We start from the raw sequence: 144179 nt of genomic DNA on the forward strand, positions 1-144179 counted from the left end.
ACAAAAGAAAGTCTTTTAGGTGTTACGATTGTAGAATGTAGTTCATTCCCAGGGACCGTTTCTGCACCATCTTTGTTGTTTCATATGGGGGTGGAAGTTATCATTCACTTCTTCTTCTTGTGTAGCTCAGCAGGGTTCCCTCAGGTTCACCTCTCATGGGAGTTCGCAACTGCAGAACAAGGGAAGTAGGTAAAAAAAAAAAGAAAGGAGCAATGAGCCTGTGTATCTAACACGATTGACTACCACCACACCACTGTGACAAGCGTCGCTGGCTGGACCGTATAAAGGGGCTTTTGTTTTACATAATGCAAAACAAAAGGCACAGGTAACAAATGTTCAGGCTTTTCCGCTGCCCCGTGATCTCAGGAGGCGTAACCACAAACCAACACCTGACGTGCTCGCCTTTCCCTCTCCGATTCACATACCTGTTGCTGCCGCAACCCTCCTGAGTTGCGGCAGCTCTTGCGCGTCTTCGGGGACCCCCTGTCCTCACACCACTCCTCTCGAGGTTCTGGATCCCCCACATCCTTACCCATGGCGTCTTCTCATCGGGCGTCTTCTCCTCCGGTGCTTGGCTCCTTCTCGGGTCGCTCTTTCCCCACTTCCTCCTTTACGCTTCTGAACACACACCCTTCCGGCCTTTCCTCCTCCCCCCTTATTGGCCAGTTCCACCTTTCCCTTTCGGCCTTGGACTGGGACGCTCTAGACGTGACTCTGCCCCTCCAGAGCTCGACTGCTTCGCCCTCTCTAGTTTCTTCCTGTGCAGGAGGACAGACCATTTTTACTGTTTGTGTCCTTTGCCGGCTCCTGTCATCACTATTCAGACCTTGGATGAGGGAAACCCCTGTTCGAGGTAGACCAGATCGGTGCAACTGGGGGGATCCCGGGGTGCTTCCTCATATCCCCCTTCCCTAACTTTCTTGTTTACAAGAAAAGGGTCTATCGGGTATCTGGATAAATAATCAAGGTTAGCTTGTTCCTTGCCTTTCCTATGGATGACATTAAAGCGAAAGGGCTGTAGGGTTAAGAACCATCTCAGTACTCTCTGATTATGTCCCTTGTTTCTGGACAGCCATTCAAGGGGTGCGTGGTCCGTGTACAGGAGGAATTCCCGTCTGTCTAGGTAGTATCGTAGGGCCTCAATTGCCCATTTAACTGCTAGGACTTCCTTCTCTATAACATCATACCGTGTTTCCCTTGGAAACAGTTAGCGACTGATGTATAATATTGGACTTTCCTGGCCATTCTCATCTGTCTGTGAAAGTACGGCCCCAAGACCGCTGTCGGAGGCGTCTGTTTGCAAAAGAAAAGGTTTATCATAGTTGGGACTTAACAAGAAGTGTTTGGAAGTGATGTGGTGTTTAAGGCACTGAAAGGCACAGATTTCCGAGTGAGTGGGGTTTTGAAGGCGCTTCTCTGTGTGTATGTTTTTCTTAATCAGGTCAGTAAAGGGAGTGACTATTTGTGAAAAGCAAGGGATGAACCTCCTATAGTATCCCAGCAGGACTTGGAAGGCCCTGAAGTTCTTTTGAGATTTGGGAAAAGGTACCTGGGCTATCGCTGCCACCTTCTCTTCTTGTGGCCTTATATAGCCTTCCCCCAGAAGGTACCCCAAATATTTTACAGATTTTGCGGCCAAGTGACTTTTGGCCGGGTTGATCGCCAATCCGCTTGTTCGTAAGGTTTGAACAACCTGAGTTAGATGTCTTAGATGTTCTTCTCAGGTCGTGCTGTAGATGATAATGTCATCTATATAAGCGGCTGTGTAGTCGTTATGGGGTTGGAGTACAATGTTCATAAGCCTCTGGAAGGTTGTAGGAGTCCTGTGTAACCCAAAGGGTAACACCTTGAACTGAAATAGGCCCTTTGGAGTACTAAAGGCTGTTTTCACCCTATCCTGTTCTTTCAGGGGCACTTGCCAATACCCTTTACAAAGATCCAATGTGCTGATGTACTGAGCCAGCTTCTCCATCATTTCATCTACCGTGGGGAGGGGATAGGCATCAAACTGAGATATTTTGTTCACTTCCCTAAAGTAAATGCAAAAGCGTAAATATCCGTTCGGCTTGGGGACGATCACTATGGGGGAGTTCCATTTGCTTTTGGAGTGCTCTATAACGTCGAGTTTTATCATCTGTCAGACCTCGTTGTCTATCGCTTTCCTTCTTGCTTCAGGAATGTGGTATGGTCATAGTCTACTATCTTCCCAGGTATAGTGTGCTTCTCATGCTCCAGGATTGTGGTTTTACCCGGGACCAAAGAAAACACGGACTGAACGGGATGCAGCGTGGCTCGCAGTTCTTGTCTTCTGTCTTCTGCTAAGTCCCCATCTATGCACTGGTTTACAAAAGATGAGGGTCCAACGCCAACCAGTACGGGAAGGGGACACTCCCACTTCTTTAGGAGATTGATGTGGTAAATTTGAGTATGACCCCCTTTTGGGTCCATCTCTAATTTATATGTGACAGGAGTCACTTTCTCTTGGAATTTTTAAGGCCCTTGCCACTGGCTCAACAATTTATGCTCTGAGGTGGGTCTTAAAACCAAAACCATCTCTCCTATGGTTAATTGTCTCTCCTTCACTTTTTTGTCATACTGGGTCTTTTGACTCGCTTGGGCCTGTTCCAAATTTGTTCTGACACTGGCTCTTATTTGGTTTAGTTGGGTTTTTAAACTGATTACATACTCTAAAGAGGCGTTGCAGTGTCTTTTTCTTCCTCCCATTCCTCTCGGGCCATGTCAATAAGGGTACGGGGTTGCCTCCCATAAAGTAACTCAAAGGGCGAGTACCCTAGACTTTTTTGTTGTCCAGATCTGATGGCGAATAAAGCCAAAGGGAGCATATCTTCCCATTTTTGGGCTTCTAGATTCAGCAGCTTCTTCAAGGTGGTTTTAGGATGGCGTTATCCTGTTCCGCCAAACCATCCGGCAGGGGTCTGGATTTGTTTAATATTTAGCTGTTGACAGACTTGGCGCATTAACTTGGAGGTAAAGGGTGTTCCCTGATCTTTGATGATTTCTTTGGGGAACCCTACTTGGGAAAAAATGGAAATCATGGCTTTGGCTATCTGTGTCGTATTGGGCTGTCGAAGGGCTACTGCCTCGGGGAAACGGGTAGTATAGTCTACCAGGACCAGCACGTAGCGATAACCGTTGAGTGACGGAAAAAGGGGGCCGAGGATGTCCATTCCTACGCTAGTGAATGATTCATCAATGATAGGCAGGGGTCTTAGTGGTGCTTGTGGAGGTATATACTGACTGTCTTTCTGACATACAGATCACTGTTTGCAGTAGTTCCTTACTTCTTGGTATATCCCGGGCCAATAAAACCTATCTAATATGGCTTTTTCTGTTTTTTCTGCCCCAAAATGTCCCCCTAATAGATGACTATGGGCCAAGTATAGGACTTTTTATCTAAAGGGACGTGGTACCAACAACTGGATGGGCATGTTCTTCCCACTCTTCCTGTATAATAACCCCTTTCTTTTGAAGAATTGGGCACCTACTTGGAGAGGGTCTTCCTGTTCACTGGCTTGTCTCTAGGCCTCCTGAAGGGTGTCGTCTTTTTGCTGAGCCGGCCTGAAATTTCTATCATGGTTCCATAGTTTGTTTCCTGTGTTGGTTAGGAGGATTAGAGCCCAGCTTTTGTTTTTCTCTTTCGCTGCTTCCGACTTTTCCGGTCCTTTCCTACTGTCCACTCCGGATCAAGGATTTGAGAAAAACGTGCCTTTTTTCTCCATTCGGTTTCTTCTTTCCATGTGTCTTCAAGCAGATCGTGGATACGGGGGTAGTCGGATCCCAGTACCATTGGTTCAGGTTATTTAGGGATCAAACCCACCTTCATGGACACAGGTGGATGGGGAGGTTGATGTTGAATATCAACGTTCGTCATGGGGTACGTCTTACTATCTCTATTGACACACTGGATGGTGACTACTCCAGTAGTGGATGAGACCCCTCCGAGAATGGCCTGGGGTCTCATAACGCTCTGTAAACACCCTGTATCAATTGGGGCCTTTCTTGGTCCACCGTTAACTGTAACCTTTTTATGGAAAGGAAGGGAGCCTTCTCCCATGGAACAATACAGGGCCCTGGCATATCCTACCTCCATAGGTTCCTCCTTCTGGGGGCATGAGCGGGCAATATGGCCAAAACCTCCACAAAGGAAACATTGGGGTCCTGACGGAAGAGGAGGACGGGGAAGGGACGCAGGTAAGGTACTGGGGGACTAGGGTCACTGTTTCTGGTTTTCTAGGAGTAGGATGAGGTCTTGTTGCTCTCATGGATGCACTTCCAGGTGGTTTCCATGTAGCCTCTTCACGGCCCTTTTGTAGCTCCTGTGATCTAAAGTATGCTCCAGTTACTTCTACTGCTTTTTCTAGGGTGAGGTCTACGTGTTGTCGCACTCAACGTTGTATTGGAGGGTGCAGCGACGTCAGGAACTGTTCTAGATATATTTTTTCCATTATCATTTCTTTTGACGAGGTCAATGGCTTTAACCATCTATCTGCTACATCCCTTATCCTGTAATTAAGAGCTCTGTGGTTTTCCTGAGGGCCTTCCCGGATATGACGTAGTCTGATCCGGTAAGTTTCGTCATCTATTCCAATTCGTTCTAGGATACATTTCTTAATGTCAGGGTATGGGGTTACTCCAAGGGGGTTGGCTGCCTGATATGCAGTTTGTAGGTCCCCGATAACAGAGGTCCCAGGTATTGCCCCCACCTTACCTCGGGCCATATGGCAGCTCTCGCCATTCTTTCAAAGATAGACAGAAAGAAGTCTGGATCCTCTCCTGAGACATATTTCTGTATTACCACCGAAGGAGGGGCAGTTAGCCCCCGTGGTTGTCCTAGGGCTTCTGCTAATTTCCCAATTGCGGTTTCTTGTCTTTGACCCTGTTGTGTTAGGGTCCTATGTAGGGATTCCCCGTCAACCTCAGCTACTTCCAGGAACTTCCCCATAATTTTCTCCAGCCTGTCCTGACTTTCCGTCATCTTGTTGACAACGGCCTCCATTTCCCCCGATCCCACCTCTGACACTATCTGTCGGGGGGATGGGCAGAAAAAGAAGCGAGGAGGCCGTATGGAAGCAAAAACGAGGTAATGTTTATTAACAAAAGAAAGTCTTTTAGGTGTTACGATTGTGGAATGTAGTTCAATTCAGTTAATTCCTAGGGACCGTTACTGCACCATCTTTGTTGTTTCTTATGGGGTTGATACTCAAGATGGAAGTTATCCTTCAATTCTTCTTCTTAGGTAGCTCAGCAGGGTTCCCCCAGGTTCACCTCTCTTGGGAGTTTGCAACCGCAGAACAAGAGAAGTAGGGAAAAAACAAACAAAAGAAAGGAGCAATGAGCCTGTGAGCTCTATCTGACACGAATGACTACCACCACACCACTGACATGCGTCGCTGGCTGGACCGTGAAAAGGGGCTTTGTTTGACGTAATGCAAAAAAAAGGCACAGGTAACAAATGTTCGGGCTTCCTGCGATCTCATGAGACGTGACCACAAACCAACACCTGACGTGCCCACCTTCCCCTCTCAGATTCACATACCTCTTGCTGCCACAACCCTCCTGAGTTGCGGCGACTGTTGCGCATCTTCGAGGACCCACCAGTCCTCACACCACTCCTCTGGAGGGTCCGGATCTCCCGCGTCCTTCCTCACGGCGTCTTCTCGTCCGGCGTCTTCTCCTCCGGTGTTTGGCTCCTCCTCGGGTTGCTCTTTCCCCACTTCCTCCTTTCCGCTCCTGAACACACACCCCCCTCTGGCCTTTCCTTCTCCACTCTTATTGGCCAGCTCCACCTTTCCCTTCCTACCTCGAACTGGGACGCTCTAGACGTGACTCGACTCATCCAGAGTTCGGCTGCTTTACCCTCTCTAGATCCTTCCTGTGCAGGAGAATGACAGTCCATTTTTACTGTTTGTGTCCTTTGCCGGCTCCTGTCGTCACCATTCAGACCTCGGATGAGGGGAACCCCTGACAGAGGTATGGAGATGGGATCGGGGCAACTGGGTGGCTCCTGGCTTGCTTCCTCATAAAAAGCCAAGTGGAAAATATAGAATAGTACAAGAGTTACGTAAAATAATAAGATTGTAGTACCCTGTTGTCCAAGAGTGCCAAATCCAGCAGTGATTATTTGTCAAATTCCCTGTGATGCAGAATGGTACACAGTAATTGATCTGTGTCAAGCATTTTTTTTGATTCCTTTACATCCGGATAGTCAGTATTTATTTGCTTTCCGGTCTAGAGACCGTGTTTTGGCATGGTACCGAGTTCCTCAAGGGTACACAGAGTCTTTCGATTTTTAATCAAATTTTGAAAAAGTATTTGGAGACTTTGAACATGCCAGAAAAATCTGTTTTGGTTCAGTACATTGATGACCTACTAGTGGCATCAAAAATACGAGAGGCATGTGTGACAGATACAATTGCCTTGTTTAACCATCTGGCAGAAGGTGGACACAAAGTATCACCCATAAAATACAGTTTTGTAAACAGGAGGTCCAATATTTGGGACACAAGATTGAGAAGGGAGTCAGGAAGGTGACACCAGAACGGATCAGTGTGATTCAGCAAATGAGCCCTCCTAAGCCTCAAAAGGAAGTTCAAATGTTTTTGGGAATGGTTGGCTACTGCAGACAGTGGATCAGTGGTTTTTCACTGATTGCAAAACCTCTACAGAGGTTGCCACACAAAGATGTTACTGATCCGATTGAGTTGGATGATGAAAGCATAAAGGCTTTTATTGAGTTACGAGACAGTCTTTGTTGAGCACCTGCATTAGGAATGCCAGATTATGCAAAGGACTTTGCATTGTATTTTTGCGAGAGAGATGGGTGTGCACTTTCAGTTTTAACTCAAAGACATGGAATGGCACGACATACAGTGGCATATTTTTCTGCTACTTTGGATTCAGTGGCTGCAGCGTTACCAGGTTGTTTGAAAGCAGTTGCTGCTACTTGTGTGAGTCTGGAACAGAGTGAAGCAATTATAATGGGACATCCAGTCAAAGTATATGTGTCACGCTCTGTTGAAAGTCTATTGACAAGAACCCGAACACAGCACATGACCTATAGTCGGCTGACTAGGTATGAAAGAGTAATTGTGGGTGCTGAGAATGTGACTGTCGTGAGATGCACAACAATAAATCCAGCAACGCTGTTACCTAGTCCATTTTGTGAAGAGGTGAAAGACGAAGCAGATCATAATTGTTTGGATGTGACAGAATTGTGCACGAAACCGAGGCCAGATATTAAGGACACCCCACTAGAGGAATCCGATCGTGTGATGTTTGTAGATGGATCATGTCTGAGAAATGAAAGAGGGCTATTGAGTTCTGCCTATGCAGTATGTACAGTGGTTGGGGTTCTAGAAATATCCTGTCTAAAAGAGGTAAACTCTGCACACATTTCTGAACTAATAGCTCTGATTAGAGCATGTAAAATTGGCAAACATTTGAGAGTAACCATATTTGGAGTACAATGTTCATAAGCCTCTGGAAGGTTGTAGGAGTCCTGTGTAACCCAAAGGGTAACACCTTGAACTGAAATAGGCCCTTTGGAGTACTAAAGGCTGTTTTCACCCTATCCTGTTCTTTCAGGGGCACTTGCCAATACCCTTTACAAAGATCCAATATGGTTTTGGGGTGGTTCCCGATTTTGGTCAGTTATGGATGCAAAGGGGATTTCTGACTTCTTCAGGTTCTCTGATCAGGAATAGTAAAAATGTGAAAGATTTATTGGATGCTTTGCAATTGCCCAAAAAGATTGCGGTTGTCAAATGTTCTGCACATAAGTCAGGAAATGATTATGTGACGAACAGTAACAGATACGCTGATCAAGTAGTGCATTTCTGTGCACAAAATGCAATTGCCATCAACAGAGGGGTGGAGAAGGAAAATACTAATTGTCACCTAATATTTTCCTCTTCGGAAAGTTGGGTTGAAATTAGGCAGTTGCAGGAAGAGGCAGGTGAAGAAGAAAAAGAACTTTGGATAAAATCAGGCTGTAAAAAGAGAGCAGAGGATGAAGTATGGGTGTACGTAGATGAAAGACCAGTCATGCCAGATTCTTAACTGTCTCAAATGGCAAGGGTATACCATGAAATTGCACATGTTGGAAGAGATGCAATGATCAGGCTCTTCAAGCAGTCATGGTATAACCCTAAATTCAGAGTCATTGCAGAGAGTCTATTCCAAAGGTGTGCTATATGTCAGCAGCAAAATCCAGGCAGAAAGACAGTTGTTAGTTGGGGATGAATTGGAAAAGCAGGAGGACCATTTATGAGGCTCCAGCTCAATTTTATTGAGCTTCCCCCATGTAATGGACTAAAATATGTGTTCGTTGTTGTTTGTTTGTTTTTTCGTTGGGTAGAGGCCTATCCACCAAGAAGCAATGATAGTCTGACAGTTGCAAAATTGCTTCTGAGAGAATTAATACCAAGGTATGGATTTCCAGTCACTTTAGAAACAGATAGGGGATCACATTTCAATAATGAGATAATTCGGATGATTTGTGCAGCATTTCAAATTGAGCAAAGGCTGAATTGTTCCTATCGACCTTAAGCATCTGGAGTGGTCGAGCAAATCAATGGCACTATAAAATCTAGACTGGGAAAGGTGTGTGCATCCACAACACCGAAATGGCCTGACGCTTTACCCCTGGTATGGATGAATCTTAGAAGCATTCCTGATAAAAAAGACTGGATTGGGTGCTCATGAAGTTCTAATGGGAAGAGCAATGAGACAAGCAATTGTACCAGCAAACAAACTGATGCGTATTTCCGATGATACAGTGCTACTTGGATTCTGCCTCAGTAGAGGTATGGAATTAGTCTTGGCCTTAGAATGATTCTAGATTAGGGTGACTGCTGCAATTATTTTTCCAAAATCTCTCTGCAGCTTTTGATAGTGTGGACCACAAAACACTGATAAGTCATCTATCAGAGACTGGTATTGGCAACGTGATTCCTAAATAATTTTCATCATTTTTAAGTGACCTCTCTCAAATTGCTTCACTAACTCCCTTTCACTCACCAGTTTTCTGATCAGCTGTGGGGTTAAGCAGGGTTCATTACTGTCCCTCAAGCTGTTTAATTTATATGTTCACCCTTGGGCAAACCTGATCGAATAATTTGGCTGCAAAGTGATTAGTTATGCAGACGATGCCCAGTTAATAATTCGGTGTGATCGGTCATTCTGCCTCTTTTCCCTAAACTTGACTAACTGCCTTTCAAATATTCAATGTTTGATGGCAAACAACTTACTCAATTCAGAAATTGTTATACCAGGGAATAATAAAGACAACTTGATTCATACTGCAAAGGCAAACCCGATGGGTAAACCTCCCAATCCTGCTAAGAGTAATTTTAGATGACAACTCACTTTCTGTATACAAATTAACCAGGTTGTTTCTAACTGCTTCTAATATTTGAAGTTATTGAAAAAGGTTTTGTTTAACCATAGGACACCCATGCCTAACTGGCCACATCCTGCATCATGTCTATAAAATTCCACTCCATGAGCAAAGCCAAAAGGATCCTACCCTGGGGCCACTGAAAAAGTTCATTCAATTCAAGACTCTATGCCTTTTGCACTGGGTCCCTCATAACGCAGAGAGTCTACTCTCTCACACCTTTTTATACCTTACCTTACTGGAAGACAGCTATGATCAAATACTTACATGCTGCTTACCATTACAAAGTCTAAATGGCCAAGACTTGGAGGCTGGGCCTTATCTTATCTGAATCCATGTCTGGAATAATCTACATCATCAGAATATTTCATCTTACTTGATACGTAGGAAAGCTTTAAAAATGTGTCATTTTCAATAACTTCAGAAAATCTTCTCTTTCATTCTTTCCTAGCACCAAGATGCCATTTTGTGAACACATGCTTAGTAAATAAATAGAAATCCTTATCTGCCGATGCCATCAATCTTAGAGGATCACACTCCTCAGATCTTCTTGACCATCCTGCACTATGATCACAATTTCTTCAACACTTGATTCTATATTCTCCTCATCTGCTGGTAACTGTGACAAACAACTAACCTATTTTGTTTTTCACCCAGGAATATACTTTACTGTAAAATTATAATTCTGCAGTTTAGAATCCAGCCTGGCCAAACACATAGAAACCTTTGACTTTAGTCCAGACTGCAACACCCTCAGCAATGGTTTGTGATCTATCCTTAGAACTAACTTCAAACCCCACACATAGGAGAGACAATACTCTAATGCCCATGCAGTAACAATGCCTTCATTTCAATCACGGAGTAGATACTCATGGCTGCAGTTAAGGTTCTAGGAAGAAAAAACTACAGCCTTATCCCTTTGCTCATGACATTGTAAAAGGATTACACCAATGCCGGGTGCACTAGCATCCACAGTAATGAATGTATTTCTTCTCAAATCATAGGGTGTCAAAATATTTGCTTCACAAGTCTCCGTTTTTACTAGGGGTGGGCATAACTTGAGTAATTCCGTGTAGCGTAATTATGCGTAACTACCTAAGATTTCCACAAGATCATGCGGAATAACGCAGGAAGAGTAATTCTCCCTTTAGCACTAATTCTTAGTGCAAAAAATTTCCCCTTGTGTCCAAAATACCGCTAAATGCAGCAGAACACTAATAGCAAGCATGAGCAGCCGCATATACTCACAAAATGTGCTCTCGCTTTAGTATTTTCCCCCCAAATTATGTGAGCAGGAGTAGTTGGGTAATTATCGTTAATCCTGCCTCAAAGAATAACGTGGAATTACCGACATTACTCGAAGCACTCTGGTGTAATTGAAATTCTGCCCAGGCAGAGTTTTTACCCTCTCAGAGGGTTCTCCCTGTTTCTCTGCCCACTAAAAATGTTTCCCTTTCCTCATCAGCCCCATTAAAGCTTCTTATTTCTCTGCAAAATTCAGCACAAACTTTGAATAGTATTACACCAATCCCATGAAAGACCCGACTTGGTCCCTATCTTTAGGGGTTGGCTATAGCCTAATTGCTTTCAACAAATCTTTTTTGCCTGAGTCCTTTTGAAGTAATAACATACCCAAAGCATTTAAATTCTGTTGCTAGAAATTAGCATGTTTCATTTTTTGGGTTAAAGTCACATTACCCACGCGATCCAAGACAACTTTTTGCACCATGTTATGGTCCTTTGACACTTTGTAAAATACTAACATATTATTCTGAAAATACAGTACGTTGCTTTGAGTGAAACAATTCATTCATCATTCTTTGAAACATGCTCGCTGTGGAAGCAAGTGCAAATGCAAGTTGTGTGAATTGAAAGACCTTTTCAGGTGTATTGAAAGCTGTTCGCGATTTTAAATTTGCCTCAAATTTGATCTGGTGGTAAGAACACCTCAGGGCTAACCTTGGGAATTATTTACCACCACTTGACATTTGCACCATTTCATTAATGGGGTAATGGAAACCTGTCCATGATTGTTGTGGTTGAGACTGCTGAGGTCTACACAAAACCTCAAAACTGTCATCTGATTTGTTGATGATTACCATTGGAGAAAACCATTCAGCAGCATCCACTAGTTCAATAACTCCTCCTGTCATAATTTCTCCTAGTATTTTCCCCTCACCTTCTCCCTTGCTGTTACTAATAACAGAGAAGATTTATTTTTTAATAGTGAATCAGTCCAGAATCTGCTTCTAACTGAGCCGGTCTATATCACATTGGCTGCCAAAAGCATAAAAAGATATGTGTGGATAAGAATATTAGCAGGTAAACATGTTTGACACTATCAGAGTTAGTATCTTCAAGTTTGAGATGCCTTGGCATTCTTTAATACTGCATTACTAAGCTCCCATGCCTTCAGAATATTGCAGTAAGGTTTATGTGCGGACTAATCTTCCTATCCAAATGGGTCTTGCTTGTTTGTCACAGAAGATAACTCAGTATGTTTTGCAGCAGATCTCTACCTTCTGGTATTCTTTTGTTCTTATAGGTTACTCTCATCAAGCAGTCTTGCAGCAGAAGCAGAACATTCCACGCACTAGGTCCCAAGGTCTGCAACAATCTTTAGAGATATTCTCTCACTTTAATTTCGGTTACTTCGTGTTGATATTTAGAAGCACCTTTCTGCTAGCTTTCTTTTGTTGCCTTTTGTTGTTCTGTAGTTCCGACTCAGGAGGCTACTTGGTGAACATGCACAATAAATAGGTCAAATTAACCTGTTCTTGCACACATGCAATGAGGTGCATACCTTCCTGCATGATTTACATGTGAGTGTGTTTTTTTAGCACCGACATTGTTGTGAAAGATGCCAAAGATGGCTGTGTCTAGCACTCCTTTGGTGCCACCTTTAGAGGCAGCACTAGTAAACATTTTATTCATAAGCTTATTTGTAACTTATACATCTGACACCATCTGCGTTCTCTTATTCTACATTATAATAACTTGCAAGGGCCTCACTATGAGGTGCTGGAATGCAGGTGTTAATTCGTTACCAATCAATTTAAAGATACTAGGGATCCTATTAATTCTTTTGTGTGCAGAATTTGAGGATTCTGTGGTGAACCCTGAGGAATTGAGGAATGATGAACCATAAGAAATGAGATATTAGAAAGGGAATCAGTTTTTCTGAGGCCAATTTATTTGTTAATTCCTTATTTTGTCCTTTTGTTACACCCAGAGATTTGGCTGCTGTGAGCTGCTGAAATCTCTGGGTGATAGTACACAGCTCTGCAGGGTTCCTGTGGATCTTGCAATTCGGTGGCACATGCTGGAAACCAAGATCATTCGGAACTCAACACTAGATGGCTGGAGACTGCACAGTACTGGATCTACAACAACACATGCTGTAAATCCATACTGGCCCCATCAAAATGAACTGGTACTCCTACTGGGGCCGAAGAGCAAGTGTACACAAAAATTTGAAAACTTTGCAACAGAGATGCCGTGCATAGATTGCTTACAAATTACATAGATTTGCTCAGCAAGCTTCAAACTCTAAGCAAGTTGTTGATTTTCTGGCCTAAATTTACCACTTTAGATTTTTTGCAGTGTGAATAATCCATAGAATTAAGTATGGTGTGCATGTGCATATGTACCATATACTTTTGTACTCATTATTTCTCCACATGGAAAACATTCTTGTCATGTGGTGAAAAGCCTTCCTCTGAACAACCATAACTGATGGAGTGTTTTGGCCACTTTGCATGCGTAATCAATGATTCAACAGGTCTAAAGCTACTTGTGCAGACCCAGCGTGGAAATCAAATAAGAATGTTTGTCATTCTCCACAAATGTACAGCATTCTCCATGCAGATACATTTTAAGGCATGGATAAAGTGAGCAAATGCCCAGGGTCCCCACTTTCCAAGGGTCCCCTGGAAAAGTGAACTTTCTCTTTATCTAGCTCATCACTGTCTATTTCCATATCTCAGCTTCTCTCCTTTCTACCTCTACCTTTCGAGTTTCTGCCTTTGCCCAGTGGCAGCTTAAGGATTTTGGGGCTGCTGCAAAGACCTATTTCAACTGTTTTTGTGTGAACCTCATTTCTGAAAGTTTGTTTGGGACCAGGTGGAGTTCAATTAGTGATAAATTGGCATTACAATGATGAGCAGCGGGAACCAAAATATGTCTTCACTGGGGCCCCTAAAATGCTTAAGACAACACTGTATCCAGGGCCCCTAGCACAGGAACATCTTTTTTCCAAGGCTTCACTTTCTACTGCAAAAAAAGAATTGCAATCTTGATGGATGTTTTCCAATTGTTGTTTTGAAATCCAGAGTCTCTGAGTCAGGATTTGGAATTAATTTCAGTTTTAGGTCTCACCTAGGCAGCGCATGCGCGGTCTCTTTGAAACATGTTATATCTACTCTGTGGGCTTACAGCCCGCCCATCGCTTATGATTTGTTGCTTTTCGTGTCTTTCGCAAAGGCTTGCTTCTCTGTGGTCAGAATTTGTTATTGTCCCTCCTTTTTGTGTGTCGACCCCTCCCATGGAGAATTGCCATATGACTTGTAGTCTTGCCCTTTTGTGCATGTAGGTTTATTTAAGCATACTATTTTTTTATTTAGTTTCTGCCCGTGTTTTCGGAATGTCCGCTTTTCTTCCTGTGTGGTCTTGTTGTTTTCTTTTTGATTAAACGCATTCAGCCGACAGGAATTCAGCAAAAATAGCTGTAGTGCTAATAAACGCAAATGTAAAAAGTGTCATGAAATTGCATTGAATGCGCTTCCTCTTCACCCGATGAGAGTTCAGCAAGTATATTTCCCTTCGATAATTGAGTTGCCATGTAAAGCCTTGGATGTTTTGATTTGTTTTAGTGTGCTGTCATAAAACATAACCAACTACCCCTGCCATCATTCTCTTTAACCCACCCCACCTAATCCAAAAATGTTTATCGGCTTCGGAAGTCAGGCAAAAGTCGATGTTCTCCAAAAAGCAGTGCACAGTGGCAGATGCAGCCAAGCCATTGGCTCATAAGGAAAGCATGTACCCTTTAACCGAGAATAAACATTATGAATTGGCAATATAATAGTCTAAAGGCAAACATTATAGAAGCCCGGTGCAAGAATTGTAACATTGGAACAATTTTCTTTCAAAATATTTTATTTTATTCTTGTTATACATCCCATGCTGTCTGTCCAATTAATTATTTTAGGGGTAGCCACAAAGGGAGCAATGCTCCAATAAAATCTAAGGTTTTTAATGGTAACATTAATTCCTTTCAAAGATAATTACTGACGTATTTGCTTTGAAAAATTATTTTGTCGTTTATTGTTAAAAAGTGATGAGGCAGTAATCAAGCAGGTATCTCTCATCGCAAAATGAAGTGTGAGCGGCTGAGGGTGAACTTTACAAATGTGCACGCGCAACAGCCATCTTTTTATCAGCTCTGAGAGGTGAAATCGGCAGGCTGGGGAACATCCTCTTTAGTATGTCCAGAAAAAAAGCAACCAGTGGTAGCGTCCGTCTGTCCAGCCCACCCAACGTCATTCTGCAACTCACCAGGGGTTCACTGCTCATTACTTAAGGCTGCTCATTTTGAGCTGGTAAGTCATTTAAATATATTTCTGGTTTGAAGCAGGAGAAAAGCCTTGTCAACAGTTGTGTTTTTTGGTCAGCTGCATCTTTGAGTTGCTTGTGCAGTGTGGCATGGGATGTAGGGCCCTGAGGGCTCTGAAAAAAGACCTCGGAATTAATTACATGGCTGTGCGGAGGGCAAGCACTTTTTTTTACAGAAGCATATACCTTCTACACAATCAGAACCTGTACTCCTGGCACCCAACATGTGGGTGGAACCAAAGCCCCTCTCCCGGTAGTTCTTGCACAGAGCTATTTGGATTTGTTAATATTTTTGAAACCCCTTGCACACCAGCGCGGGCTGCAGTGCAACATGGGTTAAAGTAAGAAGGAAGAAAGACTCTAACACTGTCAACACTGGCCACACCATGGCACTTTGTGTTTATTCACTTTGAAACATGTTGCACAATAGCCCGCACTGCTTCACAACATAAAAAAAAGAATTGACAACACCAATAAATCTTACATAGGCGAAACCTTTTGGATAATAAACACTACTCTAGAAACTATCACGTACACCCACAATAGCAGATGTTTATTGCTACCAAAGCCATCAGTTAATGTACTAAACTATGTGCTATTTTTGTGTACTCGTAAGTTACAATGATAGCCCCAGACATTTCTCTGAGTTGGGCTAATTTCATTTTTTTAGTATTTCATAATTTTTGCCTTTGCCTGAAGCCATATTCATATTTTGCTTTTATGAGTGTCCCTTATACTAACTGCATTATCAGTTTCTTTATTTCAAGATGACTTGTCGTCCCATTCTTCTTTACAACTCTCTCCTTTCTTCCAATGCTTTTTTGGTTTCCAATGCATCCGCATGATCGACATGTTCATCTTAGGCCTCCATTGTGAGTGGACCAGAACAGTTTCTCTTGAAGGGGGGGGGGGGGGGGGTGGAAACCACTTCGGGCAATGATGAGTGATCCAACATTTCTAAACCCAAGATATTGAGGTCGGGGAACACCAGCCGGTTTTACTAGTGCAGATTCACACCCAGAAAAGAAGGCTGAGGGCCTGGAGGGCGCAGGCCCAGCTGGCCTTCTACCTGCTGCCTCGTGGAACCCGAGCAAATTACAATGTTTTCCAAAGAGATCTTACAGCCTCCTCATTGCCAGATGTCCTCCCCATCACCACTTCCCTGGTCCTACCACCCCAGGATATTTACCGCCTGCTTAGAGCAGTTGGTAAATGTATTTGTTAAACTCCCCAGAATCTAGGAACGCCTGTGCAAGAAGGCTCTGAAATTTTGGGTGCAGCAGGTAAACCTCGTTCCAGGGACTTTAAATTGTCTCAAGGGGGGTTCCGTCTGGATTGGTTAATTTTAGCCCCATCGCCTCCCTGCAGAGATAACGGGGAACTGGTAATGGAGACTTTAATGTGTACAATGTCACTGCTTCAATGGCTCTTTCCTTCCCAGCTAAATGTTAGAGGCCTCCAAAGCTCCTTGGAAGAAGGCTCAGTGGTAGTTAGTGTTTTGCTGAGCAATAGAATCCTATCATCCACCTTCAGGAATTGAGAACTTTCCAACTTCCATCTTTGTGGCTCAAAAGCATCTAAAGATGATCACCGCTAATTTAAATGTGATATGAAAGAGGTGGCCTGAACCAGGGTCTGGGAGGCACCCACAGCTTTGGGCCCTCTCATATTTGACTTTGGGGCGACATTCTTTGGTTTCATGGGGCCGGCTTTAGTGCTTGTGGCGACTAGTGCAACAATCTTTTTTGGCTCTGCCCCCCACCCCATAACCTCCTCCTCTGATTCTCTCACTACCACTCGGCAAATCCATAGCCCCTCTCTGAAATACATTTCATTTGTTTTAAAGCGCTGGTAAAGGCTGACTTTACTAATCCACTCAACTTTTGACATAAAACACAGATCTGTTCTTTGAAGCAGGCGTATTGACCCTCTGCTCTACTTTATGGCGAGTCAAAACTGCCACCAGACATAACTCCGATCTCTCTCTAGCAGGAACATTTATCACAAGAGTTATCTTTAAGCCCGGGTGGAGAACTCGGAGAAGGCAAATCTCCGCACACTCCGCAGCGGGGTGGAGTTGTCCAGCCCCCGCCTCTTCCTCCCCTATTAACAAGTAATTCTACATTAATTAAAAGTACATTAAAAACCACTTACCTGTACAGCGGCTGCCCTCCTCCTCTTCCTCACCGTCTGGGTAATCCTTGAGAAAACAAGGCATGCACTCGCGCAGTTTTCTCAAGGATTACCCAGATGGCGAGGAAGAGGAGGAGAGCAGCCCAGGGATGCCGCAATACAGGTAAGTGGTTTTTAGTTCACTTTTAATTAATGTAGAATTACTTATCAATATGGGGGGTGGAGGCGGGTGGTGTAGCAGAGTTCCACGGAGTTTGTTTGCAACTCGGTGGACCTCCGCATAGCCCTGCTATGCCCAGGGTTAGTTATCTTGACATTTTACCGCTGTCTAAAAGTTGGACGCATAAGGAACTCTGCAGTGGGTGCTTTTGATTCATAATTACTGCTAAACACAGCACCCCCCCCCCCCCCCCCAGAGGTTAGCACCCAGTGAGGCTGCACAAGTTGCACCGCCCTAAAGCCAACCCTGGTTTTTAAACGCATGCGGAGCTGCAGAAATAAAACCCTAGACAGGTCATTGAGGCAGGTACAACCCATGTTGTGTAAAATAAGTTAGTAGACGGTTTTCCTTAGCATGGTGGCGTACATTTTAAGGAAGCCATATTCAGCTCTGTCCCTGGGGTTAATAAGAGTGCACTAACTTGCTAAAATGATTGAAAAGACTCTTTTAAGATTAGCGGGTGCATCTACTTTTCTAGTAAGATGAAAAACATTTTAGCATGCGGCAGGAGGAAAGCAACTACTTCTGTAATGTGCGTTACAAAAATAGGATTCAGAAATAGTGATAACCCACAGCTTATTTACCCAGTGGCGGCTCCTCCCCTAAGGCGGAGAAGCGTCGCCCCACAGGAAAAATAAAACGATAATAGCAATGATAATATCATTTAGTTTTTCACTATTGTTTGGTGCTGTAAAGGTGCGGGCTACGCTGTACTGGCCACAGAGCAGTGGGAGGAGTGGAGAGCACACTCTAAAGTGTGCATGACTGTTTGGCCGGATGTCTTGGGCTGGCCAAACGGTCATGCACACTTTGCATGTTCTCCACCCAGGCTGCATTACACAGCCTGGTGGAAAACATGCCTAGGCTCCCAGTCCCCGGAGCGCCAATCCACGGCACTCAGACCAATCACAACGCTGCTTTAAGGCAATGTTGTGATTTGCTCATGGGCGCCTGGGTGCTTCCTATTCCTGCAGCGTGGACTTAGAGGACGGAGGAGAGCCTGCTGCTGGGAAGGTAAGTTTTTCTTTATCGCCCCCCCCTTTTGTTTTTTAACACCCCCCTCCCCACCCCACCGCTCCTCCCCGGTAGCAGCTGCTACTATATTTACCACTTTGAGAGCAACTCACAACACACAACAAAAAACAGGAACCTCTTCTGTATTTCATTTTCTGTAGATAAATTTAATTTCGAATATATTACAGTCTCCAGCTTTAATGAAAGTTAACAATTTATTGCAGTGTTGTTTTTCATTCATTGAGTGACTTTAATGGGGAAGATTTTCATTCTAGAAAGCAGTCATTAAAAAATAAGTAGATATGTAATGCCACGCAGCTCAGGGTACAGAGGCCAGGGAGGACAACATAGAATCATCACCTGCAAAATTTACGACAGCACAATATGACGTACGAAGCCGGTTATATGCACAGTGTTAATATTTGAAAGATGTGACTCTACCTATGACATTGGCATTTCTATATGAAATGTTGCAGTTTTACTCTTTCTTTTAGAATTATAATGCAGTGTAAAAAAGGTGCAATAGTAAATTTTTGATTTTTTTCTTCATATTTTTGTAACTTTTATTTTCCACCACAGAAAGCGATTCAAGCTTCAGACCCTTCTTAGTTCATGTAGTTTGTGCGCTACTTGCTCCAACTCCTTTTCTATTGCTGACAAGCTTGTGAGTTCTTGGTCCTAAAATACAATTAGTAGAGATTACTGTTAGCCAGTGGCGATTACCTGCATATTTCTTTATATGCTAAGTTTTTTCACCTCATTGAAACAACACAACTCGGAAATTTGCCCTTGAGCCCATAAGATGGTATATTGAACCATCATTTTAAAAGAAACATTTTATTAGCAAATTTTGTATCGAGAATTACGCGTGCTTAGAAGAAATGAATCAGCTCGGTCACCTGCATTGATAAAATTCCCACCAATCCAAACGTTATTCTTGAATGACTTCCTTTACTGGCTGCGCTTTTTTAACATTAAACAGAAACAATGCCCTTCACAGGGTCTTCTTGGTCTTTAGTGCAACACTGTAGCTAACACTTGGCTACTTCCGGTGGCGGCTGGTGAAAGTAGTTGGACGTAATATTTGCAACAGGTTCAACTTATTATTTTCACAATTCACCTTGTGTGCAGTGGCGTAACATTAACCCCTGCAGCCTCCGCAGTGCGGGGGCCCCCGAGTTCCAGGGGACCCCTCCGGCACAGTGCACGGGCAGCAGGAACCTTTCCTGGGAGCTCCTGACGGGGTCCGGAGCATGGGGAGCCCACTCCATGTACTTTGCAGGGTGTCCCCCTCAAGTTCCGTTATGTAACTGCTTGGTTGCCCTCATATACAAATTTACCCATACATTCACACTCGCGGTTTCTCGCCCACAAACACACTTGCACACACTCCCACTTTCATAATCATTGACCCTCACTCACAACTACTGGTGTACAGGGACTCTGGTTTGAACTCCTGGGATACAGGCGTTCTGCTATAACAGTGCAGCAGCTACACCAGGGCCTATGTGCATTGGTGCAACTGCACCTATCGCACGATTGATAGACACCCCTGACTAACTCGCACTCCCTCTCACAATCTCCACTTCACTCAGTGATTCTAACCCACTCACACTGCTTTACTCACTCCCTCACATTCCCTAATTCAAACTCACTCTCAGTCACTCAATGATTCTCACTCTTGGAGCAACTCTGATTTTTCTTTTATTTACCTTCCTTCCTTTCATAGCAAACCAGAGGCTCAGTGGCAGCAGCACAGAAGACATCAGGTCTTGGACATAGAAACCATCAAGCCATGATTCCTAGCGAGGAGCCAGACAGCAGCATGGACAGGTTTCAGAGGGAGATCTTCTTCAGGTCCGCTCCCAGCCGCTTGATAGGACTGGAGCCACAGTCCTATCACCACAGTCTTATCAGGAGCTGGAAGAATGCTGGGGGTGCTACGCCTACTGCTCTGGGGGGCTCCTCGTTGGCCTCGGGGACGAACTGCGTGCGCCTTGAGAGCCACATTTTGCAGATATACTGTGCTGCTTGAGGCATGTGCAGTATGACTGTTAAATAAAATGGATTGTGCTTGTGGGAGGGAATGACGCCCCGCAGACATGCGCAAACCAGACATTCACCTGCAGTGTTGTGTTTCTAAACATCACTGTAGCTGGATCAAAGCTCAGTGCCTCAGCCCTCTTCCTCCTCCTGCAATCAGGAACCTGGTGAAGAGGCCGAGAGGGCAGACCTGGGCACTGCAGACTTCATGTAAACACAAAAGCTGTGTTTGCATGAACGCTGCTAAACGAAACTAGTGCAAGTGTAATAATTTAATTTAGCAGTGACTCCTTGGGCTCACAGGTGGCATGGTTACACACTACAGCCCCTGATGAGAAACAGCCCCATGTCACTTCCCACCTCAAATCTGATGACACAGATGTTTGATAGAAATCTCTTATCATGCCCCTGTCCGGTGAGACTCTGCCTGCATAAAGCGTTGCATGTCCTACTTTATCAATACACACTGTTTTTGCAACTTTACTCAATGCTGCGCCTCCCTTGAGTGCACAATTCCCTTCAGCATGCATGCTTTCCATCCCATGTCAAGATCTGGTAACAGAGGAGCATGGGGGAGGCGCCTCCCCCAGAGAACTACCACCATCAGCAAGCCTTGCTGCGTCCCTTTGGGGTTTAATCGGCCCAGGGGACGAACAGTCGTGCAAACTCTTGCAGATCGGAGGTTTACCACTACGTAGGGTTACGAACACCATCTTTGTTTTCAGTAACAGGCTTTTAAGTTACACGTTGTGTTATCATATGAGTTAGGGGTATTTTTTTAATGGCAGAAAACCAAGGCTGCAACCCCCACAATGTGTTAGGTTGACCATGAACTTAAATGTGCTGTACTGGTGCATGGGGCGAGGTGGTAAGCCGACAAATGAACATCTCCCACCCAGGCAAGGACACCATCTTTCGCCACTCCTAAAAGGTCCTCTTACAAGATGCCAGTACACTTTGACCAATGCTGCCAGGTCAAAAGTGGACCATTACAGTAGCGACAATATGTATACTCTATCAGCCTTGCTGAAGATGCGGCTAAGCATGGCTTCCGCTTGTGTCTGGATTCTGGGATGAAAACTGCGATGAAGTGCAGCTTTGCGTTGGTAGCCTGAGTACATAATATTCCTGCAAATTATCCTTTCTCCTGCACATTACCTTGCATATTTGCACCCATCGTTTTTCATTCTCAGGTCATTGTGATTGTTCAATATTAGTCTCAAAGCATGTTAACTATAACATGTCTGATTTTTGATATGTTTTAGACATTCTTGTCTTTGGATGGCAAAGTCATGTTTAAAGTGACACTGTCAATATATTAATCATAGTATTTGCTGGAAATTCTTGACACTAAAAAGGCGGGGCCTCATTTACAAAGAATTAAGGCAGCACGGTGCCACAAGCCATTCCAAAGCACAAGGTTGCGTCATATCAAAACCAATATGACGGATCCTTATGCTCTCCCCTGTGCTGGTGAACAATTTGCTGCCATGCGCCGACGCAGGCACCCTTGCACCATGGTGCAAGGATGCCTGTATCACGGAGATGATTGTTTATGGGCAGGAAGGTGTCCCTTCCTTCACATAAACAATCTGAATTTGTGTTTTTAAACTTCAATGTGTGCTGCTTAATGCAGCACACAGAAGTTGAAAAACTGCATTTTTTTCAATGATTGTTTATGTCCAGGAAGGGACACCTTCCTGCACAAAAACAATCACAAGGGGTGATTTCCTCTTCCTATGTGTGCTGCAGAATGCAGCACGCATAGAAAGAGGAAAAAAACGAGCATTGCGCCTCCCTATGCCTCCCCTGGAGAGGCGTAGCATTCAGATGCATTCCCATGTTTACGATTTCTCGTAAATCTGGGAATGTGTCAGTTTCCATGGGTGTTGCACCCATGGACCGCCCCTTTCACACAAGTGCTGCGTGTAAAGGGGCTGTATTTACAAGGACAGGAAAAGCCACGCATGGTGGGCTTTAGTGTCCTTGTAAATATGGGGCAGCAGGTTGTGCCGCCGGTGTGTCACAAAGTGACACACCGGCGGTGCAAGGGGCTTGTAAATAAGCCCCCACGGTGTTTAACTATGAAACTACAAACCTCACAAATTTTGGAAGATGCAAACACAGCTTCTTAGAAACAAATCTATCTGGTAGATAGTAAAGAGTGAAGCGATACCCTCTGCCCAGCGTAGAGTGCATACGAAGATGACGCCTTCTGTCAGGGGGGGACAGTTAACACAATATATGTGCACATACATGTTTGTATGTATAGGTATTGGTAGAACGTGCCTAACTAGAATGCAACTGAGTGCTGAACAAGGGAAGTAGTAGCCCTGAGATATGACTCAGGATTGTTAATAGTAAGATGTAGTGTCTTAAATGAATTGGCAGGCATCTGCAACGTTCTGGTTTGTAGTGGAATGTTGAGCTGGGTGGTTACCATGGTGAGCTTGGGAACTTCAGAGGGAGTTGTCTTTTCTCAGGCTTGGATGGGGTCTCTGATATCCTGTACTCACTAAAGAAGCTGTTTCTTCATCATTTGCTCTGCAACTTATTGAGTATAATCTTACATAAGACAGACGGGAACTTGTGAATGGGGCAGCCCAGCGTGCAATGATGTGGTGTTCTCTAAAGAGATGGGCTTCCAAATCTTTTCTGACTTGGAGGAGAGTTGGGACAGTTCCGATGTTAACAGGTCATTGGAGAAACTCGTTCATTATGGAGGCAACTGGGGCTGATCTACAAAGATTCGCAATTCCCTGTAGGCATAGGTTTAAATCCATGATTTGTAGAGCTTTCCAACTTCAGAAACTATTCAGAGACCAGAAGCCGCAGACATGTGCCATGGCCATGGAGATCCGCTGCCCTGGTGCATGCCTGTATTTCCTATCCCCACACATGGGGGAAAATTCACAGGCGTCGGCTTAGGGTAAACGTGAAATTTCTTTTTTATTTTTGCTTTCAGTCACATAGAAAAATTTCTTCCATATAATGGTTGTTCTCCACCCGCCACACCTTGTTAGAAAGCGAGTGATCCGAGTCCTTCCCCACACTTAAGCATGATTTCTCCAGGAGTAAGTCTACAACTGCTTGGAAGTTTGGGGAGAAAGGCCCTTAAGATGTATGTGAAAGTTACAATTCTGTAGGGTTTATACTTTCTTGCTAAAGGGCAGGCAGCTGATACAACCAGGACTATTACTTTAGTACAGCTTTCAAACTGAATCAATGAATAGCAACATCTGTTTAATACTGTCTGTGACTCATGTGAAGCTCCTCAACGTTAGGAAATTACATATTCCAGAAATTTCAGGGAATTATGGTAAATTGTCTGCTATTATGAACTATTTAGTAATTTAATGCCACGGGCACAGGCTATTGCTTCATTCAAGGTTTGTCTCTGAGTTACAGGTAAATCAAGACCGCACTATAATATTTTTTTTCGCAAGATGGTGTGCATTTATATTACATACACATTTCCAAATTCTTCATGTAGGAAACATTTTAATCTATGTCTTGTATCAGAATGAAAGTATCAGGGTGGCACCACTCGACTTAATTTCCCGCAGTGCCCATGCGCCAGCCTGGGGTGCGACCAAAACAATTTCTCAGGGGCAATTGTGTATACTGTGGGTGCCCAGGGTGCTTCTGGTGTAAGAAGAGACACAGCTAGCCTCTGAAAGTTGGTAACTGATATAACTTTTATAAGCATGTAGACTGATGGTGCAGGCGAGTTGCTTCCGTTTTGATTCAGAAAGACATCTTTTGCAAAGTCTCAAGTGTGATGGGTATGCACAGACGTGGGTCCTGTCCTCGCTGGGCCATAGGTTGCAAGTATCAGCACCTCACTTATGTGAGCCCCTTAAACATCATTGTTTTCATCCCTTGTTACTCCATCGCCTCTATGAATGTGGTAAATTCACTACGCTAAGTGTCACAGCTGCATAATGACGCTTCACACAAACCTCTCACATTGGACCTGTGCTGCGAATCCTGCATCTTTAAAGTCCTGGTCTTTGAAGCAAGTGAAACATTAGACAAAACAAATGTAACACAGGCATTCTTCTGAACTGAGTCACTCCCACTGCATGTTTGCGTTTACACAATAAGGATATAGTAAAAAAAGATGCAAGTGGTACCTCAACTAACCTCTGCTCGTCTGTTTGCACTTCCTTCCTCGTCCTTTTTCTCCTCTGGGGTGGGTCTGAATGCAGTTTCAAGGATTTTTTCTGCACTGTCCTCATTTGAATGACGCGGCCAAGGCCTTCTGGCATCGCGTTCACGACTGTTAAAGTCAAATTTACGTACCCTGAAGGGAGCTTTCATGGACCGATCTGGATCATCCTCTTCCTCCTCCTCTTCGTTTTCATTTTCAATGTTTCGTTTCTTTGACGTCAGCTCCTTGGCCAACTCATCCATCTTGTTCCATCTCTTGGAGTTCTCCAGTTCTTTTGAAGAGGACACTTCAGTCTCCTCACTTCTTGACTCCTTCACTTGGGAAGAGTCTTCCTTGTGCTTCATATCATTCTGCAAGTGATGGATTCCGCCTTCATCTTCCTGGGATTTTTCATCACTTTCAGAGATCTTCTCTTTCTCAATGTCCAGTGCATCTTCTGATTTCTCTAAATCTTCTATAAAAAAAATAAAACAATACATGTTGATAAATTACTGTGGTGGGATGTTTAATGAGTCTTCCAGGTGCAAATTAATATATTCAGTATATATGGTCTAAAATTTACCAGTCACTGACTAGCAACTAACTCAAGCATAGAGTGCACCATGGAGAGTAGGGAAAGTGTAAACAAATGGTGTGGGAAAGTCTCATCTTGTGAACTCCATTTGCGAGACACTGGTGACACAGACCTTAGTATGTGAACGCAGGTATAGTTACAACACACATCACATTGCAATAACCACCATCCTCGAGATGCCGGTGACTATGCCAATCGAATGCACCCACCAGATGGAGTCGACATGGCTTACCAAGGGATCAGAAATAACTTCTATTGTAAACTTGTTGCTCAGGAAAACTAAATGAGTGTTAATATATGCCAGGAAAGTTAATGCACATCTACTGTTTCCACGCCAGTTAATAGCTGGTTAGAGCTCCTGTGCCAGCAAATAAAATATCATCAACATTGTAGGGTTCTACCACAATATGGCAGATTGCTGCCATTATTTTCCAGGGTGCTTCCAATTTTTTATATGCATGTCAAGCAAATATTCCAGATTGCTGTAAGTAATATCAGCATGCTGATCAAATATGTAATGATGTTGCCAACAGTATAATGTTCATAATGAAAGCCTGGCAGCAATGTTGATCAAATAGGCTCATGCTGCTCAATGTACTATTGCCATTGGATGTGGTCTAATGGTCTAAGAAAGCTGATTGTATCATTGGGTTGATGTAGGTAACAGATCATCCTCAGGCTACATATCTTACATTTTTACACCTCAGACAGCAGAACTAATCCTCAAGTGAGATATTGCCATGAATCACATTTCTTAATTGCCCAAGATAAGATAAGACTCGTATTTCTATGCCAGTCCCTACATTATCAACAGCGAAGTATATGTTGCCATGCTAGTTTCAACCATGCTTCAGTAAATCACATAGTACCACATGAGTTTCCACACTGCCTCAATAAATCACAAAATATCTAGGCCTGGGTGTGAAATTCTGCTCCGCTCGCAGAGTTTGTGGAGTTTTTCCCACTCCGCACTCCACGTAGCACGTAGAGTTCCAAAAAACTCCACTCTGTGTAACGGAGCAGAGTTTTTTCCTTGCTCACCAACATTAAGTTGGCGAGTGGAAGTGGGGAAAATCTTACTCAAGACTTACTTCGGGCGAGATTTCTCAACGCAGGCGGTCGAGGATGGCCCGCTAGTGCTCGCATTGAGAAACGCTCCGTTCATGTTGAGGTAGCTACTGCTCGACTAGAACATCGACTGAAGCAGCAGAAAGAAGCAGCGCCATCTTGCGTTGCGGATGGTGCTGTTAGTGCTGATTTTCCAGTGCGGGACAAACACCCAGCGCTTAAAATCAGCGCGAATGGTGCTACCTGATGCACTTCACTGCTTGCGGAACTCCGCGTAGTGCAGAGGAGTTTTTAATCACTTCGGAGTTCTGCTAACTCCACCCAGGCCTAATAACCTCATTCCAGTTCCTCCATTTCCCCAATAAACCACATATTCTCCTGTTTGTATCCTCAAAGGCCCGAGTAAACCACAAAGTATGACAACGGTTTACACACACCTACCGACCCTTGTGGCAGACAGACAGAATGACAGGAATAAATGCAATCAGACACCGGAAAAGATGCTCATGCATGCCAGAGCATAGAGTTTTCATCCCTGCTTCCACCTTCACCCTCACCGCATGGCTAGTTCAGGCTCCTCTGTGAAGTACGTTCACTAGCAAGTCCAACCCATTGGCAGAAACCGCTTGCTCAAGAATTCCCTTTTTAGAGACAGGAAAGATACGATCTGCGTCTTGATAGAGGCATAGAATGAGCCCTGGTTGGTAGGGGGGGGTGTTTTGAAGATCATTGGGACTTCTGGGGCTGGGTGGCAGGCATAGGGCATGGCCTATTGCCCAATTAGGTTGGCCGCCTGCTGTGGTACTCAGCAGTCCAATGACAAAATTGATTACATTATTGATGTCTCAAATATCATCATTGATGACATCACTTATGAGATCTCAAGCAACATCAGAAATTGTGATTTCCAAAAATCGAAAAAAAAAAGTTATGAATTTTTTTTAGAACGCAAAGTTGTATGGTGTGTGGAATGATATTAATGCTGGATAAAGGGCCTGATTGAAAGATAACGCCTTCACCCAAACCCTACTGTGTAGGACCAAAGGCCAGACATGCATGTTCTAGTCACCAACCTGTGGATGTTGCATAAACTGGTTGAACCCCTCAACTACATCATTCAAAAAAGAAGTCAAAGTGCTTTTGGTAAACAAATTTCTATCCTAGAACCACCGACTCTTCTACTGATATGGCACATTGTCTACATCCATGGTTAATACTTTCCTGCCATGTCCTTTTTTTGTTAACTAATTGGCCTTTTGCTGGTTTACCTTGTGTACTGTTAGCGCGTATCTTTGTTAGTTGTTCTACTTGTTTCTTCCTGCCTAACTGTTTGTAAAGTACTCTGATACCCACTAGGGTTAAATATGCGCTTCTAAAACGTTATAAATAAATAAATAAACTGTGCACAGATTGTGTGAGTGTTAAATGTGGTGAAACGCATAACACTTCTAGACGGTAATAGAGGCTACCTGGGACATGCAGGGGTCCCTAGTAGGTGGAGGATATTATAAGATGCTTGCCATCTATAGCCTCTTGGACAGCGGCACCGAGGGGCAGGGTGCCGGTCAGGACAGTGATGTAGCCTACATAAGAAGTGCATGGCGGTTGACTGATGTGTCGGGGGCTGTCACCATGGAGGATCCTGGAGTCTACATAAGTGGTGCCTCATGGGTTGAGGCCGCTGTGGGTCTTTTCTTAACTGTGTAAGACAGAGATGGTGGAATCTAAGGCTTATGCAAGATATGGGGGCACGGTCTACGCCATCATAACATAAGCTTAACTCTGCTCCCTCTAACACGGCCCATGGGCATCCCACTGCCAGTAGTCACTGGCTCAGAGCACTTTCACTGTTGGGTACTGTTGTCGTAAACGCTCAGCATTTGCTCTGAGCTTAAATGGCACCTGAAAGAGTTCCTCTTTTACTCAGTTTTGACAATCTGCCTGCTGTGGCTCTTACGTCCTGACAGAACCACGTTACACAAAAATATTCAATTCTTGACAATGAGTTATAGATTTCGCATGAAAACTCAGGTTTGAATGGATTGTGCAGGATATGGCTGTCGTTAAGTTTATACACTGACAACTGTGGGTTTTCTATATTCCTATCACTGACTTTTTCCAGGAAAAAAACACATCTTGCACAGGGTAAGACTGTGCTCTGAGATACGCACCAGTTTTGCTCTGGGTTTCGTCTTCCAGGTCTTCCTGGCTGGCTCTGGTTTTTGATTCTGCGAGACTCTCTCCTTCCGAGGCACTTTGTTCCTCGTGGTCATCGCTGGCATATTCTTCCTGGTCTTCGTGATGCTTTTTGGTCACGTGCTCTTTCTCTTCCTCGAGCTCCTGGCTTTCATGCGTGTCCTCCTCCCGATGCTTCTCCTCGGAGACGTCATCCGCGTTGATGTCGTCAGTGATGTGGTTGTCTATGCCCTCATCTCGCGGCGCTTCCTCCTGGACACCAATCTCGTTGCTTTCCATTGGCTCGTCTGCCTCTCTGTTCTCGTCTTCTTCCTCTTCGGGGGTGACGTCATGCTCAGGGGACTCTCTCTCCTCCGCGCTGTTTTTTTCTTCCTCTGACGTATTCTTTTCTCTGTCCCGTTCGTTGTTTTCTTCTGGCACCTCAGTGGATGAAGCGGTAGAGTCCTCCGTCGTAATTTCCCTGAGTTTCTCTGAAGAATAAAAATGAAAAAATCTTAAATATTTCTGAAATGGGTTGGTTTTCTGCTTTTTGTGATGGATTTTTAGGGTGATTAATGAACATATACATGAAAGTATATAGTTAGACATATGAACTACAAAGTGTTTAAATTACGCTAGCCCGTTTGTATCTATTCACACCTATTCCCTTGTGACTCGTATGCAATGTACACATAATGTACACCTAATAACACATTCAAGCACATGCATGGTATTCACATTTGAAGGCTACTTGCACCCAATTTCCTGCCCCTTCGTGCTCACACTGTAGCCGCTGCATACACTGCAGTGCTGGAGAGTTTGTACAATTGTGGAACTATATGTTTATATATCCTTTAGTTTTATTTTCTCTAGTAAAAAAAGCTTCATGTACATGACTTCCCTCACTAAGCATCATCATGTAAAAGCTAACTGATTTATAGAGCACCTCCTTCACTACTTACACCGATCAATTTGGGTGTAACTTAATTGCTCAGACAAATATGGGAAGCCACCACTATGTTTGTGGGATAATGCACTGAAGGGCAATACTAGGTGGGTGGGAGCCAAATTTACATTACATTTCTGTGATCACTTCCTATTCCCTCCTTTGGGTAAAACCATTCTCATTTTCCCAGCCCTAGTGCTTCTATGTGCTTCATTCACTCATAGCTCATGGATAAAGTGTAGGCTTCTCAAGAAGAGCTGCGCGCTCAGGAAACAGCCAAGCACCTGTTGTTTGCGTCTGTGGTGTGGCATGTAGAGAGCGCAAGCCGGAAACAGTGAGCAGGGACTGTCTCCTACCCATGGATGTCGATTCACCAAAATGCCAAGAATAGTGAATGTGAAATCACACGCCCTTTGACCTTCACTTTCACTCACACTTACACACACACTTTTTTTTACTTAAACACACCCCCGCCTGTGAGCACACACACACAATAGACATTTAAAAGCATTTTGATTGTCAGCTCAGCTCCCAGAGAAGGTCATGTCCCACCTAATTGTGCCCCATGTTTTATTGCACTTACAGTGACTAATGTAATATTATTCAGTATTAGTGTAATAAAAAGTGACTGAAAACAAAGAGACTGGAGCCCCAATCAACACCTGGAAGGACGAGCTGCCACTGTCTTCGACAGACGACGAGGGAAAATTAATTATTTATTTAATTTTCCCCTCAAGGTCGCCTGTCGAATCCCCCCATCACCGCCCCACTGCTCTTACCTGCACGGGCCGCTCCTGAGTGCTATATATGAACCGTAGACACCTCAAACGCAAAAAGCAGGGGCCATTCCGTGATGAGCGGCTTTGGCTCAGCACGGGTCCGGGTGTGTGATTTTTGCGTCTGAGGTGTCTAATGATCATACATTCATGGAGAGTTGTGCGTGAACTTTCTACAGAACATGTTGGAAACGTGAGCAGAGATTGCCTCTCTCTGTCTCCAGTCTGGATCTTTTTCAAATGGTGAGTGGGATCTTGGTCTGCTGGGAGAAGCAACGTGCACTTTGTCAGGGATCCCTCTTCCTGACATGTCAAAAGTGGGAGGGGCTTGGAAAAAGGAAATATGCTGGCTCCTTATAGCAATCTCAAATAACAGATGGGCCATTGCCAATTAGATGGAACCCTTATTACTTTCGGAGGCGAACCTGTGCCTAAGAACACCCACAAGAAGAAGAACCACCTTCAACAACTAATGTTGCCTTACTTTTCACATTGTGTGGAAAATTGGGCTTTTTCCCAAAAATCTTTGGCTTTTTCTCCACGAAATGAATTATATTTCCTTTCCTAAGTGGACCAAAGGGATCAGGAACATACTTCTGACAGAGGTCAGAGACAAAACAGCACCGCTGCAGCAGTACCGTCTTAATGCATGGGCATGGTGGGCCGTTGCCCGGTGGCCCCATGAGCATAGGGCCACCATGCACCCCAGAATTTAACTCTAATTTTCAGTTGAACCTTTTTATTCCTGTGAGGGGCTGTGTAGGCTGGGCCCAGGGCACTGCTTTGCCCGGGGGCCTATAATGTTGTTAAGATGGCCCTGCACCGCCCTCCTCTGCACAGTGCGCTCCATTTGTGCATAATCGGCTTTTCACTGCTCAGTCCCATAGTGCCATAGTGCCAGTACTCATGAATTGGCCTCACTTGGTTGCCAGATGCTTGCACTCCTCAGAGGAGTTAATCATTTTTTCAAGAGTCCTGCTGTTTCTATGGACTTGCATCGACGCACATTATTGCATTGTTTCTGATAGAAGGGTTAGAATATAATTTTAAAACGTGTTAAATCTTTTGTTCGTTTTTTTCAATTTTTCATGTATTTCACTTCTTTTTCATTTTTTTAACTGAAGGTAGTTTGGAACTTGACGTTCTGTAGTTCCACAACTTAAATCTAGTTGTTTGGTTTATTTACTTATAATGCCTCAAACACAATCTGGGGCTTTTTCTCGATGTTGAGTCAAAGCTGGCACAGCTCACCCCAGGGTAATAAATAACTGGTTCCCCCTTGGGGGTCCTTCTTGTGGGTTCTTCAGGTTGGGCACTGGGGAAGAAGAGTCACAGTTCATTTCAAGACTGTGACCTTTATCCTGCATAGCCTGACATCCGAACTCCCTACGAAAAAGAGGGGGAGAAACATCCTCTTACAAAAAGGCAACACTACTACCACTAGAGACCAAGGCTCATGAGTTGAGACATCCGGAAGAGAATGAGAGAAAATGGAGGGAGCATGCAAGAGTGCTGCGTTCCTGGAATTGTTCCTTGCAAGCCCCGGTAGATGGACACCTGGACCAGAACCAGAAGTAATGCACCCCTCCAGAAACGTGATTGGCCTATTCTGAAAATCCAGGTAAGGTTTGTGCACTTCTAGATTATTCTCATGGAAAGACACGTATACATGGCTAAGCCCTTCCAACACAGTATCTCACCTGGCTGATGTGGATCATAGTCATGGAGACCAGGTGTTCCTATACCTAAAGTCCACCTGAAAAGCATTTTTGGTCCTGGTCTTAGCACAAGCTGCCCCACCCTCCTTTCTGATCATTCAATGCACCTGTACTGTCAATCCTCATGACCAATACCTTGAACTGAACTGACATTATTCTGGTCATGAGTGCAGCCATCCAGTAGGCAGCATAAGCGTGTCCTCTCCTAGTCATCCCAAAGGTCCTGGTTTGGCAGCCCCATCACAGGTACATTCCTCCTAGGGCCTGATGTGTTGTGAGCACAGAGTGGGTGGAAAATAAGAATTCCCCAGGAAAACCTGATAGGCATGTATAAGCCATCGCTGCTATAGATTCTTAACACTGAGATTGCTTGGCTGTAAAGTTCAGAGCAGAGCCACCATCATCAAAGAGTATCCTTTGGACCAATGCCCCAGGTGTAGAACTGCAAACCTTACTTGGCAAAAGGTGTGAAATGCACAACAGAAGGACTGACAGAAGATATCTCGGTCTACCAGAAGGACCCACGGCAAAGACACTGCCGTAGAATGGTCTTCAGGCTGTCCCTACAACACAGTGCAACTTGACAATAGGAGGGACATGACTTTGGGTGATAGGCATGCCTGAATTCACCTATTTCATGGTGAACCTGCATGAGAACACATGTTCTTGCATGCTTTTGGTATGGCAGGACCCCCCAGCTTAGCTAGAAAAGTAAATGTCAACAATAATAATAATAAATGTAACAAGCCTGAATAAACTCTGCTTTCACTAGCTTTTAATAGTTAGATGACAACAAGCACACCCACGCTGTCAACAAGCAACACCACAGGCACCCTAGTGAGACCCTTAAATGAATTTCCTGCCTACACACCCTGGTGTGAACAACCAAGTAGGCCAAAGGCAAGAATCCAGAATTACTTGGCATGTCTGGCACAGCACGGCGGCGGACCCTTCTGCTTAACGCCTGTAGCTGCAGGTGCGTGAAACCCGGGTCCCACGTCACCTCTGGTGACACACCAAGGATAACTCCAGGCCAGGCTCAGCCCTGCAGAACCCATGGAACGGTCGCCAGGTACTATATCTGGCAACCTTGAGCTGCTGACTTTGAAGCTCGGTAACCGGTCGAGTATCGTGGAGGCTCAAACATCCTGTGGTTCTGGGCACTTAAGGCCTTATTTATGTGAAGGGACATATCGATGCATGAAAACAGCAATGCGTCCCTTCTCAGTGTGCCTTCCTTTCAACATGGGGGATGCGTCATATTTACTATATGACGCATCGTGTCACAAGGAATGACAGATACGTCAGTATTACTGACATATCTGTCAGCGCAAAAGTGACTCATTACTGGGGTGTGTCTGAAAAAGACACAACTCCAGCAATGTGTCCTTTCACATGTGGCAAGCCCCATGTGAAAAGGCCGTCAGTCTTATGCCTGCTGTGAGGCATAAAGCCAGATGAAACACAAGGGTTCCTGGCTAAAGCTTCCTTCTATGGTGCCACCTGTGTGGGAGTCAGGAGAGTAAAAATAAGCTAGAATTGGAAGGGAGGCATCTGTGTTCGGTAGTATAGGATGAACACAATTATGACTGTTCCCCAAGCCAACCAGCGTATTAGAAACATTTGTCTGTTGGGAAATTTCACATGTAACTGATTCAGTCTCAGATCCAGCGTATATTGAAGCCTATTGGGAAATGTCCATATGACACTTACCTCTGATCCGACCCTAATAGTTTTTTAAAGGCTGCCAGTCCAGAGAGCTTCTATTGACTGGCTTTGTTTCAGTCCTACCGACTGTCCAGATGCACCTGCTTGGGGGTGGTACCAGAATAACCCAACCAAAATGTCTGACAAATTTCTATTGCCCGATTGGAGTTAACAAAAAGGAAATACACACCCAGTGGGACGATATTTTTATATTATTTAGAACACAATAATTCTGTCACACATTTTTGCTAAATATATTCTCACAAATTACAGCCCCAGCTTGTGGGATGAGGGCTGGATCCCCTTATTTCCCTGCAGGTCTATTCGCTTCTGTCCTAACCCTGACCCTGCTGTGTGCACTGAATTAAACAAGCATTGCCCATGGTGAGGACAAACTGAGAGGGCGGTAAATGTAATTAAAGCAAGAATTAACGAGTGTGGCACAGGTGAAAGCCAAGGGCGCTAGAAACAATATCCGGCACGACAGCTGGCGATGGATTTACAAGGTTGTCGTGACACGCACCTCTCTCAGCGTCCCTGTCCGTGTCCTCTGCGTGCTCAAGGGCCTTCGACAGCCCCTCTTCATAGCCGCTACTTTTCTTCTGCTGCCGCGCTTTCTCGCTGGCACCTGTGGTGAAACCCAACACAGAAAGGAGACAACGTTCAACAAACAGGAAGTACTGAGGGGCAGGCGTACAAAGGATGTGTCGTACTTCACTCGCACCAGCTGGGCTGGCTATTGACGTCCAATTGTTGCCCAACTGCACACTGTGGCAATCATCTTATCCACCTCGAAGGGTGGTAGCCTGAATAGACAGACACGCACGCGCGCGCACACTTTGTGACAGACGCTATGGGGCATATTTATGAGATTTGTAACGCCACGCAATGCTGCGCTGCATTACAAGGAAAGGGCAGGAATGCGCCGTATTTAATGCATTCCTGTCCTTTTCTCAGGGCTGGCGCGCAATGGGCTGCCTAGTGCCAATGCGGGCACCCTTGCACCTGCGTTGCATGCAGGATTGTTCTTGTGCAGGAACGGGCAACATCCTGTACAAAATCAATCTTGAGAGCCACATTCCTCTTTCTATGTGTGCTGCAGAATAGAGCACACATAGAAAGACGAAGTAACGAGGAGAAATAAAGATATTTCTCCTCGTTATGCTTCCCCTGAGAAAGAGTATCTTTTTGGCACATTCCCAGGTCTACCACTTTTGGTAAATCTGGAAATGCATAAAAAACCATGAGTGTTGCATGGGAACACCCACAAAGCCCATTGAATGGCTTCCCAGGGCAGATTAGCACAGTGCAACGATTTGCGCTCTGTTGCGTTACTTCAGGTTTATGAAGCCACTCAGGGACACACAAAGCGGCCTTGCGAAGCTTCATAAATCTCATTGAGAATTTGCATCGCGTGACGCAACTCCGCACATAAATATGGCCCTATGTACATTGGTCAATATTATATTGTGTCCTGGAAAGCAGGTCTAACAAAAAACAGTACGCTGCAATTAATTGGAGCTAGGGCTGTTCTGAAAAAAATATCAAAGAACAGAAGGGAACAACACAAACACCAACATATGTTAAATTTACTCCATCACAGCAAACGAAGCAATAAAAAATTAATAATCGACACATAATGGGAATAAAACAAAGAGGAAGAAGAAGAAAGAGGGTAAACATGTATTTTATTTTATTGGGTGTGTTTATAAAGCAGGAACCTAGCCCCAGAGATCAACTGAGCGCTTACGTAGCAACATGTTGCTAACAGATGAGGCTTTAGAGACAAGCAGGCTATTTTCTGCTACAAACTTAAGTCAATAAATGTGTATGAATAAAAATAGATAAATGTACACCGCAGTGTCATCTTAAAGGTTTTGGGGGACCCTGTTAGAACAATTTTTAATGTTATTACTCATTGCCCACTAATTGATGCCAAACAGTACTGAATTATTTGTTAAGCTTTCAGAAACACAATCACATAAAAGCTATTGAAATATGTCCTGGGGACCCATGAATCTTTAAGATGATACATGGTAGAGAGATTCAGAGTCATGGGGGTATCTAGTTTGCACCTTTGTCGAAGTAGGAACCCTTCTTCCTAGTCAGGGTAAGGGGGATACACTTCTAAAATAACCCCTGCTCACCCCCTTGGTAGTTTGTCACAAACAGACAGGCTTATCTCAGAGGCAGTGCGTGAATCATTTGTGAAAACATGCAGTAATTCAGTGAAAACACTACAAATGGACACTACACCAGTTTAGAAAAATAAGTAATCTTTATCTAAATCAAAAAAAGACCAAAACAACAAAAACCCACAATACAGTGATAAAAATATGACTTTCAAATGGTAGAAACGGTTCTGTTCAAAGTATATTGCAGATGCAACACTTTTCACACAAAGTACCTTGGATGCGTTGCACACACAACAAAAAGGGTCGCAGGGAAGGTGATGCGTCGGTTCCTTACATGCAGGGAAGGTGATGTGTCTGTTCCTTGCTTCGGGGGAGGTGATGCATCGGTTCCTTACTGCTGTGCAGGGGAGTTGATGCGTCGGTTTCTCACTGGAGAGGAGGTGATGCGTCTGTTTCTTACTGCGTCCCCCAGTGATGCGACAGACCTGGCATCTTGATGCGATGCATAACGATCCGGGACGATGCATGGGTTCTTGGAGCCATACAGCAGGGCTTGCGTCAGAATCGGTGCAGTGATCTCGGACTTCGGAGATCGGTGCACCCAATGTGGCGTGCAGCGATTTCTCGAGCCGTGGGCAGGCGCTGTGTCGGTTTCTTTGGTATTGCATCAGAAACAGGTATGGATGTGTCACGCTTCTCGTAGTTGATTTGGTTTTCCAGCTCCCGCAGCCAGAACAAACTCCAGAGGCCCAGAACAGCTACTTTCACCTCTTGGCAGGTCAGACCTCCGAGCAAGGAAGTTTAGAGGGGCTGGGAGTGAAGTCTTTGTGTTCCTGAGACTTCAGAACAGGAGGCAAGCTCTTCTTCAAGCCTGTGTAGATCTTCCTCTAGCAGGGGACACAGCACACAGCAAAGTCCTTTTCCCTTCCCTTGGCAGAAAGTAGCCACTGCAGGCCAACCCCAGACAGCAAACAGCACAGGGGCAGTATTCCTCCTCAGTTTCTCCAGCTCTTCTCCTTGGCAAAGGTTCCTCTTGATTCCCAGAAGTGATCTAAAAGTCTGGGGTCTGGCCCCTCTTTTTATAATACAAAAATCCTTTGTTCTCTGTGGCAGGGTAGCTCTTTGCCCAGCCAAAACCAGTTCTGTCCTCGCAGGTGCAGCTTCCTAGCAGGAGGTGGAGACAGCATTGTCTAAGGCAGACAAAGCCCAATCAGGTGTGATAGAAATCTCCTCCCCCTACTCTGAATACAACCCAGGTCCTTTCAGCCCAGCCCTGACTCACCCTGGAAAGGCAGGACACACCTACCCCACCCCCCAAGTGGCTGTCTGAACAGAATACACATTCCCAGCCCCTGTCACTCCAAAGTCAGACAGTTAATACACAACTTAGCAGAGGCACACTAGATGGTTAGGCAAGAAAATACCTGCTTTCTAAAAGTGGTATTTTCAAACCCAGAATGTAAAAGTCACCCTCACTAAAAGATGCTTCTTAACATTCTGAGTTCAGACATGTCAAACTTTATTTCCAATCTTGTTTCCATGGGCAGTTATGCTTATAAGATGTTATAGGCAAACTCCCCATTCTATCCTATGGGCCTTTCAATAGTGAAAAACGAAATTGGCAGTATTTCACAATCAGGACATGCCACACACTTCACGGCATGTCCTACCTTTCACAAACACTTCACCCTGCCCACAGGGGTACCTTGGGCCTACCTTAGGGGGGACTAACATGTAATAAAAGGGAAGGTTAGGGCCTGGGAAGTGGGTGCACTTGCCAGGTCGAAATGGCAGTACTCGACTGCACACAGGCACTGCAATAAGAGGCCTGAGTTACAATTACAGGCTGCTTATGTGGGTGGCACAATCAGTGCTGCAGACCCACTAGCAGCATTTGATTGTCAGGCCCTGGGCACCCATAGTGCACTGTAATAGGGACTGACTAGTAAATCAAATATGCCAATCACGGAATCACCAATCCATAAAAACAATTTACAGGGAACACTTGCACTTTGGCACTGAACAGCAGTGGCAAAGTGCCCAAAGCATTTGGACCAGCAAAAATGAAGTCCAACACACAGCGAAATATCAGGAGGCAAAGGCAAAAATACAGGGGAAAACCCATGCCAAAAGAATAAAAGTTCACCTTCTCTAGGACCCCTGGAAAATAGGTGCCTGCGCAAATGTAAATTTTGCCTATGCCTGAAAAAGTCTTTGGTACATCAAAGAATGCTAGAATAGTTGCAATGTGTACTTCTTTGTGCTTTGGTAATACCCGTAACCAGGCCTGCCAACTCACACTTGATAACAGCTCCACACAAGCAGACAGGCAGATCTGGGATGAAGGAACACCAATGGATTAGGTTGAAAGCTAAGTCCGGTCCTTGGAACCCTGGGTAGGAGCAACTGAGAATCTTGTAGTGCAGCAGTGGAAAGCAACTGACAGCAATCCAATGTGTTATGACCTCTATAATGTCCGTTGAGCCCACCATGAAAGATTGGAGAAGGACACGGGAGCCACATTGATAGTGATTTGTTGGTTGGTATCCAACTCACAAGGATTTCATTAGAACTTTATGAATGCATTATTGCCTCATCTAATAGACTAGAAAAGTGCTGCAAGATTATTAAGTAGGGGGAAACGTGCGGTCAACGGAGGTAAAGGTACGATTTTTACCCCATTGCAAGATATGGCGCATAGTAGAAAGGCGCTGAGATGGGCAATTGCATCAAAGGAGATTCAGAATTTGGGCCAGAAAAGTCTTCTTTTTCTTGATGATAGGTAAGTTAGGGGCTTAATAATAAGGACCCATCTGGGTATAAGGATGGATTTTGTGTAGTTTGGAGCATAAGCCAATGTCTAGCACAGCTAAAAGTGATAGGCTTTGGCAGATGGTAACTTTTCGGATTCTATGTAAAGCAGATACAGAACACCCAGCACACAGCTCTTGCAGATCACATAGAAGCCAGAACTAACTAACATCCGGAAGCAAAACTTCACCATCATCACAGATATCACCATGCCTCCTGCTGCCTTCAGTAACATCACTCCCCCAAAATACCTTTACAACAATCTTTTGGTATTCTTCTGTTACAAAATCACCTCCATATACAGCAACTTCGATATTCAACCGGACCCAGTCTCTGTCGCAACTCAGCTTCCCATCACATCCGAAGAATTAACCTTTAGCTCGTGGCCTGCTGTCACTACCATCAAAATTGCAGCTGCTTTGAAGAGCATGCCCTCGGGGGCTCTATCTGACCCTTGATCCACCATGCCTTCACCAAAAGACCCCTATTGATCAGTGAAGCACTAACATCAATCCTCAACTCCTCCATCGACTCCCATTCCCAGACACCTGGAAACATGCCATCATCATGCCCCTACTCCAGAAACCATGCGCTGACCCAGCCATGCTTGCCAACTACATGCCTTTCTTCCTCCTACCATACCTAGCAAAGATCTTAGATGAGCTAATCAGTGCCACCTCTCTGACCACCTCAGCAACTACCAGCTTCTAGATGCCACGCAGTCCAGATTCAGTACAAAACATCATACAGAAATAGCACTCATCACCACCACAGACGACAGCTGAATGATCCTCATTTCTGGACCTCTCTTCATTATTTGACGCGGTCTCACACACCATCCTCATCAGGCGCCTGCATGAGATTGGCATCCAAGGACCCACTGCTCACTGGAGCTGCTACTTCTTAACTGGTAGAACACCAGCTGTCAGCCTGACACATTACTTCTTGGAAGCCCGCAAACTCATCTGCAGAGGGCCCCAAGGTTCATCGCTCAGTCCAACCCTGTTCAATGTATACATAATCACTTTTGCCAATGTCATCCAAGCACACAACGTCAACATACTCTCCCACACAGATTACACACAACTCATACTGTCTTTCTCAGACAAAGCCCTCAACACAAGATAGATGTTCACCGCCTGTATGACAAGAGTCTGTCTCAAGTTCAACACTGACAAGAAAGAAGTAGTGATCTTTGGTAAGAACACCTCACCCTGGGACTCCAGCTTGTGGCTGGCCGAACTCAGACCCACACCCAAAACCCACTCCAGGAACCTTGGAATAATCATCAACAGCACTGGACATGACCGCACAAATAAATGCCATAAATGCATCTTGCTTCAACAATCTGAAGATGCTGAGAAGGATCTTCAAATGGCTTCCAAGCATCAATACTTAGTTTTAGAAAAGCCTTAAAAACCTGGCTCTTCACACAGGATTAGAAGGCACCTTGCGCACTCGCTTGACCCGTTGCAGACACTGTCGCTGCCTTAGTCGGACTTCTATAGTGCCAAGACACCCTCTGGCATGAGCTGCGCTTTATAAATTACCTTTACATTACATTACTACAAAAACTGCCACTCATGCCCAAGTCACCGGTAAGTTGGACTATGGGAGCACCCTCTTAGATGGGATCACCAAGCAACTCAATAGAAGCCTACAAACCACCCAGAACTCGGCAGATTCATCCTCAGCCTCCCACACAGAGCTCACATCACACCACACCTCATGGAACTACACTGACTCCCGAAGCGTACACGCTTAATTCAAACTCCTCACACACACAACTTCAAGGCACTACACAACCCATAGCCCACCTACCTGAAGAGTCACATCTCCTTCCACCAACCACCCAGAGAGCTCAGCTCTGCAGGACTCTTAATTGCATACATCCCACACACATACAGAACCAAATCAGGAGGATGGGTGTTCTCTTACATCGCTCCTAAAGCATGGTATAACCTCCCACTCCACAACAGAGCCTTCTCCTCTCTTCTTGAATTTTGCAAGTAGCTGAACACGTCCTTTCAATTAAACAACCTACTATAGGCAGGGCTAGGCACACACAACTCCTCAGTGCCTCTATACCCTCTGGGTGATAGTGCACTTTACAAATACAAATTACAACATAACAGCATGCAACCATGGTGGTAGCCTAAGAATTAGATCACAAAATGCAATCACAGCCAAACTCCCAGTTGATCTGTTGCCCTTTTGAGCTTTTTCTACGTTTCACTTTTTAGACCTTGCTCTTGGCATTTATTTCCTGCTCCTTCTGGTATGGTACAATACATAGTTTAAATCCTGGGTGTTGGTCCTACATTCCTTTATGGGGTCTTGAAGTAATCTGTTGTTATCCATGTTGGTTCTCCCCATTGAGTTCCTCTCTGTTTCCTTCCAGTGGTGTATATTACTCTTGATGTCTCCTTATGATTCGATATTGGAGTTTGTGCATGTGCCTGCTGCTTTGTGATGATGTCATGGGCATGGTGATTATTTATGAATTTACACCAAGTTGTAGTATAAAAATATTTGCTACTTTCTGTATTGTTCAAAATCTTAATAAATGTGATTATAATTTAAAGACATGCAGATACATATTCTGAAACCCTTCTCTGTTGTGTAAACTTACTAGATGCTCTGATACCTCACCGTCTGGGCCCTGCTATGTAGGAATCCAGAAATAAATAACTATTAAAATATTTAGACCCCCAGTTATAGTGCTCCAGTACTGGGCTATTGTGAGTAGAACCCCATTGAATAGGGAATTTCTGTGTGGGACCGATTTTCCTGGTCATAAATCCACACAGATTTAGCTGTTTCATGGGGTTTTACTATATACATTTCTCACCTTTTCTCAACAAGTGCAAATGTATGTGTGGACCTTAGGGGTGATGGAGTTGATGGGGAAACAGGGGAGGTAAGACACAGCTTTTTTCTAACAGGAGGCAGAATCATCTTTAGGATTTATGGGGCTCCCTGCAAGATATATTTTGGAGCCCCCCTTAAGAATAACTTTGAATTTCATTACCAATTTCCTGCTCATTGAATCCTGCAAGATGGAAATTAGATCTAACTATGCGTTAAATTGTCTGAAATGGAGTAGAACAAAAAAAACTGCTAAAATATGTCTTGTCTGGTGTCCTAAAATCCTTAAGAAGACACTGGGTGGAGAGAGAAAAGTGAGCTGATTGAAAAGAAGAGTTTGGGCTAGAAATGTAGATTAGATATAGAGATGTAGAGAAAGAAATCACTGCCCCTGGGGTTCCTTGTAAGGTGGACGCCCTGGTCAATTTCCCACTTTGCCCATGCCTTAAAACTTCCCTGACAGGAGGGAGCACTGTATCAGCCCACCTTAAATAAGACCTCAGAATAGGGAAACAACTGCCAGAAAAATCTGATCTGGTTCTCCTACACCCGGCATAACGGGGTTAGAAAAATGTAACCAGTCAATAGTTCGTAATTCAAATCACTTGCAACATATCATATAAATTAAACACATGAACATATTTTCATATTTTCACCCCTTACCTAAAAGTAAAGGATAACAAGAATCACAAAGTTCTTCAGCCTTCTCCTAACACTGTCTGTCCAAGTTCTGGAGAAATGGTCAATACTGCCCCAGTGAACTAAATTTTGGGTAATAGTTCAACATTTGAAACAGTGGGAAAACCGGCCATACGGCCCTGGGCACCCTCGTTGGGTGGTAGCAGACAAAGCAATCTTTGAGATGCTGTGGACCGTGATTGTGGACAAAGTTTAATCCTGTGATGGGTGCTTTAAATTCACTTTTGAGTTTCCAGAGATAATATTCCGCTAATTCATATTTTTGGTTGTTGGTCTTCAAGATCGCATGACACCCATATAGCCATTAATGTTAGCAATCAACACTTTTAGTTGGCTGAATATAGCTCACACCTTTGCAAGATCACATGTTGTTTGTTATGGAAACACTACATCTTGTATGGTTGATCTGTTATTTCCCCAAACATCTATGTTGTGATCATAGCTTGTTACTCCCAGTTTAACATGCCAAAGCTTACGCAAGTGTATGAAACATGATTTTCACACCAGGTATTAGTATCAATAGTTGAACTTTACATGTTCACTTGTGACACTTTTGATCTTCAGAGCTGTGTTTCCAGAAAGTTGACTAGCCTGACTAAGAATGAATAGAATCTCAATGGAGAGAATCTAATGTTTCCTTCATGTATTATATCTTAATTCTGCATGCATTATTTTTCTAACAATATACCTCCAACATAGTTGGAGTATTTCAATTGACAGTCTACAGCAACTCGTCAGCAAACTCCCACCCATTATTAATGACTCTAAACCTACAAGTTCATGATCAATGTCAACATACCTAGCCCCATTATTATCTATTTAAATGGTTTGTACTGGACAGACTGTCCTTTCCAATGTTCATGACAGGTTCTCTATCACAATACAACGTTTCAATAATAAAAGCAAGATATAAACCGAATTCCAATGCAATTTACAAATTTTCAGCCTGGGTCAGTTTCATCAGCTTTCTGGTGTTCAGCCTCTCCCACCAGACCCACCCCTTGACTGTAGACGGAATTGGATTGGCTGGCTTCAACATTCTGATTGCCAAGCCATTCGTGTACAGTCTCTGCTATCGTCTTTCCTACAAACGGATGCCAAAGTGCTGAGCTGTCGGAGAGGTAGATACAGTGTCGCTAGCTGGAAGCATAATGGAGGAAGCAGAAATGACGATACTAAGCAGTTTTGGAGGAATAGATCAATATGGGAAGGACAGCAAGTAAGCTGAGCCAGTCAAGAAAGTATGAATGCGCATAGGGAGTGCAGGTGGAAAATGATCTGCCAATAATTATGCAATGATTCCCATTCCGCTCGTCTTGCGTTACTCCCCTCGACAGAAAATGGAAAACCTGATTGTGGTTGTCTCTACGCAAAGGTGGAACGCTAGGACCTTAAAAAGTCAGATTACTTGTATGGTGATACTGATATGGGCATCAACAGTGTACACTATCAAAGGGCATTTTAAGCGACAGGAACTCGCAGTAATAAAAAACAATAGGAACCATTTACTCAAGATTTGGATTTTGTTTCTACCCCAGCCGACTTAAAACATGGCACTTAGCAAATTATCCTCTCAGGCTAGATTAGATAAAACTACTAACATATGGTAACCCCTTCTATACATTATAAGGATATTGCAAGGCACCGGGGAGTTGAATGACCATATAGTCCTGTGCAAGGATATGGAACTCTGAAGTGAGTATTATGTGTGGCAGGGGATATTTTATTCATTATAATACATGGTCACATCATCACCTTTTTCACAAACCACTTAAATCCTTGATTTGTAGCTCTTTCTTATGAAAAAGAGAGAATGTTTGCAAACATGAAGAAACACGTAAAAAGCTGTTAGATATTTGTTGCAAATAGATATTGAAATCAGTTTAATACAAATCAGTTTTTTAAATAAAGGCATAGAAAAAACCTGCAGAAAGATTCTAACTTTTCTATAATACCCTAAGGAGTGCAAAAACAATATAGCTAATGACATAAATATCTACTTTCTGCTTGTCACAAATGACTACTTTCCACTAGAAAAAGCAGAAGAAAGAAAAGCAACGTAACGTTACCTTCTATTCCCCTCTGCTACCGGCTCTGGTAATAGGCATTGTGAGGTCAGAACTCAACTGTAATAAGTTACTACTGTTGAGTTCTGCTGTCATTTCTTTATAATCGGCGACTGGGTTTGTCGTCAGTCGAACAGAATAAAGAAATTAGAGAAAGGCGTTTATACAAGGATTGCAGAATCCCATATATTATAAAGACATTAGAGGCAGGTTTTTATATAGCGATTGCAGAATCCCTTGTATTATACTATTACCACTAACATGAATACTAATACTAATATTGCTAATAATAGTAATAGTAACGTTCTTAATGATAACAGAAACAACAGGAGATTATAGTACAACAATATTATATGTGGCGGAAGAATTTTGTGCCATCTCAAGCCAAGGCTGCAAGTTGAGTACTATATATGGGCAGAGAAGGACCAGCGGTAAAAGGAATGAGTGTAACCTTGAATTTTCTGATGTCAAGTTTTACATAAGACTCTTGGTGGATACTGTACCACATTTCACCGTCAACATCCTCTTTGGAGTTGAAGAAACTCTCCTCTGTTTGCATCTGTTGGTCTGCAGAGTGGAGCTCATGAGCCACTCCTAGCTGCTCTCACTAAATGGTCATGACCAACACTTAGATGCAAAGTAGTTGGGGCGGGTCATGACCCATGACTCATCTTGGACATCTGCAGGGGCCACCCAGGGTGGACAGCTGCAGACCATAACAGCCACACTCGTATGTACCAGCTACACCACTGGCAGCTGTCACAGTACCAGCAATGGCCAGAACAGCTAGCCATGAACTGGTCCCCTGAACATGAGCCAGACAGAACAAGCCCAAGATCAGGGCCAAGACCATGGGCATCAATTAGGGGTAGCAGCTGCAGTTTCCGACTTGCAATGTGGTACCCTGGCACTGCCCTTGCCCCCTAGTGTCAGAGATCCTGAAGGCTGAGACAGGAACAGATGGTGCACGGATCTTTGAGCCATGGTTGTTTATTGTATTTTCCACACCTCTCCATTTCTCAACCTCCTCAGCAGGAAACAGGTGGCTGACGAGAGATTAATGGGGAGAAAGGTAGTTAACCCTGTGATGACAGCGAAGGTCAAAGGGTGCATGATGTCATTTCTACTGCTCGTGGCATTCCGGAAATCGTCATCCAGGCCGAGGATCTCTGCTGGAATGGGTGTCAGGTAAATAATTATTTTATTTGGACTTGATAGGAAGGATAGGAATATTTTTTTGCAAAGTAACTTGATGGAAAATTTGTTAAACTGGGCAATAAGTAATAGATGGCAGGACAGTATTGTAAACATGGCAAGTGTGCTAATTTGGACAAGGGACGTTTAAGACATGCAGATGTGCAGACTGTGTATAATGAGACATTATGGAAAATTGCAAAGGGTGCATACTGAGATTTTGCAAATTCTTGGAAAGTGTGCTAACTAGAGCCACGTGAAAGCTATGTAGAATCCTGCAAACTGCATCATATCTGAGGTATTTGTTCACCTACTTACCTATCCCGCAGCTTTCAAGGAGAACCATTAGAAACATGTTTTGGAGCGGATTCAAACTATTTACACACCATACCCCATTTGCAATAAATTAGCATGCCTTGGCAAAGCCAATAGGTCCCCCCAATGCATGTGCTATTGGCCTTGTCAATGTGAATGTCTTTTAAATATGCTGTCTAGCAGCACATCTGCTGTTTAGCATGGCTGAAAGCCCAGAGGTACATGATGTTGAGCCAAAGGCGAGTCTCTTCAACCCCATGTTAAGTTTATTGTGCCGCCCCTCGTAACACAAAAAAGCGTTATGATGTGGCCTGTGCTGGCCACATCATACCGCTCTTTTCAGTGACTTTCAGCCAGGCTGATCAGCAGATGTGCTGCGAGACAACATGGATAAAAGGCATTCACATTGACAATGCCAATAGCTCGGGCATTACCGAGATCTATTTGCTTTGACAATGCTTGTTCGGTGTTGACGGGATCATGCTAAACAAATGTGGAAGTGATAGTGAGAAACAGTTGAGGAGCTTTGAAGTGAAGCAAGTATGTGGCGTAATGGCCAGAGCTGCTGACAGGGGAACTGGGGAACCAGGTTCGAATCTCGGGGTCAGCTGAAGAATTTGTGATTTTGGGCAAATCACTTATGCTTGCCCCTGCCTGTGACAATGAATATGTCATTGTGTAATGCAACTGGTGAGCACTGAAAGCGCTCCAATACCATCAGCTGATGTTAGCACAATGGCAAGATGGAGGATGGAACAAGCGCTCCATCAGAATGTGCAAAAAAAAACAAAAGCAGCAGAGACGAGGGAGGCAGTGGTGGGGGGGGGGTCAAGCAAGGAAACAGGACGGGATAGGAAGATGGACAAGCAGCGACTGGAAAAGAAATCCTAATTGAAGCCGGATCAGCGACAAAAATAAATGCATCATTGAGTAATGTAACTGGTGAGCACTTAAAGCATTCCAATACCTTTGGCTAGTGTTCGCGCTATGGCAAGGTGGACGATGGAGCGAGTACTCCAATGCCTGCGTATCGTACAAAAAAATAAAATAAACATGTGCTGTTCATGTTTTAATACCTTTTGAAGAAATGCATTTGTTTGTGCACATGCACATGCCTTTTAGTGGTGTGTGTATATGTGTACAAGGGAGACAGCCTGAAAACACAAATACTTGTATGGATTGCTAAAAAACAAAAACAAAAATTGCTTTGTAAACCGGGAGCAGTGTAAGGAGATGTTTACTTGGTCCATGCACTATGGGAGGGCCAAATACAAGAAGAGGGCATGACGTCTGCATGCCATGACGAATGGCATCGAAGAAAATGAGAGCGACACTGAAGTTTACCAGTGGTAGGTGATGGGTGTCCTGTAAGCCCACAGATACAACACACCACATCTCTTGAAGACAGTGCATGCACTGTCTAGCCGAGATCTAAAAACATTCCATGAGAGGAAACGCTTAGGTATGTGTGAAATGTCTTTAAGATCTAAGGGGCAGATTTACAAGAAACTAACGTATCTGTAGAGATGCATCAGTTTACTTGTGCCAGCCTGCGATACCCTTGTGCCACCATGGATTTACAATATGGCGCAAAGTTTGACAGAAGAGTCAGAAATTCTCATGCATCTGTTGGCCCAAAAGTCACGCATTGCTGGAGTAGTGTTGCAAGCACGACACAACTCCAGCAATGCATTGACTCATTGTACTGCATCCCTCCTTACGCCTGCTTCAAGCAGGCGTAAGGTTTTGACGCAGTAGCATCCTAGAAGTGGCGCAGTGAAATCTTGTAGATTTCACTGCGTCACTTCTACGAATCTTTCCTGTGTGGGAACGCCCCCCCCTGCATATATTATTCCTGATGCAGGTATAATGTGACGCATGGTTTTACAACGTGACGCATCTTCCTAGATGCATCACTTGTAAATTGGCCGAAGAAGTGCTGCTTTTGGACCTCCCAAGGGCTTATTGTTTACCTTGCACCTGTCCTTGCTCCTGTGTTACCTTGCAGGTTTACGCCACAATTTTTAACCAAACACACCCTGACGGATTCCGTGGTTGGGCTGTTTTTTCTTTAGCATCTGTATATTTCCTAAGGATTCCTAGTTGATCTTAGTTGTTCCGAGTGTGAATGTGTGTGTTTGTGTGTGTGTGTGCTAAGGTTGCCTTCCACCTGCAGTGTTGGATCATGTGCTTACACTGGGAGTTTCTTACTCATACTCAGGTATTCCACATTAGGAATCATTTCCAGCTTTGTCTGATCCTTGTTTGCCATCATTTCACCATAAATTATACTTTTTCTGTGCCAGTTCTTGAGCTCAAACGTCTCTCGCTCTTCTGCTTCCTGTTCCCCTGTTTCCTATTGCATCCATTGCAGTCTGCCTCCCTGTATTCCTGAAACTTTCATTTGCAATGACCTCTCCTCAGTGTCCCTGATGTCAGCGTTCTTCATGTGTTTGCTGATTTGGCACTGACTCCTTGTTTCCTGAATCTGCACTTTGTGTCTTTGAACAATTGTCCGCCGAAGCGGCAGCACTGACGTCTTTCCTGAAAGTGAAGAGTATGCCTGTGAGTCCTTATTTCTTGCTATTACCAGGGCCATGGCTTTGGTGAGCCTCAGCCTGTCACTTCCTGCTTTAGCTCCAGGCTGTCCATGAGGCAGGAGTCACTAGAGGTTCTTTATTTGGGCTTCTTTCTTTCAGTTCTGCACTCTTGCCGTTGGTTGATATCCTGTTTTACCTGGTTATTCTTTCAACTCTGCTTTTATGTCCTAGATCTTCTTGGTTTGACTGTTGTGTGAAACGTCCATAAACATTGTGACGCCGGAGTCAACATCAGTCCAGATTCGATTAGGGCTTCACGCTATGTGTATTACCCATGCCAGCCTTGTCTTCGTATCAATCCTCAGCCACCCCTGTATAACTGGTCATCCAATCTTTCCTTATTTTGGCCAGTGTTGCTAGCAAATTGGTGCTTACAAGTGTACAATTTAGCACCAAATAACTATAAAACTCCTCATGGAGATCATCTAAACCACACTCTAAATAGCAGCATAATTTAACAAGCATCTGCAATGCAATAGGTCTCGCCTTTAGACGAGTTGGATCTATTGGCATTGTAAATTACAATGCCTTTTATTTATGTTTTGGTGTTTAAAACATAAATAAAAGGCATTGTCATTTACAGTGCCAATAGCTTAAACTCTCGCAAATGCAAGACCTATTGCATTCCAAATGCTTGACCCTCCTGCAGTAAGAGAAGCTCATTAAAGAAAATAGTGCTTACAGACTAAAGAAGAAGTACCGTGCAACAACCTAAGTAAAAGGACCCGTCCTCATGGGAGGTTTCAAATGAAGACAAGGCGGTACTGAGGATTAACTAACAAGCCTAATAACGAATCAGAAGCCAGCATTAACAAAGGACAATGACACAAGCCAATGACAAATTTAGGAAGGGAGTGGGCGGGGCTTCAACTGCATGCTCCAATACAGCATGCCTTGCAGAGCACCGCATGCGCTGCCCAGGCTCGACCTAAAAATGACTTAAGGGTCTTTGCAGCTTGATCTCGACCGTGTACTTGTCTTACACATCCAAAGGCAATTCTTGTGATTGGAACCATTTTTAGTTTTACACATCATTAAAATCCATTACTTCAAATTACTCCTAATGTCTTCTTTGTAAAAGTTAGATACGGTTAGTTTTCATGTTGCAATCATTTAGCAGCACCTTTTCGCTGATATGCTCTAAGTTTGAATGGAGGTCACCATTTTGTTTGGTATTAATGTGGCTCGCTACCCACTAAGGCGGGTGGTGTACCTCTATTCTATAGAGGTGCCTGTGCAGACATCCTAGAAGCAGAACATTATTGATGTCCGGTCAACACCTATCGAAAGCGCTCTGTGACATGGTATTCATGTGGGAGATGAGGAACCTTTCGAAGTCAAATCTGACAGTAACAATATCTTCCAACCTTGGGGAGAAATTGAAAGAGTCGCATTATTACCCATTAAATGATTTTCAAATTTGCTAAAAGGTTATTTTCGGGATATGAATGTGCAAATAATGAGATGTGGAGCTTGGACCCAACAAAGGCAAGCCTTTTCTTTGAGACACATTGAACGGAATGGTGGCGCTGTGCAGTACCTTTTGCTGCCAATTGCTGGAGCTCTTTAAGGAGGTTCTGGTGCCGGAGGATGGAGATGATCCTTTCATCTGTAAGAAAAGAGGTGTTAATTGAAACATGTGTTGGTCCCTTCATATATAGAGAAACTGGAGCGATATGCCACTCTGTCTGAAATCAAATGGGTGAACCTATTCCCACCCTCTTACACCTGCACACCCTGCTACCTCATGGAGCCTGTGCTTTCCTAAAGCCTTTTTAAAGACTGGAGGGGCTATGTTTGACCTGGGATCCGACTTTCTCTGTCCTGGCACTAGCAACCTATTATTAGCTCTAGTCCATCAGAAACGGTTTACATTTTCTCATACACTTGGCCATTGGAATTACACATTTGTGGGGCCACAACATGTCCACAGTAATTGCAGACTTGCAGACTGAATTTGCCATATATTCCATCATCTTTTGCATGAGTTTTAAAGTTGAATAGAAATGGAATGTTTTCCTAGCTCAAAGTGATCGTGGCAAGTATGCTGCAGTGCAGTGGCTAACACTTTGCAAAAGTAACAATGGGCAGTGGTAATAAAGCACAGTCAGCACCTCCGCACTGTCTTCTAAACGTATTAAAGTGTCTCAGTACAGGCGTGCTCAATGTAAAACACTGTGCCACTCACCCAGTGTTGTCCTGTATAGAGAGAAACGAAATTTTCTCCATACAATCAAATCCAAAACATTGATTACAGAGCACAACCGCAAATTAGTTTATCAACCGACCTTGTTGTCAGTTTGTTTTAATAAACACAACACCATGCGGAATATACAATAAAGTACACAACCAACTAAGTACAGAAGGCAAAAGACACAAATAATCTTGGTTATGTTGATGCGTAGTATGTAGCTTAGATGCAGACAGCCGGCACATGTTTTGTCGTGTAGATGACTTTTCAAGGCTTAACGACGAATTGATAAAGATGATAAGTATGCTCATTAGGTCCCTTAGTTGTTGGGGAGAGACAACAACGATACCGGTAGTCCAAACTTCTAATTATTTATCAAGAAACAAGGCTCCAGAGCACTATAAAGGTGCACAGTGCCGTTTAGACGGCACGTCGAGAAAAATTATATAATTCGGTATATCCAGTATCCAAGGAGCACAAATGTAAGTAATCTTATGAAACGTCGAAAATCAAACCGCTCGTTGTGATAAATCTAGCCACAGGGCAACGTTTAATGCAATTAGTACTACAACATCACAAAGTTGTAGCTGTACTAGACCGGGCGTGTGTCAACGTGTCCTGCTACATGTGGAGAAGTCCTCAGTTGATAAACTAATTTGCGGTTGTGCTCTTTAATCAATGTTTTAACTTTGCAAAAGTATGCTGATCACTACTCACATGATGATTGCTTCATTGATGTATAAATCAGGTACTAAGACATTAAATGTTATGATGAAAGTGACTATTAATGCCTCCAGTTTATGGTCTGGGAATGTACCTTCATCTGCACCAGGAAGAAAATGTTTAATACACGAATGCAATTCAAACAGTGTGGAAATAATGATTACAAGAAAATGTTTGATTTGCTCTTAGTGCAAATTCTTACTGTAGCACTGCCCCTTTTCACAAAGCAGCAGTTATTTCAAGAGTGCAGTCAGATTGCAGAGAATCCCAAATGTTTAAATTCTCACTTTGAGGTCTATGTTTTCAATCTTACTATATCTAGTAGTGTAACAATTAAATAATCCATATCTAATATACAATATTGCTCTCTGGGGCTATTTCTTAATGGAAAGATAAACCATCCGGGGTCCATAGTATAGCGGGACACCATACACTTTTTGTCATATTGTCTGCTAAGTGGAGCATTATACTATTTTCCCTGATCAGGAAATGGCATTTCTTTCCCTATTCAAGGCAAAAGCACTATTTGTCAGTGAATATAATTTTGATTGGATTTGTTGTGTACAGCTGTTTTTTTCTTAAGTAATCCTTGCATTTTTTTTATAGAGTTGGGATCTTTCCAAAATAAATGTATGTCTAAATATGAAAACATCAAGATAATATTAACACACAATGTGTGGCTTAACATTTCATAATGAGAGCTTCTGGTTTATTGGTATTTTATTTGTCATTTCCATCTGTATTCATCCATCTTCATGTTTTGCTAAGTTGATCTGTATTTATCCATATGTATCTGGGTATTGTGAAACAAAGAAGCTGAAACTAGTATGTTTCCAAATATATTTAATATAAATGTACACTAATACTTAAACGACTAACCAGGTTCATTGATTTGAATATCCCTAAATAATAAACCAATACACTCGTATAAAACATGTACATTTTAGTACATCTTTAACTATTCAAATCTTATTGGGAAAAAAATCTTCACAGTTATTGGTCGAGCAGCCATGACTGACAAGATTTAGAATCACTCAAAAATAACCTAATTTCCTTTTTTTCATATGTAAAAATAAATACACATGGAACATTGATGGATCTCTGTATTTATCTGTAATATTCACTAAAAAAGTAAAACTATAAACTTTATTCATAATTTACCTTTACTTGCTATGTTATTTGGCTTCATAACTGAGTCCTCCTTTGTCATAATTTCACTAATGAAAATGCCTGCAAAAATCACCATCTGACAGAATGTCGTATAAACAAAATCATACATACCCCCTCGTAGGGTTTGCAAGCACTCTGGGCTGATAGGCACTGCATTTGGCTTTGAAAGGGTGTCTGAAATTACCTCCAACACACACTTCATCACCTGTATAAAGAGAAACAATTAACTTTGTAGATTTAGTGGGAATGATTATGTATATGATTGAATTAAAGCATTAGGAATTACAGGTGTTAAAAATATATGTGCTTTCTTAACCCCCAAAAGCACGTTGTACAGGCAGTAAATCAGAAAAGCATCTTTGTTGACCTGCAAGGTTAAGGTTGCCTCATGGTTGCCTCATGGTTGGTGGATGTCTATTAGAAGAAATTCAATAATATTGATTGTATTTAGATGTAGCTTGTCTTTATGCTGCATATTTTATATAGCTGAAAAGTAGTTGCAGTTAAATTGTTTTGGGGAAAACCCCTAAAAACACATAAACACAAAACAGCAAAGAAATACAAAAATAAAAAAGTCCTCTTCAAAGTTGTCTACTCTGGTAAAAAATAGAACTACTTCTTTCTTATTTCTTTCCCATTTATTGAGTATTTTAGCTTTTATAGTTAATTAGCATATTATTTTTTTAAACCTCGCCTAATAATGAAACTGGATTTTAAAGGGTTAATGATCAAGGATACTAAGGGTCCAATTCAGAAAGGAACTTACAGCTTGTAAAGTTACGAGTGCGCATTCTCTGCACTCGGGGCGGAATTGCCGCACTACAGTGCTCAGTGCAGATATTCTGCCACAATTGAGGAGACTCCGCACTCATAACTTTACGAGTTGTAAGTCCCTTTGTGAATCGGACCCTAAGTGTATACCGGAACAATATATGCAAAACCAATGCAATATGTTCATATATATATGTATATAAAGACAGATAGTTACATATATTTCATTTGCAAAAGGAATATATAGTTATTAATGTGTTCATTTATATAGATTTATAGTTAAATATTCTATTAAATATATATGTATAAATGAATATATATTTATATTCACTGAAAAAGTGAAAAGATCAAAGTAACGTTGTGGTTAGGTGAAAAATTCAATGACAACATAACATTTTAAACTAAAAAACACGGATATTTCACCGGTTATAGTTCTCGCTAGTAACTATAACTTGTGCCCCAAGTTAACTGTAACTCGTGCCACCACCATGCACAGTTTTGTCATCAATGATGAGTTTGTATGTAGACTTGTATCTTTTTCAAGAAAAAAAGATTTCTTTATTAAAGTATTACTGAGAAGCCATGTATTTTTCAAATTGTAGTAAAAAATGGCATAATTTAAATGTTTAAACTTTATTGCCTAACTGGGATTTGATCAGTGGTACACTATTGTTCCCAGTGTTAATGTATATTGAATAGAATATTTTATGGACTTTCTAATTTCTAAATACAATAAAATATTATTGTTTAGTTATTCCCGTATTTTTATTAAAAAGTCATTTTTATTTATTTTAATATCCTCAAAATTGTATATACTTAAAACTGGTTTTCCATAGTAATTGTCCTTTAATGTGTTGTCTCAGTTTTCGTTTTTCCATTTATACACATGCATCATTTCAGCATGCCACCTTGTTCTGGCACCTGAGATTGTGACATCCCAAATAAAATGAAATGATTTCATACATATATTGTTACGGTAGAGTGGCTATACCATTTTCATATTACAAGTGAGTAGTGATGACACAACAAGACTGCATTAAGAACATTAGGGACATATTTTATACAGTTATCATAGCGTTATTTGTATAAGATTTATTATGTTTGAGTGTGCGGACTTATATGAAAGTTCAGGAACGTTAGTGACAGATTTTGGAAACAGAGAGCTGTTCCAGAAAGTGATTGAGATGGGAGCTATCTGCAGTATCAGGAAATGGCGTGACGGGCTTAGATTTAGTCAAAACAGCTTTACAAAGGCATCTGTCCAGATGAGTCAGCCCACCACTGGGTGGAAAGAAAAGCTCTTACAAAACCTACATTGTAGTTGTACAGTCATATTAAATTCCAGTTGACAATTGAAATACAAAAATTCCCTTGGGTATGCTTCAGACCTGATCGACATCCGCTGTCGATGCAAGACAGATGATACCTTTATGCGGGGCACAATAGTTTTCATGGTCACAGCCTACTGGCACATTATCTAATTGACATATTCTACTTGCGCGTTAATTCTAATGGGCATATTCCACTTGCACATTGGGTCAGATGTGCTCTTTCTACTGGAATGAGAATCCTCAAGGACATATTCTACTGACACAGTGATAGATTCAAGTGAGAAAAACAGAGGCATATTAGCAGTGGCATTCACTTCTCCTGCCACCAGTACTTAATTTGAGCCAGTGGTTTCTGGTGCGCAGCACCAATACTTAATTGTCAACATCGCCACGTATTACAGTCTGCTACAAGGTGACGATGTTTGTGATGCGCACAGTATTTTAATAATTCAATGTACATAAAAAATGACTAATACCTGCTACCTAAAGTTTTAAGAATAGTTAGGGTAGCAGGTATTAGACATGTTTAATGTATATAACGGGTCCAAATTGTCACAAATTATAGGCGTGTGATGGTTAATGGTTGTGTTGGTACTGTCATTGGCAGTACTAGTAGGGGCAATGGGTGATGCAAGCTGCAATGACCAGCTGGCACGGGCCCTGGCACTTAGGTGCATATATATATATATATATATATATATATATATATATATATATATATATATATATTCACTTAAAAAAACCATAGGTTTCACACGTTATAGTTAGGTGGATATTTCACTCGTAAAAAAACAATGAAATTCCCCCGTTATAGTTAGTTAACTATAACTCGCGCGCCCGCAATCCTGCTCATGACGTCACATATTACATCACTCATGACATGGTCAGTGGCATCAGTCATGACATCACTTGTGATAGAGTGGCGGTCGCGCGCGTTATAGTTATCTGAACTAACTATAACGGGGGAATTTCATTGGTTTTTTACGAGTGAAATATCCACTTAAAAAAACCATAGGTTTCACACGTTATAGTTAAGTGAATTTGCAAGGTTTTTTAAATGCAAATTCCTAACTATAACGTGTGTGAAACCTATGGTTTTTTCAGTGAATTTGTACGGTTTATTAAATGCTAAGTCATGTATGTATTATTTTTTTTTTCTATATTTATTTTACAATAGACTACATATAATTTTTTTTTTTTTTAATGGTGCGCGCACCCCCGCGATTTAAAAAAAAAAATAAATTCAAATGTTTTTTTCTGCCTTCGGGGTCCTTCAGGGACCCCCTGACAAAGGCTAGGGGGTCAGGAACTCTCTACCCTGCCCCCTTTTCACGTTAGCCACCTTCCTTTTTCACTCTCGCACTGAAAACAAACAAAATGGCGGCCGACACTTCCTGATTTCGACCGATTAGAATGTTGACTGACATGTAACCACCAATCAGAATTACGCTTGCACACGTTAGGGTGCGCGCACGGTGCGCGCACGGTGCGCGGCTATAGATATGTATGTGATTTTAACTGCAATTTTCTCAGGAACTACTGAACAGATTGACACCATATATCCAAAAGGTACATGCCTGACCTGAGGACTACCTCTCTGCCAAATTTCAAGTAATTCTGTTCTGCCGTTCGGGCTGTACCTTCGACTAAAGGTCCTATGGGAAAATGCATGGGGAAAACGCGTTTTGGGACCCCCCTTTTTTCTCGGCCCCCACTTGACGAATCCCCCCGAGACTTTCAGGGTAGGAGCTGAGCGGAGCGCCCCATTAGTTTTGAAAATTTCGCAAAGATTCGTCAACCGGCGCCAAAGTTATTCAAAATAGAATTTTGAGATTTCCTATGGAAACACGGTCCTAACTATAACTATCTACTGGCGACCGCCAGTAGATAATATATATATATATAAAAGCCTTCATCGCCACCAGAGCATCACTTTTTTGATACTCTGGTCACGCAGAGCCATTTTTCATATTTGCAAGGTGGCACTAAGCCACTTTGCGTGGCTTAGTGCCATCTTATAAATATGCCTGTTTCCGCCTCAGTCCCCTTCGGCAAAGGGGCGTGCAATGGGTGTTGCTGTGGGCGTTCCAATGCAACCCCCATTGCTTTTTGATGCTGCCCCAGATTTACAAGGCTGAGGCAGCAGGTGATAGCATGGCGATACGAGGAGAAATTATTCATTGCTCCTCATTTTTGCTCTTTCCGTACAGCACACATAAATAAAGCAAATCGATATTATTGATTGTTTATGTGCAGGAAGCACAAACAATTGTCCCTGCAGCGCAGGTACCCTTGCAACATGGCAGCAAGGTGCCTGCGCTGGCACTAGGCAGCTGTTTTTGTGCCAACACTACGGGAAACACAGGGGTGTGCCGTATTCTTGTGAATATGGCGCAGCCCTGTGTTTTGAAAATGTCGAACCACGATGCTACCAAATTTGGCACAGCTCTGCGCTCTGACATTTTATTGTGAAAATGTCCCTTATTTTGTTTTACAATTTAAGCACTGCCTGACACACAGTGACTAATGGCTACTGTGTCTCCCAGCACAGATTTTATGATGTGTTATTTTAAACAGTACAGAATGTATGATGCACATAATTTCTGCAGGCGACAAATGTTCCAGGGAGACATTTTCTCCTGTGGCGTCAAATTCTTCTAAGAAGCACAAACACGTCTTTACTACTGCAGAGACATGATGATTCACGGGCACTGTGAGAAATGCTGGCCTGCAGGATTGATTCATGAGTCCCTCAAGTACTGACTTTAATCCCTTTGTGCCTTTACAACATAATTTTAGAACTGTGCCTAAAATGCTCAATTTGGTTCATTATTTTAAACAAGCATTGCAAAGCCAATTATTCGGGTCCAGACAAGGCGGCTTTTTATTTATCTATCAAATATATTGAATTGACATGAAACAAGGAAAAGTAATAAAAAGTAAAAATGCCAAAGTCAAGGGGTGATTTGTATTTGTTGACAACAATAAACATTTGTAGGAAATGATCCATTGCAAAAATGAATATAGAAAACATTTGAAATGAAAGCACAAATGAAAACAGGGCTGGGTCTACCAGCCCTGGGACTGGCTATTTTTTGGCAGATGTGTTTATCAGGAAGAGCAAAGGGCAATCACTCACAATGAAGAGAGCCAGTGGCTGAAGTGGGCTCACCTAGTGCCCTATGTGGTATACCGAGGTGAGAGGAAGCAACATGTGAATGGTAGTTGAACAGGCTAATATGAAGATGGTTGAGAAAAAGCACATTCATGTCTTTTGGTAAGACCTAAAAGGACCAGAGATACTACCACTTAACTTCTTTACCAACTTTATTTGACTTTCTTTACTCGTTCAGTGACATGGAAAATGCCTTCCTCATCTGTGCCTTTGGTCAATTACTTCACTGTTACCTTCCAAATAACAACGCCCAAATCCTGCTCTTGCCGCTGGCTATTTCTGGTTTTGCAATGTCTCTCTGCTTGCAAGGCCCTCCCATGGTAGGTATACCTTCTATTGTAAGGCATTTCCTCGGTAGGCATCACTTCCCCTTTCCATTCGAAGTCCTTACCCCGGTAGGCATCACTTCCATTCCAAGGCCTTCCCATGGTAGACATTACTTCCCCTTCCATTCCAAGTCCTTACCCGATAGGCATCCCTTCTCCTTCCATTCCAAGGCCTTCCCTGGGTAGGCATCAATTCCTCTTCCTTTCCACGGGCTTCCCCGGTAGGCATCCCTTCTCCTTCCATTCCATTCCATGGCCTTCCCCCGGCATTCATCTCTTCACCTTCCATTCCATTCCATTCCAAGGCCTTCTCCTGGTAGGCATCACTTCACATTCCATCCCAAGTCCTTGCCCCGGCACGCATCCCTTCTTCTATTTCGAGGCCTTCCACCTGTAGGCACCCATTCCATTCCAAGGCCTTCCCTTCCCTCTGTAGGCATCCATTACAGTCCAATGCCTTCACCCGGTAGTCATTGCTTCCCCTTCCATTCAAAGTCCTTACCCCAATAGGCATCCCTTCTCCTTCCATTCCAAGCCCTTCCTCCTGTAGGCATCTCTTCTTCCATTCCGAGGCATACCCGGGTAGGCATCAATTCCTCTTCCTTTCCACTGGCTTCCCCTGGTAGGCATCCCTTCTCCTTCCATTCCATTCCAAGGTCTTCCCCCAGTAGGCCTCTCTTCTCCTTCCATTCTATTCCATGGCCTTCTCCTTGTAGGCATCACTTCCCATTCCATTCCAAGTCCTTGCCCCGGCACAAATCCATTCTCCTCCCATTCCAAGGCTTTCCACCACTAGGCACCCCTTCCATTCCAAGGCCTTCCCTCTGTAGGCATCCCTTCCATTCCAAGGCATTCATCCGGTAGTCATCACTTCCCCTTCCATTCCAAGTCCTTCCACCGGTAAGCATCCCTTCTCCTTCCATTCCATGGCCTTCCACCAGTAGGCACCCCTTCCATCACAAAGCTTTCCCCTGGTAGGCATCCCTTCCATTCAAAGTCCTTCTCCCGGTAGGCATCCCTTCCATTCCTAGGCCTTCCCTGGGTAGGCATCACTTACCCTTCCATTCCAAGTCTGTCCCCGGTAGGCATCCATTCTTCCATTCCAAGGCGTTCCACCAGTAGACACCTCTTTCATTCCAAGGCCTTCCCCCAGTAGACATCCCTGCCGTTCCAAAGTCTTTCCCTGCTAGTCATCACTTCCCCTTCCCCCAGTAGGCATCCCTTCCCCCAGTAGGCATCCCTTCCATTCTAAGTCCTTCCCCGGTAGGCATCCCTTCCATTCCAAGGCCTTCCCCGGTAGGCATACCTTCCATTCCAAGGCCTTTCCCCAGTAGGCATCCCTTCCCTCGGTAGGCATCCCTTCCATTCCAAGGCAGTTAACCGGTAGCCATTACTTCCCCTTCCATTCCAAAGCCTTCCCCCAGTAAGCATGACTTCTTCTATATCAATTCCGCAGCCCGGTAGGGATTCCTTCCATCCCAAGGCCTTCCATGGGTAGGCATCACTTCCCCTTCCATTCCTCCAGTAGACATCCCTTCTCCTTCCATTCTGCCTCCTTCCCCCAGTAGGCATCCTTTTTCCTTCCATTCCAAGTTCTTTCCCCGGTAGACATCCCTTCCATTCCAAGGCCTTCCCCCATTAGGCATCACTTCCCCTTCCATTCTAAGTCCTTCATTCAATTCTTCTGCATGCTTTTACCTTCCCAATTAGGGAACGAGCACTCTTTATACCTTTAACCAGCTGGACTCCACTCTGTTGCATATTTCTTTAAAAACCTTTTGTCTGTATCCAACCTTTTCTTGACCACAGCTCATTCTAACTTCTCCTGAGCTAAATGTGCTCATGTGACACAGATCATGTGAAGCACATTGTCTCAATGTGGTTTGTGAACACCCATAAATAAATCAGACTCAATCCCAAGACATTGCAGGAAAGGAGTTAGTCTATGTTTAACGGATTGCAGTAACAAAAGGGGCTTTTGAAGTCTGGATCACAGGATGGAGACACCTGGACCCTAAAGAGAAACTGAAACATTCTAAATGGGGTGATATATTCTCTTTTACAAGGACAGCTCTGCACTAGAAAGACCAGCACTTTCTCTGCCTCCAATCCCTATGCTTCACTTTAGAGAACATCCTAAATAAACAAAAAATAGGAACTGACAAAGGAAATAGTTTTGACCTTTGTATAAGAGAAAGATTTTCTCAAGCTTCTATCATGCACACAGTACTGCCAGCCGCAGGGCCGTCAGGCGGGACGGGCACTGGGGTCATTATTCCCCAGGGCCTGGACTTTTTCAGGGTCCCACCCTCGTGCTACAAAATGTAAATACAGATTTTGAATTAAGCCTGGCTGGTTTAATAATGATGAAGCAGACAATACCACTTGATGGCGTCAGATGCTGTACCTAAGATGTTTAGCTAAACTTAGAAATAGGGGCTATTGGTGTAGGCCTGGGCCCTACAAAAATTACTCACATGCCTGGTCAGCCGGTGCAAGCATCCTTCACTCACACAGAACGTTGTCAACAGAAACCCAACAGTTCCTGACACTCTCACAAGTACATCATAGACAGAGGCAGCAGTGAACGCGCCCCTCCCTCACATGAACAAAACACATACAGAATGGCAAGCAGCTATGCAAGCTTCCTTTGCATACACTGGAAAAGTGTAGTACAGAAAGTAGCAGGTAAAGCGTCCTTCACAGAGACAGAAATTGTACTGAATAGCTGGCAGGATGCAATACCGGACAGGCCAGAGGTCAGGATTTTTTTTTTCTAGAAGCAGTGCCTAATGTGCAATATTTTTGACTCTGAATTGAAACCGATAGTGACCACTAGTAGATACAATTACCTTTTACCTGAAACAGAGACAATACATTAAATCTGTTTTTGAACAGTAATGCTGGCTTGAAATAGTTACAATTTGATGAAAAAGTCTGTGAAAACAGTGAAAAACACTGATTACAGCAAATTCACCTTAAAGTGTAAAGTAGCTTATTCTTGCGTGGATTAAGGCCCTGGCATCCTGGTTGTGCCACTGTGGCCAGACTCCTACAGTTTGCAGAGACAGAGGAAACGAGCAATGTGACCTTGTTTTTCCTGGGTTTGGCTATTTCACACTCACCCAGTGGCACACTTCACATGTGACAGTGGGACGAGGTTTATGTGTTTGTGTAGCCCAAAATGAGCTGCGGAGCATGGGAGCCCGGGAACAAGAGGTCTCCTAAATGCACTATAATTCGTAATAAATTGTCCTCCTTGTAGTCTGCTTTTTGCATCAATATAATGCACGTTTGATTGATTTGGTTTTTATACAGACCTAAAACAGGCTCTGACCGGTGAGTCGATCTGGCTAGTGGAGAATGGGGTGGGTTCCATTAAAGGCTGTCGGGAGCCTGTGCTGGTGTGCAGCTGCTCCTGACTCGCCTCACTGCAGGCATTCCTCCTTACTAGCATCTCCAAAGGTAGAAATGTGCTTCTAAAGCTGTGTTTGCATAATACCTTATGTTGTAGGCATGCATTTCTGCACATGCCATGTTCAGGGATGGGCGAGGGACATCCCACTGGCTGCATTCAGCACATCCTGACAAGGACCTGGAGCTGCCTTCTTCTGCATCTCGGGCAATCAACATCTCTGCCTCAATTCAGGAAGGACTGCAAGACCTGGCTCTTTGATTGCACAGCAGCCCTCCCCCCAGCCCCCAGCGCCTTGAGACCCTTACGGCTCTCTACCAAACCCTGATTGATTAATTGATCCCCATCCCTCCTGGAGATGCCGAGCACTACTCTACGTTGCAGAGGGCCTTTTTTGTGGAAGCCGTGCCAGCATCACAACTAACTGCCCCTCTCAAGAGCTGGAAGCCTGCATTTTCCTCTCTGAAGAACAGTGTTCAGAAATGACAGCTGCGGAGACTGTTTGATATGCACCACCGCTCTTGTCGCGGTGCTGCATTGCAACGTGCCATCGCGTGAGGGAAAGGGCGACTGTGGCCGTCCGCCCAGCCCAGTTCATAATTAATCAGGCTTTCAGGCATATTACTCCAGCCAACTTTCCATAATGAATTCACATGAGCGACATTGCGGCGGAAAGAGACAGCGAAGAGGAATACTGCCAATCCTTCAACAGTGCCCATTGCATGCTGCACAGAGTGGGCAGTACACGGTTTGCCCAACTGTGGGTGAGGTGAAGGGTTTCACTGCACAATCCTGGTGCATTTCAAGACAAGTGTCCAAACATTGGCGACCACCGATACCCAGCAAACTGTCAAAATCATTTGCGTTGTGCTCCCCAGGTGAGTAAATGTATGCGTTAAATAACCAGTGACAGAATGACACACATGTCACACTTTCTTTAATAAGTTTCTTCAATTGAAAGTTCATTCTAGGGCAGTGCTTCCCAAACCTTTAGACCCACGACCCAAGTTTTAGAGTCACAAACTTTGAGACCCACCTAGCTCTATTAGACATAAGGAGGGTGATTTTTTTTGCGTGGGAGCGCACTGTCATTTTAAGACAGCACATTTTCCATTGAAATGGCCACTAAATTTGCACAGCCATCCATTTTCACTGATAAAACGATACTGCGCACACATGACAATGTGTGGAAAACGGGATTCAGTGATTATCTATCATTTGTGCCTCATCAAGTAAAGTGTCTTGATGTGATTGATCCTATTAAAATCTTTGTTTCTATCACACTTCAGAATTACAAAAAAATGAGCTTCCTTTTTGCTTTCCTAACTTCTGAATGCATTCAGCTCATTTACAGGTATTTCCATTGTGTTCTGTTTTACATCCTACAGCCTTTCCTTTCACACTACCTGTACCCCAGAAAGATTGTCACATAATTCACTTTACTTTTCTTTCTCTGACAGCAAAGTGAGAGGAGTTTGTAAACATTAATCCCCATGTTTAAGAATGAACAAAAAGCAGCAACTTGCCAAGACATTTAACCTCTGTATTTGAAGCACAGCAAATGTGGCAAGATAAATACAGAATTTAAAGGCATCTTTGTTTATTGCTCAGACTTTCAAGACTCACCACAAATTGTCTCCCGACTCACCAGTGGGTCGGGCCCCACAGTTTGGGCAACACTATACTAGAACATACTGCAATAATTTTGTGGGCAAAATATCTTGTAAAAATATTTACAACCAAAATATTGAGAAGGCAAATATATTTGAGTATATGAAGGTTTACTATAGTTAACTCCACATTTATGTACCTTGATAATATCTACATCTTCATGGGCGTGGGTGTGAACTTAAGAATATTATGACTATATTTAACAACATATACTACATAACATATACTTACCTTCATGATATTTTGGGTCTTGATATCTATATCACAATATTTTTATATCGTGGTATTTCTGCCCCCCATGATGCATAATCCACACTAGCATAGTATATTCAATATATTAAGGTTGCGTATCGTTGGTCAGCATCCAATGATGTTTAAATCATACAGCAAATTATTTGTAGGCACCATCAAGAAATTGTATATTCAGTCACATCGACCTGTACAAAGACTCCTTAATGAAAATATTTGCCAAATGCTCTGTGGAAATGGGATTTGTCGAATTAAATCATATGTCTGTGCGCAGGCTTAATATTCGTGCCGTGTGCCACTCCTTAACCTTACCATGCTTCTTTTAATCCCTACCATTGCTTAATTTGAGCCGGTTTCCTGTGCTCGGCACCAGCGCATAAATGTCATCACTGGCGCTCGTGACAGTCTGCCACAAGATGGCACTGTCTGGCTAATTTAGAGATGATCAGAGCAACAGTCAATTACTAATTTAATATACATTAAAAATGACTATTACCTGCCACCCAAGCCATTCTTATAGCTTTTGGGGGCCTAGAAAAGTCATAATTGTCACACATGTAGGAGTGTGAGGGCTAGTAATTGTGTAGGTACTGTCGTTGCCAGCGCTGGCCGGGGAAATGTCTGGTGCAAGCTGCAGTGGCCTTCTGACGAGAGCCCTAGCACTTTTTTATTTTTGATTTTTACAAATCAAGCACTGATCCCTACACTGCTTTAAAATTCAATTTCTCTTACCTGTTTCCCATCAAAGAGGTCATTTGTTTAATTTATTTGTGATTTTGAAATAAGTATTTCCTTTACCCTAGCATTTCTCTGCTTTTAGTAAACAATGCTTTGGAGATAATTTTCCTAAGAGCTATCTTTTCAAAAGCACCGTGTAATTTCTGCTGAAAATCCTTTGTAGATCTGGCCTGAAAGCGCAGCTGCCTGTTTGACATATTGTTACAAGTTATTTAACATGAACATAGTGGGGGCGATGACACCTCCTCACAGGAGTATTTACTGCCTCATATGAATGGCTTGCTCTGAAAGCATGAGAGACAATTTTACATCTCAAACATGCATTGAATCATCATATATTAAGTTCTTTCTCTCTTAGATATACACAGAAAATATTTTTTCCTTACTTTTTTCACTGCATCAGGCTTTTAAATAGAATACTAATGCCTCAGCTGCAATGTGATTCTGACAGAAAGCACTATGTTGACTTTCATCACTCGGAATGCTAATTTCTTGCATTTAAGAAGAGTTACATGCATTTTCACTTTACTTTCTTTCACATGTATAGGTAGAGTCTGGCTGCACATCAAATGCTCACCTGACCAGGTGCATCAGAGCCTCCAGAGCTGGCTCCCAGCTGATGGAGAGCTGCAGCTAAATCAGAATTGTGCATTGCAGAGACTGTGATGCACCAGCTCTCCTCAACAGGTACATATGAGGACAATTGGACCAAATACCTTATTTGATTGACTCAGACCATTTGGTCATGATGACATCATCAGTGGTTTGTGTACAGAAACATGGTGTGGGGTCAGAGAACCGGGCAGCAGCCGCATCCTGTCCAGTCTGCTTGTAACATCACAGTCCATGCCATTTTAGTGACTACTCCATGTTACAGTGAGCTTTCACTCGGGAGAAGGGATTCACTGCGCAAAACCCACATCATTTGTCTCATTTCGCACAACACGAGGTTCTAGTTTTTGTGCTTCGTTTTGGGCCAGAAAAAAATCAAGGAGTTAAAAAAAAATGTTTACACAGAAGAACATAGTAATCTACTACGAGACAATCTCGCTTACTACATGATAATTACCTACTTGATGAACGAGCCAGTACTGTTGGCTGATTCAAGGATTTTAATTTAATTTAATTCCTTCATGAATTAAACATGATTGCGTCCCCTTCAGTATTCTACTGCCTTCTGCTTGGATTCTCGCATCAGTGAGCCTGCTATGCCATTGGCTGATCTAAAATGTACAACTTAATATCAGCCAATGGGCTTGTCACTCCCATGAAGTAGAGAGACACGTGTCTTTCCCTTCGGTATCAATCTTCAGAATTGGATAACTTTTTAGATACGTGCGATGATGGGAATTATGATATTATAAACTGCAGTAGCTGTGCTTCAACTTCTTTTAAAATCCCTGCTTTTAATGCACTTTGCTGCCCTGAAGCTTTCATCATTGTGGATAGTGTTGTCTGTATCAGTTGCTTGCCTAACACCGCAGCATGCATGAAAAGGGATCTTGGGGCTCCCATGGAAGCACAGCTGCTGACTGAGACCCCCTAGATGGGTAGTAAGAGATAGCCATAATTGAGGTGCATTGTACCTCTCGCCTATGGAGGACCCTATGCCACTGTATCTGCTGCATTAATGAAAGCCAGGTCCTTGGGATAAAACAACCTCGTTATCCCTTTTTCAAGGTTCTTGACTTTGAAAAGAAACCATCACCAAAGAGGTCTTTGCTAAGTTTCAGGATTTCACGCCTGAACCATTTCTCAAGTTGTGTGAGAAAATCTGTAAACTTCGTAAAGGTGCAAAAATCCTGAACTTCTCCCAAATCTGATTGCTAATTAAAAACTTTGGGGACCCCGAATCAACTGCAAAGCCTCGGCTTTCCGTGGGCACTTTTTCTACTAGTCACAGTGCAACAGCTCGTTTGCCCCTGCTCTGGTTAGTCGACAGACTTTACTACTCTCAAGGCCACTGGAATTATGCGGCCAGGGAGGGCCAAATTATGCAGCAGGGTTGAGTAAATTATGTGGTAAGAAAAGTCCAATTATGTGGCATAATGCGACACATTTTGTGATTGTATTGCTTCATTATTTTGTCATTGTTACACTTGTTACCACTGTCTGGCCACTGGTTGTACCTCAGTAGTAACAGTTTAACATCCAAATATAGCAATAAGTGACTGAAAGGTGGCCAGTCGGATTTTGCAAAGGGCTGTTCATTGAGGCTGCAACACGTGTCACTGTTTTTTTAGTAACTTTTGAACTGTTTGAGCTAGAAACAATTTTTATTGTTAAAATCTGCAGATTTTGCAGCAGATGATACGTTTTGTGGCCAATGGGGCAAATCTATAATTATGCGACAAACGCAGCAACCACACAATTACGTAATTCCAGTGGCCCTGACTATTCTCAATTGTGCAAAGGTGTTCAGCTCAGACTACAGAGCAAGGTTGTCAAGTGTTGTCCATCTGCTCTTTTCACCCCCACAGCGTGCAATATACATTAAGACTGCTACCCATTGGGAATCTTTGCTTCCTCATAATAAGGGCCTCAGAGGAATGCAAACAGTGGAGGAAGTAACCTGTACACAATGTGGTGAAGTGGAAAGCCAGGATTAGAGCTGGGGTCCACAGGTTTCACAGCACATAAATTCACTATCAGAGTACACCAATGCTGCTACTACTGCTACTATTGCTACTACTCACCATCAGTTCACCTGCGTTGCATCAATGAATATAACATAACATGTGTATTTGTAAAGCGCATGTTGACCTGTAGGTATCTTGGCACTGAATAACAGATGTTTATTGTTACCCAACTCAATGGTACTCATTTTATCGACCTCAGAAAGATGATAGGCAGAGTGGCCCACCAAGATTTGAACCTGTGACCATGAGGTCAAACACAGGCTGCTGCAGTGGGCGCATTAGCCCACTAAGCCACCAGACCCATCTTCACTCTCTTTCTCCTAATATGGCTGTACCTGCCAGATACTGATGCTATCGACATGGTTAGCTAACATCCCCCCTACGCATCCGTTCATTTAGTTCCCACGCTGCATACAAGGGTTTAACAACATCCCTCTCAAATGACCCATCTGTGTGGATACAGCTAAACCCCTGTGCTCAGTCTGTAACCTCATCCACTCCCCTAAGCGAACAGAGCTCTCAGTGGTCGGCTGGAGCACTTGTGCTTGGCTATTTATATGGCACTCAAGGACACTGCCGCACATTCAACAGGTACAGCTGAAACCATGTACTCTAAAACATACCGGGTCACATGACTGATCCAATTAGGGCTAAGGATAAAGGGATAATGATCTCCTCTTCAGAGGTACTACTCATAGTATCCTCTCAACCGGCACCCAATACACTGAGAATGTATTGCGAGACAAGCGGTGCGCCGCAAACTGCTGCCAGCAAAGGCTGTAGGGACAAAGTATCCCGGCAATCACATGTTTAACATGACCCCAACACTAAATATGAATATTTACTTGTCTATAACCATCATTATAAATGTATAACCAGAACACTATGCGTAACCCTAACTCTCCTATCAATCCTAATCTCGATCCTATATCCCAGTTCCAAACGCCAATCCAAATCCATCCCCAACTACAAGCCTTACCCAAAATATCCACAGATGTATGATGCCCTCAGCAATAGCCCCTATTTTATATCTACGGCTCAAATAGAGAGATTAGGGGTATATTTGCAAAGACATGGCATAACGCACCGTAGCAAGCAAAGTTGCTTCGATGCACTGCGTCACCTGGAGAGAGCAGAACTGGAACAAATCTTCAAAGAAATGGCACAGTTCTGCCCTCTCCATGCACTGGCGCACTTTGGGCTGCCTAGCACCAACGCAAGTGGCCTTGCGCCATAATGCAAGGCTGTCTGAATTGCTGTTTTTGTACAAAAAAGGTTAGAATGCAGCACACATGCAAAGAGGAAAATCACAAGGAGAAATAACATTATTTGTCCTTGTGAGGCCAGCCATCGACAGGCGCACCATTTTGGCCAGACCCATGTTCACATATCTTTGTAAACATGTGTTTGCCTCCAGATCCATGGGTGGAAGCATGGGAAACAACTTTTTCTTACAAAGCCATGCAAATGAACAATTGTGTGGCCTTGTAAACACCAAAAAGGAATTTTCGTAGCGGTGCCTCAAAAGTGTCACCATCCCGATGCAAAATCTTTGTAAATTTGGGCCTAAGTGTATTAAGAGTTAAATAAGACACTCACAGATTGGCCATGTGGATTTAAACCTCTTGCCCCAAAATCCAGCATCTCTGAACTTCAATATCAGGTACAAGACATCAGCACTGATACCGCGCCCAAAAAGAACCTTGGATAAAGGAGGCATAAAAGCACATTCACTGTGAGGCCCTAGAATCGCAAAGGTGTCAGGCAACGCAGCGCAGCACCCAACGATACTGAGCTGCATTAAGTGATAGGGAGAGAAAGGAGAGAGCCATATTCACAGAGATATGGCACTCTCCTCGCCTTTCCCTGGCACCCGCGCTGATTTCAGCAGCCGTGCGGCAGGCATACTCTTAGCACCGTAATGCTACGGTGTGTGCCTGAGTCTAGCATGGGTTTTGTGCAGGAAGGATAGCCTTCCTGTACAAAATACTGTGCCTAGACAAGTTTAAAAGCTGTTCCTACTTTGTATGTGTACTGTGCAGCATGGAGGCAAAGTTGGAAAATCCTGGAGAAATGAAAATATTTCCAGTTTAACGCCTGCTTTTCAGCGGCGTTAACTTTTGGCGCTAAACCTTTTCTACCAATGTTAGTGAATAGGGTTTAGAGTAAAAAAAGGTGGTTGCATGGAAATGCCTATGTAACACCCGGTTGAGGCAAAGTAATGCAAAGCAGCATTTCACGCTTCTTTGCATTACTTTTACATACAAACCAACACTGATGCCAATTAGCATTGGTTTGTAAATCCAAAACAGGTTTAGCATCGGGTTTGGGTTGAAAAAGTAACGCTAAGCAGATACTAAACCTTTGAGAATCTGTGCCTTAGTGTTACTCGTGGTTACTTCCTGCATTCAGTGTGATTTTCCTTGTATTTCATGGGCAAAAATTAGGGATCCATCAGACCGCTCTAACGCCAAACCAGAAGTGCATGCAGTGGTGGCCACCAAAAACAAATAATGGTGGGGCAGGTGACGGAGGCGCGGGGAGAGCGCAGAAGAGGGAGCACGGGGTGGGGGATGGGGAGTTTAATATTAATGTAAAAAAATAAATAAACCTTACCTGAAGCTGCTGGCCGCTTCCCACGTCGAGCCTCGGTGTTCTTCCTTGTCCCTGAAAACACTGGGACAGCATCACAGACTCCCTGTGCAATCCCCGCACTGCTCTCATGCTATGAGAGCAGCGCAGAGATTGGCCTGAGCGGGCTTGTTTGACGCTCTGCTCAGGCACAGGAGTCTGTGCTGTTTCTCCAACCCGGCTGTTCAATACAGTGCTGTTTCTCGAACCCGGCTGTTCAATACAGTGCTGTTTCTCCAACTCGGCTGTTCAATACAGCCTGGTTGGAGAAACCTAAGTCCGCATGTGTGTTTGGCTGGCCTAAGATGGCTGACCAAACACACATGTACACTTAGAAGTGCAAAACCAGTCCTCCTCCCCCTCCCATGGCCCCATTCCCCACTGCTCCTTGCGCAAGCTGGCTCAGAGCCAGCAGGTGAAAAATAAAGCAAGGATAGTATATCATTTTATTTTTCACCTGCTAGCTCAGAGCCAGTGAGGCAACGATCCTCCGCCTTTGCGGAGCAGCCGCCCCTAAGTGCATGCCTCAGCACTGTCTAGTGGACCCGCTCTACTGTGAGCATCCTAAAAGCTGCGATTCGTGTGATATTCAGAGTCACGGCTGCTCGTCTCTGTGCCTCAAATTTGCCTGCCTCTCAGCGAGGGCTGCCATTCCTACTGATCTTCTCATGCCACGGGTGCTGGGGCATCTCCCTACATGCTTCACCTCCTACCTCTGTTCTTGTAGACACCTCCTGGGCATACCAGAGCATACTGGTTCAAGAGGACAAGTCAGTTCTAGATGCCATCTCACGATTATTGATAAGCATCCATTTATTCATGTAAAGTGCCATAATGCTGCCTTCCAGTTTATTAGCATTGCTTGGAGCTGGGTACTGTTGATATGTGGGAAGTGAAAGAGGATTTTACCAATATTTTCGAGCTTCCATTGATTTCTTGAGGTTTGTGAGAGAAATAAGCTCTTTAATAAATTTATGTCCACGTCTTTTTGAAAACCTACAAACTGCATCAATTGCCCTCCCAAATGTACCTGCTCTCTGGGACAAAATGTTACCCCAACTAATACCTGAAGATATCAAAACCCCTAAATAAGTAAAATTGGCTACTTTAGCTATGGGAATCCCTGCGATTGATGGGGACGGGAGCGCTTGTTCTTTGGACCACATGTGACGATAAAAGGCTTCTTATGATTAATTTTCAGATTGAGTCCTTCCATAAAATAATTGGAAATATCCAGCCAAAGTTGGAGGTCATTTGCTGTACGGGCAATAAAAACTGCGTCGTCCGCATATGATAAAACCGGGACGACGCAGAATTATATATGGGAAGGTCTTTTCCTCTTGCCACTAACTCCTTTTCCAGGGCGTTAATGTGAAAAAGAAATAAAAAGGAGGCTAATATGCAGCCCTGCCTTACACCCTTGTTGAAGCTAAAAGCACGGGTGCAATCTCCATTTACATTATAACGCACCCGCACAGTAGTGCCCCAATGCAAGCGTTTTAGTAGGTCAACCGGGGCCGAGTTAATCCCAGCCTTCTCCATCATCATCCATAGCTTGCCCTCCTGTAGCCATTTGTGGTGAGCCATGTTGCAGCTGACGCTAGTTCACTTTAAGAAGCATCCGCCTTAAGTGTGAATCAGAGAATTGACAATGTGTCGGAATGATGCAGGTCATCGCCTCAAGGACCAGTCGAACTTGGCCTGTATGATACAGGTATTTGGGATCTGGATCCTCTTACATGTGAAATCTTGGTATTGCACCCTGCTCACCCATCTATGAGGTCAAGGGTAACCTGTTTATCATTGTTATTATTACATATATAAAGGTCTGTGACATGTTTTTGGCTGGTGGTAAAGGTAAACTTTTTATGTGGCTATGCACGTTACTGCACTTTCTTTTTTCTATCCACATAATTTGTAATCTCTATTTATTTAGGCACCTGTCTGAATTATGATAGTCTCTGTCACAGACAAGGTGAACTTAAGAGACACAGATTTATCAAAAAGTTTCACAGTTTTCCTGGAGAACACTTATTCGACCTGTGACAGACTCTGGCCCAGCCCAAGTGACCTCGCAAGGCATGCGAACTAGAAGTATAGCTCTTGGTTTTACAAAAAAGCCATACCTGCCTCTGTGGCATTGTATTATGTATGACTATACTGTGAGATTGCTAAAAATATTGCCCATTTCTTCACCCTTCTACCTCCTAGCAGGCACCGTCAGCTGAACACTTGCTGTTTGCAGTCTCAGCCTCAGTGCTGGAAATGGGTGGGAATGATGTTCCAGAAATGATTCTCTGGCTGGAACTCCGTTTCTCTTCAAGGTTTTGGATGCAAGTGATGGTGTGGGTGTACTTCATATGATAATGGGCGTGAAAAGCAGGGTCCTGCAATTCACATTTAGAAAACACAGTGGTTAATTTGAGCCGTGTTTTCCAGTGCTCAGCACCGACACCTAATTGTCAACACCGGCACTTATGCCAGTCTGCCACTTGGTGGTGTTGATTACCTAATTTAGAGAGGAGCATAACAACAGCGGTTTATTAATTCAATATGGATTAAAAATCACTAACACCTGCTGCCCAGGCCATTCTTATAACTTTGGGGGCCTGGAACAGTCACACTTGTAGGAGTGTGATGGTTAGTATTTCTGTTGGTTCTGTGAGTGGCGGCACTGGCAGAGGCAATGGGTGGCGCAAGCTGCAGTGGCCTCCTGACTAGGGCCCTGGCACTTATTTGTATACAAATTAAGCACTGAGAAAACATAATGTGTGTATTCAAATTAGCTGGTGTATTAACAAAGCGCAAGGCACTGGTATTTGCCACCATGAGCTCTCTTCCTCTGTCCCCACACCCTTCAACTCTCAGAGATAGTGAGTTCCCATAGTAAATTGCTTCCACTTCCAGCACTGCTCTGCTCTGACTTCCCTATGCGTCTCTATGGGAGAACTGGATTTCTCTGAACCTGGTCTACCCCCGGGAATCCTTTTGTCTCACCAGCTGGGGCTTTTCCACTCACTAGAAGTCAAATAAGATACTGGGGCGCGTGAGTGTTTTTGTACCATAAACAGAGCTGATAGAAATCATTAACAAAGCACAATTGAAATGGAAAATCCATATGAAAAACTGATTTTAGAAAAACATGCGAAGCACAAGAATTTACCAGGTTTAACTAAGGAAAAAACAGTGCTTGACCTTGAAGTAGTGCTTAAAAAGTGACCATTTCCTCGGAAAAACGAGCAATCGCACATGATGCCTTATGAGGTGGCCGAATAGAGACGAAAGGAGATAGCAGTGAGAGGGAGAGGGTGCCCTAAACCCCCTCTACAGCTTCCATCACAATGACTTCCTCTCAAGTGTTCTCCTTACTTGAAACCCTGCGTGTGTTTAGTGTAACGCTAAAGCTGGCACACATGCAGTATGGTGAGTCGATTGAATTAATGCGGCCCTCAGACAACGCCACGAGGTGATCACGGGGGGAAACCTACTTGCCATTTGGTCTTCTGGTGCACTGCTGAGATAAGTACGCTTATATACTGCACTTGGCCAGTTACTGTACTGGGCAACTCTTTACGTGAATCCACTTAGTCCCTCCCACTAAAGATCACACCTAACGCTTATGAATGTATTCTGTTACATACATACTGGAATAAATGCATGAAATTATTCCCTCAACAGCACAAGACTAATCCCAAAAGTGTTTCAATGCCAAATCAAGGGCAGTAAGCACTATATAGTTGCATATACAATAAATAACACTCTGGACCCACACGAATACCAATACCATTGCATTCAGTGGATGTGCAGTCCATTGTAGTTCATACACACTGCATAATAATTTCCTTATACTGCTTGATATTCTCACACTGATATAAGACAAAACTGCTACTTCCTCACACAGTACTGTACCACAACACAGCAATAAACCACCCATCACCATCTAAACAGGCATGGAATAACTGAAGAGATCTACCACATACCGTTGGACCATGGAGGACTTTAGTCCACCATTGCAGGCCCCAACAAGCTACATACTATGGAGGTTTCTTGACATCTCACAATGACAAAGTCCATCCCAGCAGAAACCTCCACCATTTCTTTCTTCAACCTGCGCCTGTTCAGTACCATAAACTTTAAACCAAATATCTCAAAGTGGAGATGCCGTTCAATTGCCAGCTGAGTGTGATCTGATTTGGGGGAGTACCACGGAGCGACATGTGAAGCTTCGAGCTTACTAAAAACCACAAACTGCATGCCTTTCTCACACTTCTTCACCCATCACACGGCTAAGCACTGCATTCCAAAATGCAATAATTGCACCTCAGTGGTCATCACATACGGCATTGAAAACTGCCCATATAGGATAAAGAAGAAAGACAACACCCTTCCAATCATACACCCTATACAATGTGGCATGCTGGCCATGCGAGCAAGCGCCCCAGTATGGGAGTAAGTGCTATATAAATGTTGTATACATTACAATACAATCGAGGGCAGTGTATTTTGCCACTCTACGTGGCACCCATCTCACACCATGTCCTCATGGACACACTTTCCAATACAGGATTTTTAACCCACTAATTATTGTTGTCAGTTGTGTTGCTCTAATTAGTTCCATGGAAGGAAGCCAAAACTTCAACACCCAGAATGCATTAGAATGGCATATGAAAGCCACGCAGTGATGATCTGGAATGAGGTGGCCATCCTAGTCCCAGACAACTCCTAAAATTGTCTTGGCAGAGATCCGACCCTGGAAATGTTAATGCTTTAATTGACAAATTAGGTGGGAAGCAGGCAGTGCTACTTTGTGGGTTAATTATAGATGGCTTTTTGTATTGTTGATAAATCTACAGGCAGATCACAGCCCTAAAAGTCAAGTTTGTTCTAATATTTTTGTGGTTTGTATCACGGCACCATCAATCTTATGTGAAAGAGAACAGTGCAGTGCTTAATTTGTGTAAGTGGTTTACTGTGCTCAGCACCGGCACTTAATTGTCAACACCAGCGCTTGTGACAGTCTGCCACAAGGTGGCACTGTCTGAGATGACCACAACAGTTAATTATTAATTCAATATACATTAAAATGACTATTACCTGCCACCCAAGCCATTCTTATAGCTGTGGGGGCCTGGAATAGTCTGCAGTGTCACACTTGTAGCAGTGTGATGGTTATTAGTTGTGTCTGAACTGTCATTGACAGCACTATCAGGGGTAATGCGCGGTGCAAGCTTCAGTGGCCTCTTGACGAGAGCTCTGGCACTTATTTTTCTACAAATGGAGCACTGGAAGAGTAGACAGTAGTACTGGGGGTTGCTGAGCGTTAAATGGGCTGGTGGACTGTACAACCCAGGGGAGGCACTGAACCACCAGTAGATCAGTGGACACAATTTGACGTATGCCCAAAACGATGTCGTAAGTCGACAGGCTCCAAAGTGTCTTTGGGAAAGTGGTTTAGCACATAAATATTAGACAGACTCCTAGTATGCTATGATGAATGCTCCTGATAGGTGCAGCGCCTAGCAGGGCACCTACGCTATCGCTGAAAGAACATGGTCAAATAAGTGGGCTGCATGCGCCTGCTTTACTTCAAGCGCAGTCTTATTGTTTTCTTGTGAAATCAGACTTCCCTGGCTGCTACTGAAGCAGTGGTTATTTTAATTGTACAACTGCGGCGGCAGTGGTAAATGCATATTGCACCTCCAGGGCTTTGGAGTCAATTATGTAATCCATATATTACATTTATTAATGCAGCCACTTCCACTTTTAAGCCCATTTAATTATTGATGCATCCCTGCATGACAAGATGCTTCCTGTTTTTAGACCTGTGGAATGGTTGATTGTTAAATGTTGTTAAATAAAAAAACAGTTGAGCAAATTTAGAAGCATCAATGTTCCTGCCAGTGCTTTGGAGTGGAAGGCTCTTGGCATGGTGCACTCATAGCAATAATGTACAAAGTCTGGGCATGGGACCACTTCTATTAACAAGCAGTTGTCTTCATTGGTAGGTGAGGCAGATCTAATATGCTGTTGGCACATCCAGAGAACGCCAGGGGGCTCCCTAGAAGTTTAAGCAACGGCTTCAGGAAAATACAAGAGGCTGCACATAATCCTGCTTGATTAGATATGCATGTGGTATTTCTATAGCATGAACACAGCCAAAAAGCAGCAGAGCGCTGTTCAGAACAGAAGGCATACATTCAGCCAGGGAGCGAATCTAGGTGGGGAAGCTGGGATCTGAGAAGGCAGGTGGACAGCAGAGGACATCTCTCCTATCCCTTCTGACTGAACTGCTCACTTGCTGTGGAGAAGGCTGTTATTTATATCTCATGCCTCTGGGCACACATATTGGAAAGTCAGTCTGAAGGACACGGTGCAGTGGTTTCCTGACAGAGGAATACATGCTGCAAATTTAAATCTTCTGTTTTGGCATCAACTATTCTCCTGGTGCACTTTACTGGGGTCTGATAGTAAACCAAATAAGCCAATCATGGAATCCAACCAACATATACATTTTACATAGGGAGCACACAAACTGTCTTTAGGTTGAGTGGGAAATGCCCTAAAACAAACTCGTGAATCTTGGTGGTGAAACTCAAATTTGTACTCACTTTCAAGGCATAATGTGGCTGAAACATGTCAAGAGCATTGACTATCAGTTCAGACTGCACCTTTTGCGGCAAAGGTTGCACTGATTTGTTCCGTCTGTAATGGCATGGACAATATCTATATCATGTACAAGGCATTAGAGTTCTGTTCTACAAATGTATTTGCTAACAGTAAACAATAACTAGGTGTTAACTCCATTCGATATTTTCCAGTTCTATAGAAGTCAAATAGAAACTATGTGTTTATGCCCAAGTAATATTGAGTTTTGTTTTTTTCCGGGTTTAGTTTTTAGGAATTACCAATTTCGTAACACAGCACAGAGATTTGGTTGCACAGAAATATATATGTATAAGTATATCTATTTTCGTTTACAGTTAGGCTTAACACTTTTAACGACATGTTATTTAAGTCAATTCTTCTGGATCCAGAGTGGTGCAGTCCTGTGTCTCTTTTCTTCTCTCTTATCACCTGGTCCTTTCTTTATTTCTACAACTGGGCCTGGTGTCGCTGTGTATGTTGTCACTGGTGGGCGTGATGAGAGACAATACAAATTATCGATCCTGTTGGATCCTGTGCACAAGGTTATTGCTACCCTACAGGACTGAAAAGAGAGGAAACCTGTTTGAAGCCACTGAGAGCCGGTGGGGAAGGATAGTTGGAAGTGGTGAGGTGGTGGCAGATGACTAAAGCCACTTGAAGGTCACAGGAAGTAACATCATTTGCTGGAAAGGCACTCTAGATGCACCATTTGTGTTAGGAGCAGGTTGGAGCGATGCGATAGGCAGTATCAGAGTCGATAGGTGGTGATGAAACAGGATAAAATATGTGACCTGAAGGCAAGGTGGAAGAAAGATGTGGACGTCCTTTTTAGGTGCCACCTGCATGAGTGATCAACAGGAAAGGCAACTATTGGTAAAACAAGAACTACAGTCCTCATCCCTGGATATGGGGTGGATTTCTACCATTCTTAATGCCAGTGCATGGCAGCAGGATGGACAGATCGGGTAGTAGTGTAGTGGGTGGAATAACCCTTCAATTGAAACACTGTGCAGGAAGAATGGAAGAATCTGGCTCCTAGCCTTATGTGCAGAGCAATGTCGTACTTTTTGATGGTCAGTCCAAGGATGGCACTCCATCTCTTGTCGCCGGGTGGTGCATGCCAAATGGTGGAAACATCTGGCATAAAGGCAGAATAGGGAGATAAGATCTGAATGGGATGGCTCTGTTGTATAGCAGGCATCCATGTCTATGTAGGACAGGACAGCAGGGTCAATCCCTTGTGGTGGATGAATGGTATGCAGGCCAGGGAGACTTACTTGATGTTTGTGAGTGGGGGCAATATCTAGTAACAAAGTCATCTCAGTGCATTTAAGGGAACAATGAGAGCTGGTGATAGGAACCTGTGCGTGCCTTCGTTGTCCTTTTCAATTAGCTGGATTTGGTTATTACAAAGTGTAGTATCCCGGTAGAGCCGTACGAATAAATATTGTGCTCCATTGGCTCAGATTTGCCATCATTTGTAATGTATATATTCTTACGAGTATACGTTCATGGTTCTGTGTTATAGATTTCTCTATGTGCTGAATGATCAAGTATTAAGGTTGTAAAGGTATTACATTTTGACTCTTTTTGTGCTCGGTCTTCTTGCTACCAATGTGTTTTTTATATGTTCTGTTTTACATTCTGGCTTCAGCACCGCGCCAAGAGCCCCATTAGGTGGGTACATTTTGCATTTAAAAATATTGTAAAATACAATGTATGCATGTAGTGGTATTTGTATAGCGCAAACCAGAGTGCTGGACAATGAGCATGAGCTTCTGAATTTGGTTCACGGTCAGTATAAGGAGTGGAATAACATAGGTTCCTGTTATACAGGGTGGTAGTGCCCTTTGAAGAGATGTCTTTATGCTCTTGTCAAAGTAGCAGAAGCGTTCACTGTGAGTTAATCAAAAACATACATTTATAACACTACACAATTTAGAGGGGCCATCTGGGGAATGATGTCACAAAACACCTCAAAACTGAGAGACATCATTAAACAAAGCAACATTCAAGAATGGGTTAGGGATTGATAGAGGTGCAGGACTGGGCCAGGAGATTGGATAATGTCCATTGCCTCCCAGAAAAGGGCATGGCGACTGTTAGCGACTGTTAGGGATGGAGGACTGGGGAAAGCGGTTAAATAATATCAGTTGCCTCCAAGAAGCGGACATGGCTACTGTTAGCAACTGTTATAGATACAGGACTGGGCGAAGCGTTTGAATAATGTCCGTTGCCTCCCAGAAGCGGACATGGCTACTGTTAGCAACTGTTAGGGATGCAAGACTGGGTGAAGTGGATGGTTAGTACCCCTCGCCTCCCAGAAGCGGACATGGCTACTGTTAGTGACTGACAGGGATGCTGGGCTGGGTCAAGAGGTTGGATAATGTCTGTGGCCTCCTGGAAGCGGACATGCTACTTTTAGGGGTGCAGGACTGGGTGAAGCGGTTGGAAAATGTCTGTCGCCTCCCAGAAGCGGACATGGCTACTGTTAGGGACAGTTAGAGATGCAGGACTGGGTCAAGAAATAGGATAATGTCCGTCGCCTTCCAGAAGTGCACATGGATATTGCTAAGGACAGTTAGGGATGCAGGACTGGGTGAAGCGGTCGGATAATGTCCGTGGACTCCCAGAAGTAACATGGCTACTGTTAGCAACTGTTAGGGATGCACGACTGGATGAAGCGGTTGGAAAATATTCATCGATCCCAGAAGCGGATATGGCTACTGTTAGCAATTGTTAGGGATGCAGGAGTGGGTGAAGTGGTTGGATAATATCCGTCGCCTTCTGGAAGCGTACATGGCTACTGTTGGCGACTGTTAGGGTTGCAGGAGTGGGTGAAGCGGTTGGATAATATCCGTCGCCTTCTGGAAGCAGACATGGCGACTGTTAGCAACTGTTAGGGGTGCAGGAGTGGGTGAAGTGGTTGGATAATATCCGTCGCCTTCTGGAAGCAGACATGGCTACTGTTAGCAACTGTTAGGGGTGCAGGAGTGGGTGAAGTGGTTGGAAAATATTCATCGATCCCAGAAGCGGATATGGCTACTGTTAGCAACTGTTAGGGGTGCAGGAGTGGGTGAAGTGGTTGGAAAATATTCATCGATCCCAGAAGCGGATATGGCTACTGTTAGCAATTGTTAGGGGTGCAGGAGTGGGTGAAGCGGTTGGATAATATCCGTCGCCTTCTGGAAGCAGACATGGCTACTGTTAGCAACTGTTAGGGGTGCAGGAGTGGGTGAAGTGGTTAGAAAATATTCATCGATCCCAGAAGCGGATATGGCTACTGTTAGCAACTGTTAGGGGTGCAGGAGTGGGTGAAGTGGTTGGATAATATGCGTCGCCTTCTGGAAGCAGACATGGCTACTGTTGGTGACTGTTAGGGTTGCAGGTGAAGCGGTTGGAAAATATCCATCGCTCCCCGAAGCGGACACAACGTAACTTGCTATTTTTATGAAGCACTTCTGCTGCACTGCTTTCTTAATCGAGTAAGATAAATAAAAGGTATTCCTAGTAGCCATTATAATTTACTTAATTTACCGAACTTGAAAGAATGGAAGACTGAGCCCCTGCTTGGATTCGAATTAGGGAATTCTAGATCACCTCATAAGTCAACGGCGAGTGATTAAATCAGAGTAAATAAAGGTTTGACAAGCTTTATCAGGCCCTGTTCCAGAAGATGAAATCCACTGAGCGTTCCAACTTGTTCCAAGAGGAATGGCCTTCCCCACTAAGGGGCCACTGAATTCTTGACGGTATCTTTATGCTTGGCATGTATCTGCTTCATTGCAAGCTTGCGGCTTGATAACAGAAACTAGTAGAATATACTTTACTCCATTATTGGCAGCTTGCAGTCAAAAAGTAGTTTCCTCTTACAGCCCTGTGACTCACTCTTAGTCCTTGATTACAAGCGGGAAAAGATGAGGTATTTTCAAAACCCAGAAAATACTGACACATTCTCTATAAAAAATAATTTTGATGAGCAAATGGTGCCTTCTGCACTGAATGCGGCTTATCTCACTATTTGTTGCACATTTGTTCCTGGTAACTTTCAACAGTGGTTGACCTGCTCGAATTTATCAGCCGCAAATCATGGGGTGTTTACCACAGGATTCCCAATTCTGTGCATGCAGGGCTGGGTGCACTGGTCGTAATTTATTAGGACACTTGTAATCAGGGCCATACTCCTATTTGAAGTCTTTGCCACACATATTTCTGGGCTCCCTACTTTCCTTGAGGTGAATGTGGTACTGCTTCCATTCAAGCTTATGCCTGACTCATGCTGCCCCAGCCCTTCAGGTCATTCAATTGACAGCCTTATCAGCCTGGGATTCAACTCATTCTCTCTGCTGCCCCTGCATGTCGCTAGTGTTGAACTGGCCAACAGGGAACTACAGGTGAACGAATAAGAAGCTTCTCCCTCCTCGTAAAAGCCATTCATTGAATTGAACATTTGGCAGAATTTGACTTGGAACTGTTAATGACAAGTATTGTTAAGGGTCATTAATTCATGTGTTGGTATAAAATGAAATCCTTTGTTTTTATTTTTATAGTTATTATTCTTATCAACATAATATTACTTTGATCTGTAATGGTTTGAAACATGTGACTTTCAGGTCATTCGCAGGACTGTATAAATGGCCATTGAGTTTATAATATAATTTTTAAAAGCACCCGTGAATTGAGCATGGTGACACTGCGATACTGAAAAGTCTCGCTGAGCTGTCTAGATTCCGCCCATCTCTACCTTAAGGCCAGTCCAGGCGGAGCCCAGAGCCAATCCCACCGCGGTCCATTTTACATGCAGAGTCTGCCAAGAACACAGACCCTACCTGTTCCCAGCCCAGTCCAACTGAGAACCGAGCACAGCCTAGACCAGGTCACGATTAGCCAAGCCGTGTGCTCATTCCAAAGTCCAGCACCATCCTGGACAAATCAGTTTATCTCCCTCTCTCTCAGTTCCCATACGTTTCAACATTAGAGATGCTAAGAAACAGGCTAAATGCCAACATCAAACCCTGCTTGAAACTTGGACACTCCCTCAAGCTGATTACATGGCCATATTTTGATATTTGGGAGCACCTTCCAAATGTTGCTGATTGCTGAAATTATGCAGCGCCCTTTGGTGTTCAGTACGTAAAACTCTTTGCCGCCCCTTGGTGATCAGTACGTAAAACTCTTGGTCGCCCCTTGGTGTTCCGTACCTAAAACTCTTGCCCTAAAACAGTTGGTCACGCCTCTCATGTGCTGTGTTTTGCTGATGGATGTGGTAGATTTTTGCATCAGATATCCTCGGTTGTAGCTAGTTTGGAAATGCATCTTCAAAAGCTCTTGATGGGGAGGCAATACACATCAAATCAAATCCCCTTGTAATCACTGTAGAAGTGGAAGGGGTAAAATCTCTCCCTCTAAGCTGAGTTCAAAGGTTGTCATGAGTGACATCAGGAGATGGTCTAAGGTACAGCATTTATCAGATGAAGCAATAGTGCTCTGAAGTGTTCAAGGTACCTGGGTTTAAACGAATTACCAGTTGACCACTCCCTCAGTCCCCCCACAGACCCACCTACACACCTGCTCCTGCGCCTAGATAGGGTGATAAGTCACGCTCTACAAATCCAGATAACATAACAAAGCAGCACATTACGAAACTCACAATATATGCGATAACATTTCACCCGCTGTCCATTATAAAGATATTTCGAATAATTTGTTTTGACTTATAACTCAACTGTATTAAAAGATTATATAAAGATTATCTATTATAAAAGTTATTTCAGTCAAGAAGCTACGTCATTGTGTTATTACTGGTGACTAGAGACTTCACAACTTGACTGTAATAAGGGAATTACAGACAGGCTTTTATGCAGAGATTGCAGGTTCCCATGTATTATAAATAAATAGGTATATTAACATTGTTGTTCTGTTTTTCTCATTGTTATAATTTGTATTGAGTTGTAATTACATTTATATAGAGCTTACTTCTCCGGATGAGATGTGGACCTGCTTTACACTGAGCAGCATGCGGCACCAGAACCCAAGTTTATTGGCTAATCAAGTAAGTATTGATTGTTGGTGATTATTGGGATGAGTCTTATGCTCAAGGAAACCATTCCATGCATTTACACCAGTCTCATTGTGGCAGATTAAAAGAATAGGGTTGAGGTGTGATCATTAGTGGGGGCTATGTGAGGTCATGCAAATAATTGGTGGGATTAAAAAATAGGCTAGAGGAGATGATGTGTGGCTAGGTTGCAGGTGTACAATATAAAAAGAGGAAGAGGTTGTGATCTATGAAATGAGGGATTGACATTTTGGAGAATAAGGTGAACATTTATGCGCCTTTGAGTAGATTGTGCTCCTACAGCAACAACATGCAAAGGATGGAGTGTAAGGAGAGAGCCATTCAAAAGAAAACAAGGAGGAGCAACAGTCGGACTTTACAAGTCAAGGTCAATTTTCCAAGCAGGGTTTTAGGAATATAAAGGAGGCTTTTTGAGATAACTTGCAATCCAAGGATACAATCCTGTAGAAAGAGACAGTATTTGCACTTAAGATAGTGCTTTATTAGGTACTTTTGTTGGGCATTTGAAGCATGTGAATGGGCTGCTACTGCTGGCTACCTCTAGACCGTGGCTTCTGGAAGCATAGCTGATCAGCTGAGGATTGGAAGTGTAAATGAATGGCTGGATGCACATGCAGGGAAATACCAAGAGCTTCTCTTGAAAGAAGCTGCAACCTATTGATAATAGCAAACTGAGAGAATACACAGGGTAAACAATGCATACAGCGAAAAGGAGATTCTGCAAATGCTGGGGTCGATTTCTACTGATATACATCCTTAAAGTCTGACTTGCAGTATTAATTACAAAAGCTAGTACCTGGTGTACTTTTCTGTGCACACTTTGCGGAAAAAGCTGGCCCTGACCTCAGATTTCTGAACACACCAGTGTTTAACCCAGGCTCCATCTTTTGTTCTCCCCATGCTTCAGTGCTTCAGTGCCCTCATCAACCAATGTATGGATTGTAGGGGAAGTTAGTGTGCATGAGAAAAATGCTAGGTATGTACACAACTCATCCACAGTTCAGAGTTTACTGTTAATTGGTGCGTTTTAGTGTGATTTCACCATAGTCGGCATGGTTTTACCTACAAGACAAGCTTTCATTGAGTAGGTCTGTTTTCCCAACACGTCATAGAAATAAATAAGGCCTAAATGATGGGTGATATGTATCTTCGATGGCAGTGCCTTAATTTGATGACATCCTGTTCGGACAGGAATGTGCCCTGCATGGTATCTGGGTACGTTCCCCTGCCCAGAGAACCCAACTTCATGTGAAACTGGTTTCCTCACTTTGATATGTCCCTGGTGTCACGTTAATCTAGGTTGTGCACATAGGACTAAGCCTGATGCTGACAGTGCAAGGTTCAGGACCTGTCAAGGAGCCTAGAGGGGTGCGCCATGCGGGCTTTCATAGGAGACAGTGGACACCTGCACCTGTCCTGGGTGTATCGTGTTAAGCGGTGGTGGCAGCATACCGTGTTTCTGAAATCTATAGTATGACCATGCCTTTTCTCTTTGTCAGAGGGCAGGTGGTCTACAGATGCCCCTCATGTACATTTTATTGTTTCTGTATATGTACATTTGATAATATTATTGGTGACTGTTGTCTGTTTTCGGGCAGCCTTCACTGCCAGCACTAAGAGTGGTACTAAGTATCCCATTCTGCTTTTAAGTCAGTTTGACAGTACAGTATTCCTTGGGTGGGAGACTTGAAAGAGAGAAAACACAGATAAAACTAGAAAAATGTTAATCTAATTTTGATATGGGAATATTTGTATTAAGGCACTTGTCAATAGCTTTGCCAAAAAGTGCACACCAAGCTTTGAGTGCATATTGTTTTACACATACATGTGTGCCCATGTGCACAGCAAATGAGTTGGATGTGCAAACAGCCCAGTAGTTGGACATTAGTGAACTGATGACATTAACACCTGCACCTCTCAAGGTGTGACAGCAAGATGACTCAACAACATTGGCGCTTATTGCTGGCATCTGGTGAGCCCTGTAGGTCACGGGTTGGAACACTGGCAGTCCCAGCCCAATCTTTCTTCCATTTTGTTTAGCCCATAGAGCCTAAATGGCCAGGTACCGAGTCCCTGCACCTCCTTGATGTGAAAGGAGTACCAGCATTTCTTAGGAGCTTTGCAATAATTTTAAAGGGAAACTACTGATGCTTCTCAGTAGCAAGCAGGTGCTCTGAGGTAGTGAATGGCAGACCTTTTAAATGTCGGTTTAAGCACCGGTAATGGAAACACACGTGCCCAAATATGCTAAAGCTTTGCACTCTCGCATAATGAAGCAAAGCGATGCAGTGATATTTACTGTCCAGGGCAAAGGAATTCTGTGCTGGAAAGGTACCATTTTCTTACAGGAAAATGTGCTTTGCACTGCCCTGCATCTTTGTGTTGCTTTGCATCGAGGGGTGATTCTCAAGCAAACTCGATCAAGTAAGATAGCCAGACCGGCCTTTGCATCAAAGCAAACGTTATAAAGAGAAATATTTTTATTTCTCCCCAAATCCCATGAATTGGATGTGTGCAGAAGTGCACAAGAAACATTCAGTGCGTGTGATCCTGCTGAGTTTACCTAGGCACCGGAATTTGTACTGAGAAGGGGTGCTTCCAGTAAAACCCCTATGCTGCACAGCACCCACTCACCTCTGCACCGTGATGTGTGCGGTACAAGGCAGCCCAATCAGGCACTAGCACAGGGCACAGCAGCATAAGCTGGCCAATCTTAGTAGAGGTGACTATGCGCTGTGTGTTGACCCATGGACAATGCTCACAGCAAATGCGGCTTCTTTCCAGAGTAGCATGAAAAATGAGCAAATCTGCCCGTGTTATTAGCCACACATAAAAATGACACGATTTGAAGAACAGCTTTTAAGTTATTCAGACCGTGGTGCTTTCCTGCAGCCGTTTCAGTCTGGTGTGTTCATCTCGCTGCAGTCTCGTGTAGCATGTGATGATCAGGCAGCGGCTGCCTGTGGCAGTGTGTTCATCTCGCAGCAGTCTCGAGTAGCATGTGATGATCAGGCAGCGGCTGCCAGTGACAGTTTGTTCGTCTCGCAGCAGTCTCATGTAGCATGTGATGATCAGCAGTGTGTTCGTCTCGCAGCAGTTTCGTGCAGCATGTGATGATCAGGCAGTGGCTGCCTGTGGCAGTGTGTTCATCTCGCAGCAGTCTCGTGCAGCATGTGATGATCAGGCAGCGGCTGCCAGTGGCAGTGTGTTCATCTCGCAGCAGTCTCGAGTAGCATGTGATGATCAGGCAGCGGCTGCCAGTGACAGTTTGTTCGTCTCGCAGCAGTCTCATGTAGCATGTGATGATCAGCAGTGTGTTCGTCTCGCAGCAGTTTCGTGCAGCATGTGATGATCAGGCAGCGGCTGCCTGTGGCAGTGTGCTCGTCTCGCAGCAGTCTCGTGCAGCATGTGATGATCAGGCAGCGGCTGCCTGTGGCAGTGTGTTCATCTCGCAGCAGTCTCGTGCAGCATGTGATGATCAGGCAGCGGCTGCCAGTGGCAGTGTGTTCATCTCGCAGCAGTCTCGTGTAGCATGTGATGATCAGGCAGCGGCTGCCAGTGGCAGTGTGTTCATCTCGCAGCAGTCTCGTGTAGCATGTGATGATCAGGCAGTGGCTGCCAGTGGCAGTGTGTTTATCTCGCAGCAGTCTCGTGTAGCATGTGATGATCAGGCAGCGGCTGCCAGTGGCAGTGTGTTCATCTCGCAGCAGTCTCGTGTAGCATGTGATGATCAGGCAGTGGCTGCCAGTGGCAGTGTGTTCATCTCGCAGCAGTCTCGTGCAGCATGTGATGATCAGGCAGGGGCTGCCAGTGAGTGTGTTCATCTCGCAGCAGTCTCGTGCAGCATGTGATGATCAGGCAGGGGCTGCCAGTGAGTGTGTCTATCTCGCAGCAGTCTCATGTAGCATGTGATGATCAGGCAGGGGCTGCCAGTGAGTGTGTTCATCTCGCAGCAGTCTCGTGCAGCATGTGATGATCAGGCAGGGGCTGCCAGTGAGTGTGTCTATCTCGCAGCAGTCTCATGTAGCATGTGATGATCAGCAGTGTGTTCATCTCGCAGCAGTCTCATGTAGCATGTGATGATCAGGCAGCGGCTGCCTGTGGCAGTGTGTTCATCTCGCAGCAGTCTTGTGTAGCATGTGATGATCAGGCAGTGGCTGCCTGTGGCAGTGTGTTCATCTCGCAGCAGTCTCATGTAGCATGTGATGATCAGGCAGCGGCTGCCTGTGGCAGTGTGTCTATCTCGCAGCAGTCTCGTGCAGCATGTGATGATCAGGCAGTGGCTGCCTGTGGCAGTGTGTTCATCTCGCAGCAGTCTCATGTAGCATGTGATGATCAGGCAGCGGCTGCCTGTGGCAGTGTGTCTATCTCGCAGCAGTCTCGTGCAGCATGTGATGATCAGGCAGTGGCTGCCTGTGGCAGTGTGTTCATCTCGCAGCAGTCTCATGTAGCATGTGATGATCAGGCAGCGGCTGCCTGTGGCAGTGTGTCTATCTCGCAGCAGTCTCGTGCAGCATGTGATGATCAGGCAGCGGCTGCCAGTGGCAGTGTGTTCATCTCGCAGCAGTCTCGTGTAGCATGTGATGATCAGGCAGCGGCTGCCAGTGGCAGTGTGTTTATCTCGCAGCAGTCTCGTGTAGCATGTGATGATCAGGCAGGGGCTGCCAGTGGCAGTGTGTTCATCTCGCAGCAGTCTCGTGTAGCATGTGATGATCAGGCAGTGGCTGCCAGTGGCAGTGTGTTCATCTCGCAGCAGTCTCGTGCAGCATGTGATGATCAGGCAGGGGCTGCCAGTGAGTGTGTTCATCTCGCAGCAGTCTCGTGCAGCATGTGATGATCAGGCAGGGGCTGCCAGTGAGTGTGTCTATCTCGCAGCAGTCTCATGTAGCATGTGATGATCAGCAGTGTGTTCGTCTCGCAGCAGTTTCGTGCAGCATGTGATGATCAGGCAGCGGCTGCCTGTGGCAGTGTGTTCATCTCGCAGCAGTCTTGTGTAGCATGTGATGATCAGGCAGTGGCTGCCTGTGGCAGTGTGTTCATCTCGCAGCAGTCTCGTGTAGCATGTGATGATCAGGCAGTGGCTGCCAGTGGCAGTGTGTTCATCTCGCAGCAGTCTCGTGCAGCATGTGATGATCAGGCAGCGGCTGCCTGTGGCAGTGTGTCTATCTCGCAGCAGTCTCATGTAGCATGTGATGATCAGCAGTGTGCTCGTCTCGCAGCAGTTTCGTGCAGCATGTGATGATCAGGCAGTGGCTGCCTGTGGCAGTGTGTTCATCTCGCAGCAGTCTCATGTAGCATGTGATGATCAGGCAGCGGCTGCCAGTGGCAGTGTGTTCATCTCGCAGCAGTCTTGTGTAGCATGTGATGATCAGGCAGTGGCTGCCTGTGGCAGTGTGTTCATCTCGCAGCAGTCTCGTGTAGCATGTGATGATCAGGCAGTGGCTGCCAGTGGCAGTGTGTTCATCTCGCAGCAGTCTTGTGTAGCATGTGATGATCAGGCAGCGGCTGCCAGTGACAGTTTGTTCGTCTCGCAGCAGTCTCATGTAGCATGTGATGATCAGCAGTGTGCTCGTCTCGCAGCAGTTTCGTGCAGCATGTGATGATCAGGCAGTGGCTGCCTGTGGCAGTGTGTTCATCTCGCAGCAGTCTCATGTAGCATGTGATGATCAGGCAGCGGCTGCCTGTGGCAGTGTGTTCATCTCGCAGCAGTCTTGTGTAGCATGTGATGATCAGGCAGTGGCTGCCTGTGGCAGTGTGTTCATCTCGCAGCAGTCTCGTGTAGCATGTGATGATCAGGCAGTGGCTGCCAGTGGCAGTGTGTTCATCTCGCAGCAGTCTCGTGCAGCATGTGATGATCAGGCAGCGGCTGCCTGTGGCAGTGTGTCTATCTCGCAGCAGTCTCATGTAGCATGTGATGATCAGCAGTGTGCTCGTCTCGCAGCAGTCTCGTGCAGCATGTGATGATCAGGCAGTGGCTGCCTGTGGCAGTGTGTTCATCTCGCAGCAGTCTCATGTAGCATGTGATGATCAGGCAGCGGCTGCCTGTGGCAGTGTGTTCATCTCGCAGCAGTCTTGTGTAGCATGTGATGATCAGGCAGTGGCTGCCTGTGGCAGTGTGTTCATCTCGCAGCAGTCTCGTGTAGCATGTGATGATCAGGCAGTGGCTGCCAGTGGCAGTGTGTTCATCTCGCAGCAGTCTTGTGTAGCATGTGATGATCAGGCAGCGGCTGCCAGTGACAGTTTGTTCGTCTCGCAGCAGTCTCATGTAGCATGTGATGATCAGCAGTGTGTTCGTCTCGCAGCAGTTTCGTGCAGCATGTGATGATCAGGCAGCGGCTGCCTGTGGCAGTGTGTTCATCTCGCAGCAGTCTCGTGCAGCATGTGATGATCAGGCAGCGGCTGCCAGTGGCAGTGTGTTCATCTCGCAGCAGTCTCGAGTAGCATGTGATGATCAGGCAGCGGCTGCCAGTGACAGTTTGTTCGTCTCGCAGCAGTCTCATGTAGCATGTGATGATCAGCAGTGTGTTCGTCTCGCAGCAGTTTCGTGCAGCATGTGATGATCAGGCAGTGGCTGCCTGTGGCAGTGTGTTCATCTCGCAGCAGTCTCGTGCAGCATGTGATGATCAGGCAGCGGCTGCCAGTGGCAGTGTGTTCATCTCGCAGCAGTCTCGAGTAGCATGTGATGATCAGGCAGCGGCTGCCAGTGGCAGTGTGTTCATCTCGCAGCAGTCTCGAGTAGCATGTGATGATCAGGCAGCGGCTGCCAGTGACAGTTTGTTCGTCTCGCAGCAGTCTCATGTAGCATGTGATGATCAGCAGTGTGTTCGTCTCGCAGCAGTTTCGTGCAGCATGTGATGATCAGGCAGCGGCTGCCTGTGGCAGTGTGTTCATCTCGCAGCAGTCTCGTGCAGCATGTGATGATCAGGCAGCGGCTGCCAGTGGCAGTGTGTTCATCTCGCAGCAGTCTCGTGTAGCATGTGATGATCAGGCAGCGGCTGCCAGTGGCAGTGTGTTCATCTCGCAGCAGTCTCGTGTAGCATGTGATGATCAGGCAGTGGCTGCCAGTGGCAGTGTGTTTATCTCGCAGCAGTCTCGTGTAGCATGTGATGATCAGGCAGCGGCTGCCAGTGGCAGTGTGTTCATCTCGCAGCAGTCTCGTGTAGCATGTGATGATCAGGCAGTGGCTGCCAGTGGCAGTGTGTTCAACTCGCAGCAGTCTCGTGCAGCATGTGATGATCAGGCAGGGGCTGCCAGTGAGTGTGTTCATCTCGCAGCAGTCTCGTGCAGCATGTGATGATCAGGCAGGGGCTGCCAGTGAGTGTGTCTATCTCGCAGCAGTCTCATGTAGCATGTGATGATCAGCAGTGTGTTCGTCTCGCAGCAGTTTCGTGCAGCATGTGATGATCAGGCAGTGGCTGCCTGTGGCAGTGTGTTCATCTCGCAGCAGTCTCATGTAGCATGTGATGATCAGGCAGCGGCTGCCTGTGGCAGTGTGTTCATCTCGCAGCAGTCTTGTGTAGCATGTGATGATCAGGCAGTGGCTGCCTGTGGCAGTGTGTTCATCTCGCAGCAGTCTCATGTAGCATGTGATGATCAGGCAGCGGCTGCCTGTGGCAGTGTGTCTATCTCGCAGCAGTCTCGTGCAGCATGTGATGATCAGGCAGTGGCTGCCTGTGGCAGTGTGTTCATCTCGCAGCAGTCTCATGTAGCATGTGATGATCAGGCAGCGGCTGCCTGTGGCAGTGTGTCTATCTCGCAGCAGTCTCGTGCAGCATGTGATGATCAGGCAGTGGCTGCCTGTGGCAGTGTGTTCATCTCGCAGCAGTCTCATGTAGCATGTGATGATCAGGCAGCGGCTGCCTGTGGCAGTGTGTCTATCTCGCAGCAGTCTCGTGCAGCATGTGATGATCAGGCAGCGGCTGCCAGTGGCAGTGTGTTCATCTCGCAGCAGTCTCGTGTAGCATGTGATGATCAGGCAGTGGCTGCCAGTGGCAGTGTGTTTATCTCGCAGCAGTCTCGTGTAGCATGTGATGATCAGGCAGGGGCTGCCAGTGGCAGTGTGTTCATCTCGCAGCAGTCTCGTGTAGCATGTGATGATCAGGCAGTGGCTGCCAGTGGCAGTGTGTTCATCTCGCAGCAGTCTCGTGCAGCATGTGATGATCAGGCAGGGGCTGCCAGTGAGTGTGTTCATCTCGCAGCAGTCTCGTGCAGCATGTGATGATCAGGCAGGGGCTGCCAGTGAGTGTGTCTATCTCGCAGCAGTCTCATGTAGCATGTGATGATCAGCAGTGTGTTCGTCTCGCAGCAGTTTCGTGCAGCATGTGATGATCAGGCAGTGGCTGCCTGTGGCAGTGTGTTCATCTCGCAGCAGTCTCATGTAGCATGTGATGATCAGGCAGCGGCTGCCTGTGGCAGTGTGTTCATCTCGCAGCAGTCTTGTGTAGCATGTGATGATCAGGCAGTGGCTGCCTGTGGCAGTGTGTTCATCTCGCAGCAGTCTCATGTAGCATGTGATGATCAGGCAGCGGCTGCCTGTGGCAGTGTGTCTATCTCGCAGCAGTCTCGTGCAGCATGTGATGATCAGGCAGTGGCTGCCTGTGGCAGTGTGTTCATCTCGCAGCAGTCTCATGTAGCATGTGATGATCAGGCAGCGGCTGCCTGTGGCAGTGTGTCTATCTCGCAGCAGTCTCGTGCAGCATGTGATGATCAGGCAGTGGCTGCCTGTGGCAGTGTGTTCATCTCGCAGCAGTCTCATGTAGCATGTGATGATCAGGCAGCGGCTGCCTGTGGCAGTGTGTTCATCTCGCAGCAGTCTTGTGTAGCATGTGATGATCAGGCAGTGGCTGCCTGTGGCAGTGTGTTCATCTCGCAGCAGTCTCGTGTAGCATGTGATGATCAGGCAGTGGCTGCCAGTGGCAGTGTGTTCATCTCGCAGCAGTCTCGTGCAGCATGTGATGATCAGGCAGCGGCTGCCTGTGGCAGTGTGTCTATCTCGCAGCAGTCTCATGTAGCATGTGATGATCAGCAGTGTGCTCGTCTCGCAGCAGTTTCGTGCAGCATGTGATGATCAGGCAGCGGCTGCCAGTGACAGTTTGTTCGTCTCGCAGCAGTCTCGTGTAGCATGTGATGATCAGGCAGCGGCTGCCAGTGGCAGTGTGTTCATCTCGCAGCAGTCTCGTGCAGCATGTGATGATCAGGCAGCGGCTGCCAGTGGCAGTGTGTTCATCTCGCAGCAGTCTCGTGCAGCATGTGATGATCAGGCAGCGGCTGCCAGTGGCAGTGTGTTCATCTCGCAGCAGTCTCGTGTAGCATGTGATGATCAGGCAGCGGCTGCCTGTGGCAGTGTGTTTATCTCGCAGCAGTCTCGTGTAGCATGTGATGATCAGGCAGCGGCTGCCAGTGGCAGTGTGTTCATCTCGCAGCAGTCTCGTGTAGCATGTGATGATCAGGCAGTGGCTGCCAGTGGCAGTGTGTTCATCTCGCAGCAGTCTCGTGCAGCATGTGATGATCAGGCAGGGGCTGCCAGTGGCAGTGTGTTCATCTCGCAGCAGTCTCGTGCAGCATGTGATGATCAGGCAGGGGCTGCCAGTGAGTGTGTCTATCTCGCAGCAGTCTCATGTAGCATGTGATGATCAGCAGTGTGTTCGTCTCGCAGCAGTTTCGTGCAGCATGTGATGATCAGGCAGTGGCTGCCTGTGGCAGTGTGTCTATCTCGCAGCAGTCTCGTGCAGCATGTGATGATCAGGCAGTGGCTGCCTGTGGCAGTGTGTTCATCTCGCAGCAGTCTCATGTAGCATGTGATGATCAGGCAGCGGCTGCCTGTGGCAGTGTGTTCATCTCGCAGCAGTCTTGTGTAGCATGTGATGATCAGGCAGTGGCTGCCTGTGGCAGTGTGTTCATCTCGCAGCAGTCTCATGTAGCATGTGATGATCAGGCAGCGGCTGCCTGTGGCAGTGTGTCTATCTCGCAGCAGTCTCGTGCAGCATGTGATGATCAGGCAGTGGCTGCCTGTGGCAGTGTGTTCATCTCGCAGCAGTCTCATGTAGCATGTGATGATCAGGCAGCGGCTGCCTGTGGCAGTGTGTCTATCTCGCAGCAGTCTCGTGCAGCATGTGATGATCAGGCAGTGGCTGCCTGTGGCAGTGTGTTCATCTCGCAGCAGTCTCATGTAGCATGTGATGATCAGGCAGCGGCTGCCTGTGGCAGTGTGTTCATCTCGCAGCAGTCTTGTGTAGCATGTGATGATCAGGCAGTGGCTGCCTGTGGCAGTGTGTTCATCTCGCAGCAGTCTCGTGTAGCATGTGATGATCAGGCAGTGGCTGCCAGTGGCAGTGTGTTCATCTCGCAGCAGTCTCGTGCAGCATGTGATGATCAGGCAGGGGCTGCCAGTGAGTGTGTTCATCTCGCAGCAGTCTCGTGCAGCATGTGATGATCAGGCAGGGGCTGCCAGTGAGTGTGTCTATCTCGCAGCAGTCTCATGTAGCATGTGATGATCAGCAGTGTGTTCGTCTCGCAGCAGTTTCGTGCAGCATGTGATGATCAGGCAGTGGCTGCCTGTGGCAGTGTGTCTATCTCGCAGCAGTCTCGTGCAGCATGTGATGATCAGGCAGTGGCTGCCTGTGGCAGTGTGTTCATCTCGCAGCAGTCTCATGTAGCATGTGATGATCAGGCAGCGGCTGCCTGTGGCAGTGTGTTCATCTCGCAGCAGTCTTGTGCAGCATGTGATGATCAGGCAGTGGCTGCCTGTGGCAGTGTGTTCATCTCGCAGCAGTCTCATGTAGCATGTGATGATCAGGCAGCGGCTGCCTGTGGCAGTGTGTCTATCTCGCAGCAGTCTCATGTAGCATGTGATGATCAGCAGTGTGCTCGTCTCGCAGCAGTTTCGTGCAGCATGTGATGATCAGGCAGCGGCTGCCAGTGACAGTTTGTTCGTCTCGCAGCAGTCTCGTGTAGCATGTGATGATCAGGCAGCGGCTGCCAGTGGCAGTGTGTTCATCTCGCAGCAGTCTCGTGTAGCATGTGATGATCAGGCAGTGGCTGCCAGTGGCAGTGTGTTCATCTCGCAGCAGTCTCGTGCAGCATGTGATGATCAGGCAGGGGCTGCCAGTGAGTGTGTTCATCTCGCAGCAGTCTCGTGCAGCATGTGATGATCAGGCAGGGGCTGCCAGTGAGTGTGTCTATCTCGCAGCAGTCTCATGTAGCATGTGATGATTAGCAGTGTGTTCGTCTCGCAGCAGTTTCGTGCAGCATGTGATGATCAGGCAGTGGCTGCCTGTGGCAGTGTGTCTATCTCGCAGCAGTCTCGTGCAGCATGTGATGATCAGGCAGTGGCTGCCTGTGGCAGTGTGTTCATCTCGCAGCAGTCTCATGTAGCATGTGATGATCAGGCAGCGGCTGCCTGTGGCAGTGTGCATCTCGCAGCAGTCTTGTGTAGCATGTGATGATCAGGCAGTGGCTGCCTGTGGCAGTGTGTTCATCTCGCAGCAGTCTCATGTAGCATGTGATGATCAGGCAGCGGCTGCCTGTGGCAGTGTGTCTATCTCGCAGCAGTCTCGTGCAGCATGTGATGATCAGGCAGTGGCTGCCTGTGGCAGTGTGTTCATCTCGCAGCAGTCTCATGTAGCATGTGATGATCAGGCAGCGGCTGCCTGTGGCAGTGTGTCTATCTCGCAGCAGTCTCGTGCAGCATGTGATGATCAGGCAGTGGCTGCCTGTGGCAGTGTGTTCATCTCGCAGCAGTCTCATGTAGCATGTGATGATCAGGCAGCGGCTGCCTGTGGCAGTGTGTTCATCTCGCAGCAGTCTTGTGTAGCATGTGATGATCAGGCAGTGGCTGCCTGTGGCAGTGTGTTCATCTCGCAGCAGTCTCGTGTAGCATGTGATGATCAGGCAGTGGCTGCCAGTGGCAGTGTGTTCATCTCGCAGCAGTCTCGTGCAGCATGTGATGATCAGGCAGGGGCTGCCAGTGAGTGTGTTCATCTCGCAGCAGTCTCGTGCAGCATGTGATGATCAGGCAGGGGCTGCCAGTGAGTGTGTCTATCTCGCAGCAGTCTCATGTAGCATGTGATGATCAGCAGTGTGTTCGTCTCGCAGCAGTTTCGTGCAGCATGTGATGATCAGGCAGTGGCTGCCTGTGGCAGTGTGTCTATCTCGCAGCAGTCTCGTGCAGCATGTGATGATCAGGCAGTGGCTGCCTGTGGCAGTGTGTTCATCTCGCAGCAGTCTCATGTAGCATGTGATGATCAGGCAGCGGCTGCCTGTGGCAGTGTGTTCATCTCGCAGCAGTCTTGTGCAGCATGTGATGATCAGGCAGTGGCTGCCTGTGGCAGTGTGTTCATCTCGCAGCAGTCTCATGTAGCATGTGATGATTAGGCAGCGGCTGCCTGTGGCAGTGTGTTCATCTCGCAGCAGTCTTGTGTAGCATGTGATGATCAGGCAGCGGCTGCCAGTGGCAGTGTGTTCATCTCGCAGCAGTCTCATGCAGCATGTGATGATCAGGCAGCGGCTGCCAGTGGCAGTGTGTTCGTCTCGCAGCAGTCTCGTGTAGCATGTGATGATCAGGCAGCGGCTGCCAGTGGCAGTGTGTACATCTCACAGCAGTCTCGTGTAGCATGTGATGATTAGGCAGCGGCTGCCAGTGGCAGTGTGTTTATCTCGCAGCAGTCTCGTGTAGCATGTGATGATCAGGCAGCGGCTGCCAGTGGCAGTGTGTTCATCTCACAGCAGTCTCGTGTAGCATGTGATGATTAGGCAGCGGCTGCCAGTGGCAGTGTGTTTATCTCGCAGCAGTCTCGTGTAGCATGTGATGATCAGGCAGCGGCTGCCAGTGGCAGTGTGTCTATCTCGCAGCAGTCTCATGTAGCATGTGATGATCAGCAGTGTGCTCGTCTCGCAGCAGTTTCGTGTAGCATGTGATGATCAGGCAGCGGCTGCCAGTGACAGTTTGTTCGTCTCGCAGCAGTCTCGTGTAGCATGTGATGATCAGGCAGCGGCTGCCAGTGGCAGTGTGTTCATCTCGCAGCAGTCTCGAGTAGCATGTGATGATCAGGCAGCGGCTGCCTGTGGCAGTGTGTTCATCTCGCAGCAGTCTCGTGCAGCATGTGATGATCAGGCAGCGGCTGCCTGTGGCAGTGTGTTCATCTCGCAGCAGTCTTGTGTAGCATGTGATGATCAGGCAGCGGCTGCCAGTGGCAGTTTGTTCGTCTCGCAGCAGTCTCGTGTAGCATGTGATGATCAGGCAGCGGCTGCCAGTGGCAGTGTGTTCGTCTCGCAGCAGTCTCGTGTAGCATGTGATGATCAGGCAGCGGCTGCCAGTGGCAGTGTGTCTATCTCGCAGCAGTCTCATGTAGCATGTGATGATCAGCAGTGTGCTCGTCTCGCAGCAGTTTCGTGTAGCATGTGATGATCAGGCAGCGGCTGCCAGTGACAGTTTGTTCGTCTCGCAGCAGTCTCGTGTAGCATGTGATGATCAGGCAGCGGCTGCCAGTGGCAGTGTGTTCATCTCGCAGCAGTCTCGAGTAGCATGTGATGATCAGGCAGCGGCTGCCTGTGGCAGTGTGTTCATCTCGCAGCAGTCTCGTGCAGCATGTGATGATCAGGCAGCGGCTGCCTGTGGCAGTGTGTTCATCTCGCAGCAGTCTTGTGTAGCATGTGATGATCAGGCAGCGGCTGCCAGTGGCAGTTTGTTCGTCTCGCAGCAGTCTCGTGTAGCATGTGATGATCAGGCAGCGGCTGCCAGTGGCAGTGTGTTCGTCTCGCAGCAGTCTCGTGTAGCATGTGATGATCAGGCAGCGGCTGCCAGTGGCAGTGTGTCTATCTCGCAGCAGTCTCATGTAGCATGTGATGATCAGCAGTGTGCTCGTCTCGCAGCAGTTTCGTGTAGCATGTGATGATCAGGCAGCGGCTGCCAGTGGCAGTGTGTTTTATCTCGCAGCAGTCTCGTGCAGCATGTGATGATCAGGCAGCGGCTGCCAGTGGCAGTGTGTTCATCTCGCAGCAGTCTCATGCAGCATGTGATGATCAGGCAGCGGCTGCCAGTGGCAGTGTGTTCGTCTCGCAGCAGTCTCGTGTAGCATGTGATGATCAGGCAGCGGCTGCCAGTGGCAGTGTGTCTATCTCGCAGCAGTCTCATGTAGCATGTGATGATCAGCAGTGTGCTCGTCTCGCAGCAGTTTCGTGTAGCATGTGATGATCAGGCAGCGGCTGCCAGTGACAGTTTGTTCGTCTCGCAGCAGTCTCGTGTAGCATGTGATGATCAGGCAGCGGCTGCCAGTGGCAGTGTGTTTTATCTCGCAGCAGTCTCGTGCAGCATGTGATGATCAGGCAGCGGCTGCCAGTGCCAGTGTGTTCATCTCGCAGCAGTTTCGTGCAGCATGTGATGATCAGGCAGGGGCTGCCAGTGAGTGTGTTCGTCTCGCAGCAGTCTCGTGTAGCATGTGATGATCAGGCAGTGGCTGCCAGTGGCAGTGTGTTCATCTCGCAGCAGTCTCGTGTAGCATGTGATGATCAGGCAGCGGCTGCCTGTGGCAGTGTGCTCATCTGGCAGCAGTCTCGTGTAGCATGTGATGATCAGGCAGCGGCTGCCAGTGGCAGTGTGTTCATCTCGCAGCAGTCTTGTGTAGCATGTGATGATCAGGCAGCGGCTGCCTGTGGCAGTGTGTTCATCTCGCAGCAGTCTCGTGTAGCATGTGATGATCAGGCAGCGGCTGCCAGTGGCAGTGTGTTCATCTCACAGCAGTCTCGTGTAGCATGTGATGATCAGGCAGCGGCTGCCTGTGGCAGTGTGTTCATCTCGCAGCAGTCTCGTGCAGCATGTGATGATCAGGCAGCGGCTGCCAGTGGCAGTGTGTTCATCTCGCAGCAGTCTTGTGTAGCATGTTATGATCAGGCAGCGGCTGCCTGTGGCAGTGTGTTCATCTCGCAGCAGTCTCGTGTAGCATGTGATGATCAGGCAGCAGCAGCCAGTGTGTTTATCTCGCAGCAGTCTCGTGTAGCATGTGATGATCAGGCAGCGGCTGCCAGTGGCAGTGTGTCTATCTCGCAGCAGTCTCATGTAGCATGTGATGATCAGCAGTGTGTTTGTCTCGCAGCAGTTTCGTGTAGCATGTGATGATCAGGCAGTGGCTGCCAGTGACAGTTTGTTCGTCTCGCAGCAGTCTCGTGTAGCATGTGATGATCAGGCAGCGGCTGCCTGTGGCAGTGTGTTCATCTCACAGCAGTCTCGTGTAGCATGTGATGATCAGGCAGCGGCTGCCAGTGGCAGTGTGTTTTATCTCGCAGCAGTCTCGTGCAGCATGTGATGATCAGGCAGCGGCTGCCAGTGGCAGTGTGTTCATCTCGCAGCAGTCTCGTGCAGCATGTGATGATCAGGCAGTGGCTGCCTGTGGCAGTGTGTTCATCTCGCAGCAGTCTCGTGTAGCATGTGATGATCAGGCAGCGTCTGCCAGTGGCAGTGTGTTCATCGCGCACCATTCTCGTGTAGCATGTGATGATTAGGCAGCGGCTGCCAGTGGCAGTGTGTTCATCTCGCAGCAGTCTCGTGTAGCATGTGATGATCAGGCAGCGGCTGCCAGTGTCAGTGTGTTCATCTCGCAGCAGTCTCGTGTAGCATGTGATGATCAGGCAGCGGCTGCCAGTGGCAGTGTGTTCATCTCGCAGCAGTCTCGTGTAGCATGTGATGATCAGGCAGCGGCTGCCAGTGGCAGTGTGTTCATCTCGCAGCAGTCTCGTGTAGCATGTGATGATCAGGCAGCGGCTGCCTGTGGCAGTGTGCTCATCTGGCAGCAGTCTCGTGCAGCATGTGATGATCAGGCAGCGGCTGCTTGTGGCAGATGGGCCTGGAACTCATTCCACGGAAGTTGGCGCAACCATGTGACATGAGAGCATCAGTGTGGTGGGCGGATAAAGGACAGCGTGGGTGGGAGCTGGCTTCCTCTTTTCATGGCACTCTGCTGTCTGAATGAGAGCGGATGCTGTCTAGCTTTCAGTTGTTAGCTGTGAAGCACTGAGGCCTTTGCACTTTCTCTAACCCTACCTTCCCCACTTGATCTCACGGTGTGATTGAGCATTAAACACTCCAATCTCCCTGTGCCTCTGTTTCCTCATCTGCCAATCTATAATCATGCCACTCACTTGCATGTTATGAACTGTGCAGAGGAGGACATGTAAATGTGCCGCCATCTTTTCAGGACACGTGTGTTCTGCCTTAGAGAGTGGTGTGCAGACTGGGCTCGCACTCGAGTCCTGGCAGCAAGGACAGTATTTCAGCTCTACCGACCAAATAGTATTGTCTTCTGGAGCCCTCTCCCTGGACAGAAAAGGGGAGATTCCAGGCCTTTTGCAGCAGATTGGCCCCACCACTAGATGGCAGCCTAAAGCTGCCGCCTTACCTCACTTTGTGGAAGAGATAACCCTAGCTTGAGACAATGCAAAGGTGAGGAAGCTGAGCAGCAGAACACGACTGCTATTCATGGGTAGGTGGCAGGAGTAAGGCTGTGCTTTACACACTATAACCATACAGGGCATGAGAACACCTCTTCACTGCAGCGAACAGCTTCCTCAACAGCTCCAGGGCGGAAAAAGGGGAAATACTACCCGTGCACAGTGTTGCCTGAATATGTACAGAAAGGCACAAAATGTCCATGTTTTTGTGAAACACAGTGGGCAGTGGCACACTGAAGTATAGCAATAAAACACCTGGGACACCCAGGAAGGCCCACAAACCGGGCTGACTGGCCAGCTAAACACCTCGCTGAAAGTCCACTCTCCACACTTAAAGCTGAAGAGACATGGGAGTGCTGGGTACTGTCATCTTTTTTGGGATAAGGCATTCAGTTTCTGCTCAGCTGTTGTGAGCTGCATCATTGGACCTGGTGATGATTGGTCTGGGTAAGTTAGCTGCATAATCGCCCTCTCTTGTGACTACCTTGCTTTTACAAGGCCTGTGTGTTAGTTTCACTCTGCAGCTTCCCTTTATTCCCTCATATATCTGTCTACCCAACCTTCCAGCTTTCTATCCATCTTTATGCCCATCCATCACACTGTCCATGCATTCAATTATGCATTTGTTAATGCATCCTATCTTCCATTTTCTTCAACCTGCTAATCTAGTTCTCATCTGGTGTACTATTATGTATTTGTTTTATTTGTATAGCCCTTGCTGTGCCACCTTCCCCTCAGGCTTGACCTGCATTATGAGTGTACTGCTGAATATTGACACCAACAGTATTGTGGCATACTAATATAGAGGGCAGACTATCGAGGGACAAAATATTGAAACGTGGGTGCATATAGGGAAGTATAGATTTACTATTGCTCGCTCCACATCTACGTACCTTGAAGATATATGTACAGTGTAGATACATATATGTGGAGTTAGGTCTAGAAAATCTAGGCTTACCCGTTGATATTTTATTTTCAGTATTCTGTCCTCGATATTTTATTCTATCTCTATTGTTTGTTCGATATCCAGGGGCGCACCCTGCATTACAGAATCTGGGCGCACTCGCTGAAACCCAGGACAGCACTTGCCCTTCACAAGCTTTGGCTCCTTACCTGGGCCTAGATTTCTTGAAATGAAAATGTGCAGCACTAGGTTGCACGAATGGGAAAAAATGTGCAGCACCCTATTTAAGGAGAGTTGTGCGCCTATGATTTTATGCGCTGTATTTGTGTGCCACCAAGCATTGCACCACAGCACCAAGGTGAGTCAGCGTGTCCCCTGTCAGTTCTGTACTCTATGTACACCCTCAGGTACAAATGTGACAACAAGCTAAGGGTAAGCTACATAAAATGTATAATTTTGCAGAAATGACACACATTACAGGTGGAAATCTCACAGCTAACTGTGTTTCACCCTTTTGGAGATGTGTGGCGCAGCGGCCAGGGCAGCTGACTCTGGCGCACGGGCTCACGGTTCGATCGCTGGTGGCAGCTCAGCATCATGTGACTCTGGGCACTAGGTCACTTAATCTCCCCATTGGCCCACAGCGCCTTGAGGCCCTTAGGGGTAATTAGCTTGTGCTTTACAAATACTGGATTGATTGACCTAGCTAGCTCCTAGAGCCCAGGCTCGCTCTCCCGCTCAGCCACAAGTTTGCCTGCACTAGTGCAGGGCCTGGTTCAGCCTCTGGTGTCCTTCCAGCCCAAGGCTCTGGGCTACCTCTCTCCATGGGGGAAGCACTTTCATTGGGTGGTGCGAGCTCTTTTTCCCTCTCCCAACTGCAATCTGCCCATTTTTCTCTCAGTCTCTCAAGGTCTGAGCCCAGTCACCTCACTGGTGCGAAGCACTGTGCTCACACAGCGGACCAATCAGAAGCCTTCTTCATGGATGTTGACACTCAGCCATGCCAGGCTGCATCTGGCTCCCCATCTATTCTTGCTTAGAAATATCTGCCTGTAACCCTACCCCAAGCAGTGTAGCTGCATCACTACCGCCTAGAAGGCCACAGGGTGTTCACCCACATTCTGCAGACACACAAGTGGCAGAATGGAACCCTACATTTTCAGTGACACAATGCTACCTGGAAGGCGAAATCTTGCGTTTCTAAAAATAAAATAATTTCTGATCTATAGTATATGATGAGCCGAATCAAAAGTAACAGCCCCTGAATGTTCTTTTAAATTATTTCCTGCTTATCATACACAACTACACCCTTGATTGAAATCTTGTGTTATGCCATGCCATATTATATTGTGTTAATAGATGATACCAAAGCAAATCATCCAGGCCCACAAGGGTTCCCGGTGACATAGGGCTTGGAATTCTTATTACAAAGGGATGTTACTTTGAGTCTTTACCTTTTTAAGACATGTAAAAGCAAATACATCTGTCCCACATCCCTTTCACATAAAGAAACCAAGCCACAATGAGCCCCGTACTGCAAGGGCTTCTATTAAGGCCATTGGCAGAGTGCACCCCCTGTCATGATGCTTAAAGTGGCATGGAGAAGCCTGAAGCTTCCAGTTTAGTAAGACATGACAAGGGCAAACCCAGTGCTTAATTTGAGCTGGTGGTTGCAGGTAGGGCTCACCCTCATTCCTTTTTGTGGACCGGCACTTATTTTTCCTCATCAGACTTTGATCCAAAGCAATAAAGAGAAAAACAAAGAATGGGAAAGGAAGGAGGAAGAGACAAACAGAAAACAGTGACAAAGGCATAAATTATAGATGAAAAAGAACATGCAAGAGTTGGATAAAGGGGCAGGAAGTGTGTGGTGGAGCATGAAAGGGGCACATGATGGAACTGAATCGGTTTTCGGCACCCCTGACATTCGATGGTACAGGCTGCAGGCTTCTGAGCAAAGGTGTGGGCCTTGGCACAACTTCTTTTACAAGTTAAGCGCTAGGCAACCCAATGCAAATATAGATACCCGGGTCAACAGCTACAAAAGAAGCAACGGTCCTCTAAAGATGCACTATAAACCAAAGCGACATTACTCATAGTAACTTAATTCGATGACCAAATAAAGCAGAGGAAAACAACTAACCACATTTTAGGTAATTTAATCAACAAAGTTAGGAGAATGGAGCGTCAGGTGCTCAGAGCCCCAGTGATACCTAAATAGCAAACAAAATATACTGCTGGAGACAACGTCACTGATTGTGATCACTATGTGTTCATAATCAAGTGTTCACAAGTGTAAGGCTAGTCGCTCTATCTCATAGGAATCAAAGGCTGGGTTTCTTTCCGCAAGAGGGCCCGACTACCAAGCATCTCATTAAAAATTAGGACTCCCTCCACTCTTGGCAATCACTAGCTGGTCGAGATAACTAGCAACATTACCATCAGATGATCCTTCCTGCGCCCAGCCTCAGTTCTGTTGATTTTACACCAAACACCAGAACTGCAACCTTTTTCCTACCCAGCACATCCCTCTCTATGATACTTCAGGGCTCGTTCAAAGGGTCACCGCCTTTCTTTTGTCTCTCCCCATTCATGATTCATTTTGTTGTGGCAACAGTGATCTAAAAATAAAATGAAATACTCTAACACACCACCTGTTTCAATTTTTCCATACTTTTTAGATCACGGATTTCTAAATATATGTTCTCTAGATGATTCAGAATGTAAATGATTGGCAGATACTACGAGTCATTTCATCATTCATATCGAATAAAACAAAGATGAAGCTCTGGGTCAGAAGTCATCAGCAGGGAACAGTGAGATGGAAGATCTATATAAGATGTCAGTTCAGAGTATTATGGAGTGTGATGCAGGAACAGCGTGAAAGAGTGTCAATAAAGTGTCTATAAAAGTTGTTATTAAAGTGTAGGGTGGAGCCAAATACAAGAAGTGCAGATGACCTATAGGAGCCATCAGAAAAGGAAGGATGGGGTTGGAAACAAAGGCAGTTGACAGGAAGGCCACAAGTACAGTAGAACATGGTATACAACACTGAAACCATCAACGGTTGGCAAGGCCTGTCTCTAAAAATCAACATCATATATGGACAGGTTGGAGTCTGACACAATAACAGTGGGTGGGGGATCTTTGACAGCCATCAATGAAGGACCGCGTGGAATGGGGCACAAGGACAGTATGACACTATGGCAGAGGGTCTATGTCAGTCATCAACAAAGAAGTGTGCGGAGTCTGACACAAGAACAGTAGGGAAGTGTGGCACAAGAACAGAAGGGCAGACGGCCTAAGGCAGGCATCAATGAAGGACCGTGTGGAATGGGGCACAAGGACAGTATGACACTATGGCAGAGGGTCTATGACACCCAACAAAGGAGTGTGCAGAGTCAGAAGAACAGAAGGGCAGAGGGCCTAAGGCAGGCATCAATGAAGGACAATGTGGAGTCTGACACAAGAACAGTAGGGCATGGGGTCCATCGTAGTCATCAATGAAGGACTGGGTGAGTCTGGCACACGAACCGCAGGACTGTACCGCATAAGGACAATAACACTTGTCCATGAAGGATAATGTTGGATTTTGAACATGAACAGTAGGTAGATGTTCTATGACAGTGCTCAACAAAGGACAGTGTGAAGTCTGGTGCAGAAAGAGGGAAGAGGGCCTATTACAACCATCAGTGCAGCACTGTGTGGAGTCTGCCAAAAGAACAGTAGGACAGTAAAGAAGAGCGTTGATGACAGTCAATGATGGGCAGTGTTAAGTCTAGCGCAGAAACAGAGGGACAGCGAGTCTATGACAGTCGTCAATGAAGGACAGTGTGGAGTCTGGTGCAAGAACCCTTTGGGGACAGTGTGCATAAGACACGAAAAGGGCAGATGACTTTCACGTATTTCACCTTGTTTCTAACTTTAACTTTCAAAAATAAACGAATACATTGGTAGGATTTTGATAAAGCAAGTGAGCCTTCATGCATGCCTCTTCGTAAAGTAAGTTCACACCCGTTCTTCGCTACATAAATAGACTGAACAATCCATGAGATGGCTACTATAGCAAGCAAATAGAGGATAACATAAATACAGCAATTAATGCACACATTGTCCAAGAAGAAAAAAACAGGTGCCCTTAAACTTGATGTTTTCTGGCATTGTAGCACTATACGTATAATAATAAATAAACAGGCTTGCTGTTTCTTACCCTTGTGTCATCCGGGCTCATTTCATTCAACACAGGCATAGAGGTCACTGTGAATGACAAGAAACAACCAATGGGAAGTTACAAATGACAGCGCAGCGACTAAGCAGCCAGCTCATCCTCGCAAGCATCATATATTCCGATCACTGCTGCGGAGGCGCGTAATCCAGAGGCAGTAATCTGTGTTGGAACAAAGTGTCCTCTGGGGAATGGCCTGTTCGTTCCCCGAGCAGAGCTGCAGCTTCCTGCCATTGCCTGGTGATAATATGCAGATTCTGAAATGACGCAGTCAGCTCAGGATGAGCACGGGGGGGATCTTTGAGCACACACACGCTACCCCCAGAGGAGCTGCGGCCGCGGCAATTCATGTGCTTCATTACCAATAACATGCCGAGACTGATTGAGACAGATACACGCTCTCCATTGGGCACACCGGTGCATTTGTTTACATTTAATAGACTTTGGCACAGATTTGCTAATCTTTGTGCAGCGTTATGTGAAAATCAGCAGCAGGGTTTTGCGAGAAACAAATAGTGTTGCACCAGGTTTAGCAAGAGCCATGCGCCGATGTCATCAGCAACGTTTGCACTAAACAGTAAGGGGCATTTCACTTTCACGCAACGCAGCAAGCCACCAAGCCCCCTTGCTGCACTGCCTGAAGGGGAGAGGGCAAGAATGCACCGTATTTAACATTATACGGCGCATTCTAGATCTCTGGCTGCACTGGTGCACAATGTGCCTCAGGCAAAGGCAGGAACCCTTGCCCTGAGTTGTAGCATGATTGTTTAAGTGCAGGAAGTGCTTCCTGCACACAAAAAATCCTCAGTGAGATGTTTCTCTTTCTAAGTGTGCTGCAGCACACTTAGAAAGAGAAAACAACGAGGAGAAATAAAGATATTTCTCCTCGTTGCTCCTCTTGGGGGAAGGCGTACAATTCTGATGCATTCCCAGGTTTACCACTTTCGGTAAATATGAGAATTCATTGGAATACATGGGTGGATGCGTGGGAACACCCACACTACACCCATGTAACGCCCTCACCATGCAGTGTAACGCAAGGCAGCGGCTTGTGCTGCCTTGCGTTAAACTAGATTTACCAAGTCATGCAGGGCCGCACAGGTTGGCCGTGCATGGCTTGATAAATCTCACTGTAGGTTTTGTGCTGCCCTGTGTCACCTTGCGTGGTGCAGGGCGACGTAAAACCTATCATAATTATACCCCAAGGCATTCAACTATGATGCTGTGGTGACCAAGAGTTACCTTTTGTGAGATTTCTCCTTGAGGAAAACTCTCCAGCTCATTGGGAGGATAACTGTCCATTAGTGAGGGATGTGAATTATGCGATTTCACGCAAAGAGCATGTTAGGTATAGGAATACCATGAACTATTTTGCTTGGCCTGTGTTTTTGTCTGGTTTCATCTTCATAACAAACACACACAAAGCAGGTCATGCTTTTTTAGGAAATCTGGCTTTGCATGAGCACCTAAAAGTGTTTGTCTTCCTACCCTGTTAGGCCCCACATTGCAAAGATAATTGATGGGATGAGCTCCGTGGAGCAAAGTTAATTTGACACATGGTAGCATATTTACTAAAGGTTCTCTCAACACAGGGCAGCAAGCAAAGTTGCTGTGCTGCGTTGCATGAATGGGCGAGAGGTGAACTGCCCATGTCAACTAAGATGTCACGCTCTTTAGCTCTAAACATGCACTGGGGCACTTGACTCTGCGTAGTGCCAATGTAGGCACCCATGCACCATGGTGCAAGGGTACCTGCGTTATGGGAAGGATTGTACTTCCTCCGCAAAAACAACCCTATGAGGCAATTTCCTCCTTACTATGCAGACTGTTTCACCCATAGAAAGAGGAAATAACAGGGAGAAATAAACATGTTTCTCCTTGTTATGCCATGATTGGGGTGGCGTATCATTTTGGCACAATCCCAGGTTTACGGATTTCAATAAACCTGGGAATTGCCTCAAATTCCATTAATGGATGCATGGGAAGGTCCATGCTCCAACCATGGAACACCTGCCACTATGAACTATAGCGCAACACAAGCCAGTGTGTTGCAATATTTCTTTACAGTCATGTTAGGCAAAGCAATTTGACCCTTGTGTGGCTTTGTAAATCTTGCTCAAGCCTTTGCGTTGCCTCGGGGTGACTTGTGTCACACAAGGACGATGCAAGTCCTTAGTAAATTTGGCCATCTGTTTGCATCAACTTCAATGTAAAATTGTTTTTTAAAGTAAAAGTTGATTGCCACTAGACTTTTCCAACATTTTGCACCACAGTGTGCCCCCTTGTGTAGTGTGAGTGCCCATGCAAATTTAAAATAAATCTGTGACTTTAATATCTAACTGGCCACATCCAGGGAATTGAACATGGGCCCTATTATACAATTTTATGTCAATCAGTCTTTACTGGCAGCAGACATACAGCAGCCCCTTTTTTAGGTCGAGCCAAGAACAGCGCATGCGCTGTTGCTCGAATTTTTGTAAGGGGATTTTCAAAGTGCTGCAGCCGCTGGCCTAAAGCCTGCGTGCATGTGCGCTTGAATGCGCGCAGCCGCCATATGTCTCTGTCACGGGTACTGTACTTCATGAAGGCGCTACATCAAGATATGCCAAGAACAGTCCTCACCTGCCTCGTTTCACAGTCCAGTATCTCCACCTTCATTCTTTGCCTCTTCCTGTTATTCCCCTTTTTCCAGCCCATTCTTCTGCCACTCGTCTTTGTAAAGAAATAGATGCTTGTTTCTATTTCTTTACTTTTGCTATAATCGCGGCTACGGCGCTTTACTTTTAGTGTTAAGAATAAAGCGCCGGTGCCGCGATTATAGCAAAAGTAAAGAAATAGATGCTTGTTTCTATTTCTTTACTTTTGCTATAACCGCGGCACCGGCGCTTTACTTTTAATGTTAAAAATAAAGCGCCGGTGCCGTGATTATACCAAAGGTAAAGAAATAGAAACAAGCATCTATTTCTTTACAAAGAACAAGCATTGGCATAGCCAATAGGTCTCGCTTTTGGGACCTTATAAGTATTTATTTATGCAGCACAATTTCTTTGGTGCAACAACAACTGTTGCATGGCTAAACACTTACAAGGTCCCAAAGGCGAGACCTATTGGCTATGCCAATGCATGTTGCTGTTTTGTTATGGAAAATACAGTAAGTGGTTTGCTATCTGGTATAATGCCTTTTCTAAGAGCCTTGAGTACCTGTCAGGCGGGAATCTATTATGTTATGTAACATTCACTGTTCGCAGCTCCACTGCCCCCTTCACATGTGGCACAGACAAATGTCAGAAGGGCCTGGTGGACGGGAGGTTGTGCCATTTTAAACGTATCGCTAAAGAAACTCACTCCACCCCTATTCTACATTAACGTTTATACAGGTTGCCCAGAGGCAGACTCTGTGTTTATAAAACTAGCAATAAAGCAGCGCCTTAATCTACATGTATGTCGTTTATTGGCACTGTAAGCAACAATGTTACCCCTGCCCAATTTAGTAGTATTTAATGCCTTGAAAACGTCCTATGTAGGTCCCATATGACAATCAAAATACGTTTTCAGCTCAGTCACACATGCAGACTCCGAACGTAATACCCGTTTGAGTCCCAGATCCCACAACATCAGCAGCAGCAAGCCCAGGGGCGTTGTAATCAAGTACAACCCCCCTCCCCCATCCCCCGCCCCCCTCTAGAAAGCTCACACAATCAATGGAGCTGGAAAAAGCTAACCCATTCACAGAAGCCTGCCTGGCAGGCGGTCTGCGCCGGTTTATTCACAATACACTGATCTGTAACCTGCACCCGCGAGCGGGGAGGCGGGAGGGTGGGAGCGGGGTCTGATTGGAAGCTGTGAGCCAGTCGCGGTAACCGGAGTGTGAATACTGCGCTGTTCTTGCTGGTATTGTTCTCAATGCTGGGATCTGTCAAAGGAGAGAACATGGAGAGACCCACCGTAGTGACCTTCGAGGGTCTCAAACACTGGAATACGGAGAATAAAGTAAATAGTAAATGGGGGAAGTGCGAGTTCTGTGACTGCACAATGTCAAACTGGTTTCGGTGGGAGCCTGTCCTTGGCATTGAAGGGCATCGCGTGCTTCAACGGAGCCCGTGTTTCTGTCCGTGATGCTGAAGAACACTGCGCTTCAGTGGAATCGGTACCTCTGTCCGTGGTGCTGAAGGGCACTTAGCGCGTCAGAGGGACTCGGTACCTCTGTCCGTGGTGCTGAAGAACACTGCGCTTCAGTGGAATTGGTACCTCTGTCCGTGGTGTTGAAGCCAGGGCACAGTGGGACTCGGTACCTCTGTCCGTGGTGCAGAAAAACACTGCGCTTCAATTGCATCGGTACCTCTGTCCGTGGTGCTGAAGGGCACAGTGCGAGTCAGTGGGAATCGGTACCTCTGTCCGTGGTGCTGAAGGGCACTGTGCGAGTCAGTGGGACTCGGTACCTCTGTCTGTGGCGCTGAAGGGCACAGTGTGCGCTTCTGTCGAATCGGTTCCACCTGTCTGTGCAACTAAACGGCACTGTGTGTGTCAGTGGAATCGGTACGTCAGTCTATGGTGGTGAATGGCATTGTGTGCTTCTGTGGGAATCGGTACCTCTGTCCGTGGTGCTGAAGGGCATTTTATTCGATCAGAGCGAGAACTGAAGGGTGACGCTGGCTTCAAGCCACCCCCCACCGCTATCCCTGGTGCAGAACACCATTTGTTATAGTGGTTGTTGCGGTCTTTCTTCCCGGTGCTGAAAAATGTAATAGTTGGGTATACTGTGCGTGTATGTATATGTGTGTGTATGTGTGGACTCTCCTGGTGTTGAAAGAGGGCCTTAATTGGTTGTAGCGAGAGCTGGCGCCGCTCTCCATGGTGCTGAAAGACCGCATTGTGAGTGATAGTGGGAGCGGGTGCTCCTCTACATGGTGTTGAAAGAGGGCATCGTTGGTTATAGTGGGGACTGCCACCTCTCTCCATGATGCTGGTGGGCATCGTTGATTGTAGTGCACGCGTGTGCCCCTCTCTATGGTGAGGATGTGCATCGTTGGTTATAAAGAGGTTGGATGCTTCTATCCATGGGGCTGAAAGGAACATCGTTAGTTATGTGGGAGTGCCCCCCCGCCACACACAGGGTGCTAGGGCAGCATCGGTTTCAATGGAAGTGTTTGATTATGCACCATTGTTTCAAGTGGGCACCGGTGCCTTTTCCCCGGGTGCTTTATGACATGACTGGCACTAATGGAAGCGGGTTCCTCTGGGGATGTGGGCTATTGCTGGTTATGGTAAGGGTCAGTGACTATTTTCCTATTGCGGAGGTGGGGTCATTGTCACCAATAGGGGCGACAGCCTCTGCCCATGGTCCTGTGCCATTGGTATAAAGAGCTTGATTGGCAGCAATGGTACCAGTGCCTCTGGTGCTGAAGTGAATGTTTGCTTTATTTGAACCCTGCGCCAATATCGTTGGTGCTGAATGACATCATTGGCACACATGGGGACCGGCTCCTGTTCCCTTGGAATGGCCGGTCTCCGTAGACTTTATTGGGGCGTCTATGCCGTTATGCCTGAAATTGAAGGGCATTACTGGCACCAGCGGGAGGTGATGCACCTGTCCCTAGTGCTGAAGGACGCTATAGATGTTAACGTGGACGGGGACCTCTGTGCTTGATGCTGGGCGATCCTATAATTTCAGTGGGGACCGGTGTGCCTCTGTGGGATCTTGGAGGACACTATAGATTTCAACAGGGGCCGGTGTGCCTCTGTCCCTGTTTCCAATAACAGAGTCCTGCAGTGCCCGCCCCCTGAAGCAACCGGCAGGCTGGGTTCGCTTACCTTGCATCGCACACAGCGCTATGACCAGCCATCCTAGGCGCTGCATCCTGTATCCCTGCTCGGTCAGAGGCTGGAGAGGGCTTCAGAGGTCCAGTAAGTGAGGTCTGCGAGAGGGACTGAGCTCTCTCCCTCTAACGCCTCGGGTGAAAGTGCCTGCTGGGCACTGCAGCGCCGCCTCATTTATATCTTCCAGCCCCTGGATGTGACGTCAGCAGCAGAGGGCCCTGCCCCCTGCCCCGCCGACCCTCCCACTGGTTACCCTGCGTGTGTAGGGAGGGGCTCAGTGCCGGCGGCAGGTGCTGCCCCCTCCCCCACCTTCTTTCCTGCTCTGACTTGGGAAGATTCAATCAGTTAGTGTATTGAACAGACCTGCATGGTGCCATGATGTTGAGCACGGGCTCTTCTCTTCCCTGCAGGGTGGCAAAAGAGTAAGGCAACGCACAGTAACGTTAGAGCTTCAGGACAGCTTAGTGGGCGCAAGTGCCTGCTGCAGAGACCCGCATAACCTGTAGGGGAGCACCTTGAATCCGGGCCTGGCATACGAGCCACTTGGAAAATATACTATGAAACCTAATGCAAGCAAACGCCAAGCTCTAACTGGAGCCCCTCGGCCTCGGTGCCACTGCACCCGCTGCACTGCTATCTAAGACTCTGTGGTAGACTCTGGCTGTTGATTCGCCCACGCTCTATAAGATGCGCACAGTTTAGAATGGTAGTAACACGTGGAAAAGTAACACATTAAAAACAGGCAGAGTTGCAAGTCTGGGCAGAAAGCGCCATGAAATGCAGAACCGTGTCCCCTTATTGACAGGAGACCACGCTGCACACAGACACCTCTTATCAGAATAATTTCCTAATCGACCAGAGGTTACTGGAAGTTTAACAAAATTAACAAGCATTGGCATAGCCAATAGGTCTCACCTTTGGGACCTTATAAGTGTTTACTATGCAACAGTTGATATTGTTGCACCAAGGATATTGTGCTGGATAACTAAACACATATAAGGTCCCAAAGGCGAGACCTATTGGCTATGCCAATGCTTGTTTTTATTGGAGGCGAGGGGGAGGAGAAGAGCTATCAAAAATCAAAAACAAACAACGCGATTCTATTCATTTTTTTTTTTTAGATAAAGAGAAACATGTATGCTAAAAAGACAAACCAGCATTGGCAAAGCCAATACGTCTGACTTCCATTTTGAGTCATGACTAAACATTGATAGAAAGCGTTCTTCAGAGGAAAAGCATAAACATCGATAATTGCAGTCTGTGTACAGTTTATCTATGAGACAAGTAATTCAATCTGTGTTATTTTGAGATACATTTTTTTTGCTGCAGTTTTATATAGCGTGAACTAAACCCGAAGGTATGGGGCGCTTTTCATGAGCAGTAGCTGCGTTACAGACAGACACAATTATTTTTTGTAGTCAGAGGGAGATTAATTGATTTGCGCAAAATCACAGGGTGTTCCAACCGCCCCCCAGACTCGAGCCTCGTTCCCCAGCTCCAAGATCGGACGCTATGGCCGTTAAGCCAGACACTCGCTTGTGAACGTCAATGCACGCGGATAGGAGGTGGAATTTTGATACACCAAACAGCCAATCGCATTAGGTGAGAGAAAAATACTCCTCTGGGTGAAGCCAAGCCCCCTGTATACATATTTTAAAGCACTGGGAACAATAAGTTTGCACATAGCTACGCTGTCAAGACAGACCCAAAAATATGCATTATGGAGGCGTAGAGAAACAACACAGGCCTGCCTCGTCGCGTGAGCTCTTGGGTTTCCAGGGGATCACTTACAGGCGCAGTGGCTAATAAATCACTGGCCCTGTGCGGTTGTCACCAGCCCGGCTCCAGTTCTACCTGCCAGAGCCTCCTTGAATTTGCCATGTGGCATGCAGTTATCATCACTTCATCATCACGTTAATGGCCACGGGCAATTAAAGGTATCCAAAGGTTTCAGATAATTGGATGGCCTTAAACAGTGATATAAAGTTTCATGAATTGGGCTGTGCAGAAACCGAGGGAAGAGGATAACGCGGGGTTAGTGTGCGCATTTTCTTTTACAAGCAAGGGTCGACAATTCTGGTTCAATAGCTATCAAAGAGGCACGTTACTTATTTCACTGCAGCGTGTTCAATAAATGCGCCCTGGTTTAAGAACTTCGAGGTTCACTTACAAGGACGGAAAAAGTGGCGTACGGCAGCGCAAGGGCTTGTAAATAAGCTTTCATTTTTACGATGAAGACGCTGGCCCTGATGCCTTTGTATGAATGGAGGGGAAAGAAACGTTCAAGGAGGACGAAATGAGCAGTGATTATTAAACCAATATCCTCCCTTTTTCAGAGACCGATGGTGGGGTCCGGTAACATCATCAATGTGCGCCCCAGGGGAGTAGAGTCCGCTATCTAAGCGTGGGTAACGGGGCGGACGGGGTGAAGAGGTGCTCCGGGTAGGGAGGGGTGCTGAAGGTAAGGGGTACAGAGAGGGGGGCCCGGGCGATGGGTGCACCAGGATGTTACCTACCCGTGCCCCGGGGGAGCTCACGGATCCTTCTTCTTCCTCGTCGGCCTCCCCCTCTTCCATAACGGGGCTGCGAACCTGACAGTGGAGCAGGCGGGTCTCGGCAGCGGTAAGAGCGCTGACTGCAGCCAGCGGCGAGGCAGCGCCGCGTGTGCTGCAGAGGTGGGGACAGGGAGAGGGAGATGCTCCCACTGGCTGAAAAGGAGCGAGTACTGGGAATTAACATAGAAAGGGGGAGAGTTGTACCGAGAGTGGAAACAAGGGAACAAGAGTGAGAGACGGAGATAGGCAGTGAGATCGAAAACAGGAGGAGGACAGAATGGAAAGTGAATGGCTACGGAAACCCCAGAGAGTGGGAAGGAGGAAGACAGAGGAACACAGGCATGGAACAAAGATAAGGGGACGGTAAAAAGAACATGCGTGCGCGCCTCGCGCTCAAAATCAAGTTTGACAACGGGCTGCAGGGGGAAGGGAGAGAGGAGGGGGCCTGCACCTGTTTCCGTTGCTGGAGCGAGCAGGAACCATCTGTTTGTAATTAACAGATGGTATGAAAGCTTGCTCCGCAAGGGAATCGCCAAACGTGTACGTGTTGCCATTCAAAGCAATTCAACGCGTGCACGTTTTTGCCTGCAAAGCTGAATCGATTACTAAAGGTCTTTTTCCTATGCAGCGAATGCGGGCAGCATAGGCGAGACCTAAAAATGATCTTAAGTTAAAAAGCGAAATCCCAGCCAAAGACACCACATGTTACAGCGCAACGAAAATCGGGGCTATTGTAATATAAGAGCCCTCCTAGAAGGATGCCTTGTGGGATGTCACAAGAACCGAGGTGAAAGCAATGGACTGTGAGTGAGGTCGGGGAGGGTGGGTCACTGAGTCAGTCAGAGAGGGAGTACATTTTAAGGTGTGGATTCTATATTATATGCTAATTGTTTGGACTGAGTGACTATGAGTGATTTCAGCACTGTTTACTGTGAGTGTGCGCTGGGCTGTCAGTGTGAATGGATGAGGTTTTACACGTTTGTGATTCTTACAGTGGTGGTGTTTAGTTGCACGAGTGTGTGTAAGTGTGTTTCTGCATGAGCATTTTATGCCTGAATAGACTTGCGTGTGTACTTTTCTTGCAGTAGTTAGTGCGTGAGTATGTATGTGCGGGTGTGTGTTATTGCCCGTGTGCTATTTATGGGGCCAATTCACAAGGTCAGTTATGAGTACGTGAACTAGTACTCATGCAGTACTCCTTCAACTACTCATACCTGCTTTTGTGAAGTAGCTCCAAAATGTCCAACTCCTTACTAGTAAAGTCCAAGAGGGCACCCTCCTTTGTATGTGTATTATTGTATATGACTATTCCAGTTTTGAATGATTGTGGCCAGTACTCATAGGAATTTGCATACTACAGAAGTATTACTTCGCATACTGGAAAATGCCCTAATGAATTGGCGATGTTGTGTTTGTGTGGATGTTTAACTGTAACTATTGCAATGTATGCAAGTGTGTGTGGAATTGTGTGTGTGCGCACACTTGTGTATGAGTGTAAATGAGACGCAGTATTACTAGAGTGCAGTCTTTGTTATTCATGAATGTCTATGTGTGTGTACATTTTTTTGAGTTGCTAGTGTGTATTAGTTTGTTAGTGCATGGTTGTATATGTTTGTGTGTGGTAGTGTTGGTGTGTGAATGTGTGTGGCAAGCGTGTGTCTATGTGTAAGCCTGTGTGTTTGCTGGAGTGTGTGCATGTGTGTGTAAGCGTGTCATTGTCCCTATGTGTATATGCAAGGTATTCATGTGAGAAATACAGTTGCCCCAGTTCCACACAGCATTTTTTTCCATTTAAGTTTTATTCATACTTTATGATCTTGGTGTGAGCTCCAAGGGAAGCTTCTCTTGCCCCAGCCTTGTTGGTCACTGTACAGTGTGCTTCCGCCTGGGTCATTGTTTTAATTGTAGGAGCACGTGCACTCTTTGGTGTGCATGACTCCCCTCAGCTCCAGAGGGAGCTTCTCTTGTCCCAGCCTTGTTGGTCACTGTACAGTGTGCTTCCGCCTGGGTCATTGTTTTAATGCTAGGAGCACGTGCACTCTTTGGTGTGCATGACTCCCCTCAGCTCCAGAGGGAGCTTCTCTTGCCCCAACCTTGTTGGTCACTGTACAGTGTGCTTCCGCCTGGGTCATTGTTTTAATGCTAGGAGCACCTGCACTCTTTGGTGTGCATGACTCCCCTCAGCTCCAGAGGGAGCTTCTCTTGCCCCAGCCTTGTTGGTCACTGTACAGTGTGCTTCCGCCTGGGTCATTGTTTTAATGCTGGCAGCACGTGCACTCTTTGGTGTGCGTGACTCCCCTCAGCTCCAGAGGGAGCTTCTCTTGCCCCAGCCTTGTTGGTCACTGCACAGTGTGCTTCCACCTGGGTCATTGTTTTAATGCTAGGAGCACGTGCACTCTTTGGTGTGCATGACTCCCCTCAGCTCCAGAGGGAGCTTTTCTTGCCCCCAGCCTTGTTGGTCACTGTACAGTGTACTTCCGCCGGGGTCATTGTTTTAATGCTGGCAGCACGTGCATTCTTTATTTACTTGATGCCTGTGCGAGATAGACCCTCAGGGAATATGGGTGAGGCGCGTGCTCTTTTCCCTGCGGATCAGATGGATCTATTTGTGTCACTGGGTCCTGTGCCAGTTAACGCTGCTCGTGTGGCTCTGCCTGGGGAGGGCAGCGAGTGGCAGGAGGTGTGGACGGGAGGTGTTTCACAAATGGGTCAGGCCCACCTGCATGTCAGATGCGTTAAACTCGCAAGGAGGTCGCTGGAGCAGATGGCTCGCCAACCAATCGCAAACATATCGGCCCGCTCAAGATATCTCGACACATGCATTGATAATATCTCGAGCCACGCTGGCCGGCGTTCTTTACTGGGAAGCTTACAAGCTACTCATATTCAACATTATCTCTTTACAGAAAGAAATAAAATAAAACAGGCATTGGCAATGTAGGTCTTGCTCTGCTTCTGTCTGCACTTGGCGTTGCCGAGACTTGCCCGATTGTGATACAAGCTTTGGCAAAACAATGATGCTTGGCGGCAAACCTGGAATTTTACATGGCTTGAATTCTTTATTATAGCAATACTATTCAAAGATGGCTGTCACATTTCATGTAGACACCGCAGCATGATGCCTACCTTTCAATAGTATAACTGCAGTAAGGAATACAACCAAAGTAAATTCCAAGATGGCAGTCACATTGTGTCACATTGCATGTGGGAGAATGTCTGCATTGTCAGCATTCCGTCCATCATTTGTTTGTTGTAACGCTTTTCGCCCTAAGTGGGATGGGTATTCCCAGACGTGGGATCCGTGCTCACTACGCCACTGGAGTCGAGCTATCCTGGCTGATGACGGCTGATAGCCAGAAACCGGTCCTAGGATGCTTGATTCCGGTCCAGGGAAGACATGGCTTGGCAGTTCGGGCTGGACTGTTCCCATGAGGCACAGGGTCAAGACTGATTTGCATATGGCCATGTCTAAACTGGGGTGGTGTAGTGGGAAAAAGAACGATGGATTTAACCCAGATCTCTTGACTGGGGGAGAATGTCTGCATTGTCAGCATTCCGTCCATCATTTGTTTGTTGTAACGCTTTTCGCCCTAAGTGGGATGGGTATTCCCAGACGTGGGACCCGTGCTCACTACGCCACTGGAGTCGAGCTATCCTGGCTGATGACGGCTGATAGCCAGAAACCGGTCCTAGGATGCTTGATTCCGGTCCAGGGAAGACATGGCTTGGCAGTTCGGGCTGGACTGTTCCCATGAGGCACAGGGTCAAGACTGATTTGCATATGGCCATGTCTAAACTGGGGTGGTGTAGTGGGCAAAAGAACGATGGATTTAACCCAGATCTCTTGACTGGGGGAGAATGTCTGCATTGTCAGCATTCCGTCCATCATTTGTTTGTTGTAACGCTTTTCGCCCTAAGTGGGATGGGTATTCCCAGACGTGGGACCCGTGCTCACTACGCCACTGGAGTCGAGCTATCCTGGCTGATGACGGCTGATAGCCAGAAACCGGTCCTAGGATGCTTGATTCCGGTCCAGGGAAGACATGGCTTGGCAGTTCGGGCTGGACTGTTCCCATGAGGCACAGGGTCAAGACTGATTTGCATATGGCCATGTCTAAACTGGGGTGGTGTAGTGGGCAAAAGAACGATGGATTTAACCCAGATCTCTTGACTGGGGGAGAATGTCTGCATTGTCAGCATTCCGTCCATCATTTGTTTGTTGTAACGCTTTTCGCCCTAAGTGGGATGGGTATTCCCAGACGTGGGACCCGTGCTCACTACGCCACTGGAGTCGAGCTATCCTGGCTGATGACGGCTGATAGCCAGAAACCGGTCCTAGGATGCTTGATTCCGGTCCAGGGAAGACATGGCTTGGCAGTTCGGGCTGGACTGTTCCCATGAGGCACAGGGTCAAGACTGATTTGCATATGGCCATGTCCAAACTGGGGTGGTGTAGTGGGCAAAAGAACGATGGATTTAACCCAGATCTCTTGACTGGGGGAGAATGTCTGCATTGTCAGCATTCCGTCCATCATTTGTTTGTTGTAACGCTTTTCGCCCTAAATGGGATGGGTATTCCCAGACGTGGGACCCGTGCTCACTACGCCACTGGAGTCGAGCTATCCTGGCTGATGATGGCTGATAGCCAGAAACCGGTCCTAGGATGCTTGATTCCGGTCCAGGGAAGACATGGCTTGGCAGTTCGGGCTGGACTGTTCCCATGAGGCACAGGGTCAAGACTGATTTGCATATGGCCATGTCTAAACTGGGGTGGTGTAGTGGGCAAAAGAACGATGGATTTAACCCAGATCTCTTGACTGGGGGAGAATGTCTGCATTGTCAGCATTCCGTCCATCATTTGTTTGTTGTAACGCTTTTCGCCCTAAGTGGGATGGGTATTCCCAGACGTGGGACCCGTGCTCACTACGCCACTGGAGTCAAGCTATCCTGGCTGATGACGGCTGATAGCCAGAAACCGGTCCTAGGATGCTTGATTCCGGTCCAGGGAAGACATGGCTTGGCAGTTCGGGCTGGACTGTTCCCATGAGGCACAGGGTCAAGACTGATTTGCATATGGCCATGTCTAAACTGGGGTGGTGTAGTGGGCAAAAGAACGATGGATTTAACCCAGATCTCTTGACTGGGGGAGAATGTCTGCATTGTCAGCATTCCGTCCATCATTTGTTTGTTGTAACACATTGCATGTAAGCACAATGTGGTGACCATCTTAGAAGGTGTCCAGACTCCAGCAAGACACCTAGATTTGGGGCAAAGAGGGAGAGTCCAAAAAGCACCATTGTGCTGCTGGGCAAAGGGTCGGGAGAGAAAAAGAGCCATGGAGCTAGATGTGGGGGTAAGGAACGGGGGGAGCAAATAGAGAGAGAAAAGTGGTAGAGAGCCAGCATTCGAGGGCAAAAGAGTAAGGCGTATGCACCCCGTTTGAGTATCAAAACTCTAATGCTCAGACCAGGGAGTTTGTGGGATTTCTCCAGCCCGGCTGCTCAAAGCAGCGGGGCTGGGGAAACCTCAGTGTGCATGTGTGTTTTAGTCGGCCTGAGACGGCTGGCCAAACACACATGTTCACTTAAAAAGTGCACATATCACTCCTCCTACTACCCCCTCCCAGGCCCTGGCCACAACCCTCTCTGTACACGCTGGCTGAGCCAGCTGCTTAAAAATAAAACAATAATCAAATATCGTTTTATATTTTAGCTGCTGGCTGTGCCAGTGGGGCAACGGTCCTCCGCCATTGTGGCAGAGCCGCTCCTGATCTAATTCACATCCCACTTTAGCAATAGCAAGAAAATGACAATAGGACTGAGGCTTCTCTAAAGACTTCAGCGTCTAGAATATTTGTTTTTGTTGCACAATATTGGGGTCAAAAATATCATCCTACATATATATAATTCCCATGTTACCAATCTCCAAAATATTGTCACATCAGCGTTAATAATTGTAATTCCACATTTACCTTGACAACATCTTGGGAGTTCATGTGATAGTCATAATATATTTGTAATTTGATATTTAGACTGCAATATTGTGACATACAAACAAATGCTTATCTCCTGACTCACAAAGCCATTAACACATGTAACTTCTACTCACAAACACAAGTGGCTTTATTTAAAGTGGAAGGAATTCGCAAAGGTGAATTTATACTCATAAATTGAGCTACACTGGCCTGACGTTATTCTATGCCTGTCCATGCACGCTGTGTTCCAGAATATCTTGCAATTGTACTCAAAGCCAGGAAGAATTTAGTGTGGCTTGAGGTTTTTCAGTTACTTAATCACATCCAAGTTCAATCCATAAGTTGTATAATTTCGGTAGCTGTGTTCCAGTCAAGGCTTCCCGCCAATAATCTCTGAATGACGTCATTCAGAGTGTGCACATGACGTTTATCTACCGATGTTTAGGATGGAACTGTCTTTGCCTGAACAATCGATGGTTGCTCTTTAATTGTCTTTGTCCTGATGATGACCTGCTACATTAATAGGGTTGAAACGTCGTTGAAGCCTTCCTGGCAAAAAAATAAGAGGAAGCATTAAATGTATTGTGTGTTTGTGATCTCACAAAACCTTATGTTGTATATATTATTCCTTTTTTGCCATTTTTGTTTACACTATTGTTTGCCCCTTTTGTTAACCTTGTTTGTTTGTGTAACACTGTGAGCACCTTGTTTAATTATGTATATTCCAACTAAAGAAAAAGTTTTTTGATAATTGTTTGAGGGTATTTTGTTGTTCTGTTATTTGATTTTTCAAAATGTTTCTTTTCAAGTTATAAATGTCTCTTTTCTTAAAAATTAGAAACCTGAACCATTGTAGCGTTCATTGTGTTCATTAGCCCCAGGTTTGGGTTACAGGGCTGCTCCTGTTTGTTGTAATCTCTAGTTAGTCCAGTCATCTTGGTCTCTTCTGCTTCTTCACCACTCCTGTAGCTCCATCACTCTATCCTTAGTGCCTCACTTAATCCATCCCGCCACAGCTGAGCTTCTTGTCGTGACTGGATTGCCACACCTGCATTGCTTCTCACGTTCATCTCCATGCAGAGCATACTCTCATCTTCAGGATCTTCGAGGATTCGTTCAGGCTCTACTCCAGTGGGCCTCCCAATGATGATGCCTGGCCGCAGCTATACCACTGTTTTTCCCTTGCCCTGTTGTGGGGCTGGTCATCCAACTTATGGTTTGTGGCAATCACAGTCCCGCTCTTTTCCTGTCACTGTGGGTGCCCCACCATTTCTTGTCCTGCGGCGCCAGTTTTGACGTTAGTCATAGGCCACAACATTTTACGGCCATCTTGGCAGGGCCTCTTCTTACAGCCTCCTTCGCTCTCCTCTCTTTGTTTCACATGTAACCACCCCATGTGCCGCTGCACTCTCCAGTCAACCCCCTTTAGTGTTGCATCCTACAATCCTGGGGGGGGGGGCGGACTTCTCAGCAAGGAGCTTCCTCACTGCACTTGGGTTGGGTTGTGGGGGCACTGGTTATAACATGGTTTTCCGCAGTACCCTTGGTCATGACTAGGGTAGAGACATCGTTTTCCCAGTGCTTCTTCTCCTCAGGTCTATGTAACACTTAATGATTCTTACCTATGTAATTTAAGATGGTGAAGGCTTTTTTAGAGGAGCAAGAGCCTCACCAAAACGTGTCTATTTGGTCATCTGGCCTTACTCTTCCCAGTAGGAGCAGTATCACAAAGTCTTTTGCTATTGCTTGAAAGGAGACCTAGTCATGGAGAAATCTTTTTGCCCATACTATTTTAGGAAGTTCCAACCCTATATCCATCTCCAAGCCCTTACTAAATTGAAGTACATTGGTCAGGTCCCCCACCACCAAACAACCATAGATGTTTGAAATAGCGTCTTCAATTTTTTTCAAAACAGTATACCATCCAACAGAGATTAGTAGGAGAGTATGTGGATGGAATGACCACATTATTTGATGGAGTGGAGGACACTGATCAGTCACATAGGAATTTCTGGAAGAAGAATGCTTTTAGTTTTTTTGTCTGAAAAGTAAAGAGTGGAAGTTGGGTACAACCATCAGAGGGCAGGGTGTTACATATTTTGCCTCTGAACTTGGAAATAACTCAAGGTAGTTGTGTTTGGCACAGATTTGGGTGTTACCAACATTCTGAATATTTCTTTGGAGGATCCACTGGAGTCAGTAGAGATTGTTTGGCAGATTGTTCGGGTAAATGGGTCTGTGAAAGTGTAGTGCCTTTTAGGTGATGTAGATACGTTTGAAATGGATTCAGACCAGAGGCGTAACAGAAGATGATGGGTCCTCCCTGCAGAATCTTATGGGTAGGGGGCTGAGACTCGACTCACAGATATTTTTAGTCTTCAAGTTGAAAAGTGTGGGGCCCTTATGGGCGTCAGTAGCCTGGGTTACAATCCTGCTCCCTGCCTGACTTTGTTTGTTGTCCCATCACCTAAGTCATAGCCTCCCAAACATTCCTGGTGCAGTGTGGCTCATAGAAAACTATCTACCTGAATTCTGCCAGTACAGTAGGGTAACATGGCCCATGTCAGGCTTCTAATCATGTGATTTATGATCATAAACTAACTAACTCCCCTCAAACGTCCAATTCTCTATAGGACAAGTTCACCACGGGGTAGTGCCAGGCAGTAAGAAACATTAAAGTGTCCTTTAAAGGAACAGCATACAGAGAACCCCTTAGAAAGTTTCATATAAATATTTGAAAATGCAATAAACGGGATTAACATGTGTAGGTTTGTGCCTTAAACAAAGGAGCAAACACAACAAGATGATGGATGGAGCGCTGAAACTTTTCTAACACTCACCCGCAGTCAAGAGATTTTGGGTAAATCCATCGTTCTTTTGCTCAACATGCCACCCCAGTTTGGACCCAGCCATATCCAAATCAGTCTGAACCCTGCTCCCCTTGGGAACAGTCCAGCCCGAGCCACCCATAGTAGCCAAGGGTATGTTCAGACGTGGGTCCCTTGCTTGCTGTGCCACTGGATTCAAGCTACCCTGGCTGATGAGGGATGATACTGCGAAACTGGTCCCAGGATGCTTGTTTCCAGTCCAGGGAGGACCCGGCCTGGGAGTTCGGGCTGGACTGTTGCCAAGATGAGCAGGATTAAGACTGATCTGCATGTAGCTGGGTCCAAACTGGGGTGGTATAGCGAGCAGAAGATCGAAGTATTAAACCCAGATCTCTTGACTGGGGGTGAGTGGTTGAAAAGTTTTAGTGTCCATCATCTAGTTGTGTTTGCCTTAAACAAAGCTCTTTTTGCTTTGCATAAACTATGTTGCTGTCACTGTCAAGGTGGAATAATTAGCAAGAATAACTTGGTTTTATGGAGTAATGGTGGCATGACCTTGCAACTTAAAAGTTGTGGCAGATGTTACCCATGTCTGATACAACTGGCTTCTTTTTAGCGTCATCAGAAGGATGAAGGAAGTCTGTCTCACTGCGATTTGAACTTGTGATTGGCAGGCTTGAGTTGGGTGAACCAGGCTCAAATGAGGAGGCATATTTATGTAGAAATACACAGTGCAGCAAGTCACCCTGCTGCGCTGCGTGATGGGGAAAGGGCAGGAATGTGTCATATTTAACACAATACGGCCAGTGCTTAATTTGTGAAAAAAGAAGTGCCGTGTCCCTTGTCAAGAGCATTCCTGCCTTTTCCCAGTGCTGGTGCACAATGTGCTGCCTAGCACCGATGTAAGCACTCTTGCACCATCGTGCAGGGGGGTCTGCATTGCAAGGAGGAGTGTTTTTGTGCAGGAAGGGACACCATCCTGCACAAAAACAATCCCCTGAAACATTTCCCTCTTTCTATGTGTGATGCAGAATGCAGCACACATAGAAGAGAAACAAACGAGGAGAAATAATAATATTTCACATCGTTACGCCTCATGTGGGGATGCGTAGCAATGTTGATGCATTCCCATGTGTACCACTTATGGCAAATCGGGGGAATGTGTCAAAATCCACAGGTTTTGCGTGGGAACACCCACACACCACCCATGGATCTCCTCCCTGGGGCCGAGTAATTCCAGGTGGCGATTTGTGCTACGTTGCATTACTCAAGATTTATCAAGGCACTCAGGGCCACGCAAGGGGGCCTTACATGGCTTGACAAATCACATCTTAAGGGTTGCATCACTTTAGCACCCCAATGCATGGTGCAAACGTGATGCAAACCTTTGATAAAAATGGCCCTAGCTATGTGTCTCTCGCTCAGCTGACGGTCTTCTTGAAACCTCAAACCCAAAACAAGCGGAGTTTTCATGTGGCTTCTGCCTGTCACTGTCACTCTAACCTTATTCACCAAGAATTAAAGACAGAGCATCAACACATGATGTGAAAAGAGTGAGAAAGAGACTAATTTATTAGCTGAATTGCACGAAGTGAAACCAAAAAACCTGGGATCAATCCTGACTTCCCTTCTCAACCACAGTTTGATCATAGGTTAATATCATCATTATCATCATAGTCTTTATTCGAAAGTTCAAATTCATAAAAGACACAGGTATCACAAGAAATAACAAATACAATTACAATAAAATCACCGTAATGGATGCAGAGACCATAAAATCCATCATCATAAATATTAAAATGTGAATATAAAAAGACATTAAACAGTAGATCAAACGACTAGATGGTGGAGTAGAATGTAAAATACGAAGGATTTAAAAAAAGAAATGATTTCATAGCCCAGCCATACAAAGGCAAGTTAGAGACTAACAGAGTGAACGTGATAATTTAGACCTTATGTGCCATGCCCAACCCAGGTATTTGGCAAGACCGATGGAAATAAGCGGTGTAGTATTAGTGCGTAAGATCCTTAAGGCCACAAGACTACTCCTTGTGGCCAAAGCTTTGCACAATGGAGACAACCAAGTGCGTCTTGGATCGACGTAGGCGGGGCAGACAATCAAAAAATGGCCAATTGATTCAGTTTGCATGCCACATACAGGGCATATATCACTCCCTGCACTTGACCACCTACTTGTAAGGGACCTGAGTGGTAAAGAGCCTACTCGAAACTGGAAATATAATTTCCTGTCATTTGGTTTGGTAATCAGATCCCAGAAGGTTTCAAGAGCTGGGGTGACCTTCACCTCCAAATACCACTTAGTCATCCAAGAACGATTATCATGGCTCCAAGTCTTATAGTCGATGTGTTCCCAATATAACGTTTTCAAGGAACTCTTGGAGGGGAATGTCACAGCAACTGGATCGCTCCACACCCCCATCAGACCCAAATCGACGAGGGCCGCACGTAACTTCCTCAGCCAGCCAATCTTATGAGATGTATCTGACTTAATTACATCTAGGAGCACTCCGGCATAGGAGGAGAGCTCCGGCGTGGACCACAGCCTCCGCCAGTATAAAACCGGGCGGAGATTGGCTAATTCCAGGATAGCCCTCCTACCTAGGTCATATCTTAGAGGAACCAAGGGGGTACTCTGGGGAAGGCCTGTAATACTACGTAAAAATTTGTTTTCGACTATCGTTAACACGCTTAATGAGTCGAGGCCCCATAACTCGGCCCCATATAAGACGGAGCTTAAAGCCTTTGCCTCATAGACTTGGAGCACAGGTTTAATCGGCTTCGTAAGAGAAGTTTTAAACTCATTAAGTAGAACCCCAGTAATCTGCCGAAGTTTCAAAGAGGACATCATGACATGCTTACTCCACTTGTTGTCATTAGTTATGTGCATGCCAAGATATATAAAATCATTGACCTCCTCAAGTGGCTGGGCATTCATAAAAAACTTCCTAGGCCTGTAGCTGGGAGGGGAATTAAAGATCATAAGTTTAGTCTTAGATACGTTTACTTCCAAGCCCTGTGCGAGGCAGAAATCATCAAAGACAGATAGGGCCTTTTGTAATATATTATTTCACTGAGCCCCCTTTTAATTCATTATCACATATGAGAGTACTTTCAAATATTTAGTTCAGCATATGTGCTGAGCAAAAACTCTTGTGTTTGATTTAACAAACTATAATGTTACTCAATATATAATAAGAATCTAGGCAACATATACACTTGACAACTGATTTGTCTCTGAGTTCACTAACACAAAAACAATGATGAGAGAAATGCTTTAACAGACCTCAGCCACTGGTAATCACTTGGGGCAGCATCCTAATCCACCGTTATTTGCCCACCACGCCACCTCAGTTTGGACCGAGTCATATGCAAATCATTCTTGAACATGCTCCTCATGGGAACGGTCTAGCCCACACTGCCAGGGCAGGTCCTCCCTGAACCGGAACACAAGCAACCCAGAACCGGATTCGCTGATATTAGGGCTCCTCAGCGATGTATAACTTGGGTCCAGTGGCACAGTGAGCCCGGGACACACATCTGGGCACAACTAGAACACTTAGGGCATCAGCTGCAAAAACAACAGGGTGATGGATGGAATTCTTGAATTAATGTCAGCCACTGGCAATCGAATGGGCCACATCTCAATCCATTGTTTTTAGTTCAGTAACAGCATTGTCGTCGGGACTAGTAAGGGGATATGTGAATATTGCTAAATTCCTTTTTAAAACCCTTCATTTTGAATTAATACCTCTCAAAGCAGTGATATATAATCCGATGTACTTATGTAAAACGCTTCAGCAGGTCAAAGTACACTTTTTGAAATTTGAAGAAACATCTTATTTTTACACTTTGTTTGGTACAAGATGTACATGTCAAATATTCTCACGGCCCAGCTCACACATGAGCTTTTAGAGCCCAGCTAGACCCTTGGCTTGGCTCTGGCACAGCTCTGTGTCAATTTCTTGGCTCGGCCAACTCTGTTAACACAGCCTGCTCCTGTTAGTCATAGGGTGCCACAGTCCAATCTTGACAGTCCTGGATTAACGTCATGAGCTCCTGGTGGCCACAAACTGGCACAGTTGGTCTTCACTGATAACATACCTGCAGTGACTAGTCCTCACAAGCTGGACACTACGTCTGATACCTGTGTGACTGCTGTTTGCAGCGCCTCTCTGGTTGATGCCTCCGCAAACTGTATTTAAACCCAGGATGTCTCCAGTGGTTCAACCGCTGGCTAGCTATCACATGACCAAGTAACTCACTCCTAGTGCAGTCTGAAGCCAGCCCTGTCAGAGATCATCTAAATACGAAGGCTGCCTTCATTTTGGCCACTACGTGCCCTCAAGCGTCCACAAGTATTGCAGACGGGCAGGTTTGTTAGTTGCATTTGTCTCTCTCCTTCTCTCCTTGGGAAACAGGGCTTTAATTTGTTCATCAAATAGCGTTGGTCAGTTTCCCAATGTGCTGGAACTAAGCGTGAAATGAGATCCCTGGATAAAACCTAAATATTTTACATGACTGTGGATGTTTGGTGAAAAGTCTATGCCTAGTTGTTCTGATGGCCATGTGGGGTCAATGTTGGCAGGAAAGTTTGTGTGCTAGGATAGGGATTCGTGATTGTCCACTTTTGCTCTTTAAAGATCAGAATTATAATAGATAATATACATCTCAAATCCCCAAGATCCCAGAATCCACAGAAAAATTTGGAAGAGTAATGGAAGTGAAGGCTTTCATGCTCAATGCAACTGAACAATGTGCTAACTTTCTAAACTATAGTAACTCTTACAAGTCCTTAATGGCATCTTGCCACCAATTATATTAAGAGAACTGGCACTTATACCATACTTTGTAGGCTCAAGAAGTGAAACGCTGAGTAAGTGTCTCAGTATATAAGGGTAGTGTCTAGAAAAGTCATGGACGCAGAAGTGATCCCTTTACTCAGAAAGCTGAATGTTGACCCAGCAGCCTTGTGCCAGTTTTGTCCAACTTCTAAATTGTACTATGTGGCTAAACATTTCAGGGAATTCAATAGTACTGTATATGGGCCCACATCTCGCTTTCGACGCGCATTCATTACTGAACTAATTATCCCGAAGGTGTCTGAGCTCTTACACTGCAAGTTCTATCAACTGGCTTCAACACTCTCAACCACATGACATCCTAACCATGTGACTGTGGCAAAGTGAGAACAGAAGAACAGCTCTGAAATAACTTTGTTTCTTTATGGCTGATCACATGCCATTTTCTTGACTGACTCCGTCCACAGGTTGTCACCGCTGCTTTTGAAAAAGGTACTTTTACGTTTATTAAAGGTTTTGAATTCGTTTGACACAGATTTTAAAATTGACCTCTGCATACCCAGATCATTTTTAAGATGAGGCTGGATGAGAATAATATATTTTTGATCTTTGAAAAATGCTTAGCATCTAGAAATGAATGCATGGGAAAGATTGGCCCAGATATGAATTCCTCAAGGACGGAGATCGTGCTGTTAGGAGTATCACATATGATCTGAGTGCAAGAGTTTGTTCAGCTGTGTTGGGGATTTGATTGCAACCAGTGGCTTTTGTAATTAATGTGGGTTTTGGGATGAACCAAGATATGCCAAGTTGCTAATGTTACAAAAATGGGCTACCAAGACCTCAGACTAATTATGAAGATGTACCATTTTCTAAGCTGCTCGCGAGGGTCCAGCCAACGAGTAATATATAGGTTTGAAAATGCAAACAAAGCCCTCACTAACTGTGGGTGCAAACTCTGCAGCACTCATGTTGTTGAGCCTTACCCCAACTACATCGACATCCAGCAAAACAAGAAGGTGCCCTTTAATGCATGCCACAGTACATAGGATGTAGCTTTACTTTACGGCTAGAGCGGTGGACGTCGAAGCTGAAGGAACCAGGGTTGAGTCTCGGCAACGACGCTCAACAGCCTGTGATTCTGGGCAAATCACAATCTCCCTGTGCCTAACAAAAAAAATGAATGTGTCCTTGTGTAATAAAACTGGTGCTATGTAAAGCGCTCCGATACCTGATATCCTTGGGTTTATTTTGCACTATATAAAACCCTAAAAAATAGTACTGGTTCTTTATTTCTGACGAGGTAAACTTAGAAGGTATAATATTCTTAGGACTCTGAGGTAGTGTAAATGATGTCAAGCTGTTTTATCTCAATTTAAGAAAGTCTAAGATGGAAGGCAGAGCCTTCTCTGTTGAGGGACTGGGTGCATTATATGCCCTGTTAAGCTCTCTGAACCGTACAGAAATTTGAGATTGAGGACAATCATCAACACCTTCTTCGTTAGATTGCAGTAGGACTTAAACCTTTGTTTATGCACATCTCCATTGTTGTCTTCCCTAGATATCCTGAGACGTTAGGACTACTGGGGCAATGAGTGCTTCACCAATAGCATAACACAATATCGCAAATGATAAAGAGAAAGAGGCCACGTGGAAACAAATTCATTGTGTTGAGGTTCCACATCTCATTCAAGATATGGAGTTGGAATCCCACATCATCCAGGGCATTCATTTAATAGAGATCAGGTGGGTTATATCCCTGAGGAACGGACCCAAAAACATTTCTCACATCCCAGTTATGAAGACCAATCTTTTAGATTTTTCAAAGTGCATCTAATTGATGCACAAAGTGCTTGGCCAGGTTAACTGAAAGAATGGCTAGAGTGGCTCGCCCTTCAAGCTCCGCTGACAGAGTTCATGAGATCCGCCGCATAAAGTGTGATATTAGCTCCAAACAGGGCCAACTTTGACTAGAATAAGACCCAGTCTATAGCTTTATTGCTGTCATGACCCTTAGAGCACATGGAAATTGCTTCTTTATGAGTGAAAAAAGGAGTTGGGTTAGATGTAAGCATTGTCCTGCTGCTCTATTCAATTTATTAAGAGGAAACTTTGCTTTAAGGCTCTCTTACAGTACCACAGTGAGGCAGCGTGTGACAAATCCAAGATTTGTAGCACAGCAAAAAGAAAAAGCCATCCAACCTGATCAAGCGCTTGTTGGTGCCAGGGGAGAGCACAATTCCTCTTTCAAATGATTTTTTATGTTACCAGCACAGATGTACTGCTGTTCCCATTGTCGTTCCCAGGCTTTTGTAGTGGAACATCTGCTAAGTTCTTCCTTTCTTTTGTCTCAACAGAAAGTAGAATGACCCATCCTGCTTCTCTGGCTAGGTGAATGAGTTCGGTGACTCAAAAGCTCCATTGCCTTATTGTGCTGCCATTGTGTTGTCATGGAAACCAAACAACGTGTCCACAAAAAGATAAGTCTCACAGATGAAGTCAAATGTAATGTCTTTAAATATTGCTAACTGTGTAAAGGACCGCATTCTAATCGTAGAAAAAAATGAAATGATATGATAATGTACCTCTTTTATAATCAGCCCCTTGGCATTCTCAAATAAACTCCGCCTTCTCCCCATGAACAAGTTTTGGTTTGATGGTTTGAGTCCATCCATCTCCTTGTAAGGATCTTGGGTAGCTTCTTCAAGGCACTTTTATTTATAAGGAAACTGTTGGAGCACAATATTAAGCCAAAATTGCTAACGCTGCGCTCTGACAGTTTCAAAACGCAGGGATGCGCCTTATTTACAAGAATGCGGTGCACCCCAGCGTTTCCCCCAGCACTGGCGCTAAATTTAGCTGCCTAGCGTCAATGCAGGCACCTTTGCACCATAGTGCTGGGGTGCCTGAGTTGCAGGGAATATTGGTTTATGTGCAGGAAGGTGTCCCTTCCTGCACATAAACAATCAATAATGGTGATTTGTAACTTCTATGTGTGCTGAAGAATGCAGCTCATATAGAAGTTGCAAAACATCATTTCTTGGTGATTGTTTATCTGCAGGAAGAGACACCTTCATTAATGACAATTTACTGTTTCTATGTGTGCAGCAGAATGCATAGAAGCAGCAAAAACGAGGAGAAATTATTAATGTCTCCTCTTTGTGCCTGTTTAAGACCAGGTTTTCCTTGGTATTATTTATGGTGCTGCCCTATAACTTGTAAATAGGGGTCAGCTCAAAAAGCAATGGGTGTTGCGGTGGAACACCCACAGCAACACCCATTGCCCGCCCCTTTGCCACAGCGTACTGCATCGGACAGGGGCATATTTAGAAGATGGCGTTAAATATGGAGCAGGGCATTGCCCCACAGGAACGTCATTAAAAGTGACGTTCTTGTGGTGCAATGCCCTTATAAATATGTCCCTAAATGTCCTGTTACAGAGTGATAAAGCGCCTGCCCTCCTTTGACGAACTTATACAGCAACTGTTAGCTATTTTGGAAGAAGCGCCCCACAGCACCCCATTATACAGTTCTGAAAGATCTGAGTACTTTCTGAAGAAAAACACACAGAAATTATGCCACGCTTAACATACATTTTAAAGTATTTTCAACGTATGGTTAGTGTCACTACGTCCTCAAAAACAGAGTGGCAGTTCTCAGTTCTGCTAGATAATGACCCACCTCTGCCCTTGTGAGTCTGAAAATGCTGATCTCCAGCTGGAAACAATATCAATGTCCTGCTCTTGTTCATATTTCAAATATGAAAAGAATAATCCATGACATCGACTGAAGAAGATTTAGGATATGTAAATCCAAGAGAGATAGATCTGAGGCTGGGTTGTTATATTTCTCTGTACAATAGTGAGAGCAAGATATCTCTCCAGATACATTTCAGGAGATGTACCTCCATGGTCTAATATTGAAAGAGGGTGGCTGGACAGGAGCACTCGGTCAAAGAGTCCTTTGACAGTCAATGAGCGATCAAGGTTTAATCGCGTATTATCTGTGCAATTTCGATGTAGTATCTACCTGTAGGAGGAGGCAACCCTTCAGTTTCCTACCTGCCAAGGCATTGCTGATGGACGTGGCAGAAAGGAGGTTGATTTGACTCCTCATGGGTGGAAGGTTTGGGATTCTTCCATCTAAATTTACTTCAGAAAGAAGCCGATGAGTTGGAAAGTGGCTGCTGTGAATATGGGTGAGATGTAGCAGCCAATATGGTGACAGGATCCATATTTTGATTTGTTGCCACTGACAAGGCTGTGATTTGTCGATATTGGAGGATCTTCTGGCCATCAATCACCTTTTGACACTGGCATTTGCTGGTTGAAAATGAAAACATGCGCAAATCAGTTAACGGCATAGTGGAAGCGCAGAAGCCTGAGGAATGGAATGGTTGCCGGCACTGTAGGAAGTGGCTTGCAAAAGGAATAGAGGATGTCCAAATGGGTTTCAGGACTTAAATGAGTTAGAGATGGGCTTACACAAGGTGAGTGTGTCCATATAGATGGCAAAGGCATTGGCCTTGAGTGAGAAGAGACATGAATGATCTTTTTTAAAATATTTTTTTTTAGATTGTAGATGAACGTGATTGACTAGCCTTTCAAATCAAAATGCCTTATGTGGGACACCAGTAAAAATGTGCTGAAGTAGCATACAGGAGGATATTCTTTGCATATAGGCCATCCATGGCAAAATGATGGTCTGGCACATTGGAGGTAATTCTTGGTTTATGGAAGGACAACCATGGCATATGGGAGAGTCAACCATGGGAAAATCCAGCCCTAACATACCAGAGGTAATGTTGACATAAAGGCAATGCTTAATTCGAACCTATGGTTACGGGTGTGTGGCACCAGACCTTAATTCTCATCAACAGCACTGTAGACTGTCCACCACAGGGTGACATTGTTTGTCTAATTGTCAGAGGGGCACGCAGTAGAGTGTCTGATCATTCAGCGCTCATTGAAAATTACTAATACCGGCCGCACAGGCCAGTCTTATAGTTTTGGGTGGCCTGGAATACTCTGAATTATCTCACTTGTACGAGTGTGGATTTTTAGTAGTTGTCTTGGTACTGAAATTGGCAGCAGGGGCAATGTGTGCTACAAGAGCAGCAGTGGACGCCCGAGAAGAGCCTTGGCACTTAATTCTTTTTTATTTTTTTACAAATTAAGCACTCTGTAGAGGTCACCCATGGTATATGAATCACATCAGTGGCAAAATTCTGGCACTGCATATTGTATGCGACTGTTGGAATAAAGATGCACCAATGGAATATGGGAGACACACCTGACAAAATGGCTGTAATTTTTTAAATATGCGGCACCCGTGGCACATTTAGAAAAATTGGTCAACTTCTGAGGAGTGTCCGATTTCATTTGCTTGGTGAATCATAAAAGGTCTTGAATATTTAATGAGCACCCTTCAATATACTATGGCTTTTAAGTAAATGTACATGAAAAGCGTGCTTTAAACTGAACCATTCAATTACATTTTTTTCAAACTTTTCTTGGGGTGAAAACCTCTCCCTTGACCCTGCTTAAAAGATGTTAAGCTTACTTTGTAAAATTTGTGGCAGGTATGACAGCCCCCCACTTTAAAAGATCACCAGGCATTTCTTCTGCAGTATTTTCCATCCTCAGGTGGAGTATCATGCCGCAGCCTTAGACAGAGCTTCTTGTAGATAGTAGGTGCAGGGTTATGTAGCTTCAGGTGCAGCCTCATACATTATAAAGTTAGATGCGTCAACTCAAGATGAAGTCAGCAGGTCTAAATGCATACATTCCAACCAAGCATAACTATGGTACCATTAGACATGTCACACAAGTGTCACGCTAGTTTTCAACATGTGCATACACCCTTCAACCCAGGTCATTGCTCTTCCCAAATTTTGCAGCCAGATAGTAATTGTAATTGCTTTTATATAACACTTACTACCCCTCATGAGGTGTTAAATCGCTTTTTCGGTGAGCAGCACGCTACTCTGGAACCCAAAGAGGATTAGTGGTGAATTCGTACAGGGAGATATCAAATGAATTTGACCGGAGGACATGTGAGTTTGTATTTGGATTGAAAAAGGAAAGTGGAGAGATAGAGGGGGGAAGGGTTTGAATTTATATACTGCTTGCTACCCCTGATGAGGTGTCGAAGCACTTTTCGCCGGGTAGCACGCTACCCCGAAAATCAAACAGGATTAGTGGGTAATTAGTATAAGTTAAAAGAAAATTAATTTGAGCAATGGACATGTTACTCTGTTAGTTCGATTGAAAAGATAGTGGAGGGATAGAAGAGGGAAGGAGAAAGGGTCGAGAAAGTCATGTTTTTTTAAGCTTATAGCATAGATCTTCTGCAAACCAAAAACCAATGTAGGGCTTTCGAGGCTGGGGAGATGTAGGTTTGTGGCTTTATATGTAAGAGAAGTCTGGCAGCAGAGTTCGGAATCCATTGTAGCCTTTTCATAGTTGTTAAAGATGATCAGTGGTAGAGGCTATTGGCGTAATCGTGTTTAGACAGAACAAGAGAGATAGTAGTATGGACCTTGTGAGGAAATCACAGGTGGGATAAGATGCATCATAGAGATTTTATAGCAACAGAGCTTGATCTTGCTGTTTTGTCCACTTGAGCATTCATTGATAGCTTGGAGTCCATGATAATTCTGAGGTTTCTTACTTCCTTTGATACTTTAGGCAGTGTTCCCAGTTCGTCAGGCCATGCAGCGAGTGGGTCATAATTTTTCCAACCGCCACATGTGAGTATTTCTGTCTTGGAAGCATTCAATTTGAGATGGGAAACAACCTTTACAACGCAGTCCTTACATTGCACTACCTTTACAACGCAGTCATTACAACGCAACATCCTTAACATCGCATGTCATTACAACACAGCCATTACATCCCATGTCACTACAACGCATGTCATTACAACTCATGTCACTAAAACGCAGGCATTACATTGCATGTCATTACAACACATACCATTACAACCCATAGTACCCCTCCACAATCCAACACTTGCCCTACTGTTGCACTCATTGGAGTTAGAATAGTAATTTTTACCCCTGCACTATACAACACTTACCCTACTGTTGCACTCACTGGAGTTAGAATAGTAATTTTTACCCCTACACTATCCAACACTTACCTCAAATGCAATGTAATGTTATGCGTTGTAATGGTGTGCGTTGTAATGGTATAATGCGATGTAATGGAATGCGTTGTGAATGTAGTTTCTAAAAATGCGATGTAATGGCATTTGATGTAGAATAATGCGTTGTAATGGATGTTGCGATGTAAAAACTGCATTGTAAAGGCATGCTTTGTAAATGTTTGCGTTGTAATGTCAGACATTCATTTGACATGGCTCCTTGTCATCATTTGACATGGCTCCTTGTCATCCACTGATCCACAGCTCTGAGGCAACTGAAAATTTTTGCGTTTTCTATGTCTTTGGGGCTTTCCAGTTGAAGGGGTATTTGTGTGTCATCTGCATAGCTAAAACATGTGCGGTGAAATGTATTGATCAGTGCTGGAATGACTTCATGTAGATGTTGAAAAGCATGGGTGAGATGATAGAGCCTTGAGGTAAACCCTGCTTTTGTGAAGTACGGTTTGGATGAAAAAGGGGGTTATGGATGAGATTACTTCTGTTTTGAAAGTAGGATAGGATCCAGTCGAGAGTAGTCCCCTCTATGCTGGCTTCATAGATTCTTAGTATTAGAGCAGAGGTCTTCAAACTTTTTTAGGTTAAGCCCCCCAGGCTGAATTTTTTTAAATATTAGCCCCCCCCACCACCTGACAGAAATTTCTGAAATCTGGTACACCTCATAATCGACCGCCATTCGGATATCCCAGGCCATATCCGGCAAATAATGTTAAACGCAGTAAGAGTGTTTAGCAAACTGCAGGTTTGTGAGTGGGTGTGGTTAAATGAAAGAAGCTTATTAGACAGTTTAAATAAAAAATGTCCAAGATAAAATGCGCACATATTGTTTTAACTAGGGTTTTACTTATGTAGTTGAGACATAATGGGACAGTGTTCTCTGGAGCAGCCCCGTCACCTACTAAGTAAGTACCCTCAAGTCAGGTAAATACCTACCAACCTCTTTGTAAACATTTTGAATGGAAGTGAACCACTCAGTCCCAGACTTATTTTTGCACCTTCTCAAATTGTTGAGCGTTACCAAAGAAATTGAGGTGGCGACATCCCTTTCTGTGATGTCATGTGACACCAATGCACAATGCTTATTCTTATTAGTCCCCCCACTTGTTTTTTTAAGACCTGAGCCCTGAGTTGAGGTTTAGGACACATGTCAGGCGTATGTTTAAAAAAATAGAACTAATAAAAACTGAATGATGTTGCCTATTTTACTTCAGAGCAATGTTGGCTGACAGACTTTGTGGTGATCAAATGGACCTGGCTCCAGCTGCACAGTGAACTGGCAGCATTACAGTGCATGTAAATGCAGCGGCGGCCGGCGCAGGTAAGCGCGTTGGGGGGGGGGGGGGCAGCAGGGCGGGGAAGTCGACAGATGACAGAATAGGTCAAATTAAATAAATAAATGATAACTATTCTGTTCTCCCGCACCACTCCACCACCCCATCGCGCTTACCTGCACCAGCCACAACTGATGCGTGAGCCTCCGGGGAGTAGGTCTAAGAAGAGAGTAGAAAAGATTGCCCCAAATTACTCTTAATTACCCAAGCTGGCGTAAACACCTAATTTCAGTACTTTCGCATCACAAGAGTAATGGATAATTACTGAAGTTACTCTGGCGTAATTAACATTTCACCCAGGCCTATTATTTACCCATAACAGTGGATTGTCTGTAGGTATGGCAGTATGACTGTGCCCATCTTGCAGAAGACTATATTGAGTAAAACAGTCTCAACTAGCCTAAGTGGAGGAACGATATATGAATGAGGATTTCCTGTGGTGATATTAATGTGGTATTTTCACGTGGAGGTTATGAAGCAAGTTAAAGCGTTTACGTCGACATTGCTCCCGAGTTGGACCCCATTTTTTGGTCTTATCACATCGAGCTAAGTAAAATGGGAGTGGTTGTTCATGTCCAGATGCTGGTTGGAAGTTAAAAGTGCCAGTAATAGTGAAAATGTTGAGGAGGCAGTCCCCAATGTGAGGTAGTACTGTTCTAGAAAACTTAGAGTGGTGTTACTACAAAAGAAGAGTGACAGGGACCACAGCAAATGACAAAATACTAAAGTTGTATCTTATTTATTTAGGCATCTTATAGAAACTGTAAATTCACCTACAACTTTGGGCTCTTTTTTAAAGTTGCCCATTTACTCGGTTGTTGATGGGTCGGGAACCCCCTATGTGCCTCAGAGTAAGTATAAGGTTATTTTAAGGAACATTATTGTGGGCAATAGTCTGGTGTCCTTGCCTCGCTCATCATGTCCCCTATAAACAGTCTTGCTCGTGAAATCACCTGAGTTTGATTTATACAACTACTTATGTGCCAATGACCCTTGAATCTCTGCCTTCCTCTAAATCACAGACTCACTCACATGTCGCATAATGCCGTTTCTTTCCAAAAACAAAAGTAATTTACAACCTACTGCTTCTAGAATGATTCAGTTTCAGCTCTCCTTTCTATGGAGTTCTATCACCTATTCCCCTTCTGTTCAAGATCATTGAAATCCACCCACACCTTGCCTTCCATTTTGGAAAAGACTTTTGAGCTGGATCTGATCTGCTGCATATCATCTCACTGCTTCCTCCAATCACCCAAAAAACACCTTCCTTTCACCATGGATATCTGGTACAAGCATCAAAATTCGCATCCACTGCTCCCTACAGCCACCAAGTGAGCTAGCTCACAGTGCTCCAGAATTCCCTACAAACCTTCCTCATTCTAGTATTCAGATCAGTCCTTAAGCTTTAAGTGTGTGAAGAACTAACCATCCGAGATGATTAATTACGAGAGCTGAAATGTTTCAGCTACAGCGGGAGGCACGGAGTCTCCTGTGCTGTGAAACCGAAAGCGAACTGCTTGTGGTTTTCTTTCAAATTACCGAAGTAGGGGCACATTGTGCCCCATCGATTGGGACAGTGTGAAACTAAGGTGAGATTTTTGGGTGGAGTGCGTGCCCCCCCTGAGATAGTGTCGCGCCCCCCCAGTGGGGCGCGCCCCACAGTTTGAAGAACTCTGTATTAGAGTGTCATGGCCAACCATGTCAAAGGCTGCTGAGAGGTCCAAGAGAAGCAGTGCAGCTACCCTGTTCTTGTCAACTGTATTCTTTAGGTTATCCCACATGGCAATGAGTGCAGATCCTGTGCCTCTTCCCTCTTCCTAGATGGAATTCTATTTGGATGTCTGAAAGTATGGAATTATCTTCAATGAACTGTGACATCTGAGCGAATGCTGCTCTTTCTATCAGTTTGCCCAGGAAAGATGCATTTGTAATCGGTCTGTAGTTGTTGGGGTTAAGCAGGTCCAGGTTTGTTTTCTTTAGTAATGTGCATATGCATGACTTTAAAAAAAATCTTCTGGAAATATTCCTGTAGTTAAGGAATTGTTGATGCTTCTTCTTATTGCTGTGGCAGCAGAGGTAGTTAGAAGAATTTTCTTGAAGGTTTGTGGAGGGCAGGAAACAGCCTTCACTCCAACGTTTTTACTTCGCATAACATTTACTATGCATTTCTTACATCGTAAAGACTGTTGGCATGCAAGTCTTCAAAACGTAAGACTTAACCACGCATTTCAACAGTAGGTGGTAGTGTTTAGGTGACACGCTGCACCTTATGATGTTGGTAATACTTTCACGGAAGAATGACTAGGCAGCCTGCAGTAAACTTCCACTAAGCTTGTGCCTGCGCTGCCTACCTTTCACCAATGTTATACAGTACTGACAGATAACTAACTTTAATAGCCGTGTTCATGCTGAATATGTAAGCATTTCACAAGCACAGTCTATGCAACCGCCTCGCTGTGATCATTTAAGAAAGCTTTGCTTATTGAACAAACGGCTGAGAGAAATTAACTGTTAAAATCATCTGAAACGCTAGCACACGGAACAGTTCAACCTTCCTGCTGTGGGGAAGATGAACAAGCTGTGTGAAGTGTGCTCCCTTATCCTACCGTGATTGTTTGTCTGACTACACATAGCTCTCTATTACTGGCTGAGGAGAAATTCAGTTTGAAGTGTAACACGCTACAGCATGCCGTCCCGCAAAACACCTTTCTTTCCTGGATTTAGATTCCGCAACGAGCGATACGTTTTATCCCTTGGCCCGCTGTAAGGTACCTGCTGTGAGAAAGGGCGTACATGGCACTGTAACGCTTCGCAGCTGCACAGGATAATAAGGTGGGGAATGGGAGCATTTTCAACTGCCGCTTTGTGATACAATAAGTTAAACTGTCAGCGTGCTCTGTGTGAGGAAGGTTACACGGCGCAGGAGACTTTTCATAGCAGTGAACCAAAGTTTTTTCAAATGCAGCATAATAACGTAATAATATGCGTTGTAAATGTGTGAGTGCTCATTGTTTGCGTGGTGGAGGACTTTTTCATGTGACTAAATAATAACGCATACTATTTGTGTAGCAAAAACATGCATGGTAAAACAGTGCATTGCAATGACATCCACCCTGTGTGAACATGGGTCAGAAGGGCTGCCAGCAGGCCTGCTTGCTTTAACCAGGTCCATAAATTCATTGTGTGATTTTTTTTGTAAGGAATGCAGAGGGTGGGTTTGCCTACTCTTAGAAGTTCTTTTTGGAAAAGGCTCAGTGCTCATGGTTTTTCTTTGTCTTAAATAGGAGTCCAACGTGTCTGCTTTGGTCATGTAATTATTAGCTAGTCAGTCAGTCTGTGAGATCTTGAGTAATGGGATGAACTCCTTCTAGGCAATTTGGTTTACAAAATTCTGTGAGAATTTTATAGAATTCTTTATTTGCACATTTAGCATTTTGAATTCTGTGCAAATAGTGTATTTTCTTAGTTTTTTTGATTGATGACTTGTATAATCTGTTACATTTCTGTCGGTGGTCAGATGACACCAGGATCTATCTCGGGCTTGAGGGAGGACCTATGCACTGTACCAACACCACCAAATATCTGGATCACATTTGATGGTGAATAGATGAAAGCATCTTCTGTCTAAATATAGCAAAAACAAATCTATTGCTGAATAGTAGGTGGGACTGTGAGGCACTGCTTTACAGTGGTCCACGGTTTCTGGGTGCATTCCTGTTCCTGCTACAAGAAGGGAAAAGCCTGATTGTCCTATTCCGAGCAGTGTTTTGCTTCTCAGGTACACGCGGGTATTATTGTGGCAAACTGCTAATTTAACAAGTTAAGAAAAGAACTCCATCTGCTCCAAGCCAACCACCAAGTGAAGCATGTTGAGTTACTGGTGCTACTATTTTCAGACTATGCCGAAAACTACTACCCATCACACTCCTACAAGTGTGACTATTCAGACTATTCCACACCGCCAAGGTTGTAAAAATGGCTTGGGCAGCAGGTAATAGCCATTTTTAATGTATGTTGAATTAATGATTAACTGTTGATGTGGTCATCTCTAAATTATCCGGACTGTCCGAACAGCACCACCTTGTTGCAGATTGTCACAGGTGCCAGTGTTGACAACTAAGTGCAGATGCTGAGCACCGGAAACCACTGGCTCACACGCACAGGGCCATATAAACAAAGATTTGTTTGCTACTTGTGTCATCCCCTGTGCTGATACTCTAACAAGGCTGCCTTCCCCAATGCACAGCCTCACACCATGGTGCAGAGATGAGTGTGTGCTGTCTAGCATAGGCTTTGTACCGCATCATGTTCCAGTACAAATTATTATACATAAGAAAACTCAGAAGGTTTCAATGCACTGGCTGTGTGCGGTGCACTGCGGCACACATTGAATGAGCCATCACTTTGCGAAATTATAACTTTTCTCATAGTTTTTCCATGCTCCAAGTAGCCATTAGTTTTTGATGCGAACAACTGTTGGCTATCTTCGATCGGGCTTTGTGTCTAAACCTGGAGGTGTTTGTGCTGATTTATCTCAGTAGTGCTTTCCAATTCGCAAGTCAGTGCAAAGCGGTCTTTGCACTGTGAAAAAGGAACCTTTTCAGGGTTAAACACCTTTTGCTCTGCATAGTAAATAGCATCCCGGCTTTTCACCACTTTCCATTGCTTAGCATCGCTTTGCATTGTTCAAGTGCCATAAATCTAGGACATGGTCAACTGGCCAATGAAGCACAACTACTTCTATAAACTGGCCCATAACGTGTACCCACCATGAACTGTAGGTCAGGACAAACTGCTTGAATCACACATACCACATTTTGGAGAAACAAACATAGAAGTAGACCCTTAGAGCACAGGGCCACATGCTTAGGAGCAACTTTAATTCACCTTCGATGCCTCGACTAAAGTTCAGGGCTCAGCTGGAATATGCTGAAGAATATGGAGGGTGCCTCCTGCTCTTTTGATTATCACAATGATAATGAAAGTGACTGAGATCAGCCATATTGTCTCCCCTGCTATATATGTAACATAACAAAGATCTCTTGCCACCATTTGCTTTTCTCTCACTTGACAGCAGTTTGTTTCAGGGCCATCTTCTGCTTCAAGCCCCCTGGAAGCAATGTGTGTCTGAGCAGATCCTCTCTGCAGGGCTATGTTAAGAAGCCGAAGCCCTGGCTCGACTCAACTGGACACAGACAACTTCTGAACTCTCTCCCTCCGCTGTTAATCCAGGAAAGCTGCTTAGTATCCTCCCTTATTAGTGCTCTTTTAATTAGAAGGCTTTTCTGAAATTTCAATTAGTCTTTGGAAAGCAGAGAATCTAGCAGTACAATTGAAGGGCTACAGTGGAGCCTAAGAGGCTAACTCTCTCTCCCGCGGTGAACTGATGTGGTAATGCCGCAACCTGAATGACACATTTTGCGAGGTTCGGTTTTGCTGTGGTATTGGTCAATCATGTCTATTTCCACGGGAAAATACAAAGGGCCACATGTATCAAAAATCCATTTTGCATTCCATAAATAACGAATTTTAGATAATCGCTATTTAAGAGATGCACCATGGTATGTAAGAAAATAGCAATTACTTAATAGCGATTCCTACAGAGTCGCAATCGCAATTAGGTAATCACTAGTAAGTAATACTACTCGATTCGTTCCTATGGGCCCATAGGTGCGAATGGTTTTGCATTAGCTAATTTGCGATTACCTGGTTGGTAATCGCAAATTAGATATTGCAAAACCAAGGATGCCAGGGGGCCCAAAACCCCCAGAAGCACCCCCCAAATAAATGTGCACATGTAAAGTGCACACATGCCTTAGGGGCATTTGTGTGCTGCATGGCACTTTGAAAAAATGCATTTTTGGGGCATTTCAAAAATTGCACATGGTTACCATCGACTTGAAGTCAATGGTAATAGCATTTCCTAAATGCTGAGTCAGCATTTAGAAAGGCTTGGTACATGTGCTTGGAGAATCGCAAATTGAGATTCTCAATTTGCAGTTGCAATTTTTGATAATCTCAAAAAATTGCAATTATCTAAAATGCACTGCCAAAGGCTTTCAGACATCTTGAAAGGCTATTTTGCATTCGCAAACAGCTGAATATAATAATTCTAATTTTTTACACATGCAAAATAGCATGATACATTTGGACCAAAATGATGCCACTCTACCCCTTTCCTTGTATACAATGTTTTACCTAGAGAAAGTCATATAGAGAAAACTCCACAAGTGTAAAAATTACAGCAAAATACAAAATTCCATATCAGATGTACCCAAATCAACCCTCAGCAGGTGAGTGATGAGAAATGTTGGCCATTATAATGAGTTCCTCAGCAATGTCACTGCAGTGGTCCAGCATCCAGAATTACCGATACTGCTGGGCACAGTAATACCCAGGCACAGTATTACAGCACCATTAAGGGTTTTACACCACGTAATTACAGTACAAAATGGCTTTTCATCACCAATTTCTGCATATTTTTCCCTCATTCCATTCACTTTTCCACAGATGCATTCCACTGTTTTTTTACTGGCAAAATTTGTCTATGGAAAACACTGAACCCAGATTTACAAAGACTTTGCATCAGGTTTCCGTAACATTTTTAATGCAAACCCAACGCAAACAGTTGGTATTTATACAAAACACAAATCACAATTTCCATTGCATTGTAATCAAAAGTAACGCAATGCACTGCCTTGCGTTACTTTGCTTCAAGGGAGCGTTCCATAGGTGCTGCCTGGGAGCCCATGTAACCATCCATGAGTTTTGACGCAAATTCCTATCTACAAAGAATTGTATATAGGTGTTTGCACTAAAATCCTGCACCTCCGTGAGGCAGGCATAATGATGAGAAATGTTTCATTCCTCTTTTTTCCCTCCATGCATGTGTACTGCATTCAATAGCACCCGTACAATGAGGGAAACGCCTTAAAGCATAGTATTTGTATGGGAAGGATTCCCTTCCCGGTACAAAAACTATGTTTACCACAATGCAGACACCCTTGCACTATGGTGCAAGGGTGTCTGCATTTGCTCATGGCAGCATAAAATGTGGCAGCACAGGGAGAGAGCAGAACAGCACCATGTCTTAGTAGATATGAGCTGTTCTGCTATCTACCGTTCACGCAATGCAGAGCAGCAGCTTTACTTGATGCACGGTGTTGCGTGATTTCTTAGTAAATCTGGGCCTGAGAGTGCTTTGTAGAACCTATTCCGTGAGAAATACCTGTTTCTGCTCTAACAGTAATTGCTGAGGTCCTCATAATGAGGGCCATAGAATAATTGATTAACATATAATAGACTAATGAGTAGATCTAAAGAAAATTGGACAGAGACAATAGACAACTACATATGTTGGGTATAGATGGATTACGGAGGATGCGCTTAAGGGTAGACAGAAGACTGATGTACACTCAGGCATATAACTCTTTGTTGTCAAATGCTGCTTTTCTGTGGGACATAGTGTTCCTATTTCACAATTGGCACCTGGCACTTTGAAATAATGGCCTTGAGTAATATGCATTTGCTACCTACTAAACACGTAAGCCGTTGGATTGGCATTTGTGCAAATGTTTCCCAATCAAGTCACCTCTCACTAGTTTTCTCCAAACAGGACCTCTTGTGGCAACCTCCTCGATTGCCACAAGAGGTCCTTTTTATAATAGCCATGGCCAACTTTCTGAGGCCATCCATCTCCTTCTGCTCTTCCATTGATGAGGACCTGGTCTAACATCTCCATTACCCAGCCTACTGGGATCATCATAGTGATTGTCAACAAAGCATCCTTTGCTGGATATTTGGCCTCCCTCCTTAAATCCTGACCTAAGCAAAAAAAGGAGAAGTCTGCTCAAAAGTGTAGAAGATAAAACTTGATTTGCCAGGGGATATATTTCCCTGTGACAAGGAACCAGCGTTAACAGTAGATTTTCAAATCCTTTACTTTTTAGATCAACTGAGAAATAGAATACTGATAAGTTTTGATAATAGGCATGTGTGCTGTTCCACCGTCTGATCCTTTCATCCAGTTTAACCTAACAGTCAGTATCTAGGTGAGTTCTTCATATTTTTTTTTTAATGATGTTACTTATTGATTTCAGAGTTTTGTACAATTTCACATCACCATGGGGCCGATTCCGATCCGGGTCGGAAAGCACTCCGACCGAGTCGGATCCGGAGTGTTTTCCGACCGAGCCGGACCCCAATAGTCTGACTGAGCGAGTACGATGCGCACGTATGCTGTCGGACTCGGTTCGGTCGAACTCCCATAGAAGTCAATGGGAGCCGGTCGTACGACGCGTACATGGGCTTCCATTGACTGAATGGGTACGTCTCGAACAAGTGCGCCCCCTACAGTGGGTACGCGTCGGTGCCATCCGCACCGTACATGCCTGTGTTGGTGAGACCCATAGATCTCCCCTTGTGTCCGAATCGTAGGGCTGCGGGTGTCAGGGGGTACGACGCGGACCACCGAAGTCCGACTCCGGGAGCTTTTGCGAGCCGGACACTCCGGCTCGCACAGGCTGTCTGATGCGTGCATCGTACTGGCTCGGTTGTAAATCGCATCCATTGCACGCCACGGTTAGCTTCCGACCGACACGTATGGAGCGGTTCGGACCCGGAAATGACTCGGTCGGTGAATTTCATGTAGCTCGCATCATACTTGCTCGCTCGTACAGCTGTACGAGTCGGCCGGAAAACATGTGTACGGCTTGTAGTTTTTCTGGCCGGATCGCGTTTGGTGCCCTTCCGACCCGGATCGGAATCGGCCCCCATGTGTCCACTTAAGATTGATAGCATGAACATAGAATTGGAAAACCAGTTAATGTTGCAAAGTTGAAAAAATTATATAGCACATTCTCTGCCAGTGTCATCCTAATATTTTAACACACATTGATACAAAAAGTCATTCCGCTTTTTTACTAAATACAAAAGTTTTTAAAAAAAGAAGAAAACATCTACATATTCACCAGATCCTAGGGAAAATTCACCAACCAGTAATGGTTTAATCTGCATGAAATCGCAGAACACCATTTTTATAAACACTGTCCCTTTAAAATCCCAGAACAGTTTGTGTGATGCATACAATGTTGCACTCAGAAGAAACAAGCCTAAGTGTGCACACTTCATGTAATAACAGGCGTATCACTTGTATTTCCCAGTTATGCTTTAGAACTAACCTATGATTCAAGACATCTGTGCCCATATTTTGTAGAGGGTGCACTGCCCTGGTCTGCGCCATAGTGCACCTTTAACTGGGTGCACCAGACTTTGACCTGGTCAGTGTGCCCTATTACAAAAAATAGGATGCACCAGGAAGAGCATTAGTGAACTGGTGAAGCAGCTGGTCAATCCTTTACTTTGCAGGTGGTAATATGGCCTACCTTTCAAAAGAGGGACAGAGATTCTGTGGAGGCAGGTGCTGTGGGTATCTGTACCAGCCTGCAGGAGGGTGTTTTGGGGGTCCATGGGATCCCATGCCCCCACTTTTAGCAGGTGCCCTCAGGGGGGAGCCTTGACTGACTGTACCTCAGAGGTACCCTCTGGCAGCTCTGTTGCCTTTGCGCATCTGTAATATGGCGTGGTCTAGAAACAGATAGTTTTTTCATTTGGATGAGGCCCCGTCCCAGTGCATATTAGTGACCCGGTAGGGATAGCAAGGATTGCACCTGTGCTACTTGTATTATAGCAGTGGCTGCATAAGTACCTGTGGGACCTTTTGTAATTCCAAAATGCCCTTGGTGCAGAATGTGTGCACACATGCCTGTTACATCACCAGGAATCTTTCCATAACATGGTCCCACGCCAGTGGCGGCTCCTCCGCTAAGGGGGAGAAGCGTCGCCCCAATGCTCTTTGGGCAGTGCAATAAAAGAAAATGATAATAACAAGACCCGTTAATATCCTTTTCTTTTTCTGTGCCACTCAAAGCAATGTTAGGGCGGGGCTGGGCATTCTGCCGTCAGAGGGAGCGGGAGTGGTTTGCACTCCCTAAGTGCACATGACGCTTTGCCTGGCTCTCTGGGGCTGGCCAAACTGTCATACGCACTTCGCATGTTTTCCACCTGGCTGTGTTGCACAGCCCGGTGGGGAACAGGCTCCC

At 45.2% G+C, this 144179-nt stretch overlaps 1 protein-coding gene across 3 annotated transcripts; it reads right to left on the reverse strand.

Annotated features, from left to right (window-relative positions):
- Positions 1-18544: 18544 nt before the first annotated feature.
- CHGA (chromogranin A) lies at positions 18545-109559 on the reverse strand. 3 transcript variants are annotated; one of them, XM_085626493.1, is made up of 8 exons: positions 109402-109559; positions 103576-103622; positions 52463-52556; positions 49808-49876; positions 34103-34207; positions 28429-28923; positions 24747-25069; positions 18545-19076 (listed from the first exon to the last, which is right to left on the reverse strand). In XM_085626493.1, the coding sequence occupies exons 1-8, from the start codon at positions 109445-109447 to the stop codon at positions 18993-18995; spliced, it is 1263 nt and encodes a 420-aa protein (XP_085482619.1). In that variant the 5' UTR covers positions 109448-109559; the 3' UTR covers positions 18545-18992. The 3 variants fall into 3 exon arrangements, with proteins under 3 accessions (XP_085482619.1, XP_085482618.1, XP_085482617.1); XM_085626492.1 differs by having other exon boundaries at positions 24578-25069; XM_085626491.1 differs by having other exon boundaries at positions 24588-25069; positions 109402-109556.
- Positions 109560-144179: the final 34620 nt, after the last annotated feature.

The sequence above is a fragment of the Triturus cristatus genome, chromosome 9, assembly GCF_964204655.1.
Source record: "Triturus cristatus chromosome 9, aTriCri1.1, whole genome shotgun sequence".
NCBI classification, from domain to species: Eukaryota; Metazoa; Chordata; class Amphibia; order Caudata; family Salamandridae; genus Triturus; species Triturus cristatus.

Excerpts from the sequence above, each read along its gene's own strand:
- CHGA (XM_085626491.1), bottom strand. The coding sequence starts at position 109,447 with ATGCAGCGCCTAGGATGGCTGGTCATAGCGCTGTGTGCGATGCAAG. Across the intron at positions 52,557-103,575 it reads TGAGCCCGGATGACACAAGG|GTGATGAAGTGTGTGTTGGA; the intron begins GTAAGAAACAGC and ends CTCTTTATACAG. Across the intron at positions 49,877-52,462 it reads CTTGCAAACCCTACGAGGGG|ATGAAAGGATCATCTCCATC; the intron begins GTATGTATGATT and ends CTTTTCTTACAG.